Consider the following 144,179-nt stretch of genomic DNA (forward strand, 5'->3'; position numbering starts at 1 on the left):
AAAGACACACAGAAAACAAGCTTAAAAAATGGGATTGACTTCCACAGATTTACCACACAGTTTATATACTTTACATTCTGGTGTTTCTACTCTTACTTCAGAAAATGATTTGAATAGTCCTTCCACCACTGGGCACACATGGGCACATACTGTACACTTGCTGAAAATCATCCCTCCTCTCAGCAGTGCACCCTGACACTTCATGTGGGACTCCCCTGAATGGAGCTGACATCTTCCTCAGTATTTATAATGTTCACTCATATAAGGCACAACTCCACAACAGCACGAGCCCACTGCAAGCGGACAGCAGTCTCCAGAGAAGCAGCTCACACCATATGATGTCACTGCATAGCTCCCATATCCCACTTCTATCACACTGCGATGTCTCATCCCCCTTAACGAGACTGGGACATTGGCCTTATGATGCCTTTGCTCCTCTCTGGTGCTCTGGTCGGTCCGAGCCGTCTTTTCAATATAGATCTTTTTCTTAACCTTGCAGCACCAATGCTCTCTTAGCATTTCATGTCCTCCAAGGCTATTAAACTTGCCACAGTGTGTTGAATCATTGATTTTGTCACTCTGTGCATGAGGTGGCTCTTTAATTGCTGGAGACAACACTGTGTTGCCTTCCAGCAATATTTGTAAAGTATGCTTTAAAAGATTTTAGAAGAGGTGTCAGGTTACAGGATTGCTGTTAGCGGCTAAATTTGCTTTGTGTATTACTAATTCATCCACATTGTTCCAGTCAAACCAGTACTTTTAACTCAACCACTCATAATATAAATACACAGTGGCGTAAAGTTAGGGCCTATTTGTGTCTCCCATATTGACTAATACCCTCTGATCTGAGCCTTTGGATACATCAGCTCTGGTTCGTCCACTAAGCTGTCCCCTAATCAAACAGGGAAGCAAATATAGTATGTGACAATGCTGAGCTGTCTCCTCTGCTTTGGTCTCAAACAGCCCCCCCACCCACCCACCCACCCAGTGCTTCATCATGTTTTCACCTATTCACTTTGCATCTCATAAAATAACGTGCATCTCAAGATGTCTTTGTCCAGTGGGCGGACAGTGCTGGAACACCTATTACTCACTCATGCTTGAGCCTATTAGGCTGCAGCCATGTCACGCCAGAGGTTCCCTTAGGCCATGGTGTGTGTGTTGTGGAGTGGACATTTGGATATGACTGTTCCTGCATCCGTCCAAATTGCAAATTTCAAATTCGTTATTAGGCTCTGTGCACGTGGCGTGTGTGCGTGTGTGTGTGCGTGTGTGTGTACGGGTTGGGAGGGTTGTGTACACAGCGTTACCCCTGGCTGTGACCCACAGCTGCAGTTTTCAGGAAGTCAGGAGGAGTCTCCGTGTGCTGTCTCTCCCATTCCATCACACACACTGACACACGCCCCGCAGTCCCAGAGTGTGTGTGTGTGTGTGTGTGTGTTGTCTAATTTACCTCTGGTTTAATTTACCCCTCTCTTGGTTTTCAGCACTACTGGGAGACACTGAATCTGCCCTGTGAGAGCGACTGTCGGCGGATTGAACCTCACACTTTTTATGTTTATACTATATATTGATTATCCAACATGGAGAAATGCAATGAAGCTGTTTGACTTACCAGTAACGTTACTGGTGACTTCAGCCTTGTTGCATCCCCTCAAAGTCTGCTGTCACCCTCTGTTTTAGTCTCCCTCTTCTCTCTAAATATGCATTCAACAGCTGTCTCTCTCTCATCTCCATCCCACACCACTTTGCTCTTGACAAATTGATGTGGAGCACTTTTACATAACAACTACATATCACACACACTCACACACACTCCAAATACCATCCACAGCACAAATGTAAACCTTACTCAACCATTACACACACACACACACACACACACACACACACCTCGCTGCAGGTGTTGAGAGCCCAGTGTTTGCAATTGTGAATGTACATTTGTGTTTCTTTACTTTCGTCCCTGTTGAACACAAATGTGGTTTCCGTGTTAACTATTGCTTGGACAGCATGCAAAAGAGGGGAGGGAGAGGGAGAGGAAGACAGAGGGAGGGGGGAGAATTGACATTCTGCCCAAGCACTGCGCTGTGCTCGTGGAATAATGATTAGCTCCTCAGTATTCGAGTCACAAATGCTTCACTATCAATGAGAGAGAGGAAGGAGGAAACATGAGGGAGGGGACAGAGAGGGAGGAGACAGGCGGAGGGAGGTGGGGGAGCGATGGGGAGGGATTGTGAGAGAAGAGGAGCACGCAGGGAGAAACAAGGTGAACTGGAGAGCAGGGGATGAAAAAAGTGAGGGGTAACGGAGGACAAAACAGAGGAGTGTAATATGACATAAGCACTAGTAGGTGCTAGTATGCTGCAGTATGTTCACACACACACACACACACACACACACAGAAAGAGAAAGAGAGAAAGAGAGAGAGAGAGAGAGAGAGAGAGAGAGAGAGAGAGATGCACGCTGCATGTGTTCAATGTGCACATTTAAACAAATGCAACAGTCAGACAAATGTGCAAACTAAAAATGAAGCTAGAGCAAGCAGTGCATGCACACAAGCACTCGTGTATGCCACTGCACACACACACACACACACACACACACACACACACACACACACACACACACACACACACAGAAAAATACACCACTACACGTGTGGAGACTACTTTGTCAAAGTCACAGCAGGTACAGCCACCTCAGCAAAGAGAGAGACAGAGGCTATGTCGCAGGGGGGGAGAGAGGGAGAGACAGAACAGGGGAGTGATGATGAAAAAAGAGAGAGAAAGGAGAAAAAGAAAATAAGAGAAGGACAGAGGGTGGAGACGGAGCACGGGCAATAAATATGCAATCACAAGGCACAGAGAATGATAAATGTATACCATTATTTAAATAGGTCAATCATACATTAATAAATACGATATGATAATAGAGTTGGGAAGTCAGCTGTAGCTGAATGACTAAGTTTACATAAATGTGCTCACTTAGTCAAATACAAAGAAGTACATCATGTTTTTGCACACCCCCTTACTCAGACTTTCTCTTTTAAGACAGATTACTGTGCCCTTGTAGAGTACAGCAGATAATTACTATAACCACCCATTACTGCAGTAGATGTAGTAGATTTCATTTTAAGGTCAGAAACAATATATCAGCCAAATGCTGATACTTTGATTTTAGACAGTCGATGCTATCTCAAACACACAGCGTTTAACTCTGGTGAAGTGCATCTACAACCTGATGATGATGCACCTTAATCAGCCGAACATCTGCTGGACTGCATGTGTCAAAGAGAAAGGAATAAGAATAATAGAGCAGCTGAGGTGAATATGACCAGGGGTGCACGATGTTGGCTAACACGTACCCTCAATGTGATTTATGATATTTTCATTCTCCTGTAGCATTACTACATATGTGATGTTCACTGGTAAAATGTCTGACCTTTAATGGCTACATGATAGTTTGCTGTGATATTCACACTGCCTCCCTTCAGATATATATATCGCAGTATTAGTTAAGTTCCTCGTTTAAGAAGTGGATGAAATCAGTTGCCTTTCTTTCACACCTCAGACTTGATTCGCTTGAAGTACTCGGGGCAAAGTTTATTAGCGTCGTATAAAAACACAGCAATTCATCCATTAAGACTGCTTGTACAACACTTAACGGTATACCACACATGCATGTAAAGATAACACAGTGACACTGCAATTTTCAATGACAGAAAACGGCTCCATGATAACATTTTCAGTCTTTTTCAGCAGTGCCAACATGTGTCATCAAACACTGGGGGAAAAAAAGCTTTGCCCAGCATCTCTCTTGCAAGATGTCAATAAAAAAGCCATCAGCAAAGCAGGACTTTAACAGTCCTTCGGAGACTCTGTTGTTAATGGGTGTACAGTGATTGTGTAGAAGTTTACTGTAGTGTTCTGTGTTTTTGTTTCCAATGATTTACTATAATATACCTCCAGGATATTGTAGCCTGGTTTTGCACTAACACTGTCTGTACCTTTCAAACTGATTATTATAGCAATACTGTGCTGGAAGCTCATACTGTAGACTGAAAAAGCTTCAGTTTATCTTCAACAGGAAGGGGAAGAGTACTGATAATACAGCTGTGTTTACTAATAACATTTCTTATTATAATTAACATTATAATAGTACTGCACTTAGGTGTTATTTTTGTTATGGGAAGTAAAACTTTAGGACAAGGGTTTACACCTGGATTACAAACCAGGGCTACCTTCACTCCAGGGGGGTGCCTCTGCAGTTATCAGGGGTGTCAACGGAAAGAAAGTGGAGCAGCTCAGTGCTAATACGAGAAAATATAAATTTTGATTTGAATGACAAATGGTGAAGAAGATGTGTGTGAAAACTAACGTTGGTTAGCAAGGAAAGCAGAGAAGCTGAAATAGTTAAACTGAAATTGATAAAAGCAACAGATTAAGGAGCGACAGCTAAAAGAAATGGACAAGATACTTGGCTAAAATAGTGGCTTCATGGTTGAACTTGCTAAAAGTTATGAATAAATGCTTGAAATAGCTCAAACGAATGGATAAGAGGTTGAAACAGCTAAAGAAAAAACAGAAATGGTTGAAATAGCTGAAAGCAAAATGGGGTTAGGGGCAGAAGGTTAGCCACACAAATGGGTAAACGGTTCAGCGTGCTAAATGTTGAACAGTTGAAATTGCTGAAAATGATGGCTATACGGTTGAAATATCAGCAACGTCAGTTAAAAGTAAAGGACAATTTGTTGAAAAAGCAAACAGCAATGGGTGAGAGGAGGAAACGTTTAGCTAAAACAATGGATAACAGCTTAACGGTAAACCTACATAGCATAACGATAGCTAATGCTAGCTAACAGTGCGGATGGATACATTGTTAGCTAACTTCACGGTAAACAGCCCGTCTTCTGCCGCCAGCATTGGCACTAAGTTTGCGTTAGAGTGAACGCATCTGACAAAGATGTTTTACGTTGACCACAGGAAAAAAAAAACAAACACTTTTTAAAAGCTGCACTTAAAATGTGAAGCAACTTAAAGCTGCTATAAACCTGTGTATCCACTTTATAGCAGCCATCCTTACCTGGAGGTGTAAGCCAAAAACGGAGCTCGTGGTGTCCTCCACCTGCACGGGACACTGTGATGTCAGCGGGTTTACTGCTGTGAGAGCTGAATATGCACATTCTCCTGAGGGTCGCTTGGGTATTTTTAGTGTTTATGATATAAAAAGAGGTGAGAATCAAAGGGATGCCCAGGGTGAAAGCAGCTCCTGCATGTGCTCTTTCCTCATATTTTCATTTGTAGCAATGACATTCCTAAATCGGATGGTTATTTTAGGCCCACATCATATCAGCATAATTGTCCGTTTCATTTGGTTGTATTAAAAGATAAAAACCCTCTTCTCATTGCCTGCCTCTACAGCCTATCAATGCCATGAATAATTTAAATGCATAATTGCAAAAATCATCACACACGAGCATATACAGCGGTTCAGATTCCTCTCAGCTGTGTACATGCATGATTTTAACTCATTTACTGTATATTGGCTTGTGTTTTCATCAGCGAGATGCAAAACAGAAAAGCTATTCTGCTCAGCACCAGCCATGCCAGTTTTCAGTGAAACATAAAAATAATTCCAGTGCACTTGAGGGTTTTTCTTGTAATAAAGGCATCCTTGAAAGTATTTTAAAAAGTAGCCGCTCTGAAGGTCATTACTATCATGACTAAACACTCCAAGTTTTTTTTTATGTAACACTGAATTATACACATGATGGTGTGGGGTTACATCATCATGATTCAGTTTAGCTTTCTGAAAAATGACAGCTACTTCTTTCTGCATCTACTCTCATTTCTATGCATCAAGCACCAGCTGTATTTACGTATCGACGGTTACAGCAAATGTTCCATTTTCATGAACGTTTCTGAAATCAGTTAGATTTGTTTCACCATCGCCATCCTCTATCCCAATATTTACAGTCTGCTGTTGAACAACCAAGACACAGTGCATGGAAAATCAGATCTGTCAACTGACACCATGGAATGAGGTAAACAAAAACACACTTACAGCCATGAGTTAAGCTATTGACTGGAATTTAAATCTGGATTTTAAGTCTCTGTATCATTGTGGGAAAGAAGAAAAGGAAGAAAAGCAGAAAACAAAACAAGCTTAAGTCAGAGCTCAGGAATGAACATGGACAATATATTGTCTTCTGTGCAGCAAACACACTTCTATAGTGCTTCCCTGAAGCACACGAGTCTCATGATTTCACCCTCAGCATCAACAATTTCACTGCACATCTGTGTGTCTGCTGCGTGTTTTTCAGTCTCAATGTTAGGCAGCAGGTACGATAAAAGGCACTCCACCAGAAAATCAGCTCTCAAGATTTGCTAGGAAGGGGGGAAAAAACATGTATTTATCGATTGGTTGCCTGTTGACTCTCTGAGAAAAGCAACAAAGAGCATCTAAATTCTTGGCAGCGGCTTCTTTTCGCTCCTCCTATTTCCTGATGTGCTTCTCACTCTGCAGAAACGTTGCCATTTCCCCATTTCAGTTCCCCGCACAATCATCAGCATTTCTCCCTCCATGACATGAAAACAAACTAAGACTGAGTGCTTCTGTGTGCGTGTGGTTTCAAACCCCCCTGTCAGCAATCACTGGGTGGGAGACAGCCATAAACTGCGCTTTAGAAGCCTATAATGGGCGACTGCAGCGCCGGCAAAACTTATATCATATTATGCCTCTTCCCATTCAGATACAAATAGGATCATTATTTTTGATAACTATACAGCAAGTGCTGGATAATTTCATTGCACTACTTGCCACTGCATAATGCTGTACTTCAGCTAAATCATCATAAATCGTGCCATATCCCCGTTATTATTGTATTTAATTACCACACGAAACAAATCAATAACATAATGTCCTACAAATTATTAGAACATTACGGTTGATGTATACAAACAATTGTACTTCGTTCCGCCTTCCGCTAACATCAGCGTGTGAGACAGAGCGGTTTGAAAGGCTGCACGTGTGCTGAGTGGGTCTGTGTATTTCTCAGACCTCATATTGTTTGTCAAAAGGCAGAAGTGGCAATTTAGAGCGAGACCTATAAAGTCCATCCCAGCTGATGGGATGGTGGCAATGCCCTCATGTCATCCACCTGATAAAATGATGGACGTTCGCAAGTGTGAAAGCTGAAGCGTTTTATTATAAGGAAAGCAGAAGACATTTCACGGGCCACCACCGGTCTTCACCTAATAAATAGGGGCTGTAAATACACGTCTGTATACAATCAAGGGTCGCTTTTACAACCGGTTTTTCAATCAGTTTGAGAGATTAATTTAGGGTACATTCTGAGAATCAACCTTTGATTCATTAGCTTCATGTTCACTTTCTGCAAAAAAAGAGAAAAAGACAGCAGTGAAGGTAAAATTGTGCTGCTAAGCGGGATGGGTCCTTGGTTGGAACTGGCTTAGAAACCTATAAAACTATATACAAATAAGGTAATAACTGGCAATCCTTCAATTATCAAACATTTCACTCCATCAACAATCTATACTCTCAACTAAACTCTTCTTCTACTGTCTTTGTTTTATTCAACAGTTTCCTCTCTGCCTTCATACCGTCTCCTCCACAATGAACTCAATGGCGTGCTGTGGTGACTGACTAGTCTCCACCATGGTGATTTCATTTCCGTCCATGGTGATAGTGGGAACACTGATGCCCTGAGCTCCCAGGACAGAGGAGGGCAGGATGACGACCTGCGAGGTGCCCTCCATGCCGCTGAGCTGATCAGAGGGGATCATGACCGTCTCCGGAGCTCCTTCGGCCCCCTGCAGTACATATATGGTCTGCACTGCACCCGAATCGATCTCCCCTGCGGCGGCCACAGACGACAGCACCTTGGCCCCTTCCAGCACCTTGTGGACCTGGACTGCCTCTGCCGCGCGCGCCGCCTGCTCAGCGGCATCAAGAGGCAGGTCTCCGTGCAGCTTGATGTGTTTATCCAGGTTGGAGCGAGAGCGGAAGGCGGCAGGGCAGTGGGAACAGGGGTAGGGCTTCTCCCCGCTGTGGGTGCGAGCATGCTCGGTCAGCCGGGCGGCCACACTGAAACTCTTGCCACAAATCCAGCAGCAGAAAGGCCGCAGGCCGCTATGGATGCGCTCGTGGTCCTGCAAATGGGGAAGCTGGCGGAAGCGCTTCCCACATGTGGTGCACTGGTGGAGGGACAGAGGAGAATGGGGAAGTGGAGACAACACAGGAAAAGGTAAGAGGGTGGCAAGTTATGTTCACAACAGCGCCAGTGCACAAACTCAGCTGCAATTAATATTTTCTGAGACCGTTCTTTATGTTTTTCTGCCGAAGCAGCACTTCTGGCTGCTGTAGAGGCAGAGCGGAGAGAGCAGGGTATGGGGAAAGACAGATAGAAAGCAATAAAAACGAAGCCTCACACTGCAGCTAACAACTTGTTTCATGAGTGATTCATCTGGCAATTATTAATCAATTACCTGTTCAGACTCTGTAACACATCAGAAAGCAGCTGAAAAGGTGCATTAGAGAGACAAAGAAACTGACAAATATTTACATTTAAGAAGCTGGAACCAGTGAGTACTTAGCATTTTTACTGAATAAATGGTTAATTATCAGACAGTCTAACAGATGTATTGCTGCAGCTCTGCCCGGTGAACAGTGGGCACCACACAGAAATGCTAGCAGTGAGCTGAGAGCCGTTCCAAAATAAAGCAATCACATGAACAATTCCAGCTGCACCTTTTCTGCCGCCCTGACATTCGCTCTCTGCTTGTTACCGCCCGAGCGCAGACAATGAACTACAACTAGATACTTGATTAAACCTGAAGCAATACAAAAGAGTGACTTTGCTTTGATTCCTACTGGGGACACTCAGATTGAAACTGTAATCCCTGTTGTCAGTTTCAGTATCTCTGTGAGATATACTCTAATAAAATTACCTTCCCTGTTGAGTTAGCTCTTTATATACTCAGCAAATACAGGTGTTCCTTGAGGAAAGCACAGTGTATTTGATTTAAATTAAAATTCACCCCCACAACCGCCCGTGTGTTTGAGGACCAGTGCTCCTTGAACCTCCATCCTTAGCATGGCTGATAGATATGACTCAAAGTAAAGCCACAAACATTAAATCAATTTTTACACTCGGACGTGCTGTGATGGGCTCGGGTGGGTCCATAGTTGATGTCCTGCCTCGTCACCAGAGCGGCAGAGAGAGAGAGTCCCAGAATAGTAACAGGCACAGAGGGGAGCTGACAGGCCCTAACTCAGCCCTGCCATTAATCACAGGTACACAGGGAGGGAGGAAACACCCGCAGGACACACACTGCACAAATGGCCGTGGTCCAGAACTGGAGAGATGGCCACAGCTATCAATGGGTGTGACCATGGGGGGTGAGGCAGGGCTCAATTTGAAATATGGCTGTTAAAGGGATTCAAAGACTTGTATAAAAGGGACAAAATATGTTTCAGAAGGATGAGAGAAATCCCCTTTTTATGCAAACGCACACACCGGCGCCATTCTCACCTCAAAGGGCCTCTCATCAGTATGTGTCCTCATGTGAACGCTGAAGGTGGAATTGTAGGAAAATTCTTTGAGGCAAATCTGACAGCGGAAACGGGGTCGGTTTTTGGACTTGCTGAGCGTTCCTTGGAAATGGGCCAGCACGTGCTCCTCCAGGGCATTGTTGGAGGTGAATCGGCGACGGCAAGGCCTCACCGGGCATTTGAGAGGCGTCTGGCCTGTGTGGGATAACCGATGGAGGTCCAGGCCCTCCTGCGTCATGCAACGGTGTCCACATAGGTCACATTCAATCTGACGGAGGGATGAAGAGAGAAGACAAATCTTAATGAAAAGAGAAAAGGTCTGACAAAGACGTAACTACAACGTCACAGTTTGACTCGACTGGGGACCTTTTTTTGGAGGTCGCCCCCCTTCTGCTAACACCACATTTCCTTTCAGCCTGGACTGTTAGCTTCATGTCAACACATTTCACTCCACATGGTTCTTCTTTCAAATCTGTCTGCTGAACAATCCTGACATTATTTTCATGATTTTCTGTGCTCTCAACCTGTCCGGTGCATCTTCCCCGGCCCTGACCGCGTCCACGGCCCGCGTTCTTCTCCTCCTCTGTGGTGGGGCAGCGCTGCATGTGGATTTCCAGCACTGCCTGGTTCACAAACTGGGATGAACAGTGAGGGCACGTCGCCGGCTGCTTGTCTGTAACGGCACAGAGTCAGGTTTTAGACAGGAGGTCATACGCTGCATTCACACTACGCGACGGCTCCCGTGCCGTGCTAATAGTCTGATGGCTGAGATTTTTATGTTGATGTTCTGTTTATTTTGCTGGTTAGCCTGTTGAATTTGGCGTTAGCATGTTCCTCGGCTAATGTGGCTGGTAGCGTCTATTGTACACCCACACGCTGGAGCAGTGTTGGAGTATTTAATATTGAGGGACAGTCGAGAGAAGCTGTGTGAACGCGGAGCCTCATTTGAAGCCAATTAAATAAGCAGAGTAGTTGCTTGGATGTGGGTAATTGTTTTTTCACGCGGCTTTCTGTGTAGTCTCACATAGCCAGACCTAATGTTATCTCCACACTTCATACTGCAACACAAGCTCAGCTGGTTTTGTTGTTACAGCAAAGCCCCCTCTGCTGCATGCCGTGTCTGCTGCTGCCGTATGTAAATGTACTTCATAGACCTGTCCCACGACGCCCCGACTGTTGTACTTATATAACATAGTTTGAGTTTTCTGCCAAATGGATGCTGTTGAGATGTCTAATCCTGCCCCTTATCGAGAATGAATCGCATTACATTAACTAATTAACCAACATTATGGGACATTCTGCAGGCCTATACCTCATTTTCATTTCTATTTGGAGCCAATAAACACATCGTTTTTGATTTTTTTTTACTTTATGTTCCCTTACATTGCCAACAGAATGAGAATCATGTTTTGAATGAAGAACGCCTTTTAGTGTTGTAATACTGTGATATAATACCACCACTGTGAAACACATTTCAGGTCATACTGCCCACCCCAAACTCAATTTGTTTCCCACATGAAGTAAAACATTAAAGGGTTAGGGTTAGGTTTGGGTTAGGGTTAGTTAGTTAGTCAGTTCTTTTCTGACATGTTAGAAATACCCACAGAACGTCTTGTTGTACCAAAGGACCTCCGTCTCAAACACGCTGTGCTCCTGCTTTCACTGCCTCAATGAAAAGAAAGTTTTCCTCCAACTCTCGGTCTATGAATTAGAGATTTTATGCATCATCTGACCTCAGAACAACTTCATTATGTTACAAAATGCCGTTCCCCTGAACTTTGGACATTTCAAATGCACAGATACTTGATTTCAGTGATTAATTGATTGTCAGAATTGCTGCAGATTACTTTTCCATCGGATGGCTCATCCACTAATCACTTTTGCTCTAATCAGCTGGTGGCCTAGTTGTGTTTTGCAAAAGCAAACCAGACTCGCTCTGGGTCGCTCTTGAAAACCTGGCTGAGAAATCGCTGACACTGACGGTTCACGAGCATGTCCATAGGTCATCACGCCAACGTCTTGCCGACAATCTGCTAACCATCTGTCCCGTCTATCCCAGCGGGGAGGATCCACTCTGCTCTCCGTTGGGACCCTCTAATTAAACCTTTAATAAGGACAATCTCTGCCTATGGCCCTGAACTGATCAATGGATCAATCTCTCCAATCATCTCTCTCAGAGGAGCCACATACCTCTGACCCCTGCTGCACGCTGACTCTTCAAGCTTAACTAATGAGGTTGACGTTCCAACGCCCCCATTTCATTTACCTCCACCTTCGTCCTCCGTTCCACATGGGACGCAAATCAATGGAAAGTCATTGACCTAATGCATCGGAGGAACAACGCACATATAACACAGATGTATGTTTGTGAATAAATACGATAGGCCACCCAGGCAAGCTGATGGGGGCATTTATCGTCGACTTTGCGTTAATCAATAGTAATTCCCTCCATGCTGCGCTGATAAGAACATCATATCAAATCGGTTTCCAATACGAGCCTGCACAGGGGCTTGAATCTGGTTTCTTGATGTGTTCACCACAGCTGGTCTCATCTCTAATCCTCCTGAATGTCACCATGCAGATGGAAACACTGATCAGACGCAGATGAAAGGAGTGAGATATAAACAGCTGAATAAGAAAGACATTTAATGACATAACACTCCACCCCAGATGACCGTTACACATTGTTTTTGTTAGCTTCAGGCTGTTCCTGCTAACCACAGAAATGGGCGGAGCCGTGGACCCTCACCTTGGTGAGTGAGCGAGTGCAGGTCCAGGTCTTTCCTGCGTTTGAAGGCCTCTCCACATTCAGGGCAAGGGAACGGATGGCTGGTGTGGAGCAGTCTGTTCAACACACAAAACACGCATAGTCACGGTACTTAGCACACGACTGACATTGATAAGCTTTGAACTGTTTTAACCTGAGAAAGAAAACTGCACAAAAAACACGTCTCACAGGAGCAGGACACAGTAATATGAACAATGGCATACAAAAATGATGCAACTAAGTATAAAGACTCCAACAACAACCGCAATATGTGACTCTTAGAGGGATTACCAGCAAGTATGTGCTTAGCTGTGCTTCAGGTTAAATAAGGGGTATTAGCTGAGAGTATAACGGCTGGAGATAAAAGAACAGCAGTAAACTAGGAGGAGTCACAGTTAGGACATGAAAGACTATATTTATCTATTGCATAACGTTACGCTGGATATAGCCTTAGGGGAGGAGAGAAATGTTAGGATGTATTCACCTAATGCTGCATCAAGCCTGCTTTCACAGCGTGGAAAAAATAAAAATACTAGCTCTTCCTGGGAAGCCTCTCATAATCAGAACAAACACAGATGATTCTGAAGTTCATGAAATGCACTGCTCCACTAAACACTGCCTCCATACAAGTTCATATATATGTGCTTAACTACACGTCGTTTAAAGCACGGCAGGATGCAGGAGGTGATGTGCAAGGACCTCTCGAGGCCCATGCAAAAGGTTACGCCGTTTCTGTTCCCTGTTAAATAGACAATAGAAATCAATATTTCAGGAACAGCTGACCCTGAGGCAGCCGAGAGAATTAAAATTTCAGTCAGGGTGACCTCTTCTCCCAGTCAGATGTTCTTTAATGAGTCGGAGCGATGCTGTTCGTGTGTTATTAGTCATACACACAGGTGTATTCTGACTTGACACATTAATTAATCGATTTGTCAACTGACGGAAAATGAATCAGGAACTATTTTGTTCATCACTGTTTCAGCCATTTTTTAAGCTAACGCGCCAAACATTTGCTGGTCCCGTCACCTCAAACGTGAGGATGAAGACAGAAAACTGAGTAGCTTTGCTGGAGGTTCATTCTTGACCTTGTTCAGCAGGTGACCTATGAGCAAACTCCTCCAGACCTGCTGGTGAAGACTTGAGACGCAGTCTGGAGAAAGATCATGAGCGGACCTTGAAGGAGGACTTTTGTCAAAACAGCCCAAAAATCGTGTCGTCTTGAACATCTCATGAAGGGCATCTTCCAGCATTTTACAGACCAGTAGACTCACAGCATACATCACCAGCAGATTACCTGACTAACTCGACTAATATGGCAGAAACAGGTGCTGCTGGGTTTGGATTTAAAATGACACACTGGTGTAAACGTGCCAACTTTCAGATGTGACTTTACATCTTGATCTTTCTCATTAAAAAAAGGTGTACAGCTGCAAAGCCCAAAGTCAGTGCTTTCACCTTACAGACATATTAGGTTTTATTTCACATCCAATGTGCTACAGCCAAAGCCAATAAAATTCACACACACACACACACACACACAATGTCCTGTCCCCCCTTGCTCAACCAGGTAGGACAGAACCAGGCTCTTCCCCCATCCTGGGCTATTATCGTTATCATCTTAATTTACTGGGCCTCTGTCTGTCAATCATATGTGGCTGAGGCTCAAGGGCACCCAGACATCTCAGTCAGCGTGTTTGCTACACAGCTTAAAGGTCTTGCTCAGTAGTCGGACACGGCTCAGCTACTACAGCTCCTGGCGAGGGGGAGGAGGTTTATCTAAATCCGTCCTGGGTTCTGTTGTATTTATGCAGCAAACAGGGTTGGAAATTATTGAATATTGATAAGACAGGGAAAGAGAGAATATAGAGTACAGCATGTAATGGAAGTTGTTAGATGTAGTCACATCCACCAACACGCCAGCCTCACAAACACTGAATAACTAATGCTCCAAAAGAGTTAATGTTATTACTTGTGATGGTTAAGCTGATCCTCCGTGTTGAAGCGTGAGGGACAGTGAGGACAAGCGAAGAGATGAGCAGCTCCCTCATTGTCCAGAGTACACACCTGCATTGAGGGACAGAATCATCAAGGTCAACAAAAAAAAGGATTTCACAGAGAGTTATCTCCCAAAAATAGAATTCTTTTCCAGAGATGATTTTCTCTGATCGACTGCACACTTGGCAGGTACATTGCAGAGGAACAAAGGAAGTGCAGTGTTGAGTGTTAAGTGCTTTGGATCATCATCACCCTGCATGAGCGAGGTTAAACGAGTCGGTGACAACGTTACACCCAGAGCATGGAGAGAGAGGGTCTCTCAGCGGCGCTGGTTATACCCAATGAAGAGTCAGTGTGAGCTTTATTGTTAACACTTTGAAACCCTACGCAGTGGTTCACTTAACTTAATGGCATTAAGCTAAGTAGCTACGATAGCTAGCTAACTTCAATGAATTCTATTAGCTTTTTTTTTTTTTTTCAAAACACCCTGAAAAAACCTCTCAGACTTTCAGTGGCAGGGCTTTTCTTTCTGAATCTATCGCAAATGCTGATAGTGTAAGAATAGCATGTTTTGGCATTATTAGTATAGAAACCAAATTGGTGCCGCATGTGTACGTTTAAAACTGCTGGTCCAGAACTGCAGGGCCTCTCCGGCTCCGCAGGTCGAGCCTGGTCTGAACCGGCACGTTCTGAGCGGGCGCTGCATATGGCAGAAAATGGCAGAGGCCGTACCGGTTTGCGGCCACGCTTGCGGCGCGGCACTGTCGATGTGTGAATGGCTTGGTGTCTCTTCAGGGTGGCTGCCTGCGAGAAGTTCTTCCCACAAACGTCACAGCTGAAGGGCTTGTTGCCTGTGTGGCTCATGCTGTGGCGCAGCAGGCTCTGGGAATTGGAGAAGGACTTCGTGCACACCTACACAAACACAATAATCAGAATCAGCCGTTACGTTTACGACAGGTTTAAGGACTTCTCGTAGGGGAAGAAATTAAGCTGGAAGTGGCCATTTTTTTCAAAAGCATTTCCATTGTACTGGATAATCTGTCAAATATAATGAGGCTGGAGGCTCAAATTGTGTCTGCCTCAAACCTAACCTGCTTCAAAAGCATTACATCATCTCATCAAAGTCAGCTACATGACATAAAAGACATTTACATCAAAGAAGGTGATCCTCAGATTCAAGAAAGGACACATTTTGAATAAATTCTGATTGGCACCTTGCACATGAAGAGCTTTTCTCCTGTGTGGCTGTAGACATGGGTGCGGAGGAAGACGCGCCGGGTGAAGGTTTTGCCACAGTAGGGACAAACATGGGGTAGTGGTGTGCGGGCCCAGTCCTGCAGAAGCTTGGCAGGTGGAGGGTGGTTTGTGTTGTCTGAGTCTGCTGCAGGGCTGCTCTCTGAGTCGTCTTTGGTGCCTGAACCCTTGTTTCCTGACAACACACACACATACAAAACAGCTCACTAAGGGGCAAAGCATCCTGAAACAAATGTCATATTTGTTGCCAAATTGGCTTTAAAACAAATATTTCCTCTTACCTTTGAGCGCACTGACACCACTCAGGATCCTAAAAGAGGGCCTGCTTCTCTTGGACAGAGGTGAACTCGACTCATTAGCAGAGGCAGGCGGGGAAAGCAGCCGCTTTGAGCTCTGTGGCGTATCCTGAGGTTTAGTGGTGGCTGTTTCGTCGCCAGCTTCAGCTCCATCCGCCGCCTCTGTCCCTGGTGTGAGGCGGTGCTCCCGGCGATGGTACAGGTACTTGGTGGTGTTCATGAAGCTCTCGCCACAATGGGAGCAGCTGTGTAGAGGCTCCTTCAGGTTGTGCTTCTGGATACGATGGGTGACCAGCCCCCCCTCATCGCTGAAGCTCTGCCCACATTCAGTGCACAGCAACAACTCAGGCTGCAGGAAAGTCGAGGTGACACTGACGGTGGAGGGCGTGGCACCCTGCGCCTGGTCGTCAGTCGCATTGCTCTGAATACAAACTTCCTCTGACGTTTCTTCGGGAACCACTCCGACGTTTTCCTCCCCTTTCTGCCGATGTTGCTTGCGGTGGTACAGAAAAAGGGTGGTGTTTAGAAAGCTTTCCCCACACACGGAGCAGCGGTGCAGAGCTTCTTCAAAGCCATGTTGGGTCTTGCGGTGGGCCACTAGCTCAGACACCAGACCGAAGCATGAGCCGCAGTCCACACACAGGAGCACCGGTTCGGGCTTAGGCTTTTTGTTTGCCCCCCTCTTCTTGGAAGACGAATCCTCTGGATTAGAGGTGGAAGCAGCCACTTCAGAAACAGCAGGATCAGAGCTTTGAGCTGAAGAGGCATCTGCAACTTGCTGTCTCTCTTCATCTCCTATGAGTTTCTCCACTGGTTCTGGTTTAAGATTTTGGCTGGATTCACCCTGCGAGAGAGCATTTAAGGTTGAACTGGGACTCTGGACTACAACGGTCTCTGGCTCAGGTTGTGAATCGGGTTTTGAGTTGCTCCCAGAGGCAGACTGCTGACATGTCCCTTCTTTACGGTGCTGTTGCCAAAGGTCCAGGCTCTTGAAAAGTTCATCGCAGTCCCCACACTGGTAGAGAATCCTGGGCTGGTCCGCTGACACTGTTGCACTGACTGCAGCCTGCTTGAGTGCATTGTTAACAGGCTGCTCGGCGAGGTGTTCTGCTTGGACTTGAATCTGCGGGACTGCGACCGTCCTTGATATATTTATTACCTGTTGCTGCAAAGACAAGGGAGCAAAAAAGAATAGACTTGTTCTGTGTGTTTCTGTAAACAAAGGAAACGACTCCCTGCAATACTAATCAAATAGCTGTTTCAAGGAAATTCATCCTGCTGCGTTTTTATCTTATTTTATTCTTTGTGGCAGATGAGGGATGAGAGTTCAGTGTCTGGGTACTGAGGTCAATTAGAGCTGCATGTGTTTAGAGCCAAGGTTCCTCACAGCTCCAGACAGCCAAGATAAGGCCTCAGCCTGGCTGATAACAATCAAAGGCCCATCAGGGTTAAATGGGTCGCTCCACGGGGTTTTACATTTGCTCCCTCAATCTATCTGGACGATAAAAACAGAACATCAAGGTTGAGGTTAAAGACGTCTGAAACTGCCTCAATCATGACAGTTCAATGTGTCTCACTCACTGTTTGGATTTATGGCTTTTGTTTTAGCCTTCCAGTTTGTGGATACTGAAGACCACCTCCACATGTGGACTGGCTGAGTTGATCACATTCTGACTGCATTAAAATGTAAATGAGGTCTTGGATCATTTTATTGAAGGTCTATACCTAAATAAAATAGTCTATAAATACTACAATATTTATATATATATAATATTATAATAAATAAAAATGCATACATACAGGCTTTTGAAAATTTAACTGAGGTTAGTTGGTCTGGATTTATTAATGCTGCTCATACATTGTAATCAGAGATGCTCATTTACACACCAAATGGACTCAAAAGACATTAACATTTCTCCTGCATGTACAAAACCAGTCATACTCCCAGATACAGCACAAACCAGAGGAGTGCACTCAGTGGAGAGCAGATCTCTGCCAGGCCTCTCCACCCAACAAAAGAAAGAGCTGAATCTCACTCATCTGTGCCTCCCGATGGCGATGGAATTATCTAATCATATAGAAAACTCTTTAACGCCCACGCTAACCTCTAACCTTCTTGAGTTTGACATCAAGTTGTTTGCTGTGAGTAGATGAACGTGACTTTCCGTCATCATTCAAGGGGGAAAAAATGGCAGCGAAGACGACAAAGCAGGGACTTATTCATCTCTTAAGTATCAAACCTTATTGGATCATAACAACCTGGGGATGAAATTAATCTCTGGTTCAAGATGAGACCATATATCGTCTATGGATGCAACTTTTTGAGCCACAACAAAGGCCAAAATGTGGCCTGCAACAGACTAGGTATGCCTTGTTTTAAGCCAAGCCAGTCATTGGAAATGCCTTTTGCTAATTTGCTAATTTAATGCTGAATAAACGTGCCGTGGTATTGGCACTACATCAAAGTCCTCCATTTATTCCACTGCTTACGTTTTCCTGTTGATTACAATTAATGAAACTGCAAAATGGCACAAAACACATCACTTACTATGCAATGGCTCATGTTTAAAACAGAGTGTATTAGCATTATCAGCCAGGAAGATAGCAGTGTGCATCAGAGTCAAAGCGCCACATTTAATTAATTGACTTTACCAGCAATCGGATTAAAAAATAGAAACAATAATGATTACAATAACCGGATAAATGCTGAATACCAAATCTAATAATCAGCCAGGTCGATAACCAGTCGACCCCTTCAAGAAATCCCCTTGAATTCCATCTCGTCTGAGAAATGGGTAGAAACATTTGTCAGAAGAGCTATTTGCATTCATTCGAGACATAAACAGCCATTGTTTTATGGCAGTGTCACACAAAATACAGAGAAATTATGATAATCTAACTAATGAAGTGGGAACGCTTGCAATAAACAGGCTTATGGCAAAGTGGAGTCCAGGAAGCCATAAGGTACCCAGGTTTTATTGTGTTTCTCCAGCTGTTTCATCTATGAGAAGGCCAATAAGCGATCCATCAGGAGAAAGTATGGCACTGACTGATGCATTCCTCACGCTCCTCTTCCCGCCGGCGACTCAAGATGCAATTTGTCTGTCATGAGTGTCACTGTGCTTTATGGATGTGTGTTGAAGACTGTGAGGATGGAAGTCTGGGCACAAGCTCAGACAGCAAGGCCCGACTGCTAAACGAGGGCCAAAGACTGCTTTTAACCCCAGAGGGCTTGTTGAAGCTGTCACGGGAAAGCCAAAAAAAAAAAAAAAAAGTACCCCACCAGGACTCAGCTCGATATGTCAAAGTTAAACGGAATAACTCGTCCCATTATACAACTTTCCAACTTTGCAATTCAAATAGCTTCTTCGTAGAACTCAGAATTAATAGAGCTCAGCAGTTTGATGAAATCCATCCCGAAAAATATATTCCAGCACATATAGCAAAGAATGCAAAAATCCACAGGCCTCTCAAATTCACTGCGCGCCGAAACATTACAAATACAACTGGATTTACATGCAGAAGCACACAGAGGGCAAACACTGAAAAAGATGAAGAAATTAGTTGTTTTTGTTCCCCGTCGTTCTCTTGAACACAAATTGTTCACTGTCACTGAAGCATGAGGAACATTCTGGTGAATCAGATGGCCTTGCCGGATACCATGTAAATATGGTGTCCTGTACCTCAGTCCGGCCTGCGACCTTTATCATGTCATTCCCTCCTGCTCCCAATTGTTTCCCTCCGCTGTGATTTATCAAATTAATGGCCAAAAATAATGCCTATATTTCTTTTAACCGTGCTGCTGTTGTACTGCAGCCTATGACCACAAACAACCTCTCCCTGAAGCAGGCTTTTCTGTTCTGACTTAGCGAAATCCTGCATTCACCAATGCTTTCAGAACAGAGCTCAACCAACAACTCTGGTATGTACAATATGTGCCAGACCAGAGCTTATTCAAAAATATAAAACATGTATAGGCGCATATTCTGAAATTTTAAAGCCTGATTTAAAGTCTACACTCCATAATTGATCCATTTTAGCCCTGGCACATTTTTGCCCGTTACACCTGTTTGCCTCACTAGTGACTCATTACTCTGATAAACAACGTGCTAATGTGTTATTCTGCCATTACGCGAAACAGAAAGCAGTTCCAGGTAGCACTTAAGTACTTAGAAAAACTGTTGAATAATCTGCAGGCCTTACTACAAGGCCATTACTGGTTCATCTGGGTAAAAGTTAGAGGTCTGACAGAGGTACTCGTGCTGTGATACTGATATTTGTCAGCCAGTTTAACGTATGCATATGTACATGTTACAGCGCAACCAAAAAAAAAAAGTAGTCAATGTCAAGATTTCCACATCTACATATCAGTGGCCCAAAAAGGTGACTTTTGATTTTTGCCTCAAAATGTAGAGAATCATGAATGCGCCCAGGCCTCTTCACATTTTCTATACGAGCTCTGTTTAACTGACACATAAAAGCCTGTCAGTGACATTTGCGCGGCATTGCTAACAATAAGAATAATAAAGGCCATTTTGACAGCTGCAAGTTATGGGGATGTTGAATTGTATTGTTAGACTGACTGTTGTTTCTATAATTTTTTTTAGCCATTTATAACAAAGAGGGTAGGCCGGATAAAAATGACACCAATGTACACCTAAATCAGATACTGCATTAATACACAGCAAAACCTTGAAATGAGTCAGTAAATCACTGCAAACAACTCAATGTTAAGTGCACTGATCAAGGTCACTGCTACTATGAGGAGCAGCAGAGCATTATCAATTTATGACTAAAGTTATACTTGTCACTTCAATGTCATTCTCAAGATCAGATTCAGACGCTTTTATGTGATCGCACTGCGTCTCATGTCAGGCCGCACCGTCGCAATATTGATGTTTTTCAGTTCTACTCCAGGCTAAACTCAAGATGCCGCACTCAAAACACAGAGGCGTGATAAAAAGGGGCCAGTATTTACCCGAGTCTGTACCAATGGAATGGTTCCAGATGTGTTTGGCTGTTCATCTTCGGCAGTGCATGTCAACTGGTGCTCGAGGACCTCTTCCAGAGTGTTAAACTCCTGGTAGCAGGGGAAGCACATGTACACCGACGAACTCTCCATGGCTGCCAGGGGATTAGAAACCAAAAACATTTCATAAGAAACGCAGCAATGCAAAACAGATTTAGATAAAGGTGAAACAGTTCACAACACTCAGCATGCTTAGAATATGAAAGTAATATCACAACGTGAGCCTTATACAGATGTCTACCCACCAGTGCATTGCATTTGAAGTTAGGTTGTGAACATTGCCCTCTCCTGATGAAAAGATGTGCCTGCATATATTATCAAGACAACAGCTTGGACGCAAGTGCCAGGAGGCTAACTCTGGGGTTGCCAAGATGACTCACCATGCACGGAGCCTGAGCTAATTGTTATTTTGACCATGCAGGTTGCGGCTCAGGTAGAGACCTTGCCAAGTCTTTCTCTCCGTCTGCCACTTCATGGGCAGAGCTGACGTTTAGCTCCAACATCAATTAGATATGTGCTGTAATTGGACCCACTGGAAGTGCAGACTGGCTCACGCTGCTTCTGAATGTAACTATAATCAAAACAAAATCCTTCCCACTCACTGGATACCAGTCAGACCTCACGCGGCACCAGCAAAGCGCTACTTTGAAAACAGAATACATCAAAGAGGCCCACTGAAAGACACACATTAATACCTCTGGAAGACATCAGTGTGACACAGCTTGTAGTGGACAATTTTAATTGGCAAACAAGGTTATACTTTAGGATGGCAATATTTCGTAGTTCTGACCAAAACCAACCAAGCTATATCCGTCTGTCTCTCACTGCATTCCAGCTTGCCCAGTCTGCTGATAACACTTGGCCCCGGGTATATTTGTTCCTACTGAATATGTAAATCTCAGTAAGCTATATATTCATTATTTTTAAAAAGACAGCTTACCCAAAAAGTTAACATCCAAAAACAACAGGGCACTTCAGGATTTAGTGAAAGTAACTTGGAACAGGTGATTAGAGATTTGGATTTGGTGACTTAGTGAGTATTGTAGTAGCAGGATTGTGCATGTTGGCTTCAACTTCAATAACCATATTTATTGTAATGCAGTAACCTGTCACGCGGTGCAACAGTGTGGCTCACTGATGTTTTTAAAGGCAATGAAAGTCTGTGACACAGAGCAATACGCTTTATCGGGTATTTGCTTCACAGGTAATCCTTGTTATCAAGATCAATTCATTGCTGGTTTTAGTCTTTTTGAAGGGACTTGTTTATAGTAAGAAAAATACAGAGTATAATCGACTATTCTTGCATACGAACAATGCCCCACTGCCCCCTCCTGTTAGGATGACAGCCTGGCCAGGTCACGGCCTGTCTGTGTCCTTATCAGCAGAAACTATACCGCTGTGCCGACACAGATGGTCAGATACCAGCCACTGTAGCAAGACTGCTATACCTTAATTTGGCAGTAATGCTGCATCTACTTTCACCCATTAACCTGCAAGCGCTAGGACTAATTTGCCTTTCCTGGTGACACATGTGGAATTAACATCTGTCTGAACGCCATGAATGTTATTCCATAACATGCACTGTGGAAGCTGACCTATCGCTTGCTAACACTTGAGTGTTTACTGAGGGCACATTGTCGGTCCGATGTTGAAACACAAGCTGATAAGGAGGGGGAAATATCAATTACTCAAAGTCCGTGCAATCGCCAGCTAACACGAAGCCTCATGTTAGTTCCTTGGATCGTACTGTTGGGAGTCTGACCCGAGCTAGCACAACCGACGGCTAACCAAAGCTAACATTTAGCATTTCGCTAGCAAACTGTATTAACACTACCTCTGACCAGTACTGTGGTGTTAACATGCAACGATGGCCATTTTTCTAGCAACATGGCTAACAGCGTGGTAGCTAGCTCTCTTGCTAGCTCAGGAGCTAATAAAACAACCATCAGATCACTCCTTGATAGCGGGCGTCGAACTGAAGTTAGCTAGCGACTAAACCCCTTATACCACTTGGGCCAGTGGTGCTTACTTTCTGGTACAAGGAGAAGAAGAAGAAAAGACCGAAGAAGGAGGGCGGGATATGCTTCTTCGGTGGTATAATGGCGGCGACAGACTAAAAGTTAATATTAGCTGTCTCCCCCCGTTGAAATCCTCCATACATAAATATCAGCGTGCAATATATCAATGAAAAAGTAACATTCGTCTAAAACAAGTAAAAGTAATTCAACATAACGTTAACTCACCGTCCTCTGACATTAACGTTGCCGGTCGACGAAATAGGACAACTTCAGTTTTTTCTGCATGTTAGAACGCTCGATCTGATTGGCTGTTTTGGTCTCTGAATACACCAATAGTGTTCGACTACACATAACACTGATGGAGTTTGTAGTCCAAAAGCGCGCCAGTATTGCAATAGGGTCGAAAATCCTGACGGGCAGTAGTTGTAGAATTTTGAGATACTTTATTTGAGTATTTCCATTTTCTGTTGCTCTGTACTTAGATTACATCTCAGAGGGAAATACTGCACTTCTGACCTCACTACATTTATCTGAAATTTGTTGTAAATAGTTACTTCACAGATCATTTCGTCAAAGTAATGTAGTTCACTCACAGTAATTAACTTAGCATGACATTTCTCCACGTGTTTGGTCAGTCTAAAAGAAAGACCCTCATGGGCTGCCACAATAACCGTTTGCGAGGACCACATCCTGGCTGTTGACAGGATGATCACTTATCATTCTGTGACAATGAGCTTCCGCCCCAGCATACGGGATGTCTGGACCCAGTCTGCTTGCGCTGCAGGGAGGGAGAGGATTACCCAGAACAAACAGGCTTGGGCTGAATGGGATGTCATGTATGGCTGACCAGCATGTTTGTACAACCGAGCAGGACCACAACATACCAACGCTTCTCCCTCACCTCCAGTAATTTGGGCTGTCCCTCAGTTTTACCTTGTGTAGCCTTGAGGGGGACCAATATATCCTGTTCACTATTTCAAACTGCACTACTCTTGTTTTAAGTTCCTGTAATGTTCTTTGAATGTTCTCCCTCTGCATGAAAGGTTGAGATCAGTCAGTCAGGAAATGTTTAAGCAACAGGGAATGATATTTTGAGGCCCCATGGCCTGTATGAATATGATTCAGTGGTGAAACCTTCATTATTGTTGGTAACAAACAATGTGCATGTGGTGCTGATGCATTTCTTTACACACTGCACAATATGTAAAGCTAGAAAAGGGGCATGTCATAGTATGTTAGGCCTATTCTTATAATGCTCAAATTTTTAGTCCAAGTAACATGTTATGCCACGCAGACTGTTTTATAAGACAGCACATATGCACACAGCACTCTGAGTACCACTTCTGAATGAATCAACTGTTTGAGTTTCTGATAAGCCGCATTGTTTACCACGAGGTGGAACTGCAATATGAGCTTTATTACTGCAGCTCCTTTAGGATTAATCGCTGACTTTTTCCACATCATTCATACAGTGACAGCAATGGGTGTCTCATGTGATTTCAACAGCACTTGAATACCCACAGAGGTTTATTAAATGTACACTTTATAGCCTTACACATCAGATTTACCCTCCTTAGAGTGAGTACAGCCAGCCGCATCCCGCCTTATATACAGAGGTCAATGAAAGTATAGACTAGCCCACTCCACTCATTTCACAGAATTACAGTGCCCTGATGTGCTCCATTGGCTGATTGGGAAGATGAGCAGCTCCTCCAGACTGCTCAGCCTGACTGCAAATGGTATTAAAGAGCCAGCCGGGCTTCCAGCCAGAGGGTCCGGGGCCACTCAGTCTCCACAGAAACTGTACAATCTACTCAACACATTGTGCAATAACATCATTCAGCCTTGACATATCATATCACCACCATGACGACTTTGCATGCATGTTTTTCGTGGAGGGCTAAGGTTCAGAGTCTGCAGGTCCCAGGAGAGGTCAGCTGTTTATCTCAACTATTGGATGGATTGTCAAGAAATGTTGTACATTCATCATTCCCAGAGGATGAATCCTCATAACTTTGATGATCCTCTGATTTTCCTGTTGCACCAACATCAGGTTAAACTTGTAATTTGTCTGATACTTTTCGTAGTTTAGGGCCAAATATCAGCTGAACTAATGACAGCAGTCTCAGCTGTGCTTTGTGTTAAGCGCTAATTAGCAAGTGCTAACACAATTTAAACTAAGATGGTGATCTTGGTAAACATTATATCAGCTAAATATTAGTGTGTTGGCTTTGTAATTGCTCACACATTAGTATGTTGATGTTAGCATTTAGTTCAAAGTACCACTGTACCTCAACAGGAGTATTTCTGGAGATTATGAGGCTAGAATTCAGCTTTGTGAGTTTTATGCCTCATATCCGAAAAAAAATCCCTCTGATATTTGAATATAAGCCAGGCTCTTTTTGCACTTTGGAAAGACTTCTTCACCATCTTCTATAAGCAAACATTTCTGGAATGACATTCACATCTTCCCACGTTAGATTCTTCTCAGGCAGTCTTCCACCTAATATTTCAGACTCTGGTTACTCTCACTCATACACCAAAGTGGAAAGACACCAAACTCTCCTGCATCATGTTTATGATTGATTTTCTAAATTATTTTAAATCCCTTAAATGCACAAAGAACACAAACAAACAGATAAGTAAAGTGACTTATAAAATAATTAAGGCTTTGTCTCGGATTTATTATTTTAAATGAGATTAAATAGCTGCTCTGGATGACACTGTGATGGTTTGTCAAATTATTTCCAAATCCACATCAGGATGGCAATATTGTGCTAATGTCTTAGCCCCTGTGCACTTGTCTTAGTGTTTCTTTCCTTCCTTTTTGCTCACATACTGGTATTGTTTTTTTAATGTATGCTATATGTTCTGTGTCCCTACCTTGAAATGTATATTATTATGCTAATAAAGACATTTATTGTGCCATGAATGTAAGCATGTCAGTTAAACTGCACACGATGGATAGACAATGTTCAACAGAAACCAACTAGAATGATTGAAAGCACTTGTATCATAGTTTAGTTGGAGAAAACACAAGGCACTATGAAATCCTTCACAAATAAACAAAAGTCAAGTCCTCCAGGTTTTCTTCTGCCTACATAATTACAGCGCCCCGCCAAAGTTTTCCAAATGGAACTATTGCATTAATATTTTGTAAACCAAGATCTTTCTTCAAAAATTATCACACAATGATGCAAAATGTCAAGACCTTAAGTTCATGTTTATGAATGGAGACCAAGGTCTGCGCCAGGCCATACAAGGACAAAGTATTAATTTATGTGAGGTGAACCTGAGGGCCAGCCTTAAAGTTAAGCAAGAAATTTTAGTCATGCAGCGGGCAGCAAAGGTTCCGCCAGAGTCTATAAATATTTTCCACTGAACACGGAGAAAGACAAAAGAAAGAAGTTCATGGACACCCTGAGACTTCATTAAATCCTGCTGTCAACGGCAGATTCTCGTCTGAATGAAACATTTGAGTCGCTCTGAGAGACAGCTGTGCGGGAGAGACTTCCCAGGTCCTTGTTCAGCGGCCATGAAGTTATTCAACCGTGTTTGAGACGAAGGGCCTTGAAGTCATGGAGCCAAATGAGATCCGGATTGAACGTGATGCTCGGTTATCTTGAAACTAAAGTGAGACCATGTCAAAAAAAAAGTGAGACAGCAGATGAAAGTCACAGAAATGCACCAGCATTACAAAACACTGTGCACACCGGCATGTTAATTGTCCATGAACCAGCCCCCCGTCTGTTCACACGTCTCATATAATCAAACGGTGCAAGTGCAAGATTCCATCAGTCAAGGTCAAAAACATTTTCACTGACATTTGCAACAGCATGGTTCCCATAACAACTGTTCTGATTTCGTCATTCTCCAAATGGTCCGTTTCAGAGTCTGATCCAGCCGAGTCCACTGTGGATCATAAGAGAGCTTCATTTCACTAATCCCTCAGCGAAAAAGGTTTCACTGGAAGCTAAAGTCAATCCTATGACGAACACCTGATAAAGGTTTATAATGTTCTGTGCATTCAAACAGCGAACTGCATTCAGTGACTGCTGCCTTATATCCAGCACATGTGGTTATTAACATTTGTTGTAATGGAAATGGAGGATTTGCACATCATTAAAATAAGCCTAGAAACTGGGCAGTACCCAGAAGAAAAACAGAATAAAAAAAGATTTGTTAAAGCTCACACCTCAGCTCAACCCTCTCGACATTCGCTCTTTCCCTCATTGCTCTTCGTGGTGATGTAAGACCGAAAGCAGACTGCATCCTGAGTTACCAGCGGGAGGAGACTCCAGCTCGTCCTCTGATGGATGAGCTCAGCCCTGTCAGCCAGAATCATACGAGAAAATCTCAAGGCCTCTTCTCAGCTCAGCATCATCTGTTTTATCACATGCACCTTCACTTCCTTGGCATGTTTCCTTTCCACTGCCTCCTGCAGAGGTGGATTAAGTGCTCAGATCCTTCTCTTAACAGTACCACTAAATGTACTTCATCAATATCGAAAGTAAAAGTACTCACTGTGTAACGGAAAGGTCCATGCCGGTGTTATATCATTATGTATTTTATTATTATTACTGATGCATATACAGAATTTTTATGTCATATCTGGTTGAGATGGAACTAATTCAAATCATTATGGTTTTCTGTGTAGTTAAATTTACTATTATGGTTTAATAGACCCTTAAAGGTTCTTAAACTCGTAACCTGAAAGTAACCAGAGCAAATCAGATAATTACAGTGAAGAAAAAAGTACACTAAGAACAGCGCTTGAATATATAGACTTTCCTTCTTTGTACTGGTATCCAGATGAACCTGTTAGGAGGCCCTGGGGCAAAACGCAGCTCCTTGACTCCTAGTAACCCCCATCCTCTTTACATTTCTGCAGTTGCAACAGTGACATTGTTGCCTACTGTATATCAACAGTCACAATGAACAGATAATGGGTTATTATTATTGGCCCTGAAATTCCATTTTGGTGATACCTGATCACTACACTTGGACCCAGAAATGCCGTGTGGTCATTTATCTGAACACTTTCATCCAGAAAGAATCTACATAAAAACACACAATGGAAACAATGAATGTAAAATAAGATTTTGATGTAGGGGCCCCTCTTGAAGACAAGTCCTCAATATCAGGTCGTAAAGCCCCACTTAAACCCCCTTTCTTATCAGTTAATATTGTGTTTTTAGTGCATCGTCCTGTGCAAATATCCAGTTAAATTAGGTCAAACCTGCAGCTGTGGGACAGTCGTCCACTTTACCCATCCAGCCTTGTGTTGCGTAGGACTGTTTTACTTCATATTACTGATGTCACACAGGACAAACACGCAATCAACACAGACGCTGTATGTCCTCACTCTGATCATGTAAACATGGATCAATTATTCAGATAAAACTCAATCATGAATGTGAGACAGGAACAGTTTCATCACTTTATTAATGAGTTTAATTATTTATACCAACAAACAAAAACTGTCTCTCTCCCTCCATCCCTCTCTTCATCATCTCCTTTATCCAACCGTTCTGTTCCCAACCATCACGTTTTTACCCTCAGACAAGGGTGATAAAAGAGCAAGGTAACAGCAAATTAAAAACCAAGTGTGACAGTTCGAGGATGGAAAAAAAAAACAAACATTAAAATAGCACACTGAGTCAGCTCTTCATTTAGGAAGAGTCAGGAGTACTGAGAAAAACGACCATGGTCTGCCAGCACACATACAGACACACATACGTTCCCTGCAGCTGTGCTCAAGAAACTAATCAAGTATCTGTGGAGCAGACGCACCGTACGAACAGGTCGGACCTGTTACACTCAGACGACACAGTCAGCAGAAACAGGAAGCGGTCAGACACAGGAGATGATACATGTCAATGGACAATTTCATTATTTCCCCCTTCCTCCAGACACACACACGCACACGTGTACACACACACACACACACACACACACACACACACACACACACACACACACTCACTCGCGCACACACACAAACACACACAGAGTGATCCGTGACTCCCTCCCAACACCACAACCCCGTAGATCCAGAAGCTTGTAACATTCCCTTCACATTGAAGTTAAATGGAAAAGTGGAGTTCCACCTGTTGGCGAGCTTGTGCACCTGCATACACACAAGACCACAGAGTGGCGGACACACACTGATGTCTGGATTTGAGTACAGCGTCTTGGATGCGACTTCACTTTGCATGTGAAATTGCTGGACTAAAATTTGGAAGAAGAGGGAAAAAAAAGAAAAACTGTAATCCCTCAATTTTACCACCCCAGTGGAAAAGAAAAGATCCCCCATTCCCTGCCAAAAAAACACAATACAATAAATAAAACATTTAGGACAACATTTATGGGGGAAAAGAGAAAGTTGTGAAGAGAGAAATGGAGGGAGAGAGAATAAAAATGAAACATTTTGTTCTGTTTTTCCCCTCCTGAACAGGGACTGAAATGAAATCGTATTTACAAACTGCGACTGAGGATAAACAGTCCGGCCGCTGCTGCACCGGTCTACTAGAGAAAAAAAAAAAAATTACAAGAACAACAATATAATAACAATAATAACAAAAATAACAAAATAAAATAAAAGGTACTTGATATTTACAGTTTAGCAGTGAAAAAAGGAGGAAAGAGGGAAGCAGAAGGCAGAGGGATGAGGACAAAAAGGAATGGAAGGGAAGGCTCCAAAAGCTGTTCGGTTTCAGGGGCTCGAGCATCATTTCTGGTCAGATTATTACTGAGATTAGTGGAAGCAACATAGTGTGGTCAACTCGGGCTGAGCATGCGCATTTGTGCGATGGAGGAAAGAAAACTAGACCATGCCGACAGTCGACTGTCGTGAATGATTAAAATCAGTTCCCGCCACTGTCGCAGGACAAGAAGAGCGTGGTATGAACGCCACAGGCAGGCTGACGGGCGAGGGGCGAGGAGGGATCGACGGCCTCTCTCAAACCAAACCGAGTGCGTTCAGCCTCGCCCCTGCACAGCCGTGAACACCAGCTGAGAGGACGACGACGAGCCTGGTGAGCAGCGGGAGCGGCCGGCAGCCTCTCCGTGCCCTCCGCATTCTTAAACATTATCGAGCTGATTTGAAACTTAACACCGTAAAGTGACAATTAATGAGGTGAGCATTGACGCCGCAGCGCTGGGCGACTGTGTTTACGACATGAGACACTGAGGCTCCTGTATCAGATGCAGCTGGAGCCCATCACCGACGGCTCCCTGTGTGTAAAGTCATGTTAACAGCTGGACAGTACACATAACTGGCCCCTTTGTTTTCCCTCTCCTCCCTCTGAAGATGTGCAATATTCACTTGAGAATTCATGCGAAACACTTGGTTTCCAGCTTAACCGAAGAAAACGTGAGCTTATACTGAAGAAACTGAAGATGTGCACTCTGCTCGTATAAAGCTCCCTCTCATTCACATAAAAGGCAGTTGAGGAGCAAATAGTCAAAAAGAAACTGTAAAGACAGGCTGTGGTGCCCCCCTTTGTAATAAAATTTAAAACCGCCTCTCATCTAAAACCACATGGACGACGTTAGCCGATATGTTGTGTCTGGTATCAGACTAGGAGATTTTAAAAAAGCCTCAGCTGCGCTCACACTGGGCTGAGTGAACTGACAATACTCGAGCAGAGTTCAGGGTGGAAGTGACACTCATGTACACTGTGGGTTGTATGATCAGACACTGTACACGACATGCCATTTTTGACCTTACCAAGGATGATTGTCAATACTAGTCAGGCGTACACGTGGCCCTCTGTCTCCACTCTACAGCCAATCAGGACTCCATTCGATGGCACCACGGCCACACATAAAATCAGCAAATGCAAATAAAATGAACATAAAAAGGGATAAAAGTCAACTGTAGATTATAATACAGAAACTCAATGTAACATGTACACCCCCCCACCCCCACCCCCTCCATCTCATCTCCCAAACATCCTACCCAACCACTGTAAAGTTTCTTTATTCTAGCAGGCCAGGAAAGGGCCACCATGGACTTACAACTGCAGCTTATATCAAGCTCAAGCATGGCTACTAAAACGTCTTTAAAACAACACCCTCCTGAAGACAGGAGCCAAAGAAACCGCTTTCTACTGGAAATGGTTAAAATTCAGGGAAAACAGCGATGCTGAGTGTTTCTGTGGGTGTGTGTAGTTATTTCTTTTCTGTCTTAGGGGGTTTGGAGCCGGGAGGAAGGTTGAGAGGGAGAAGAGCAGAGGAGAGGAAAGGAAAAATGGGGAAGATAAAAAGAAAGGATGACAGAGGGATGGACGCTCAGGTGCTGTTGTTGATGGATCCAGGTGCTGAGCTGGGCTGGGCGGAACTGTCTGACACACTGCCCTCTGCAGGGGGAGAGAGGGAGCGCACAAAGGTCATCTTACAGGAAGAATTCACTTTTTGTTAGATAATTCAGTGCAGATACATCAACTGAGTGACTGTAGAGCACCTAAAAGTACAAATATGTCCTTTAAATAATATCTAATATTTGGTATTTAGTATGGTTATAGTGTACTGACGATGAATGTCAAATTCAGACTGAGGTTGTATATGCAAGACAGGTACACACTACTTCTTGTCAAGTATCATTGGATGATGGGTCTCACAGAAAAAGAGAGCATCAAAAAGGTAACATGTTGTAATACACACCATGTGAGGCAGGCGATGTCTGTGCACGAGCGTGAGGAGGAATGAGTGTGGAGTTCAACTGGGGCTGGATAGACAGCTCTGAGAGAGCAGGAGAAAAGGCGAAATGTTAAACGAATGTTGAATCACACGTAAAACAGTTCAGGTGCGGCAACTTGACGACCAACCACGAGCATCTAAGGGGAAAACAAACTGACCGACGGGACTGAAGTTGAAGAGGAGCGGCAGTTCTCGTCCGCTGGGCAGGCGAGTGTTGGGCTGGCGCAGCTCATCGAAGAAGGCGTGCGCACATGCCTCCAGGGGAGACAGCCTGGTCACCGGCGTGTATTCCAGCAGTCGAGAGCAGAGGGCGATGGCCTCTGGTGGAGTACGAGGCTTAAACACCTGGCAGGAGCAAAGACATTTGGAAGATTTAAGGCTCCGTGTTAACATACATGCTTGTGTAAATCCATGACTGACGGCGCTCTCAGACTAGGGCTGGGTGGTACGGACCTAAAATAACATCATATTTCTGTGATGATGGTCCGAGTTCCTAAATCATAAACCTCCTCACTAGCAGAGATGAACAGACAAATCAACGAAGACCAACTTCAGCTTCAAAGTCTGATTATCTGGTCTGGTTGTTTATGAAACTGGTTAGCAAAGACCTGCTATATTAATTGTGTCATATAGTTCCCGATTTCCTCTACTTTAAAGCTACAACTCACTCTGTTTCGCTGTTTGGTGAGCTTACACCAAGCAGATGGCAGTAGCCTACAGTGTAGCCTACAGGCGGGTACAGCCGTTAGCCGCGGTGGCAGAGCTGCGCCTTGTAGCTGCCGATTCCAAATACTGAACACTGACACTGCCGGGGACAGAAACAGCTCCTCTCTGTCTGAAAGCACCTTTACTCTTCAGGAAATACCAAATTGTTAAGTTCCAATCAAGTGTCGACTAATGTCTAAAATGAAAACACGCAAGTTGACGTGCTGTGCATGTGGACATAAACCATAAAAATCCAGTTTCTAAAATTATTTTGGTAATTTCCTCCTCATAAAGGCAAAGATATCTGTCAGAGAAATGTAAACACTAAAACCATACACCGCTCTTCAGGTAACTGCTATCCAGGATTAATATTCTGCAGCAGTGGGGACGTACCTTTGTCCAAGGGTGTGCTTTGATCTGTGGGAATTTGAACTCTGTGTAGTTTGGGTTCATCTCCCGGATCTGCTCCCTTGTTGGTGTCCCCAGGACCTGACAAACAAGGGTGGAAAGTTAAAATTCGTTCATATTAATGTGTGGAGGAGGCATTGTCAGTGTGGACGACAACACAAGCATCCTTTGTTGTATGAAGTGTACAGTTTGATTGTCCTTCTGAGTGTACTGTATGTGGATATTGAAATCTATGTGTACACACAGCAGAAACTTTCTTTTGCCTTAGTTCTTACAAACTCAGAGCAGTTTCTTGACAGCCAAAGCCTGAACTGACAGTACTTTCAATTCTAAACTTTACACCGTGTCTCTTTTCATCTAGCAGCCTGCCATCATTTGGCTTCCGGCCACTGTTTGCAGTCCCCCCGCTGTACCTTGATGATCTCTACTAGCTGGTCCACACCACTGTCCCCAGGGAAGATGGGCTGGCCCAGCAGCAGCTCAGCCAGCACACAGCCGGCCGACCAGATGTCAATGTTGGACGTGTAGTCGGTGGCACCAAAGATGAGCTCCGGGGCACGATAGTACCGTGAGCAGATATAGGACACATTTGGCTCCCCCCGAACTAGCTGCTTTGCACTAGAACATGGTAGAGGCGAGACGAAGCCGAAAAAGACAGTTTAGGAGGTGCGTGTCAGTCAACATGAAAGTTCATTTCTCAGTGCGTCTGTTGTCACAAAACACAGCAAGTAAGCCAACAAGACAAAGAGGTAAGAAGACATATGACAGATCAACAGGGAGAGTCAAGACTGAGGGCGAGATGGCTACAGACACAGACAGCCAACTAAACATGCACGCTGAGACGCAGACAGTCACAACTATGGAAAGAATGATGAAGACAGACAGAAGCGCCCTGAGGCAGCCTCTGGTACTAACCTGCCAAAGTCACAGAGTTTGAGGATGGCCGTCTCTGGGTCCACCAGGAGGTTCTGGGGCTTGATGTCTCTGTGACACACGCCCTGGGAATGGATATAAGCCAGACTGCGGAACAGCTGGTACATGTACACCTGAGGGGGGGCAGAGACGGTCGACATGATGCCCAACAGTGTTCAACAACTGAGACAGAAACATACACATAATCCAAGAAGCAACAGAGAGCAAAACAGCATCTGAGGACATCCAAGTTCACCGTCGTCATGTCTTTTCCCCGTTCTCATGTTTGGTCAGGTGATTCATGACTCATAGGCGGTGCCCTGCCTCCCATCAGGGTTTCCACAAGGTAAGCAAAGAATGCTTTTTAATACCTGCTTCATGATCACACCAGCCAAAGTCTGACAGTGTGATGGAAAACTACTGGGGACAACATATCTGAGATGATCACATTTTTCAGTGCTTCCCAGCCGTAAAGAACGACTAAATTAATGCGAGTTCATTCATGTTTTTGCTAAAAATCGACGCTTGCTCATTATGAGACGATGAGCTTCCTACTGTAGCGAGCAATGATGAAAGGGTTGCTACGGGTCTGATGGTGCTGCCTCTCACTCCACAAAAAGGGACTGAACAGCGTCTCATGACAGCCTGCAATCAGGTACAAAAACATTTTAGAACTAACATTGATGACAACAGCAGGCAAGAGAAAATATTTAAGGCTTGTAAATTAGATTTAAGACTCTTTAATATGTTCTGAGGGCTATTTTTGATTAAGCTCAATTCATTGTTTTTTAATATTTTTCTCCATCTTGCTCTTTTGGGACTATCACAAGGAGCACATGTGTCTGTACAGACTTTAATCGTGTGTAAGTCACTTCTACATGTGCCCTAGTTTTGTTTTTGGGTGCACCGTATAGGTGCATGTTGAAAGAAGCAGCTGTGAGGTGTCTGATGCAGCCTGCACTGGTGTGTTTCTACAACTGAACAGACATATGGGTGAAAAATTATCCGAATCCAACCCCTGTATGCACATCCTGGGTCAATAATGTCATTGCTCACACAGTTAAGTCTGCACCCATTTAACGTGTCTGTGCAATGCAAACGGTAAGCATCTTAATATGACAAATCACTGTCATCAACACCATTATCATCATTATTGCCCCCATGATGAAGCGACAGCAGGCTGGCCACAGATTACAAAATGATTATGAACAAGATGACTGAGAGATGATGGGTAAAAGGGGGACAGAGGGAGAGAAGAGGAGGAGAGGGGTGAGGAAGAGGGAAATGATGAGAGATACAGCAAAAACACGAGATCCGGGGGACAGGGAGGGAGATGCTGTGCTGTGTGCTGTGATGGAAGTGTGTCGCTGGAGGATGGAGGGATGACAGAGGAGAGAGGAAGACTGTGTGTGAGAGAGAGATCAGCATGCATCTCAAAGCCGCAGGGGAGCAGCAGGCTGAGGTAGGGAAATGGGCCATGAGACAGCTATAATGTCCTCTCAGCTGCTACAGACGCTGTACACACACACGCACACACACACACACACACACACACACACAAACACTCTGTAAAGTGAGCACCCTTTTAGACAGGGAACCAAGTGTATCGCAAACAGATTCATTCCCATGGGACCATCTTTGCCTTTCTGCTTTCATAATCCTTAAACAGTGAGCTGTCTGTGAAAAACAAACAGGAAAACACTTGGCTGTTTATTACATCCACAGGCAATTACTGAGCAACTCTCAGTCTCCGCTGAGTGTCTTTAAAAAGTGCTCAACAAAAGACAAAACTCAATTCAAGAGACTGGGATGAAATATGTAAATCTCACCCCTTTTATCATTGGACACAATGGCCTAGCATGGAAACCAGTGAGTAAAAATCACAAAAGTACAAATCATCTCATCTTTTTCGGATGAGAATTAACAGCAGTACACTTCAAACCTCAAGCACAGCGAGAGCACAGATCTCACACCTTGTAAAGAAGCAGCCTTTCAAACAGATCAAACTGGATTTGCTTATCTTCTGTACGTTTTCTACAAAACAGCGCATGCAAGCAACGTTGTTTGGCGTTCGGTAAGTCAGGGCTTCCCAAAAACAAACCAATGTAGCATCGTAACACATCGACTCAACTTCCATTCTCGCCATTTTCGACATAAACAGACGGGTGAAAACATGACCTCTGTGAGCATGGTGCGCACACGTCTGTCGGGTCTACCCACCTTAACATAGATGATGGGGATGGTGGTCTTGGCCTTGTTGAAGTGCCGAGCCACCCTGTACACTGTCTCAGGGACGAAGTCCAGCACCAGATTCAAATACACCTCATCTTTCTGGAAAGGAGGGGAAAAAAAGGAAAAAGGACTGTTTAATTAGAGGTGGCAAGTAAAATATAAATAGCTTAAATCTGATGTTACGAGTACATATAAACAAACCAATCTAATCTGATATGTTGGAGTATACATGGTGAGAAGTAAACAAAACTAATTATTATTGTGATTGTATGCTATGCTATATGATTTAAGATGCCTTTGAGAACAATGACAGAAATGACATTTATCTTACGCACAAGGACACAATTATTTTCTTTCCACAGCACTCAGTTCAGAGGCTATGAACCCAAAGGGTTTACTTGCTTGCCACTGCCCCACCATGTCGTCAGATGTAGTTTTTGTTGCTTGAGTTGTGAGTGATGCTGAACCTCTGATCTGATAAGCTCAGCTGATATAGCTCTCGTTTTCTCAGCCGCAGACACGTTCAGAGCAAAAGCAAAACCTCTATAATTATCTGAGCAATTCAGCTAAAGTGCCAGGACCCTCAAAACGTAAAGTAATGAGTGTGAAAATTAATGTACGATAAAGACCAACATCAACTTGTCTAAAACACGTCAATGAATCATCGCTCATGCATGCACCATTAAATGGTGGGTGTGGAGGCAGAGCGCTCCATCCAGAAACTTGATTCCTTCAACACAAAGCGTCACGTCAGGGCATACACACCTTCTCTCCACTGGAGTAGAAGAAATAACGTAGCCTCACAATGTTGCAGTGGTCCAATTTCCTCATAATTTGCAGCTCTCTATTCTGCAATGGAGGAAGCAAAAAGGAAGGGAAACGGAATGAATGCATTGTGAACTCTGCGAAAACATGAATTGCATTGCAAATTGGCACAAGTTAGAACAATTACTGAAGAACATCCTGTTCTAATCCAGAGTGAAAGAGCAATGATTAAAAAAACACACACACACACACACACATCAAGTCATCTGCTTCTACCAAAGGCCACCACAGGCTTCTTTGTAGAAGTAAAGTTCCTATTTTAAGCTTTTTGCTTCACTGTAATTATCTGACCGAGTAGGACTGTCTAAGCATACCTTAAACCTCTTGTCTTGGAGAACTTTCTTAATTGCCACCATCTCCTGGCTGTCGATGAGACGTGCCTGGTAGACCACTCCAAAGGAGCCATTTCCTATAACCTTTATGTCTGTGTAAGACACTTCCTGTGGGCGATCGGGGCCCTGGCCGGGTGTGGCGACCACCGTCGTCACTTTGCTACTGTCTCCTGTGGATGAGAGCACAAACACACCTCGTCAGAGAGATCCTGAAATGAACTTGTCATGGCTAAACACCAATGTTAGATGTCAAATGTTCGAATAATTTCAACATACAAACATACTGCAATGAAACCTTAAAAAGCATTAAAACATCCTTTTTTTCAATGTCACAGTGACATAGGCCCCTCCAGTTCAGCCTTTAAACCAGTGTCCCTAAAAGAGAGAGACGTGAAACATCAACGAGCGCTCGCTCCTTCTCTAACTGGTTGTGACCTATGTGGTGCCTCCCCAGACACACCCCACTCGCTCATAATGAGCTCCTGACACTTCCCACAACACTTTCCTGCTGCTCCCCTGGGTGAAACTAGATGTAAACCCCTTTCATACTGGAAACACGCACATGATGCAGGTCTACTGCATCAAGAGCTGTTGTTGAAGCGCCTAGAGCAGGGCAGCTTAACCCATGTTTAACCCAGTTCAACCCAGTAGACATACCCCTGGAATGAACCCATATCATCCCTGTGTAAGAGCCAGTGAAGCACATAGCTGTATTTGGTATGGTTTTGATGATTTCCTCATGTTATAGATGTTCTGTGCTGAAGTTCATACAATTACCCATTTTGAGCAGTGTGCTATGAGTGACCTAGGCTATAGTTCTGTGTATATTTCCTATTATGCTTACTTTTTGAGCTAAAATGCAGCTACACATACTTAAATTATTTGCGACAGGTTACTGTGCTGTATGTAAAGTTTTAGTGCGCAGGGATACAGGTGTTTAGGTGCAATGTGTTATATAGAGCAACACTGTGTCAGTGGGAACAGGACATCAAGTCCAGGTGGAGATATAACCTGTAGATAACAATCACATGTTGTGACGCTGTGATCAAAACCTTCAAATAAACCCTCATTCCTTCATTTTCCTTCCCTCCACAGATTGTGAGTACAGTACACTAGTTAAATTTACAACCAAGATGCTTTGCTGATGAAGTGGCCTGAGAAACAGGACTATAGTACAATGGCTACTACACCCACATCACATTATGCCCAGCTAAGAGGACAAGTGATATTATAAAGGGTTTCACAGGAAGGAAGGAAGGAAGGAGTACAGTCAGGCCGCCAGTCACCATCAGGCTCATGTTTGACCTTGTGGAAAACAGGCAAAGTGAGATGATCACGATCTACCAGTAACTGACAGCTCTCGTTAAGGTCAAGTAACTGCTCAGTGTTTTAGGCCTGTGCACGTGTTGGGCCAAGACTGATCTGACAAATCAGCACCAGAAGCAATGACACTGGGAGGGTAAGAACAGCAGAGAAGAGGCCCATTGCCAAAAGGCTTGTCAGAGCCTGTGATAAAATTGCGTGGACAGTAGCACACCCAGAAGTGCTACCATTTCCTGGGCTTGCTCACTTCGCCTGTCTCAACAGGACCCCTCCTGATCTCTAGTAGGTCTCCGAGTCTCAAAATGGAGTCAGACAATAAAACATTTTGGTCTCTCCCATTAACTGATGAAAAACCAAGACAGTTGATTCGGCTTAATCGCCTGCTGTTTCTGTCTGTATGAATAAATTTGCTTTGACCAATGATTGAAAAATTACAAATCAGATTACCATCTCCAGTTGATCTTTGATGACATATGAAACCGTGTGTACTCTTCTAGTTTTTCCAAATCTCCAGGGAGCACTTTTTTAAGCTTAGCAGTAAACAGCAGCTGATAGCATACCCACATGATTGGCCCAGATCTGATCTTTACCTCCAGGTCAGCAGAAAATATTCATCTTTTGAGATCAGTCCTTGTGTGGTTCCTCCACATTCCTGTGTTCAAGCTACACAATACACTGGTCCTCTGTGTTTCCTTTTAGCATCACTTTCCCACTCTTTTTAAACAAGTCAGAGGGGAGCACATTAAATATGGAGCAGCTGTGGCATGATAGTCCCTTGAATAATGAATGCAAAAATGAGCACTCTGCCCAGCTGTCAGTGAACGGCTTTGGTTTCTGATACGTCAATGAGAGCCTGATGAGTAAGAGAAAAGGGATGTGCAGAGCGGCTTTTATCACACCCACACAAATCAGCAATTATAGCCTGAGGCTTGTTTTTAAGTGTAAAACTTAACGACACTTAACTTGAGAAAATGATCAGCAATTGCATGATAAACTACAAGAAGCATTAGCGGTCTATAGGAATTGGAACCGCACCTTGCCTGATATTCTGTAATGATGGATGTACACTGGGTGTGGCTTGGATAAATCACTCCTAAGTATTGGTGCCTCCACACACGATGAAGCTTCAATTGACCAGACACCAATCAGAGTCACATAACATGCATAAGAAAAATAACTAGCAATGGTTCTTACATTTGCTGATTAGGAAACTACATGACTTTATGTTCTTGTTTCACACCACAGACACTGAAGATGGTACAATGCACAGATCCAACTTTTCTCTCCAATTACCAATACCTCAACTCAGGGAGTCCATCAATGTCAAGTGCTGATCCGACATGGTGCTCTCCTAAATTTCCTCCTTAACTCAGTGGGATCATTTTTTTTTTTTTTTTTTTTTTTCACAAAATACTGAGTCGAAGGCCAACTGTAAATCTGAATTTCATGATGACGTTGATAATGTAAATGCAATTAATGCCTATCGGTCATATCTTGCTGAAACCCAGTCCACTTAAGGCTAGTACCACTAGATCAGTAGCAGTGCATCTCTTTGCTTCATCATTTCCTATGCTGCTAATAATACATATGAGCCAGTCCAGGAAGGAAGCAACTGCGATTTTAAAGGGTGCAACAGCATGTACCAACATTTAATAATTCACAGATCCCAGTAAAGTAGCATAATATTTTTAAGTGCAGAAAGGAACATCATAATATTTAAATTAATTATGCCAACTTTGAAAATTATGTGGGTATCTGAAACCAGGTAAAACCAATGACTTTAACGTGATTTCTCGTGTGTGAACATGTAAAACAGGGATGAATAGAGCTGAGTATTAAACCATGACACAGGGGGCTGAAAACTGTCAAGTACTGAAAGCTGGGTGAAAACGCCTGCTCAGTACTCTTCTTTATTGATTACTCAATGAGACCATCTCTGGTTGAACTATTTCAAACTAAATTATATTTAGGCAAAGTAACTACTGTACTGTGAACGTAGTTTAAACTACTCGTGTTTGGAGTACATAGAACATTTGACACATAAGATTGATTTTGTGACTGATGTTTGTTGAGCCGGTTCTAGTCACTTGACATCAGTAACTGCCACATCCCTAAAGGCTTTGAGGAGCCAAAATGACTACATATTCTCCTTTTTACTCCTCTTCTGGTCAGTCTCAGCTGGTCTCCGTCCCCTCCTAATCTAAATGAGGACTTACAGTAATTTTCAGTATTACTGAAGCACACTATTCAGTTGTTCCAATTAACATTTTTTCTGCTGTCAAGCAACTGAATGAATTAAAAGTAGTGATTCAATCATGGGTTGTTCATGCTGCCTGTTAATAAAACAGTTATTCCTTCACTGCTGCACTAAAACCATTGATCAAATCACTATTATACGCTGCCAAGTTGTATGACAACACTAAATAGAGTAAAGAGTAAATACATCAGTATTGCGTGATTGGCAATACTTGCAGAGTCAGAGTGAGAGAGTAGAGGCAGCAGAAAGTGGCCCATGTAAATGACTACTTCACAGCATCTGACCGCTTCTGAACAGGCAGACATCATCCTGCCTCAAGCTCAGCTTTCCCCATGAACGTTAAAAAATGAGCCTGGGCTTTTCAGATTTATCCACTCCAGCGAACTGAGTTTTGGGTGTGAAAATAGTAAGGTTAATCTGCCCAAAATGTAGGGATGTTTTCAGATATAGCCAGCTTAGCATCAATGTAGGATATAAAACACCACTTTTGTTCGGGTTTCTGCAGGTCCAGGCACCTCTGACACAAGAACAATGCTTTCACAGATCCTAATGACCAAGACTGACGCAGTCTGAAAAATGAACGGGGGAAAATGTGATCTTACATTCAAAAGCAACGGATGTCAATGAGCTGAATCACCTGACGAGGACTCAGTATGTATTAACTGTAACTGTATGTATTAACTTCAGCAAATGTTCAAAACACAGCAGCCTGATTTCAGCCGTGACTTCAAATCATTGTACTTGTTGACCATTGTGCCTGTTCTAATAATCAACTTTGTATTATTTTCTGTCAGGGCCCAAATAACTTGAGCTTCTCTTTCCCGTTTTGAAAATGCTGTTTAACACATGAGCTATGAATTTTTTCTTCTTCTAACTATCAAATTTTGTCCTTCAGCATACCTCTTGTCCAACTATACAGATCTCCAGCCATCTGCTACCGCTGCACAGCTACATGACCCCTGAGTATTCTGCAAGTTCTTGTCATCACACCGACTAAACCAAATGGTGGGACTTTGCTGTTGGCAAGCCAGGTGTTCCAGTACAGGCATCAAAATGTTAAAACAAGTGAGCATGTTCAACGACCAGCATAAAAGCAGACAACCTATTTAAGGAGATGATGGCTATGGTGTAGTGAAATGCAGTCTAATTCAGGACTTGTCTGCCACCTGAGGGGTACTGACACAGCTGCACAGGCAATACGCAAAATACATGTTTGCCAAACTGTTTCCACTACACTAAGCAAGAATCTTCACTCCTGGTGAAAGATGACCTATAATGGATTTGGACTGTAGTGGATCAGCTGTTTCAGCAGATACAACGATGCTTTCATGTACACATACATTATCATAGACTGGTTAATCAGCAGCCGGGACACAGCATTTATATTCATATTTTCACTGAAAATAATTCCTATTTCTTCAGGCTACCGCACGACGTATACTAACGTAACCCTGGTTTGGCAAAAACTCTGTGCAAGATCAGACTAGACCGAGGACGACGCCTAAAAAACTTAGACTATATAATTTCAACCTACCCTTACAAACGTTAGCAAGCTAGCTAGCTTCCACATTTGATATTAATGACGAATATATTTGAACGTCGACTAACACCAACTTTGTTCTTGGGTTACAATGCAATAATAATGATTAAGTAATGTTAACGTGATTTATCGTCGAAGTATCAACGGCTTAGATCCAAGCTTGCCACAAGCAGCTAACGATGATGCTAGCTATGCGATAAAAGCCCTTGATCGCAGCGGTTCCTTAATGAAAAACACAGCTAGCGTTAGCTGGACAGCTAACTTAAGTTAGCTAACCAGCTAACAGCTTGCTGGCTAAGGTTAGCTCCGCGACAATGATCGACATTAAATACACTCCGGCACATTTCTTTAAAAATAACGCACAACCTGAGCCTTTGTAATAACATACAAGTTGGGCTTATGCTAGAAATACAAAACAATACTTACTAGGCAGTTTCAAATTCCCAAAGCTCGTCGAACTGCTTCCACTGGCTTGTGAAGCCCCAGTTTTTCCTGTCGAGCTTCCACCGGCTACTGCTGATCCGGCACCGGCTGCAGCGGATCCGGGAGCTCCGGGAGGCTCAGCGAATGAGCTGGTCCTGGGCCGCCCGCTGCCGCTCATATTTGTGTGAACTAAACCCGGGGCAAGGTTGAACGTTATTAGCAGCCAGACAGACACAGACTTAAGCTATATATGTAAGTGTTTTAATATTTCATACAAAAATAAACTACACTTACGGCGTTCTGTATAGGTTGCCCGTCTCCCCCTTTCTTCCTCTGTAGAACGGTGATGGTGGGGGGACTGGGGAGTTGACGCACAACGACGTAAAGCTCGCAAGGATTACTGGGAAAATGAGTTATTGGGAGCTTCGAGGCCACAGTGCTCCACCAACGAAAATCTAACTTCTCATTTACGAAGAAATTCACGATTGAAATGTTTACTCGGTTCCACTTTGAAGTTTGTGTTTTGGACATTTAGCCAACACAGTAGTGAAATGGGTCGTCGTTGCGTTTTTAAAACGAAAAGAGTAACCGTGTATTATTCTGTAGAGTCATACATCCAGCAAATCACACGAAAAAATAAATAAATAAATAAAATAACTTAAAATGAGTTCAGAAATTAAAAGCTACCAGGAAATACTATTTACGGTCAACAAAAAACTACAATGCCCGACAGTGAAGCAGAGTTAACGACGGACAGTCGCTCTGTCCAATCACAAATCCTGAAATGTTCAAGCTACCGCATTGGGCGGGGTTTCGTGTCACAAGAATGAAGACGATCGGTGGGCAAACGTTTCACTACATGCTTCGAAATGTAATTTCCCACGGACACTGTTCATATTTTTGACTCCCATGCCACAGATGGTGACCAGGGACCAACATAGGATATATGCTTGTGTGAACTAAGAGTGATGACCACACGAGGGACTGTCCAACGAGAGTAAATGAGAGGTAAGGAGAAAGAAGGGCCCGCCGTCGTAGCCGGAGAGCTGCGGCGAAAAGTGGGTAGCGCCGCCTGACGGACCGCCCGACGAACCGGGGAGCCGCTATCAGGAAACCGCGGTGCCGAGAAACAGGTCTGCAATATCGGAGGGAGCGCCGCCAACAGCTCTCCATATGCCATCACACACTGTAAACAAAGATATTCATCACATTTGTGAGGAAAACCAGGCACTGACTAATAGCACTATTGAATGGTGGTCGCATTGTTAGCAACACGGGGCCTTCGCTTGGCTAACGGCTGAAAATTGCGATGTTTGTTCGTGAGATTGTTTCTCAGTGTCTGTGGGAAAACAGCTGGGTCTTTCTATTACTGGGTATTTGTATTGTACAAGTTAATGACACACGTAACGCTGTTTGTGCAGTGTTAATTGAACCCTGACCACCATATATTAATCCCTTGATGGCTACTACATAACTGCTTATTTAAATATTGACATTGGTCAGTGGTACATGTTGTCACTTTCATTTTTTTTTTGTTTACCACAGGTGTGCTCTCATACTGTCCCCCTGGGCGACAAAGTAGTCCTCGTTCACTGGACACAGCAGAGAAGTTTCCTGTCGTCACTCACCAACAGACATTCCCTTTCATGATCCACTTGCAGCCTTCATAAGACGACACACAAACACAGAGCACCAGCATGGCCGAGCATCAGGAGGAGGCGGAAGGTGTGTACCTGGAGCACCAGTACATGTGCAGTGAGTGCCATCAGCTCTTCAACACCCTCGAGGAAGTGCTGATCCATCAGCAGATCCACACCGGCCAGGAGGGAGAAGGGGAGGTAGGGGAGGCCATGACCATCCAGGGCGTCCCGGAGATGGGGCAGACCCAGCAGTACCAGTGTCTGGAGTGTGGGACCCTCCTCGTGAACCCAGAGGAACTGCTGCAGCACCAGGAAATGCACATGAGAGAGGCGGGTATGGAGGTGGAGCAGCAAGGTGAGAGATTTGATTGTGAAACACTGGAGTGTGTTGAGATATGAATAATGTACAGTGCACACGATGCAGCATGAAGTGAATTTATGGCTTTTGTATAAGGAATGCATGTGTCCAGTATGATGATGGGAGGGAGGCAAAGAATACAGTGTGGACTCTGCATACTGTCTTACCCATTAGTCAGAGGAAGAAACAACACTGTGTGTGTGTGTGTGTGTGTGTGTGTGTGTGTGTGTGTGTGTGTGTGTGTGTGTGCGCCTGCCTGTCCCACAGAGCTGTGTGAGGTTCTGGAGACAGAGGATGCAGGCTCGGAGGCTCAGGTGTCGGGACCTGTCCAGTACCAGTGTCTTGACTGTCTGGCTCTGTTTGACTCACCTGACACGTGGCTCGAGCACCGGCGGACCCACAGCAGGAGCAGCACACACAGCAACACAGAGACCATTGTAAGGAACCGAACACTCGACAGACTAATAACGTTTTTGTTCTAATCTGAAAGGTTTAATCCATTTACTTTTTACTCTATGAGTACTGAGGTAGTCTCTCTGTTATTGTTACGATTATAGAAGTTTAATAAATTGACCGATGCAGACTTCTTAAAACAGTAGCTCTTATTTTGTGTGTTCAAATGTGGTTGGTGTAGTTGTACCAGTAACATGTTTTTGCACAGTACATGTATTTTATGACGTGTATACTGAGCTACAGTAGTTAATGGTGTGGGCTATATTCTGCGTTGTCATTCTTATTTTAAGTCTGCAAATGAAAGGATTATTATCAAACTATGCTTAATTTATGTAGCACTGCATTAACATTAATGCTTTCATTTTTATTTTTATTTATTTTTGTCCCTTGCAACAGGAGTATGTGCTACAGCCTGATGGCACCATCACTCCGCTGAACAATGTGCAGAACTACGTGCTCAGTGAGCAGCAGGCTGGAGAGATCTTGGCACAGGTACTTGGGATTGTAAACAACTCACAACAGAGGAATAGATTTGACAGCTGGATGAGGGTTTTAAGGGTTTTCTCTCTTTCAAAGCTCTTTTCTCTACGTTTCTGTGTGTACGTTCCAGGTACTTGCCCAGCAGCAGCGGCAACAACAACAACAGAAGAAACGTCGGCCTGTCTCCAAACTTGCTGCACCCTCCTGTTCCTCCCTGCTGCCTCCAGTCACGCCCAGCCCCGGCTCTGCCACCATGCACCTGCAGATTCTCACAGCTCAAGCTCTGGCAGACAATTCCAGTGTTCCCAGTCAGCGCCGCTCCAAGCTGCCCCCCCTGTTGCCTGCGGTGGGCCGAGGCTCTTTGACAAAGCTGGGGGTCTTGGAGAACGGTGTCCAGAGACTGGAGTTAAGGTTGGCCCCAAGTGTCCAGGACGAGACCCAGCAGCAGCAGCAGCAGCAGCAGCAACAACCAACAGAGGTGGTGGTCATCCACCCCTATGAGTGCTCAGAATGCTCCCTTCTCTTCCACACTCCAGAAGACTTCCTCCAGCACCAGGGAGAGCACTTCCTGGGTCAGGAGAAAGAGAGTGGCGAGCCCGGCGTCATGAGTGGCCTCGAGGAGGTGCGAGGACGGGAGGAGACCACAGAGAAGGTGGAGGACATTAGGGTTAGAGTAGCAGAGAAGAAGGCAGCAGTCTGGTCCCAGCCCCAACAGTGTGAGCTCTGCAACCGCACCTTCACCTCAATCAACCGGCTGGCTGCTCACAAACGAGTGCACGAGCAGGGCACACACGAATGTCCAGAGTGTGGCAAGGTGTTCAAGAAGGCGACATCGCTGCAGACACACACGCGCACACACTCAGGCGTGGCCAGGTACCTGTGCGTGGACTGTGGCAATGGCTTCACGACTGAGATGACTCTTATCATGCACAGGTAAAAGCTTGGAGACACCACGGCAGCCAAGAAAACAGCAGATATGGACTGTTCATTGTATTTCATCTTTTTCTTTCGGTGTCTTGCAGGAAGTCCCACACTGCAGACCCCCTTCACAAGTGTCAATTCTGCAACAAAACCTTCACCAACATGACCAAGTACCTCTACCACCGCAGAACCCACCTCAACCGCGATTCATCTGGCACGCCCGTCTCTGTCTCCTTGGTATCGTCATAAGCATGTCCACCTTCCAGCTGTGCTCACAACCTCAAGTTAGTATGACGTTAAATTTGACCTGCCTGTTTTCTTCTCTAGGTCTCAGCTCCAAGAAGAGCATCTCTCTCCACTCTTGCCATCCTACAGAGAGCAAGAGAGAAGAAAATTTCCCACTCGGATGATGTGAAAAGCAGGCTGCTGCCCCCTCTCACAGATGAGGAGATGGAAAAAATGGGAGAAGAAACAACACAAAGTTCTGAGAACAAAGTAGAAGGAGAGGAAGTGAGGGGGCAGGGGGAGGACAGCAACATGGAGGTGTCTGCCCCACTCGAAGGCAACACCAGTGACCTGCAGCAGGTGGAGAACGCCACCAAGTCTGGCTTAGCTACGAACCCCGCTCCCCTGGGTGACGCTGGTGTAGAAGTCACGTCGGGCTCCGCCGATGCAGCAGAGGCGGCTTCAGCTGCGTCAGCAGATAAAGGGTCCTTTTCTTGTCGTTCATGCTCAAAGACTTTTCCCTCCCAGCTGCAGCTAGTTCACCATAGACGCAAGTCACATGTCACCGAGCGCAGATTTGTTTGTGGCCACTGTGGCAAGTCTTTCAAGAAGCATATCCACGTGCGCAACCACATCCGCACTCACACCGGTGAGCGGCCCTTCCAGTGCTCTGACTGCGGCAAAACATTCTCATCTCTAGCCAACATGATGAGGCACAATCTCATCCACTCTGGAGTGCGACCGTACCGCTGTGATGTCTGCCACCGCTCCTTCTCACAGTCCTCCAACCTCCGTCAGCACAGCCTGATGCACTCTAATGCTGCAGCGTTGTGCTGCCCGGACTGCCCTGCCACCTTTCGCTGGCCCACCAGGCTAGCAGCACATCGCTACACCCAACACCCAGGGGCCCCGGCCCCTTTCCCCTGTCCTCACTGTGAGGCTGGCTTCCTGACCAAGAGGCAACGAGACAGACACTGTCTGGAGCAGCACCCCACTCTGGTGCAGGCTGGTCCGGGGACGGAAGTCCGCAAAGAGACAGACAACCATGCAGAGATGGGCAAAGATCTGACGTCAGAGCCATCCACCTCAACCGCAGTCGAGACAGAATCAGAGAATTCAACCAGTCTTGTGCGAGGGGGTCTAGATTGCAGCATTTGTGGGAAGAAGCTCAATTCCCCTGCCAATCTGCGACTTCACAGACTGAGCCATGTGGCCTTAGGCCCCGGGCGGCCCCGCTGCACCTCGGGGAAGCGGCCCAAAGCCCACCAGTGTCCTGTTTGTGGCAAGCTGTTTGTGTCTTCCTCCGGAGTTGCACTCCACCAGAGAGTCCACACTGGTGAGCGACCCTTTCCTTGCCAAGTGTGCGGCAAGCGCTTCCGTCAGAACACACACCTGAGGGAGCACCTGCGCACGCACTCAGGTGAACGGCCGTTTCGCTGTGAGGTGTGCGGAAAGGGTTTCATCCAGAGCATGCACCTGGCTGAACACCGGCGAACACACACGGGCGAACGGCCTCATGTGTGTCCGCAGTGCGGCAAAGCCTTCAAGACCTTCTCCAACCTGAGGAACCACAAAAAGACTCACGCCAGGCAGCAGAGGCTCGACGAAGAGGCTGCTGCCCAAGCTGCCCTGGAGACCGGCTCTGCTGTGGCAGTGGTGGATGCTTCGGCAGTGGAACTAGCTAACGGACAGCCTCAGCTCATCCAGATTGAAGCGTCGGATCTTCAGCAGGTCAGAATGCATCTCCAAAATCTCCAGAATGAATAGAAATTAGATTAAAATGTTGAGTTTAAACGGTTAAAGAGGATGACGTTTAATCAGTACCTGTAAATTTGTACCCACTCTGCTCCCTCCTCTTAGGCACAGGGCGCTCCTACAATCATGTGCAATGAGTTCGGGGAGACCATAGCCATCATTGCGACCAGTGAGGGCGAAGCGCTGCCTCTGGAACAGGCCTTGGAGATCTATCACACAGCGCTGGAGAACAACCTCGCTGTGGACGGACTGCAGCTCCTCTGAGGACTTCTTTAAGTTGGCAAAAAACAGACTGGACTCTGCTGTGGCCAGAGTCTTTATCATTCATATGAAATGGATGTTTTCTTCTGTTTCTGAGGGTTGTTTGTGCTGTTGAAGTATTCTGTTGTAAATAGGTGAAATCATTAAATGTTTTTTCAAGACGATAAACATTAGTAACCCACGGTCTCATTCGACACAACCACGTATTAAAGTTCACACAGCTGCAGTCGCAGCGTAGAGATGATGTGGACTGAATTTTACATCTCTGCTTAAGGAAGACCCATCTTTCACATCGCCAGTGATGAAATCACTTTAATTGAACACCTATTTTTATTTGCATACTGAAAGATACAGATACAAACTTAAATTATTCATAGAAATTCCTCTCTTGTATACTGGAACAGCAAAACAAGGAGCATAACACAAACATTTATAGCCATATTTATTATTGTTTTTTCCGTTTCATGTGTTTTACTTCCGGTAATGGGTGTCTTAAAAGTCAACTTATGTTCAATGACAGATTTTTCCTTATCAATAATATAATGAGTCTACTGACTCTACAGTAATTATTTACAACACAACCAAGTCTTGCACAAAGACACAACCAGTATTAGATCCTACCAGCTCTCTATGATTCATTACCCTCCCCTCACTTCCCCCAGTTTTCTCTCCGTCTGTCCAAAAAGGAGGTCTGGAGAGAGCAATAAAGTGACAAAGGGAGGAAGGAGGGAAGGAAGGAAAGAGTTGGAGGAAGGAGATGTACAAGTGTTGAGGCTATAGAATCAAACTTAGCAAGGGACAGAGAGGCATACAGGGTTGTCTAAAAACATACGGCTTATTACTGTTGAAAGAATATAAAGGTCCACATTGTGTTTGTCCTCTGAAATGAGCAATAAAAATAACTGCACCGCAGGTCCTTGCTGAGGTGAGAGACCAGTCAAGGGAAGACTACAATGGAGGAACTGTACAGGTGTGGAGCAGCATCTCTCACCTGCCTCCAAAATTATACAAAAAAAAAACAAAAAAAAAATCAACAGCTGGTATAAATGAAGGAAACAAAAGGACCAGGGTTCACTGCAATGATATGAGGAGTAATAATAATAATAATAATAATAACCATAGGAATAGTACAACAACAAACTGAATATAACAATGTTAAATACAAATCAAATTATTTAAAAAAAGTTAATAAAACTGCTTGGCAATAGAGGATTAAGGCCTTCTCAGCCTGACCTCGACAACAAAAAGCCAGGATGTGCCCGTCGACTCTGACCCACCTCCTTCCTTCATGGCTAGCGAATGAGAGGCACAGGAATGCTCGGTTCCTTCCTACTGGCATGTGCTAGGGTCAGTCGCGAGAAGGGAGGACTTGGCCAGACAGGTGATTGTAGGAATGATGGCACTGCCAGAAGTCCACTTGAGTTTCAGTCAATTTTTTCAGTAACTCCAGGTAGACCTCGCCTGAAGGTCTACGCGTGAGCAATAAAATGGAGAAGATGATCTGTGCAGGTCCATGGTAATGAGCTCTCTGGTCAAATCAATTAGTTTCCTGCTGTCGAGGGCCCAGCCCCCTAAAGTCAGCAGAAACCAGACACAAGCTCACAACAGCTAAGTCTACATACAGCTTGTTCCTCAAGCAGATACTTGCTGCTTTTACTCCTCTGACCCTTTTAAAAACAAATATCAAAACATGAATCGTCCTTGTTTGAAAACTGCTGACTTCGCCGTCTCAGAATGGGTTAAACAGGTCTCTCCGTCTAAAGCGGGAACCCTTTCCTCCTCAAGGCAAATGAGTGCAGCTGTGCACAGCAGTCCTTCGTTCACTGGCATGGATGGGAGCGCTCTCCAAGGTGGTTAATACAGAGTGCTAATTCAAGTGTGGAATCAAGAGTTTGCAGGGTGTGTATGTATGTGTGTGTGTGTGTGTTTGCACGCACATGTGCGTCGTGGTAGTTTTTGTGCCACTGGTCTGTCACATGTCATTTTTTTGGTGTAAGGGTCACATATAACCAAAAAAAAAAAAAAAAAGTCCCAACGTTGCATACAAACACCTCTCGCTCTGATTGGCTGCTGAGGATGGAAAGAAATCTGGATGTGACCAGAGGAGAGTGAAGAGTGTGGATTTAAAAAATGTAGAGAGTGACAGCGTGTAGGGGTGGAAAGGTGTGACATCAACAGTCACCGATTGGTCAATCTAACTCGTCAGCATCCCTCATCTAGAAGAGTCCTGTGAATCACGAGGATCCTCTGGGCTCCCCTCGGTCCCTTGATCCTCTTCTTCATCCTGCAGGTCCCCACATCCTCTCGCCGATCCTTCTCCTGACTGGGACCCAGAAGGTCCAGGGAGAGAGCAAGCTGAGTCAGAGAGGCCTAAACCGGAGGCATCAGAGGGGGCAGCCGTCTGCATGATCTTCTGCCGGACCTCCCTGATCTTCAGCTGAAGACACACCTTCGTGGGAAATATATCGGAGTATCTTGTCTGGAAGGCTGCAGTGGCCTGAGCTGGAAACAAAGGAAGAGAAAGACGAATGAATGTCTGCAATGGAAAATCATTCTGAACATGCTTGTGTATACACTGCGTGTGTTTGTCTCACCTGAGGGAAAGAAGCCCTGCTCCTGGAACAGCTGCATGACCAGCGCTCGCCTCTGGTCCAGGGTCCGTCGCAGCGAGGAGTACGGCACCTTATCGAACTCCAGCTCTGTCAGGATGTCTTCTCCATCGGTGGCTGGGAGAGGGGCACATCCTGACATCAGTGTGACAGGGAAACATCTGAATTTTTAAAAGTCTGATTTTTCAAATACTAAGCAAGAAACATTCACAGAGGGGGCATAAATACCCACTCCAAAATACACATGCATCAAAACACCCAGGCAGAAGAGGGGGAGGAAGAAAAAAGAAAACAGTATGAGTAATTGTCCACAATACCACAGAAGAAGAAAGGCACGGGTGACATCCAGGCCCTCCCGGGTAAACATATGCATCACGTGTGGGCTTTGAAATGAGCGTATATATGGGAGGTGTGAAGAGCCGGAGAGGAGGGACGAGCGCCACTGACTAATGAGGCTCATTGTATCAGCGAAGCCAAATTTGGGTCTTTGGAGCCTCAGTGAAAATATAATTTGCTCCGTCTGATAAAGGTTCCATACTTTTTGGATCCAAGTATTGAAGCAGGGAGCTTTGCTTTAAGCCATCTAAATGTTATACACTTTAAGGCTGCTGTAAATAATATATTTAAAATGACTTCTTGGCCCTCCCGTCCCCTCTCTAACGTATTACTCCCAGTAGCACCGTTGTATATCTAATGGAAACATTTCTATGGGGGTGGGTTTTACAAGTTTTCCCCCATTCCTTATGTAGCTTCAAGAAAGTTCTCAGCTGGAAAGATCTAAAGAAATCTGTCCTGGGGAGTTCAAACTCAAGTCTCAGCTGCTCATCACTGATGCAGACAGAGCAGTCTGAATTATTTGGGGTAAAGGTCTTCATAGATCCAATGCTTGTTAATGGTGAGATTAACTTTGGTAGCCTGAAAGAGGACTGTATTTTATTCTGTCTGCCATTTCTTTTACAGGGGCATGTAGAGAAGGTAGGATTTGCAGCAGTACTGGGCACATATTTATTTCCATATCAAGCCAGCTTTGGACAAGGAATTATTTCGATTACCCAATTTGTAATAAATTTAGACAATGTCAGTCATGGTCTGTGTGCCCTTGCTCTTCCCTGTGTGTTACCTGCTCTGTCGAAGGTGAAGATGTCTCCCTCGCACTTGGCGGCACTTTTAGGCGTGTTGGGCTCTGAGCTGCAGCTTGAGCGCCGTCGACTCTTCCTCTTAGGAGAGACTTGATCGTCGGTGGCAGAGTCCAGATCTAGAAGCACACACAGGAAACAAACTTAAAACCAAAACACAGCATTTTCAAAGTCTTGATATACTGCACAGCCTTTGCGACATCAATTAATTTATACACATATACACTAACAGTGTAGTAACAGCATCAGCAGAGAGAGTTCTGCTTTCATAGACAACTATCTGCTGTTCACTAAATGTCTGCACATTCAGTTGCTGAGACTCGCCAAGCGGAGTCGTTTAGTCAGAGAAATGTGAGTGAGACCTGTAGAGTTCTTCCTCTTGCGCCGATAGCTGCCCAGAATGGCACGGGGTGAAGTGGCCAGACTCTGCAGGGTGGGTGAAGGCAAAACCTCCTCTGGTCGAAACTCTGGCAGCTCTGCGAAGCGCTCCTCAAAATACACCTCTGACAGCACCCTGCCAGACCAACACGCACACACGGACACACACACAAGTACAGTATATACACACCGTCCAGCCAAGACCTCTGCGGCCAAACACATGTGATTCTCAAAGGTGTTAACTCACTTGTCCACAGAGTCAAAAGTCTTCTTAAGAGGGGGTGGGCGGGCTTTGACCTTTTTGGGCGCAGGACCATCTTTGTCGGTCTGCGGGGGAGGCAGGGCAGGTTCTGTGGCTGATGGAGGGGGGAGAGGAGAGGAGGGGAGGGACTCCTTCCATCCAGCCTGCACAGAAAGTTCATTTTATGCAACGTCACAGACATGTTATGAGTCGAACTTCCTTCACATTATACCAGAGCTCAAAGTCGGTGTCTGATGTTCCTCTCACCTCTTTGGTGGTTGTGCTTTCTCTGTTCCGCGTGTCAGAGGAGTCCACTGCACTGGAGCCCTCCAGGGGTCTGTCAGAGGGTGGCAGCTCATTGGCGGGATGTGTTGATGGAGACTCAGGATCAAAGCAGAAATGACTCGTGGCTGCAGCTTCTCTCTCCCTCTCCTTTTCCCGCTCCCTTTCTCTCTCCCTGTCCTTCTCCCTTTCTCTCTCTTTTCCTCGGCCTCCTCCTTCGTAGCTGCCCACCGGGATGTTCGCCACCGTTGCCTTCACTTTCTGAGGGGTCCTGACTGGAAGCTGGGTTAGTTTGGGCGTACCAGGTGTACTGCCTGCAAAACATTTAAAAAACAGTATCAATAACACAATTCACACTAAGTGCAGCCTTGGAGATGAAGGACTGAATAAGAGCAAGTACCAGGTGTTTGGATCTGAAGAGGAGGACTGCAGGGCCTCATGGACACAGCTGTGCCACTGGGAGGTGCCACTGAGCTGCTGCTGCTGGAGGTCTGCGCCTGCCTCTCCGACTGTCTGTCCAAATGCATCAGCTGGTCTGTCTGCCTCTCAGCCTGTCTGTCAGCTTGTCGATCTGCAGGTCTGTCCGGTGGCAGGTGCCTGTCTGCCTGTCTGTCCACATGGAGCTGCGGATGTGGGTGCGTGATTGCGGTGGGGGTGGCTGTGTGTTTCGACAGGATGTGCGGGGAAGCGCTGGAGGGGCTGGACACAGAGTACACCACACTGGGGGGTACTGCTGTCATGGAGACCACCCCTGTTGCCATGGTGACGCTAGGTGAAGGAGGGTAGATGGCGGTGACTATCTGGCCGCCGGAGGCGGGGGCTGAGGTGGAGGGCGACAGAGACTGAGCTGGGGCCAGGAGCGGTGGCTGACCTGGATGAAGGAGACAGAAGAGGCTGTAACTCTCACAGTGATAATCCAGAACATTTTCAAGTCAATGAGTGTTCACGTTACGTCTTTATTATTGATTAATGTAACAAATCAGTTACTCACAGTGGAAACACAAGCCTATATTTTTTCCATATATTTTATTTTATTTGATGTAAGAATGAATTTGAGGTATAACAGTTTGTTTTAGAAATGCATCCACGGGGAGATTTTTTCTGAGTACAAAGCAGCTTGTGTTAATACTCATTTGGCAAAAAATGACTCATATATGCAAATACATGCTCTGTGCTGCACTATGAGACTAGAGATGTAATTGATAGGTTATCCGCAAATGATAAACATTGGCCGACTTCATTCATGGTTGAATGAAAGTTAATACAAATGTGTTTTGGTCAAACAGGCGTGGTTGATATTATCTATTTTACATTACTTTCAGCACCATGCACTGTTCAAGCAGCTTTGTGCATAATGATTCTTAACAGGTTCTGGGTGTATGTAACAGTGTGCTGACACAGAGTACTGAGAGTGCACTCAAACCAGATCGTATGCTTACTAAATACGGTGGGCTGCTGATGGACACTATTTTCCCACAAAGCAATGCACAATCTGCTCAAAACTGGAGAAAATAAAATCAACTGCAGAGGGTGGGGAAGGATCTTGGAAAAGAAAACGAGCATTAAATTTTAGGAAAACATTTTTATGTCCGTTTGTGAAGTTTAATTTGGAGTTACGAGGTCATATTTATTGGGATTTAAGTGAAAAAGCAGAAGCTTTAACGTAAGCTATGAAATGAAAAACTCTCAATGCTCATACTTAGAGCCTATGAACACATCTCTCCGCAGCACTGACCTGCGATCAGTGGCTGAACCAGCGTCTGTCCAGGTGGTGCGATGGCTGTGAACCCGAGTGTTGCTAAGGGGGATGGAACATATGCAGATCCAGCCACTGGCAGGGCCTGCTGGGTGGTGGAAGAGCCTGTTGTTGCTGAGACCAGAGGCAGAGTGGATGGGACCCCTGGAGTGGACTGGACATAGGTGATCCTGGACGGGAGGTCCAGAAAAAGGAGAGGTGATTAGAGGAATAAAAATAAAGATGAAGAAGGCATATGGAGGATGAGGACGGGACTATGACATTTTTCTAATGAAGAATATATTAAGAAAGGTGTTGTGGCGGTGACGGGAGGTGTTAAGGTGCAATGATGAGCCAGAAGAGGAATGAAGGGAACAGAGACATGATTAGAAGGAAAGAGGGAGACAAAAAAAGAAGTGCTGCAGTGAGGGTCAGTGGGTGAGTGTACATCACAGCGAGCAGCACTGGATGACTAGTGTTGTGTGTGTGTGTGTGTGTGTGTGTGTGTGTGTGTGTGTGTGTGTGTTGAGCTGAGAGGTAGTGTGGGGGAGGCAGGCAGAGGCAACTTGGGCCACCAGCAGCATGACTAACACATCCAGAATAGAGCTGCACTGCTACAGCTGCACCCCTGCTGGAGTTTTGTTTCTCCTATTGTCTGCTCGCTCGGCTTAAAGAAATGTGGACATCCATGCCACATGACACAATGCAGCTCCCTTAGTTATGGTATATTTTATCCCCACATGTCCACTTGGAAGTTCTCTCTGAAATGGTTGAATTTTATCATTTGTCCAAAGGGTGAAAATTGTCACGTAAACACTTGTGATTGCTTTCTATTTTTGGGGTAAGACATGATTTCTGCGCAGGCTCATCCAATTTATTTAAATCCAAGAAGGTTGGAGGGGAATTATCTTTGCTGAAGTGATGTTTACTAGTTTAAGGGAGATTCTGAATCACTGCAAGTCCCATGAGTGGCTGCTGCCTCTCATTTGCAAACGAAATGAGAAGTGTATTCTGATCAAAGGAGGTCGCTTCAATAGTAAGCACTGCAGTAAGCTAAATAAAGTCAGAAAGTGTGTGTGTTCGCAGCCCAGGAAGTAATAGTTAGAAATACACAAAGGAAGTCATCGGTTTGATTTTTATCACGGAGAGAAAATATTAAGCTCTTGTAACCTCAACTAAAACGTGGCTAGAAACAATACGGCAATAATGGAAGCAGCACTGAGGTCAACAGTAACCCAGAGCAGGAGAAGTGATACTGACATATGTTCGTAAATGGCCGTCTGTTTGTCAGAGACGAGTCAAGATTTACTGGCACATAATTTGTTTACAGGCCTGACAGACATCTGATCTGTAGCACTGCTGGGTTCATCTATCTGTTTAAGAAACAGCTTTCGGGCTATCAAGCATAGACCTCCATTACAGAAAGTCGACTTAAACATGAGCGTTATGGGGAACTCTGAAATCCTCCACGCCATGACGCAGCACTGCTGGATAACAGGGAGCTGGGAATGATTTCATCGAGGAAGATGGGCCTTCACACAGGCCGCCTCAGTGATGAAACCTAAAATTGCAGATGGCAGTTTACACTGACCGATCAATAAATATCCACAGCCCTGGGAGGAGGCTCAGCCCTGCTTTAGTAAACCCACTGGTGGTTGTCATGAATTGAATTCATTAGACAGAATTACGCACATTTACAAAACATGAGACAGCAACCAAGCTGTTTCAGTTAGGTTTGGAGAAAGAAAAGCGCTAAGATATATAAGTTTCTCATTTTGCACACATGCTGTAATTTGCAGCATGTTGCTGGATTTTCATCCTATAAGTAGCTGGAATGAAAGACGCTGAAAATTTAGGGCAACCCGGCTGGTAATCTGATCAATTGGATTTACCAAGGCGGGTTTTTCTCCTTTGTTTGCGCTGCAATGCTGGAGAATGTAAATCCTCAATGAAACAGAAAACAGTCTCACCTGAAATGAGAAGAGAACATCTCTTCCTACCTTAAAATGGGCTCACGTACAGTGTTTTGTTCGTAAAGGATATATTAAAGAGATTTTCTTGCACATTTAAGATGATAATTGGGCCTATGTTCTAAATTTATGACACAGCCATCTTGATAAGTCTGCACGAGATTTAGATCCTAACATTTTCTCTTCTGAATGCATTAATGTGAACGTATTAGTCTGAATGCTGCTAAGTAGAAACACTGCATTGCAAACATGAGAGCAACTTTTGAAGGGTGAAGCATGTCTAAAAGGACCCCTTCAGCCCTCTGTCACTGGCAGGTGGCTCAGTTTAGTCTCAACGAGCAATTACAGAGAAGCATTTCACAGTCATTCAGGGTAACCGTTGTGACAGCAAGCGTATTTGCCACTTCAGCACAAACTATGAACCCACAGATGCTTGAAATTGCTGTTTGACATGTGTGTGATGTGATGTTCAGTAAGCAGTGGATGCACATGTGCGGTTTCTTTACTTCCTACCTGGTAGGTGCAGGTGGCAACAGTACAGCCTGGGAGGGGGCTGATCCTGGAGCCACCACAGCCGCTGTGCCCACTGTTACAGGGAAGGGGTTGGCGGGGTGGACTGCTCCACCCTGAGGCAGCTGGGACTGGACCACAGGCATGGGAGCAATCTGGATGATCTGAGGAGGTTGTGAATATTGGAAACAATAAAGAAAAGAATCAGACAAATACAAGTTCAGGAACGGGAAGTGAAAGCGGTGAGCTGATTGCTTGTGTCTCCAGTGAAGCGCTCACTGACCTTGTTTCCGGTCTGAGCACCGTTCTGGACAGGAAGAGGTGGAGCCACGATGGGGAACTGCTGGGCGGGGGCTGGTGCAGTCCGTACTGTTGCCATGGGAACAAGCATTTTACCTTGGAGCACTGGAGACTGTGTTTGTACTGAGGGAGACGGGGAGAGGGAGAATGGGTTATTTATTAGGAGTGACCACCAGAATAATAGCTACACCTCTACAGCGAAGGCCTTGTCATTGACTCTGCTTTACTGTCATTCGTGTGTTCTGAAACTCTCACCTCTAGCTCCTGGGCTGACAACTCCCACTGCAGAGCTGGACGTATATCCCGTCAACGAACTCGTACCCTGCTGCTTTCCATTGGCCAGGGACACATGTGAGGGTGGAGCTGTGGGCAGGTTGAAGATACTGGTTGGCTGGCTGAGATGCTGAGGTGGACTCTTGGGGTGGGTGTTGGCAGGTAGGGTGGGCAAGATGTACTGAACTTGTGTGATGGCCTTACCCCCAGGAGGAGCTAGGGAAGAGGCGGGAAGGAACTGAGGCTGAAGCAGAGGCAGAGGAAGAGGCCCGTTGGTTTGGCTATGCGGTGCTGAAACACCGGTGGAGGGAAGCACTTGCTGCTGGGAGGGCTGAGGTTGGGGGGAGGGGGTGATGAGCTGTACAGCAGGTTGAGCAGACAGAGCCCCTCCTAACACCAAATTAGTCACTACACCACCTGGGCCCACGCCTGCACCTACAGGATTAGGTGATGATGAAGAGTAGTACCCACCCCCTGTGGATGTGGCCCCGCCTCCAGGTCCTGAACCAATTAGAAATTGCGGCTGCTGCTGGGGGGTCAGGGACTTCCTCTCTGGTGGATGCGGGCTGGACGACGTGCCTCCATCTCTGGGTTTGCTGGCGATGGGGAGCGGTGTGCTGATAACAGGACGCATGACATTGGTCACCACCGTAGAGGCCACCCGCACAGCGCCAATGCCAAGAGGGGGGTTCGAACCCAGTGAACCTACTGATGAGGCTGGCGTCCCACCAGCTGGAGAAGTGGAGATGACTGACTGGCCAGAGGAGAGGGAGAGAGAAGTGGCTTGCACTCCTCCTCCTGCCTCCCCTCCCATCGCGTCCTTACTCTCTCCTTCTCCTCTGTCCTTCCTCCTGTGATCTGAAAACCCTCCCCCACCTGATCTCCCCTCATCGTAACGCTTACTGGTGGGATAAGAGGACAACGAGACACTCCTGCCATGAGGGGTATGGTGTGAGGAAGATAATGCGGAGGAGCAGATGACTGGCGCAAAAACTCTCTGAAAAGAAAAAAAGAGAGGGCATTAGTTTGAGAAACCATGAATGTAACTGAGGGAAAATACCTTAAAATAACATGTTGCAGTGGGTGAGATTCACTGAAAAGCTCAAAGGAGAAAACTGTTTGTTCAAGCCGGTTACCTTCCGTTCACTCTCGTCTCCAGAGCCATGCTCACTATCGCTGTCAGTCACCCGCTCCTTACACTTGAGGTCTATGGAACTGCTAGGATAAGGGTCCTCTGTGGAAAAGAAAAAATACACTACAGCTACACTTGACATTCCTCGCCATCTATGATCCAATAAAGTCAGGCTGTGTTTAGAGTCTCAAATAGCTCCCAATGCCATCAGATCTTAGACTTTAGCCATGTTATGAGCTATATGAAGAAGCAGGGAAAACAGTTCCACGAAGGGCATCACTGCTGACATTATCACATCCGATCTATAATATTATTGTACCATTTAGAAGATTTCTGCACGCAGTTGCTGGAAATTTGCAGTGCGTCAGTCACACAGGAAGCAGCGAACTCGCGCTTTATCATCGCTAATCTAACATTTGGTTTGATGAGCAAAGTCGGTCTGATTTCTCACCGATGACATCGTCATCTCCCTCCTCCTCACAGATGACCATGCGCTCCTCGTCACTGGTCATGTCCTCGCTGACCCCCCGCTGGGACTGTGACAGGGGTGGGGCATGACTGGAAAACTGGCTGCCACCATCCCCACACATCTGAAAATAAATAAATAAATAAATAAAGTAAGAGACTCTAAAGGATAAAATGCTTTTGAAACAAACTGGCTTTATAAAGAAAATTGCTTATTACAGAATCAGCTTTCTGAGCTGTACGTCTCTCTTACCTGTGCCAGTTCTGCCAAGGCCTGTGTATTACCCCTGTCACCCCGCTCCAGGCTGTGCATGGCACTTTGAGAGAAGGCACGGGGACGGGTAAGCTGGCCAACATGCCCTTCTCCTGTAGTCCTTTCAGACACACCCACCAGACCTGGACCGACTCCCTTCAGCTCCACAGAATGGGGCTCTGACAGGGTTCAAAAAGAGGACTGTTAAAGGACTGGAAGGGACAAGAATACTGTAAATGACAGATGTTATATAAACATACAAGTGCGTGTTGAGCTGAGTGAGACCAACCTGTGGACTCAGACATGCTCCTCTCTCTGATGTCTTTGCCCCCTGGCACCCCACGGCCCTCAGAGCTGGACTTCTTCCTGTCTTTGTTGCACCACTTCCAGTCTGGGTGGGCCTTAAAGTGGGCCTCTTTCACCTGGAAACAGGAGGAGGGACAAGAAGCAAGTGAAAAAATGACAAAAATATAGTATATGCAACTATTAAGTCACAATATATATATATATATATATTTTTTTTTTGTGCTGAAATGCATCTGTGTACCTGGAAGGCCAGATCGTGGTACTTCTGTTTCTCCTTAGGTCCCAGAGCATACCACCACTCCCCAAGAATCTTGCTGACTGTCCTGTTGTCCTGGTTTGGGTGCCGCTGGTGCACCAGTGCTCGATGGCGCTTACTGAAAATCATAAATGCATTCATCGGTCGCCGGATGTGGTCCTTCTCCCTCTGAAAGAGTGCGCAATAAAGACACAGAGATATTACATTACATATTCCAGTAAATGGAACGTTGAGAATGTTGATCTTCCAGTAGGAACAGTGAAAAGATTACCTTTCCAGGGCTGCTCTTGTCACCGTCCTTGGGCAGTGCGCTGAGGGACTGAGTGCGTCTCTTTACCGGAGATGTAGAGAGCGGCTGCTCTGGTACAACTCCTGGGAGGAAGCTGAAAGGAGGCAAAAAAAACAGCCCTGCTTGTAATCTTTAGGTATTGATGCAGAGACACTGAGAACAATACACACAGGCAGACTTACACTTTCTCCTTCCCTCTTAATTATTTTAAAAAACTCATTTTATACTCCATAACTGGCATTATTTATCTTTGAGCTGCAAGTCTATCAGATGTAGACAGAGAGCACAAGTAGTTCATCTCCCATGAGATACATCAGCAGTTTCAGCAGAAAGCTCATCCATTTCAATGGCTGACAGCCTGGCCACTGCCTTTCATATAGTGATAGAGCCCAGAGATGGAATGCTTTTGTTCCCATCTGCTTTGTTCTGGCATTGAGCTCCTCTGCCCAAATTAGCGCGAGGATACAGAAAATATCACACTCCTTTACTGTATGTGTGGGTACACAGTACCACACAGAAAATTACTGCGAAGGCTGACTTGGACAAATACATAACCACTTTTATGTACGGACTCTGATAAGGGTGTATGTGTGGTGTGTATCTTCATGCATTCATGTTACCTCACAGCTTTCTACACAAGATCACTGTAAAACAAACAAACAAACAAAAAACATATACTTACGGGTCATCCACGTCACTCTCGGTCTCGCTGTCAGGCCTCTCCCTCTCTGCTTCTCCTTTCTCCTTCTCTGGAGGCGGCTCATCAGAAGAGGGGGGAGGCTGGGACAGGGGACCTCTCTCTACAGTGGGAGGTGCCTCTGCCGGCTCCTGTGACAGCGCTGCCACCCCCTGACACTCTGAGGAAGAACAACAAAGAGATGCTTGATGAAGTAAAGAGTAAACAATGTACGGTATTCAAAACAACATTCAAATCCAAAGAAAATGACACGACACTGACGGTGACACATTTTCTACGGCCATTCAGTCAGGCATAAATGTACTTGGTACCTGTCTTCAGACTGGCTGCCTGAGGGTGGTTGACCGGGTGTGGGCCCTCTCCTGGCTGAGACGAAGCATCTGATTGGGTGGGTGCCAGGAAAGGGACCAATGAATGCCAGGGGAAGACTGGAACTGACCGTGGCTCTACATTGGTCCACACTGCAGAAAAAAAGAGAGCACTGGTTATGACTAACAGCCAGCACCATCTGACGTCCGTAACTTCATATGATGCTTCCCTGCTCAGACATCACATTCAGAGGAACCAGGCCTTCGTGCATTCAGACTACCAAGACGCTATTTCCATATTTGGGGAATCAGGGCCCTCAGTGCAACACTCCCACCAGAAATGCATTCCTACTCCAATCACCAACTCCAATCATTTCTCAAAATTACTTTGCATACATCTTTTTTTATTATTTAGCAGTGATAAAACCACAAATAAACAGACATCAATCATCAGGGATAGACTAGACCCCACTGCTTTGACAGTGGCTCCTCTGGATGCACGGCACTACCGGCTGTCATTTTAGCCATATAATAATGGACAGGTTGACACCTGTGACACTACATGGATGCAATTAACTTCCTGACAAAATCAGTACTTTGAGAACGACAGAGAATATCAGTGCTGCCACAGTAGCACACCTCCAGCCACTTAACTGGTTAAATCACTCCAACAACAGCAGATGTACAAAAGGACTCTCTGTTCTCAGTAACAGGCTGGATGGAGAGGACAAGCTGGTACACTCTGAACCCTCATACGTTCAAAAGGGACTCTGTAAGTCATATCATCTTTATTTCCATTAGTGAATAAACAATGCTTCTCTCAAAAAGTTTCAAATGACAAAATCTATCCCCTGTGAGCTCTGGAAAATAGATTCTGTCCATTATTAATTCAACACTGAAAGATTGCATTATGCTACAGCTAAACAACAGTGAAATACTGTTGTATGTATAAAGATTTGGCAAAAAAAGGCTCCCGTGTACTCATATAAACAGTAAGACAAGTGACAGAGACTAACCAAACATGCTTAATCCTTGTCGGAGATACTGAGGATTCTCTGATGAGAACATGGTGGAGTGAAATCCTTGCCGTCTCTCCCAAACAGAATAATGATACGTCCTTTTAAAATCTCTCTTCTACAACACACATAAATCCAGGAAACATCTTTAATCCAAAATCTCGAGCTGGTGTTGACGGGAAGCTCACAGAAGACGACAAGTGCTCAATGGTGTCTGTATCCGTTTCATCCCTACAGGTTGCAGTCATCATTCACAAGAATTACGGCACCATCAACCTGCATCGTGAGGATTTTAAGATGTGGCATACGGAGGTGTCCTTCTTCTAAGTCCCAATGTGAGTAAAAAATGAAAGACGTCTGTCAAGTAGAGTCCATGTCTCTGTATCGCAGAATGCCGCAATCTAATAACGCACACGGAACAATCAAACATCAGTGGACAAAATGTACGATAAACGATTACAATAAACCACCAAACTTAAGTTAAATCTCTGTAAATGCAACAGTGTATAGACGACCCACTGAAACGATGATTATGATCGAAGGCAAGGATCCTCCTCCCTTTGGTCTAATTACCCCCGATGCCCTCTCTCCCTGTTTGTTTACATTACTACAGCAGCTTGGTCATGAAGGGGTTAACAAGGCCTCGAGTCCATCCACGGCCTCGATTAACACATCCGCCCGAAAACTACGCAGTCTTCCCGGGCCATGGCAAACCTCGCTCTGCGCTACAACAGAGCTGCAGACATGAGGGCTCGGTGGGTATTAAGAAGCACATAAAGCTCCCGAGGAGAACAGCTAGAGGCTCCTGTTCGAGGGCACCGTGTCGATCAGGCTAAACAGCACCGCAACAAGCAAATTGGGGCGATCAAAGCTAAGGTGATGCGTCTACTTGGAACTTGGAAGAGCGATGTGACAATCTGGGTATTGTCCAAGTGTACACTGTTTACTTCAACGCCGACTTTAATACTTGCCGATTCTTACAATAAACCACAAAGAAGCCAATTCAGCTGCCCCTTGCAACAACCGGAGCTTCAAGTGCACCACTCCAAATTGGACCAACCTCTCGGGAACGCCCCTGGTCGTGCACCCGCCGCACAGACAGAGGCAAAAGAAACGCAATTGTTCTCATGTCTCAACTACAAAGGCGTATTCACACGTATTGGCTGCCAAAATAATCCAGCGAGGACTGTTTGACAAGTGTATTACACCAAATACTAACTTGTTTTCCCCGTTACCTGCCCCCAGAATTGCACTATGCACCTGTCGTAACCTGACAATTAACACCTGCAAAGATCCAAAATCACCTATAAAATGGTAGCGGCCAGCTTGATCTTATTTGTGTTTACTACGCATAAGCAGATGTCGTTGAGTGTAAATCTGGTGCATTCATCCATCACCCAGTGCTTACAAGCCCGCTATCCATCAGTTTTGATTATCAAGAGATCAACCAAACACTATATCCACTACAAACCAGCTTATCTGATCTCTGCACAGTCTCTAATTTACCAGCTCAAATGCTACCTGGCCAATCTGGCCACAGACCTGACGTTAGCTACCAACTGATGTGTCTACAATATAGCGATAAAAGCGACCACGGTGAGGACTCCTGGCTCCAGTCAGCGAGCAGTAAGGGGGGGTGAATCGCATTTGGTGTTGTATTTTTCTTTCTCCTCCTCAAGGCAGCAACCGAGTGGCTGGATGAAGATGCCCGAATACTGGACCCGCAAACGACGGGGGGCTTTAAAAGAAGCAATACAGGTTAATGCCGTTGGTGAGGTCCGTCCGTCTGCAGCAGGTTAGCTAGCCACTTCGTGCGGACGACATCGGCGCGCACACCGTCCACTTCGGTTAATACTTGGTGTTACGAGTGTTGTTTTGGTCCAGAAAAGTCCTCTTATCATATCTCCACAGCTCCCAGCCCGAGTTTACTCCCTTATTTTTGTCTCGTTGTCTCTCTCGCAAGCCTTGGCCCTTTCTTTCTCTTTCCCTCCCTCTTCCTCTTGTTGTAAACTAGGCTGCTTGCCCCCCCTGTACTCGTCCCCCTCCCCTTCTCGTCCTGTCAACCTCGCCCAGCCTTGTCCCGCCTTCTTCGACGAATTCCATTCTACTATTGGCCAAGGCAGCCTCCTGTCAACTGCCCGCCGCGAACTCTGATTGGTCGGAGTGTGCACTGGAATGCCAGTCATATGCAAATTTCACCCGGCTTTTCGACTAGCGGCTCTTCTTACCACCAAAACTGTAGTTCTCTTTTATGTAAATTACCAATAAATACAAAAAACTCATGTAGCTCTTTTGTATTCATATTGCTATTCAAGCTGGCGTTTATGTAATGCCTCAAAAATGTGTATTTTTGTGTTTCTTTCAATAAGCCCACCCAAGCTCATGTCATTGGTACAGGATTCGTAGTAAACATGATTGACGCGTGAAACCGCGAATCAAAAGCCGACACTCAGATGTAGGCCAACCAATGGCTTAACAGAAGTTAAACAAGATCCTGCCTTCTTACAAATGGTCGGATAAAGCTTTAAAATACCTACGAAGACCATCCGAAGCAGGAAGGCGCTAGTGAGCTATGTTCTGTTTACTTTCCACGCTTCTTGTGGTCTTTCTATGCAATCCGTACAGGGGATGGACGGCTGTTAATGCGGGCTCTGGGGTCAAGATGACAATGCACATCCACTCCCATTAAGCTTCTATGAGTATTCAGGGTCATTCTGCGTGTTTCTTGTGCATTTTGCCAAAGTTGTTAAGTGCAAACATAAAGGCTGTATTATAAATCATCAATGTTCACTTCTGCAAAGGAACCCATTTTCTGATCATGGTACACATTTGCTGTTAGGAATGCAGCTTACAGAAGAGAGGCCAGTGATGTAATTTTCCTCCATAAAAAGCCCTTTCAAATCCCAAAACATTTTTCCATCTCTCCATCATGCAAATGTGCCTCCTCCAGACAGAAATTTAAATGTTCTGATGCAACACTCGCAGGGACATGGAGAGAGAGAGAGAGAGGGGGAGAGAAAAAGAGAATTGAAAACAGGAGAGTAGGGGTGGTTAGAAGAGAGGGAAAATGGGTGGAACAGGCTAAGAGTGGAGAGGACCAGAGGGTAAAAATAGACTGAGAGTCAGTTTCAGCAGGAGAGGCAGGGAGGGAGGGAGGAAGGGATGGAGGAGGAGGGTGGGTGGGTGGAGAGAAAACAACTTGTGAAAACAGAACTTCTCTTAAAGGGAGGGAAGGCATGGGGGGCCAGAGATGGGGGAGACGCAGGGAATGCATTTAAAGATACCTACTGCATGTTATTAAGGCAGTAACACAGCTAAGACAGACAGGAAGAAGACTTGTACTCATGATATGGTTTCCCGTCACACTGTATGAGTCAAGAAGTCACGCTCAGCTTAGCTCATCTATCCATAAGACAAATACAATACTGGGAGGGACTTAATTACCACTACCAGCCAGTCAGCTCATCAGGAGCTTGGGAACTGACCAATAAGGTTGTGAGAGTCACTGTCCGCCACTGTCCTCAGTACTCAAAAAAAAAAAAAAAAAAAGTTAACCCTTTCAGTTCTTGGTTACACTTCTCTAATAGACAAAACACACACAAAAAAAATCAAAATTTGGGTCTGTGCGACTATACAAGACTGGACAAAAAAGAAATAATATTCTAACATGTCAAAGAAAAACAAGCCTTTTCGCAGTGCGCCTAAGCTGCACTCAATATCCTCTCAACTCTCATGTGCCTTTATCTTCTCAGTCCACTGGCATCAGCAAAGCATCTTGCGTCATGTAAAAATATGGGGTGACTGTACTTCTTTTAAGCCTAGGCGTTTCCAGTAAGGGTTTGACTAATAGGCATTAGAAGAAGAGACAGAGAGACAGAGAGAGAGAGAGAGTAAGAGATTAAGGCTTATCAACTGCACAGAGCTCTCAACAAGTCAATCCAGTGAACACAGTGTGTTAAGCACAGCTAGTTGGACAGTTTGGCTGTGTGAGTGAAAGGAAAAGAGGGTGAAAGAGGGCAGGGTGGAGATGAGGGATTACTGTGGCTGCTCAGTGGTTTCAACCCTGAGTAAACATTACAAGCCTGTGGTAATGAACTACATCTGACCAATTATTCAGAGCAGAGTAATGACTTTTTCCTTTCCGCTGGTTTGCATACAGTTAAATCCTGAACGGATTAGCGACAACATACTGCAAATGTATTTGTGTACAAGTATGTTTGTCACTTGGGCGGCATTTTGTAACTCTCACACAACAGTTGCTTGACCACAAAAAGATGCTCAGCTAAGATAAGAAAATCTGTTAACGGCATGCAAGTAAAGTTGAAGGGAGGAGGGAGGCATGGAGGCCGGTGGGAAGCCACGGCGTTTTAGAGCTTAGTCATATATAACAGAGATAAGCGGCGAAGAATAGCACGAGTAAAAGAAAAGGTGTGAAAAAACAGAAGAAGAGAAATTCCCCCTCTGCTGAGCTTAACTATTTCTCCCTGCTGCCGTGCTGGCAGTGCAATCTCTGTGTAGGTGTTCTGCAGCTTTCATTGGCTGTCTCCTCTTACAGGCATCGTGCTTTTATTGTGCGTATTTATGCAAGTCTCTCCCCCCCAATTACATCTGTCAAACGCCATGTGACCTCGCATGAGAAACTTTTCCTCCTCCTCTTCACCTATGGTGGCACCACGCAGGCGGAGCGCCGCCTTCGCTCACTCTCCCATCCCATCTCTCTCATCCCTTAATTCATCTTCCACCCCTGTGCTCCGTGTCTCTCCCTCCCACAACCCACCATTTGCTCCGTCCAATTATAACTCGATCCACCGGTCCTTTGCAGTTGCCATGGCAACAGCTATGTTGGGCACAGGTCCCCGTGTCGCCCGTGGTCACCAGTCTGCCACGGACCATCACCATCTACCGTATCAAAATAAAGTTAACCATCCTTTTTGCATGGCTCGTGGACACACAGAGGGGTGGCTTTGTGGGACTCAAACAGGAGAATCTCTTAAGACACTGGACTCAATAACGTCTTTGTTCCAGTTTCAGTTAAAGACAGAAAACCTGCTGCCCCCTCTTTCTTTTGATGTTGCAGAGGGAAGACCCATCACGGAGTATTGAGGAGAATAAAATGACAATTGCCCGTAACTGCACAGATCTCACTGCCCACAAAACACACTTCACATTCTGAAGCTACTTAAGCAGATTCACTGACTCTCTCTTCCCATCAGCGAATAATCAGCAATGGGGAAAACAGATGAAACACAAACTTGAGACCAGTGCATGGAGACCTACATCCCTCCATCCACTGTGCAAAGGAGCTTGTAATGTGTGTATTTGGCCATCTGGGGGCACTACTAGCCTGCAGATAAATGAGCGACAGGCGGGCAGCAGCAGAAAGAAAAGCAGTGGAGCTGGAGATGCAAGGAAAGGAAAGGAGGAGAGTGGGATGAAGGAGAGAAGAGAAATTCCTAAGCTCGATAAAAACTCTTCTCATTCCAAACTTTGGGACGTGAGGAACACACAAAAAAGGTGATCGCCCGTGAACAATGAGTTCAACTGAAGAGCCTGAAAAGGCTGCCACAAATCTGAATATCGGTCTAACTTCACATGCATGCAGTCAAAGTCTTGGAGCCACCTCAGACTCTAGAGTCCCACTGCACCAGTGCATTTTGAGAATCTCCCCAAAGTATGCTTCGCCCAATAGGAAATAGGATTATCATTGCACATGACTTTTGTGGTAAGTCTTGAGGGCTTCACATGTGCTTTGGTGCCAGTCTAGATGGCTGTGTGATCCAGATGTGGTTGTTGCCATGGCCAGGGAGGATATGCAGGGCTTTAAGCGTTACGTAAAGCAAGGGCGGGAGGGAGTGGGGATGTTATTCCCGGGTATCCGTATCCGGGTAGACCAGGATGAGGAGAGCGAAGTGGAGAGGAGGGGAAGCGAAGCCACTGCAATGCGATGGAGCAAAGGGTTAAAACAAACGTGTCATAATTTTTTAGAAAGAAAAATAAAAAAAAATGCGATGGAGGAAAGTGGGAGCGAGGAGAGAAGATACATCCAAGAGCGAAATAACGAAAAAGTGTATTCACGTGTACTTAAGGGAGCGTGACATGTTTCCTCAGTGTTGCACAAACTGTGTGTGCATGTGTGTGTGTGCGCGACAGAGAGAGGCAGCGATGGAGAATCACACACTTAATGTGCAAAAGCAATATTGTTATTTTACTTTCAGTCATTTGTAACTGTGCAGCGCTGTCACCTGAGCACCTTGTGGAACACATCTCGGCTACACGTACATCTAAGAAAGTAAAAGTGCCATCAACAGTGGTGCTAATAACAATTATGCTCAAAGACATGATCATGCAGCGCGGTACGTGAGATGCGCAGCAGTTCACTGCGTGGTCATCCAGAGAAAGCTGCCGTTCCGTTTCTGTCAAAACCCGGATTTGGGTCCAAGAGAACGAACGCACAAAACTCATTTAAGACCTTTACGGCAACAAAGTCATCTAGGTGCTCTCTATAAAAAGCACACCGTGCACGCTTTCCTTATTGACTCCAGAGCTGGACTGATGGAAGCTGCTGCTGCTCGAGGATGCCACATCCACTCTCAGTAAATGTAAAAAATCTGTTTTAAATAAACTCTGTCATTTTCACAGTGACAGAAAACAGTAGCTGGGGTGGAAATGGCTGCTGTACATATGGCCGTGTAAAGGATATTAGACCTGGAACACTTCAGTCACTTCAGTCTGAATAATTTAGAGGAAAGCCTGCGATCATCCAGGACTCTTTCTGTTTTCACTTTCTGTTGACTAAAACAACCAAGACGGAGCAAGAAGGAGCCGCCGCTAACGTGTTGGTGCGTAAACACATGTGAGCATGCTGAAGTTCCTCCTCTCTCAGTGGAAAGTGACACAAGCACACGTGCCCCACACACACACACACACACACACACACACACACACTCACACACACACACACACACACACACACACACTCACACACACACACACACACACACACACACACACACACAAGGAGCTGCTATTTCTATTTGTGAATATTCTGTGTTATGCACAGGCTACATCAGTGTGATGTTTGCTTTGTTGCCATGGCAACAGACGTTTGGCGCTCACACATCATATCCGGTGCTCAATGATTGACGCTCGGTTACTCGGCCTCATACACACACAGTGCATGCAACACACACGTGACACCATAAAAACGGTCTCATCCTTCACCTCGTCGGTGTTTCTGCCTGCTCCTTTAACGGTTTTATTTGACGGGAAGTTACGGCCGCGCTCAAACACACATTTCATTTACTCACTCATTAGTGCGTCTCAGGCGGGAAAGCACACACACGCAGAGAAAATACGCAGCTTTGTCACAAAAGTGTGCGACAGTGTCAGCTGAGGAGCGGAACCGAGCCGGGGGGACTGGTGCCTTATTTCTAAGTGAATTAATCAAGCCGCAGAACATAAACGTGCACGTGTGGGATCACAATGTATGTAACACAGACGGGAGAGGAAGAACTCACAGGCTGCTTATTTCTGCACTGTGCAAAATCCAATTTAAACAGCTCCTTTCCGATCACATATCATGCCCTCTTTGTCTTCTTACACATTAAGTCTGCACTTTAGCATATGATCTATAAGGTGTTTGAAGTATATTAGTTTCCTGAATTATCAACCTATATTGTCCTTTTATTAACGGCCACATATTTCACAGTAATTTCATTCACCCCTGACCGCAGGAACATACCAAACATCTAGTCTGCTCATTTTATTCATTCGTCAGATTGTTTGGTTTTTATTTTGGTAAATATTATTTTAATTTACAGGCCTGATGTGTCCTATAAGTGTGCCTGTCCCTGAACAGGTCGAATGTGTTTTCATTAATGAGAATCCTAAATCGTCCGGGTTTGAGTGGAGATTCTTGTGTTTTCACCTTCATGTGAACATAATTCTGACCAACATCAAATGTGTGTACTTTCTGGCTTAAATATGATCACATTAATATCCTCAGTGTGTACTCTGAATCGTATTTATTACCGTTACACAAAGACACACATATTTAATATGCAAATATACTTCAAGATCAAGAAGTGTCAACAATATTTCTTCAGGGGGTTTTCAGTTTTTGTTTTTGTCACTAAAACGACCCAATATCTTTTAATATCATAAGATATTTTGACACAAACAACATGGAAGGTAATTTGAAAAGCACAAAATTCACCTTCAAAATGAAACGAAAAAAACAGAGACTGTTTACCATTTGCTCATATTTCACAAGCTGATAAGAAAACACTAACACCTACACAAACTTGTAAACCGCTAACACACCACACGTGTCATCGCACACATATGCGCGCGGTGTTTCCTACTTTCCCACGTATTTCACACGCTCCTACGACCATACGCCAAAGCTCACGCACCCTTTCGAACTCCAGAGAAAACACCCACATGTGCTCCTCGCTTAAACGTCCCCGGAATAAATGCACATGCACACAGACAAGCATGCACGCACTCACACAAAGAGCTGCTATTCACTCAGCATCCTTTCAGCTGCAAAAAAAAGGGATCTGAGGAGGGACCGTACACTCGAAATGACAGCGCTCCCTTTCCTGTCCACTTCTCTGTCACACTTGTGAAAGTCTGCACAGCAATAAGCACATACACACCGAGGGCAAAAGGCCCCGGTGAAGTGAATTACACTAACTAATACTATATGTCCATATACAACAGAGCTGAGAAGCAGGCTCTTATTTTCAGCTGATGATGAATAATGCTCTCTCATACTCTCTCTCTCTCTCTCACACACACACACACACAATTTATAGTACAGCATATTTCCCACACAGGAGCTTGAAAGAATTCTTCATACACCCACACAATACACTGAAACTTACGACATATATCCTACATGCACACACACATTTAGATTTAACCCAGTTCGAAGTCACTGCCCAGGAACGCTTCCCACACCTTGACTCACTGCATCCTCACACGAGTCACTAATAAACAAACAAACGCGTGAAAACACACACAGCAAGAGTCAAAGGAGAGACAGTTTGTAGAGAGTGGGAATATAATAGTCGCTAAGGTCAGGAAGACACACACACACACACACATACACACACACACACACACACACACTTAGAATAAGCATGTTGGTCAGACTTTTTCAAGAAATAAACAACTGCAAGGTTTTGGCAAAACTTGCTGTTAAATCCTCCTCTCCTGCTCCTTCGTCGTCTTTATTCATCTACAGCACGCTGCCGTCCTCTCTCTGGCATTCCTCATTCTCTTTCTGATCTAATCCCCTTTTTCAACTGTCTCTCGAGCCGAAAATCAAAAACATCGGTCCACAAACGGTCCATAACTGGCCTACATATATGTAGACCGCACGTTCCGTACCCGCGTCTGCCTCAAAGCAGGGAACAGCGACACTTCTTCTCTCCTCCATCATTTTTATTCTCTTAATATTCCTTATTTTGTCTTTTTGGACTTGAGCGTTCCTCTCTATGATAAATCCATGCTGTTGCGTTACGTCTTGTTTGTGTAGTGTAGGTACGATTGCTACCACTCCGCCACGAAGTTTCTGTCTATGATGACTTGGAATATAAGAGGGACTCTTGAATATCAACAAAGCTAATCCTGTATAATGTACAGTCTAATCCCTACAGAAAACACAAAAACACTGAAGCATGCATGCCCATGCATACATTTTCTCTGTCTCGCAGAGCACACGGTTTAAGACAAACACATGAATACGCAGAAATAATTTTGCACCCAGCGAGTCTTTTTCCATTTGCATTTAAACTCCAAAGTAAAAACAGAGTAATTATTACTTTGGTAATTCTGGCTCTGAAATATGGCATGTGATGTAAAATAGTCATTTTGAAAAATCCTCAGATAAACTCAGAGTCACTGGGACAAACAGCACAGATTTCTCTCACCTCACTCAGTGCCGACTAGTAAATTCAGTGACTACAGTAACGTCGTATATAGTTTTTGTCATCAGCGGTGATTCCAACAAGCCTCGTCCTGACCTGGTGAATCACAGGTGCGCGTTCCAGGGCTTACACGGGTCACGTGACCAGCCTTTGCATTCAGTTTAGCGTGGCCAGCAGACACGAGGATGGCTGACAGACGACTAGAGGAAGCCATATGGGACAGCAGCATGTTGGCTGACAGAAGCTTCTTTCACTGGGCATCAACACACACAGGTTGAGCCATGTTAATGTGACTCTAACTCTCTGTTGCACTGTGGTCTGTTCTCAGACAAGTTATCACGTAAAATAAGAATAATAATGATGATAATAAAAAAAATCATAACACAGCAGTTTAATACTTTTTCCTTCTAAACAGCTGTGATTGCTGAATGAATGATCGTTTAGATGAATTAAATGTATTTGATGAATGAAATATAACACAGTATATTAATGGCTGGCTGGCATTTAACAAATCACTAATCATGGACCCCTCTGTTTCCTATTCTATTTAACATGAAGTGTGTGTGTGTGTGTGTGTGTGTGTGTGTGTGTGTGTGTGTGCAAAATAAAGAAGAGAAACTAAATTTACACACAATTTGCCTGGTTTTCTCATTATTCTAGTACTTATTCCACTTGGCAGCAGCTTCAGCTGAATTCTCGTTTATGAACAAAATTTCTCTTCTGTCTCTCTCCTCTGGTACTTTTTCCAGGACGAAGGCTGCGCCATCGCTGCATTTCTCCGTGGAGTCTCAGTTAAAGAATCATTGGCATCATCCCCCTAAATGCTTGTTAACCTGCTAGTTCGAGGCCAGTGAAGAGCCTCCTCAGCCCATTCTGAATTGACACTGTGTGTACACTACAGAGCCAAACAGCTAAAAAAATATATGTCATTTAAAAGGGTAAAAAGGAAATTCTAATAACAATTCAATTTAGTGAATATACCCTACGGATAACGTGTTCGATTGTAAAAACAAACAAAAAGATATTAATTACACAATCCTTAATGCCACAGTTCTGGGGATGTTGCATCAAATATTTCCCTTGAGTTTCTTAAAAATTGGCATTCATCCTAAATTAAATAACATTTCCTTCATTTTTCATTTGTATGTACAGGGCTGCAATTTGGTGTGTGATGAAGGAAATAAGCTTGGCTTGAGTGATATATTCAAATATATATATATATACATAAAAACAGTGTAAAGAATACTATTAATGGAAAGTCTGCTTTCTGAGATTTTTGTTGTTCACTTTGAAGTAGATCCTCATATGATACATTTTTCAACACAGTATTTAATGCTCTATTCTATGCTATTTATTTATATTTATCATGTTCTTGCAGGGGTTTTGCTTTTTTTTCAGACATAGACTAAAAAACTTTTCATGAGATTGTAGTTTTTGTAAAGGTGCAGAGAATACGATATTTAATATTCTTATTCCACATATCTGCTCTTTTCTAACTGCAGGCCAATTCACAAGTCGCCACTAATTTCCCCATCGTCCCCCACGTTTCTCCTCCTCCCCCGAAGACACCGACCTCACATACAGAATGCACCCACGCGTATGGAGCGATTCTTACCTGTGCCAGGACGTCCCATGATGATGTCTTTTCGTGGGACGGGGTGAAGGCTTTCAGCTGGGAGGATCAGGGGCAGCAGAGCGGTGGGAGAAGGGTGACAGGGAACTGGCTGCTGGACCTCACCCCCAAACCCCGTCCCTCTGTTCTCCTCTCGTTCCCCAGAGCTGTCCGTGCTACATGAAAGGGGAGCTGTGACTGTTGTGCTGACTGTAACTGACAGGGCCTGCAGGGGGGTGGTAGGGGTGTCAGTGGTGGGCAGGGAGGAAGGCGTTGGGGACACAAGCACCAGAGTTTGGGCTGGGCTCCGCAGGAGGACGGTGCCATGCGGTACTGAGGCTGCAGCAGCGTTAATGGGGACGGGAACCTGAAGGCCAGAAACTGGCTGAGGAGTGAGGGGCGTTAGGCTGATGTCTTTAGATGAGGTGTTATCTGTCTCTCCTTCGTTTACACCTCCTCCTCCTCCTCTTCCCAAAGGACACTCTGTAAATTTTGCCAGTGGGACTTCGGGATTCCTCACAATGACAGGGGAGTCCCGCAAGGCCTGTTGGGATACAGGGACCACACGACGAGGACCTCCATCGGGAGTGAGAGGAGAAGGAGGAGTTGGCGACACCAGCAGAGGGGGAGGGGATACAGCGGTGGAGGACGGTGGCCTGCTAGAGGATGGGGTGGTCACTCCTCTGGGTCGGGAGAAGGTGGGTGTGTGTGTGCGGGAATGTGAAGCTGGTGTCTGGGGGGAGAGCACCCTGAAAGAGTTGTTGAGGTCCCCCTGCTCAAGCTCTGTCTTAGGCGTGTAATCGTGGTGGTGTGAGGGAAGGGGTGGTGGAGGAGGTGCGTCGGGCTTTCGTTTGCTGGGGCTCATGGGGACTGTAAACATTAGGTTGCTGTGGAAGGAGGGCTGCATGCCTGAAGTGTGTCTCTCCCTTTCTCCTCCTCCAGCTGGGGTTGTTGCCTTACTGCCCCCTGCCCCTCCTCCCCCCGTCCCGCTGGGTTGCCTGTGCCTCCGGTGCTGCAGGACCGGGGAAGCGGTAATCGGGGAGAAGTTGGCCGGCCTGAAGCCAAACAGCGGGGAGGGTGAGGGAGAGGGGGCAGGGGAGAAGGGGGACTGGTTGGAGATGGGAGAAAAGGAGGGGGTGCCAGAGCGGGAGCTTCCTAATGACACAAGCATGGTGGCGGCCTCGCACTCATCAAAGTCAAATCGTGACGACAGGTCATGGGGGAGGAGGGAGGGGAGGACCAAGCGGGGTCTTGAGTCTCCTCTGCTACTGGTCTCGCTGCTTTCTCTAGACGTGTCATCCCACTCAAACTCACTGCTGGCTCTCCCCCGCAGGTCAGAGGGGGTGACTGTCCCTGAGCTGCTGCCACCTCCTCCCCTCTCTCCCCCTGCTGCCTCCAACTCTTTGGTCCTCATGGACAAGTGTCTAGAGCAGTATCCTCGCCGCTGTGACTCCTTCATACAGCCCTCCCTGGAGCACAGCCTCCTCCACTGCTTACCATTGAACTTCTTACGGATACCATTAGGGGTGCACACGACATCGCCCTTCTTGTATTTCTGCTGAGCCAATGAGAGGGGAGTCCTGGAGCGAGAGGAGGCAGAGGAGGTCCCCCCACCAGGAGTGGGAGTAGGGGTCTGAGTGGGAGTGGTCTTTGATGGAGGTAGGTTTGGAGTGCTGTTATTCATTTCAGAGCCCAGTAAGGCAGGGGACGGGGGCGGCTGAGAACTAGCTAGGCTGGAGAGGTGTGGGGGTCCCAGACCCCGAACCACAGAGAGGTGGGGGGAGGAGGGAGGGTAGCCGCTGGACTTGGACATGATGTTTCTGTGCTGAGAGCTCACAGCATTTGGCTTGGGACTGACAGTGAGGCCCATGTTAAAGCGAGACACCTCGACGTCCTCTTCTGGAGTGTTTGGCTGTTTCTGTCTCTCTCTGTCAGAGTAGTTGTCCCCACAGCCATGAACTGTGCTGCCAGCTACACCAGAATGGGGTGGTGGATGTACGTTTCCATAGGGATGCCCTCCTCCTACCCCTTCATGTGAAAAGCCATGGCCCAACCTTGCTCCCCCTCCCAGCACCCCCATTCCAATACTCAACTGGCACACTTCCCTCTCTACCTCCATCTCCTCCCTCCGCTCTCGCTCCTCTCTTTCCCTCTCCCGTTCTCTCTCCTTAGCCCTCCCACCATCCAAATGCGGGACCTCCCAGGGAGGAGTGAGCAGTCTCAGACTTTGCCGGGACACCCATACAGCTTGAGCGTTGGCTTTCCTTTTCTCTTTCTCCTCCCTCACCCCTCCGTCGTCTACAGTCTCTCTGTCCTCACTCACGAGCACCTGGTAAGGAAACGAGACACCGGGGTGGGGGTCCACCTGAGCTATAATCCCTTCTCTGTACAGTAGAGAACCCCCCTCTTCTCCACCAAAGGGCACACACACTCGCGTCCCGACAGCCACAGGTGCCACGCCAGGTGGTGGGGCATCCAAAATGAACTCCACAGTGCTCTCAACTCCAGATGACGACGATGTCATCATGGTCCCACCACGGAAAGGGTATTTAACAAGGGTTTCCTCTCCTTGGAGCTGGATTTCAACAGTGCCTCCACTCACCCTACGCACCACCCCTGGTCTGAACACAGGTGATAAAGGGCACGAGTCCATCTCCTTTACCCCTCTGCTCCCTGCAGCCTCGACCCCACTCTCCACGGTCCTCTTTATCTGGCGAGCTATAACTCTCTGATTTTTCATGCCTTTGGCCAGAGCTTCAGCTAGTCCCTGTGAAAGGCTGGACTCTTTAAGGTGCGAGTTATGGGGGGGAGCTGGGCTGTGGGAGTCCTTTCGATGAAGGCTTGGTCCTGTTGCTTCCATCACGTCCAGGTCAGCTGAATGCTCGCTGGCTGTGTCAGTGGACGAGGAGCGCACTGAGTTGGGGGCCCCCTCAGACTCATTTTCCCCAGTTTGGGCATCTTTTTCTGGGGACTGTGCTTTCCTGAGGGCCCTATCCTCCGTGGAAACAAAATGGTTTGCTTCTGTAACTTTACTATCCACAGTTAGCACTGGTGGCTGATTACCTGAGCAATTATTACTTCTACTATTACTGCTATTGATAAAAGTACTATGGCTCCTGGCACTACTGTTACTACTGCTTATACCACTTGTAGAATTACTGTTAGTATTACTATTGATGCTAACATTGATGCTTTTATTAATGCTATTACTACTCTTGAAATTATTACTGGGCGTATTCACACTATCAATGGTTTTGCTGTTAATACTGCAGTAACTGTTGTGTATGAGTGCAGGGCTGGAGGTAGGAATGGTAGTCAGGGCACTCGCGTTGTTAGCAAAGTGCTCATACGTGTATTTTTTCTTGGGTACACGAGCCTTAAATGTGGCTGTTTTCCTACTAGAGACGGAGCCTAAGCTGGGGCTGTGATTGGTGGCTGAAGGGGGCGTGGCTGTGGAGAGTGGTGCTGGGGCAGAGGTAGGAAATACTACGGTATCAGTGGACATGGCACTGTTTCCGTTTGTGCCCACTATCTTCTCATTTTCTGTCTTTTCTTCTGCCTTCTTTACATTCTTCTCCGCTGACTCCACAGGTTGCCTCAGCTCAGTAGACTCCTCCCTCACGGGGGTATTGCTGTTTGTGATTGGCTCTTCGTTAGAGTTGGCAGCTGTGGGCGCTGTCTGCTTGCGTGTCGATGGAGTGCTGGGTGCATGCTGTGTGGTTTTGATGAGTGTCTCCTTCCTGACTCTTTTGGGGTCTTTCTCTTTGAGGGGCTGAGAGCCCCCTCTCCTTCTCCCCCCTCTGCCTCTAGTTAATGGGGGAGAACGCCCTCTGTGTTTCTTTAATGGTCTCATCTCTTCTTCGCTGTTCACTAAGTGCTGCAGATTTTGTAGCCCTCCTGTTTTTTCACTTCTTACGCGCTCCTTTATTCTGCTTTTTCTTCTCCCCAATCCGTCTGTCCTCGCTATCGCTGGCTGCAAAGGAAGAGGGAAACACAGAAGACAGGTGGTCATTTATTATCTTCATAATCAAAAATTGCTGAGAATAAAAATGACGTCATACCTGGAAGTGTGCTACACTGCACTGGCTATCACATTGGCTCAATATCTGACGTGTGCTCTCATTCACCCTCCTTGTCTGCCTGATCCACTAGAGTGTACATGCAAGTGCATCTGTAATTGCTTGTCTGCAAGCGCGAATTGTCCACTTGAAACATAAAATCTTAATTCCAGCATTAGTTATGCACCATTTTAAAACCACACCGGCATTTAAAAACTGAAAGATTCATGAAAATAAAGAAAATGATATCTTTTCTCATAAAAATCTGCATTCTTAGCTTGATACTAAATAATTAATAAAAAGTAAAAATAGATATTTATGCTTTGATAGTTGATGAATTACTGGTTTATTTCCCAGTTAATCCTGGGCAATCATGTGTGAGATTGACATTTAATCTGGTTAACCTTGAGTGAGTATGACATCACTTACACGGTGGGTTACTTTAAATAATAAGAAAGGGTCAGCAAAAAAAACAACAACAACAAACAAATAAAAAACAAACAGGCCAAAGGGACGCTAAAAAGAAAGAAATGAAGTAAGAAAGAAGGAAAGAAAGAAAGGCAAACATCCAAGGTCACTGGCTTCAGTTTGACTTACTCCAGTATGCGAACGCCTGCCTTTAATGAGGCTTACGTCTCTTTAATTTCAAATGCACGCAGAGACAATAACGCTTTCACTCCATCTACACTATCTTTATCTATCACACACACACACACACACACACACACACACACTCGAGTCTCGTACTACAGGTCGCCTGATCTCTCCACTGTACTCCCTCCTGCTCCTTCGACATGCGACAGGGTAGCTTTCTCACGCTATGCATTATAGACTGGATGCAGCATGTTCAATGTGAGTTTGCAACAAAAAAACACAGCATTTATTTTAACTTCCATCGGGAGGAAAAGGCTGGCAGCGGCCTGAGTGAGGTCACCCTACAACACGAGTGAGAGAAAGAGAAAGAGGGAGAGAGGGAGAGAGGGAGAGAGAGAGAGAGAGAGAGAGAGAGAGAGGTAGGAGTATGCGGCTGTTTGGCTGTTTGTTCAAATAGGCTGTTCTTGTGTAGTCATTGGGAATTTCCACAGTCATTCTAGCGCTGGGCCTCTCTCACTCTTTCTCGATGTCTCAGTCTTTCCCAGTCATCTTTTGTCATTGTTTCACTGACACACACACACACACACACACACACACACACACACACACACACAGACACATTTCTACAAAAAGACAATAATTGGAATAATCTGCCATGGTAAGATACGCCCAAAATGAGAGAAATTAAAAGGCTGGCACAGGATCAGGCACACTCACTGATGCAAGATTACAGGCTAAATACAGTCACACGCGCACACAAACACACACGCACACAGTCGTACATAGACGTGTGCATATGTGCTCCGCTCGGCTGGGCTCAGCGACTGAACAACATATGCAAATGCCCGCTTTCCTACAAACACAGACAAGAACCCACGGACACATTTACACGGTACACATGCTCACACTTCCTGTCCTGGACATGGGAAAAGTTCGTCACGCACACATAAGGTGACCTTGTTGTTAACTCTTTGTTTGCTGCGACAAACAATCGTCAACGTGGACCAGTAACACACCACTTCCACTTCCTGCGGTGCAGACAGGCAATAAACAACCCAAGTCATTCACACAGTCATCGCTGATGCTCCATTTTGACCTTTGCCCTCGCATAATGCAGCATTTACTGTACAAACAGGGCTTTAATTTTCATGACTGAGTCGTAATGTGATCAGTCCTTATTTTCATTATTTTTAATACAGGTTGTCAATACACACAAGTGAAATATACATCCTGATAATTTCCCTGGTCAGTTCTGCTGACTGCGATATTAAATGATACTAGTTTTGTATTTCAGTGCATCTGGAGTTTACCTCCTACTGTAGCCTAAATCTGAAGCTTCCTGCAGATGCAGACATTTGAAAAACAATGCTCTGCTGATATCTGTGCATACGACTACACAACTGTTCCTAAATGTCTGCAACTGAAGACAATGAGCAGCATTTACTTCACCATAAATGTATGAAAAAAAATTAACAAATACAAATGTTTTAAGACATCTCAGATCTTCCCTTTCGAGTTTAAATGAGTCACATAATTAACGCATCTTATCAATCCAAATTATGGGGCATACATTTGATATTAATGCTGATAAAATAGATTTGGAAAATAATATTCCTGAATAACAAATGAGCAGACCATACTGTATTTAAGGCACATTAAGAAAAACAAAAAAGAGAAGAACGTAAAGTGAAACTACCCTTTACAGTAACTGTTTGCAAACCCCACGTATGAACCATCCAGAGGACAGAAAACTCTGAGTGCAGGAACGTTCCTCTCGCCAGTACCAGGCCGAGCACCCCTTCATCACACGCTAAGGCCTGAACTTGGAGTTCTGGTCCCGTAAAGTTACTGTGGACTGGAGGAGACAGGAAGGAGTCAGAGCCACTTGGCTGGCTGACTGGTTGACTGAATGACTCAGGAGGATCTGATCTTAGCTTAGAAAAATGTGTTTGGTCATGCTCACGACCTCCCAAAACGCTCTACATTTCGGCTGATAAGCCAGCGGCAGGCGTGTGTGTGTGTATGTTCACATTGTGTAGCTTTGAACTGCACAACAGAGTACGTACAAACCGTGTACATAACAAATAGTTCGACTTCAGGATTCTAATCTGAAACACATTTTAACTTCGTGCACCCATTCGTGAGTCCACTCTTAAAAACGTGTGAGGACAAACAATCATCTCATCCCCAGAACTGCATTTGAAACTGCAGACAAATATCAATGTTGCCAAAGACACCGGATTTATTATACTAAATTACGGGTAAAGGTACAGGACTTTATTCATGAAGTATGTCTAATTTCAGTGCTGCTATATAATACACAGCATAGGATTTTAAACATTTCACAGCCCCAGTTCTTCCCTGAAAGATCAAAAGCATTACATGCACAGTATGTGCTCGACAAGAATCCCCTAAATTGAAAATAACTGCAGACCTTTAACTCCTGTTGTTAGCCTCAATCCAAGATGCCGAGAGCAAATCTAAATCAAAATCTGCTCTCTCTTTCAGCGCATGAGTTGCTCATCAAAAATTATGACCAAAAATATAAAGGAAATTGTTGAAAAATCCTGATTGTCCTCTGGTCTGAATCCAGACGAAGCAGAGAGAAACTCAGTCATAATTTAGGTAATGCAAGACGTCTACACCTCACAGCGTCAGAGCAGGTTAGGAGTGAGGCACTGGCCGGTCTGGTTTGAAGCTACTGTAAATCCTGAATAGACGGATAATCGACGGCTATCGTCTCCATGGTGTCGGACAGCAAAAAGATGCTGTTTCACCCAATACACACACAGGAGCACACCATGTAACCCCCTCCACAGCATAACAACATCAAACTTTACACACACACTAAACGCCCTCCCTGGAATTTACAGTGCAGTCATGCATACACTGTTAAAACCTCCCTTGGACCTATATATCGTCTTACACGCACACATTCATTGTGCCGTATAAACACCCGTCTACACACACACACACACACGCAGGAGCTCACACTCTGGTCGGTATAAGTTTGGCTTTTCTGTAACAACAAACATAAAAATAAATAAAAATGACTTTTAGGATTCTTGAATTTTTAAATTAAAGACACACATTTTCATTCAAAGAGCACCTTGCTGGTGATGCCTTTGCAGGTTGGACAAGGGTGCATGTATGCGCCAAACGCACACGCACACACACACACACACACACACACACACACACAGACTAAGAACAGTCATTCATAAGAAAATCTTGATGTCAACACTACAAGAAGAAGTTGCACAGTATTTATTACCGGACTATACAGCCCTGTTAAACCTCTACCTAGATGCCAGTTCGTTCACCCATTCGCTGAGAATTTAGCCTGTGCCCCTTTGCAACATGGCACAGGATGTGTGTGTGTGTACGAGAGGCGTGGGGGCAAATGCTTATAGAGCACAGGATATATGACTGCATACAGCTATCTTCAGGTTGTGTCTACCTTGTTCAACGCTGCTTTTGCACTCTATGTCGGTGTGAGTGTATAGGTGGTTACCAGACACACTGCAGTTCATCCCTTTCCTTAAAGCATTTTATGGGTGTCTGTATGGGCGCAGGGCTGCAGTGACGGAGACAAGGATGGAGAGAGAAGAACGTGCGATGGTATAACAAAGAGACAGTAGTACAGCCGTGATAGTGGAGCCTACCGTGGCCCTCGTACACTCCAGCATGGCAGGGCGGCTTTGCCCTTAACTGGGTCACCGGGGAACACACTCATACATGAAACAGCAAAAAAAAAAAAAAAAGAAAGAAAAAAGAGCATGCTCTCTGTTTTACACACACACACACACACACTTTGGTGTATACGCTCATGAGTGAGTGGGATGTGATCGTACAAGCAACATGACACAAGTGAAGGAAAACATTTCGTTAGGGTATTTTAGGTGTAGCAAGAGGGCGAGCTGTGAAGTGTGTGTGCGAGCATGCAAGTGTGTGACTGCGCTTGTTATGGAGAACATCCACTGTGACGTACTATGAATACTGGCAGCTGTTTTGTGGGTGGCATATCTGGCTGTAGATATTATATCAATAAAAGAGAAACACTGAGGCCTGGCATTTGTGCATTCTGGCCCATATTGATCAGGAGGCAGCAGCATAGATCAGAGGTGACTGTTCCTGTTTGGGACCAAATGGCAGAACTGCCAATGCTACATCAATGGCCAACTGCTCCACGAGCCATGCAAAGATGCCCACACCATCAGAGATTTGTCTTCTGCGTAAACAAGTGGAATGATGAGGACATGAGGAATGCATGCCACAGGGTAAATCTGCAGGACGTATGAGGACACTTGAAGTCCAAATGTCAAAAACACAAGCGTTAAATGCTGTGGCTGAAAATACACCCCAAAGGGAATTACACCAGAACTGTCCAAAACTGCCCAGTCAGAGATGTCAACGGTGCATCGACACTGATTGCAGTGCAGAAAAGTGGACTGTCGGCGAGGGAAAAGCCGAGAAAACACCGAACGCATCCCCGGCTTGCGCTGATCTCTGCGAGTACTACGAGAGGCGCTACACAATGTCAAAGGAGTATTATGACTGGAGGCAGTCAGCCGGTCTGCTCGGTAACAAACACAAACAACCGCTTTCAAGTGACGTTTTATTATCCCAACTAGACGGGCCTTATTCTTCCTCGTACAACGATGTTTGGCATGCAAATATCCACTACAACGCCTGGTGCATACACGCAACCACTCCAGAGGAGCTTCCTTCGTGGAGCCAGTAAGGTGACACTCTGTCTGCGAGGTTTGAGAAAACTTGGAAAAAGCAGGAATCTCTCCGTGTTGGTGTTTCGCTCTAGTAAGCAGCTCAGTAACGTTAGTAGTAGTGGTGGTGGTTGTAGTAGTCGTAGTACGCGACGGTAGCGGACTACTAGTTCCCCACATCATGACACCGTCAGCCCGACCACAAGGAACCGGGATGTTGGGTGCCCTCTTGTTTTCCGTTTTCTCCCGGGTCCGCTTCACAAACACCGAATGAGACTGCGTTGCTATTAGTAAACATTTGGGCTGCAATGCTGCAAATAGGTCGCTTGTTTTTACTACGCTCGCGCTGCTCCACGCAAAACTCGACAGCTGAGGTCAGACAAAAGTAGTCAACATGAACCACAGTACGGTTTTATCCCCCGGGAGGGACGCTAAAATGCTTCTCGGTCGTCCGTGGGACTGCGGTAAAACATTTGAGAAAGTTTTTAGGCTGTTACACCCCCACCCCTCCCCTTTCTCTCGGCTCTTCCTCGGCTCGCTCGCGGTGTCACTCCATTTCTTCGGACCGTATCGGAGCAAACGACCGACCGTTGGCACTTCATGCTCGTCTCGTGCTAACTCGCAGCTCCTGAAAATGGAAAATTGTCGTCAGTTGAGCTTCACTACCTTTCGCTAACTTAGTTTCAACTCACCCAAACAGAGCCTTTCCCCTCGCCAGAGAAAGATTTATGGTCTTATTTTGCTGATGAGGAGGCTCGCGCAACTCTCGGTAACATCCCTTGGCTGTCGGCTGTGACGACTGTGCGGTCCGGACTCACACTTTACTTTTCCTCCGCAAAACATGTCTTTCCCCCACAGAAACTCAAACAGGGATATAAAAAACTATCGGTCTTCTTTTCCACTACAGTCACAAAATGGTGAATGAACCACTAACAGCTGGGCGAGCCGACCAATCAGAGGTCGTTGACAGGTACAGTAGCCAATCGGCGCAGGCGCCACAGACCAGGGGGCGTGGTGAGCTGTCAAAGTCCAGTTGACAGACGGGGGGATCCAACCAATGGTGGCGGGGATGCTGAGCCAGACCGGTGTCCTGTCCCAAACTTTACAGTATCCAATAAGAGCTTTGGGAACCATAGGAACAGCATGAGGGAGGGTCGAGAGGAGGGAGGAAAAAAACCGAGGGCCAATAGAAAGGCACAAATGCCCCCTCCCCTTCTGAAAAGGAGTATGTTTACCATAATTGACAGCACAAATGCCATCCCTGAGCAGACGGTGATAAAGCATCAGCCCCTCTGCCCGTACAGACAGACGGTGGTGCGGCAGGATTAAAGCACCACAATGCGGCTGAGTCCACTCTGCGGCTCCGCATCCGAACTGCCGCGAAGTGCATTTTAATGGTTCTTTTGTGTTGTTATTTAGGCAAACAGAGTGAAAGCGTCGCGCAGGGGGGGAAATAAGCGCGAGCGCATGTATGAAAAGTTTACATCAGAGCTGGACAACTCTTCTGTGGCGCAGCCGACGCATCGCTGCCCCTCGCAGACCGCTCTCTCCCTCTCCCTTTTCTCTCAGCAACAGACGCTCACTTTCACCGCATTCAGCCAATCACGGTGCAGCATCCCGCTGGCTCTGACGTGGGTAATCTCTGCGCCCCGCCCACTCCACTGAAAGTGAACGGGACCGGTCTCGGCTGACGTCACTTCACCGGCAGGCGATTGGGCAGGTGTGAGACGTCTCGGGGCCAATGGGTGCGCGCGGCGGTGATGTCATCAAGAGTGTTGCCACCAGCTGGACCGTGGGGGCGTGGCCTGGCGTAAACTCGGCTAACCCCGTGTTTGTAACTTGCAGGCAGTGGCGGAGACGAACCGGTGTGTTGAGTACTGACTGAAAGATGTGCATGTTTGAGACGAGGGCACGTGCGTGAGGCTGGCATCCTCGCACGTGTGATCTCTTCGATATATGACATCTGCAGTGTGACATTTATCCTCTGCATAAAAGAAGGGAATTCACGCTACCTTGCAAAAGATATAGTGCCATAATAGTAAACATTACATAATCCTCCGCTCTGTGTGTAGTAAAAGACCAGACTCATGCTGAGACAGACAGCCATGCGGGATCTCACGGTAACAGCGCCCCCAGCCGGCACGGTGTGATGCATGCAGCTTGATCTCTCCAGCGCAGTGATGGGAGAGAGGAGATGTGTAGACCTAAAAACAGAAGAAAGTTCTGATTGGCTGAAAGGAGCTTGATATTTTGTAAGAGTATGTTTACCACGCATGTGTGTGTGCCTGTGCGTGTATGCGCGTGTGAAGAGAGAGAGCGCGAGCGGGGAACAGACAGTGAGATTAAACGTTGATGTAGAGTGACATCTAGTGGTAAGTGTTCAACACTGCAGCTGATACGTTTCACCAGACCTGTCCTCAAAAAGTTAACGGTATTGTTATTTTAGTCAGGAATATCTGAGGTGAAAGTGGGAAATAAGAAAGAAAACAGAAAAAAAACACATGTCTGTGTTAGACAACTGACAAAACTACAAACTTGATTAAAGGGTCAGAAACCACTACACTAAATCATTTCAATCACAAGGTGAATCTTTGTTCTCAGATACCCCTTTGTCAGCCTTTTTTTTACTCCATAGATCTCTGTCGGTCCCTCGCCATCTGTGTTTGTCCTCGATCCCAAATGATCTTTCATTTCCAGCCATGCAGTAGATTAGAAAACCAGTAAGATGGAAGCGCTCATACTGGGCTCCCAGCAGCTTATTCTCGATTATTGACGTTGATATTTGGAGTTTATAATATCTAACAAAAATATGTTGGCCCATGCACTTATCTATTTTCTCAGTTTCTGGATGAATTGTGACCAGGATACGTACCGATCGGCGCATTTTCTAGTTCAAAAATAAACTCGTCCATACCCTCTAGTGGACAAACGATGTAACAGCGACCCTATTTCAAGCTGCCTCAAACACATCTGTGTTTGTGCAGACATGTTAAATGCTGATACGAGTGTAATGTCAGCCACAAATCAACTCTTTCTAGCTTTTTCTGGAAGTTTCAGCCGCATCTCACGGTCTTCCTCAGCAGATGGAGACGGCTCACATGTCCTCGCGTGGCCTTCTGTGTTTGGATTACATCAGAGAAAGAGTTCACTCTCAACATTTATTTCTGTCTATTAGTTTTTTTTTTACTAATACATTTATTTTGTATAAGTGTTAATATATAATAAATACATTCTTTCTTCTCTTTGTATCCAATAAGTATTTGCCGTGCCCATAATAAGAATCATTAAAGTCTCTCATATAATTTTCAGTCTGGTTTTTCCTTGCATGCGGCCCCACCAACCACCCCACCTCGTTAGCAAGTCCCCCCCCCCTCTGTTTCCTCAGCTCTGCTCTCCCCCTCTCCATGGGAGTCTGACCTTCGACCTTCACCCCTCACCCTCTCTCTGTGCGCTCATCACTGGTCTGTCAGTCAAACACCAGAGACCCTCCTCTCCTGCTGGGCTCTGCTGTCAGTCCGGCCTCAGGTACAGACAGCGGCAGAGGAGAACAGAGAGAGGGACGAAGTGGGAGAAAAGAAACCTGAGTTTTACAAAGGGCAGAACAGTCAGCTGACAGAATAAACTTAAACTCCTATGATTATGTTACTCTTATTAAATACTTTGCTCAAATCTTACTCCCACTGTCCACACAAGGCCAGGAATGTGTCTCACCTCAGGGTCTCTCAGAGCCAAAACACACACAGTAGCATAACCTCTGACCTCCGACCCTCACTTTGACCTCTCACCCAGCCCAGTCAGACCATGCGTGCCCCATCAAACCCTGGACAAGTGATGGAAACAGAAAACTGAAGGGCTCTAAAAACAGCAGCCTTGCAGTCATGGAGATAGTGCGCTCCAATAAAATGATCAAAACCAAAGATAAAGCTCAGATTCGGAGGGTTTAGCGCATCGCCTTGAAGCCGTTCGCCGTGTTTCGTCTGAAAGCCAGACTTAAACCATCCCTGCAGCGATGGATTCCTGTTACCTAAAGGGATGGAGTGATCGGAGGTGGCCTTGGACTTTAAACGAGCAGCAAAGCCACAGACTTCTTTCTTTTAGCCACACTAGCAGCATGGCTAGCTTGAGGACAATGCTAGCCACTGAAATGTCTGAACGAATGGAAATGATACTCATGGCACCAGACTTTGGTGTCCTGACATTTCCTCTAGCGCCACCATGAGGTAGATTTTTTAGTTTTTAGCAAAATGCCTCTGGATGGATTCTCTTGGTGATACCTAATGACATTTTCCACCAATTCATGCGTACTTTGCGTTTAGTGCTAATTAGCAAATGTTCACATGCTAATATACAAACCTAAACATTAGCATCAGCACGTTAGCATCGACAGTGTGAGCCCGTTAGCATTCAGTTCAACGCACCGTTGTACTGAGCGCAGCCTGGCAGAGCTGCTAGCATGGCTGTAGACTCTTTTCAACATTTTAATATTTAGTTACTCTTGACTTTATCATCTTATTTGCAGACATTTTGAATAACAATGCCTGACTTTGCTTCTTTTGAGTTTTCAGTTGCGGAGTGCTTGAGCTGAGACCTTGGGCACAGACCTTGTGCTGAGGAAAAAAATTTCAAAAGCATTGTAGGATCCTACACAAGGGACCAAGACTATTTTAATAGAGTTGTACTTTTATTTTTTTCCACTGAACTCGTGCACTCTTTACCTTGGGCTCATAAGAACGGAGTGTGTTATTGAAGGAATGAAAGGGCTGCTCCTGTAGCTCACAGGAGGAGGCAGCGAGGAGTCACTATGTGTGTGATAAATGCTGCACCCAGACGATGCAAGGTTAAGGATTTAGGGGAGATCCTGGCTGCACACGCTGGTGTTAAAACCTGAAAATAAAAACAAATTGAGTAAAAGGATGTCACCACAAAATAAATGTGTAAAAATCTCTCTTTTATAGACTTTTCTGAAGCCTGAACAGCTACTCTATATTTATGCGACTGGCTCTGTGACACTGCTGCACAGCCAGAAAAAGCACAGATCATATCATCATTGAAGGTTAACAGCGGTGGCACAGGAGGCTGGCATCCATACTGGCTGCTCGTATGGAGAACAGTAGGTCCTTGTGCTCGCTGCATTCTTGTTCACAGTAACTTTACACCACTCAGCTGTTCCTCAGGGTCCACGTCATGTCCCGGAGCTGAAGACAGGACTCTCATGGACAGGCGTCCTTGGACACAGATCGCTGCCAGTGTGAGAGACGAGATGAGGAATGAGTGCTTACCAGGCTTTATACCCCCCTTTCACCCCCGTCAGCATACTGCTGTGTACTACTTCCAATTGTATTAATCTCTTGTTCGTGAAAATTATCTGTTTTGGGTCAAAACCAAATTTGTGCTCTCACCCACAAGTTAAGTTTTCATAGCTGCACATTTAACATGGTTTTTAATATAGTGGTTTAAATGTTTTATAGCTTATTCTTTGCATTTTGATGCATTTTTTTGTTTAATAAAAATGGCAGTGAACAAATCCTGTGGTCCCCTTTGTCTTTAGTGCACAGAAAGAACAAGCCCAGCGTTTTAGCTATTTGCTCAATTATTACGTTTTAGAAATAAGCCTTTAACTCTAGTTGAAGGTTATCACCTCACAGGTCACTGAGTGAAGAAAACATGCATCTCCACACTTAACTTACAGCTGTGTAACATGCAGTGCAGTATTCCAACGACAGGGGGAGACATTCAATGTGAAATAAGGGAGCAGAGGCAGCAAAGTAAACCATTTCTGTTTTGACTGTTTATAAAAAGTTAGGCCTATTTCATAAAGCCTTAAATACTCTTTACGCATCAGCTCATTCGCTCACATTAATTAAAACTTAATATATTTCTTTTGGGGTCAAACATGTGAAACAGAAAGATTGTTGGGAAGGAAGGAGAAAAAGGAAATATGAGTACCAGAGTTTCAAACAAACCACATCAATGTGCGCACACACTCGTCTGTGCTCGGTGTGACAAAGTGCCGCCGCTCACTCCTGTGCGGTGCAGCTTTTCTCTGTATGGTGGAGGATGTGGTGAGCTTACGAGCTTGCCTCTGTATGTCACCGTACCGTAAGTCTCACTGAAGATGCAACAGTCCTCTGTGTGTGTGTGTGTGTGTGTGTGTGTGTGTGTGTGTGTGTGCATTCATAAAGGCTTGTTGCTGTGCAGCGTGTGCATAATGCATCGGCTGTGGTTGTATGTGGAGCACAGAGCCGACTCTGCGCAGGTTTCTGCGAAAGCAGGCGCTCAGAGGAAGCAAGGGGGGGAGGGATGTGGCACAGGTGAGAGAATACAGTGGTTCCTGTGGTCTCTCTCTTTCTCCTGCTCCTCCGCTGTGAATGGAGCACCTGGGTGACTGGTGTGTCAACAGAGAGGGCCAGAAATCTCTACACACACACACACACACACACACACACACACACGGTGACCCTCACCAAGGTCAAAGAAGGTAAATCCAGGTAACATGACTCACATGTCACACACTCACTCACGGGAGCGTAGAAGCATCTGTGTCCTTCCTTTAAAACGCAGCCGTCCCGCTCGTGACCCCTCCTCACAGGTTAAATATGTGTATGACTTGTGAGCAGTTCAACTACAGGGTGAGTTTCTCCCCTAAACCGAAGTGAATAACTGTCAGAGGCCTGAAGGGCTAAAACTTTACAATGTTCCACAGATAATGAAGCAAAAATGAGAGAAAAGTTGTAAACAATCCACGTTTGTGTAGAAGCAGAACAATAGTTTTCCTCTCTCCTGTAATCATCCTTGAAAAAGGACCCTTTGACTTGATCTTACAAGCAAAGCCCCAGTCCCCACGCTGGCAACCATTACTTCTGGGTTTTGTCAAGTCTTTCACAGTCAGTGTGGAGAGGAGGAGTGCTCACATCCACCAAAACCTCTCTCAGTGCACATACAAGCATGTTAGAATTGAATAAGAAACACTTGAAAACAAAAGAAACCAACATCTGAACCTGTTCTGTAAGTCTGATTATTGGCTGGATCAAGTAGAGACTCTCTTCCTTTGTTGATTATTAAAACAAAAGATATCATCTCGATAAGTTCATGACACGTTTTCAGAGAGGTGCTGGTGTCTAGAGAAGCTCGGTGAGGCTGAAGTAGTTTCACTTTCACTTCTCTGTAAAATTCATCCTGTCAAACGATGTGTGCTTTGTGTCGCCGTCGCCCTGAAACACCTGAAATGTTCCAAACAGGTGTTTTTGGAACATTCCACAACTGTCCCAGCGTTTGCTGCTGCTGTCCCAACTTGTTTGAAACGTATTGCTGCATCAAATTCAGAATAAACACATATTTAAGGAAGCTGATGAGATAAAAATTAACACGATCACATTCTGTATTATTTATGCTTCACGCAGCGTCTCAGCTCTTTTGGAAATGGGATTGTATAAAACATGATCGACCTTAAAAGTTCATGTTACATTCTGGTTGGCAACTACATCCTTATTTGTTTCAAATATTATTGAAAAATGTAAAAGGCCAGTTCTAGAAAAGCCAGAACCAACATGCACAGAACATTTAAGCTTTTAAACAAACATCAGCTGAATTATGGAGCCCAGGTCTGTATGTGTCTGTACACTTGTATGTATGTGTTTTGTGGTGCTACTCAAGCAGCGACTCTTCGCTCCAGCAGCTCCTCCTCCTCCTCTTACATACTAAATGTGCCTGTAAGTGCGCTTAAGACAAGGGAGCTGCTGCTGACGTCACGTTAAAAGGTAATGGGTGAGCCTTGTCTGAGCAGTGTGTGGGTGAGCGGGCAGCAGCTCCGCAGACAAAGTGCTTTTCTTCATCACTGCCAACGTACAACCTCACAGGCCTCTGCAGCACAGCAGTGTGTGTGTGTGTGTGTGTGTGTGTGTGTGTGTTCATTAGGTCCACGCAAACCATCAGGGATCACCAAGGCCAGGATAAAAGGCTGCTCTTCCTCTTTTACATTAAAAAAAATGTTTTTACAACATCAACAGTCTGGAACGTGTTTCATATTTTGGGGTTTTTATGTACGAATGTGTGTTTTTATATTTGCAAATCAGCTCGTCTTCAGGAGAAACGACTACCTTTGAATCTGAATAAAAGATTTAAAAAAAAGCAAAATTAAAATAGATTAAAAATGACTGGAGAACAATAGTTTGACAATCTAAAAAAAAAATAAGTGCATTAATGCGGCAAAGAATTAGCAGTTCATTGAAGCTAAAGCTAGCAGCCGTTAGCTCAGCGTAGCATAAAGAGTGGACACGGGGGAAACAGTGAGTCTGTCTCTGCTAAATCTAAATCATCCTACAGTCACTAAACCTCACCAAAAAGCTTATTATATCTAGTTTAAAGCATAGAAAAAGGTGAAAAAGGGACTTCAGGAAGTTAAAGTTCTGCCTACTTGCTGCAGCTAAGCTAACAGCCCGCTAGCTGAACCTTACCTTTAACACAGGTATGAGAGTGGAATCAGTCCTCCCATAAATCTCACCAGAAAACATATTTCCCCAAACCTCAGAGCGAAGCGCTGAGAGTCATTTTGTTTTCACTGTAACTGAAGTCGCCACAGAAACACCAGAAGGCCTCACACGACCGTCGGCTTGCAGTCGACGAGGCAAGAAGTCGTTTTAATCTCTTTGTTTACAAACAATAAAAGTGGGTCTGATTATGTGTCATTAATGAATATGGATGTATGAAAGAAGGGCAGACATAAACAAACACAGAGGTATTCATATTGGGTTTTAACCAGTTTTAATTAACCCTGATTACAGCTTAATTACAAGTTTGGAAAAAAAAAAAAAAAACACGAAAGAAGTGGAGAAATTCAATGTTACATCATGGTATTAACTCTCATCTCTCCATCTGAGTGTTATGTAACTGCTCGGGGGAGAGGAGGCCAAAGAAGAGACTGAAAGAGGAAGATAGACCTTTACACAGTCAAACAATACACATCTTTTTTCTCCATTTAAAATGATACAACCCCCCTCCCCCCCAAAAAAACAAGAAAAAAATATACAAGATCAAGAGAGAAAAAAGTAACATTATAAAATAAAAATTACAATACATGACAAAAAAGATAAATCCACATCCCCTCGGCCCCGAAAGGAAATCCTCCACCGCTGCCCCTCCCTCCGGATGTTATTCTGTCAGCATCAAAATAATATTACACATTTTAGTTATATTACATTTGTAAAAACTAAAGACAAGAAAAAGGACTCTGGTTTGGGGGCTTGAAAGTCTGAAACAGGACATGGGGGGGGGGGGGGGGGGGTTCACATCATCCAAAGTGATGTACACAACATAAAAAGCAACAGCTAACAGAGCCATGGAATAATAATAATGCCAGGTGGAGAGGTAAATAACCCAATGAAAACAATAATAACAACAATAATCAATAGCAATATCGACATCAGAAAAATAAACTGAGAAACTTTTATTCTTTTGATAGAGAAATGTCATCTTTGTGCTGTTTATCTACCGTCCTTTGACTGTAGAGGCCTGAAACAGGATGAGAGCGAGCCCGTCTTACAATCAGAGTCCAGTCAATCTTTTCACCCCGCGAGGTCGCGACGGAGTCGGACCACGCCGCCGTTAGCGGGAGGTCAGACCTGAAACCGAGCCGGGGAAAGCTGAGCGGGAAGAGGAGAGAAGGAGCGCAGAGCAGGTGAGACCATGCCTCACCTGAGCCGAGATATGACGAGAACGACCCCGATTCCAAAGACGTCGCGACGCTTTGTGGAGCAAATAGAACAGAATGTGATAACCTGCTAATCCCTTTTTGATGCATCCTCGGTTTAAAATGGTGCAAAGACAACACATTTAACGTTTTCCCTCATCAGCTTCACTGATGTTTCTAAACATCTGCTGAATTTGAACAGGTGGGAACAGGAGCGACTACAGACCGGGAAAGAACGCTCCAAAAACACCCGTTTGGATCATTCCACAGGTGAACAGGTGACGGTGTCATGATCGAAAGGCTCAGACGTTCACAAGCGAGGATGGAGCGAGGTTTGTGAACACATGACTGGTTAAAGGATTTTACTGCATGAGCTCAGCAACACTTCAGAAAACCTCCTGCAAATGATCTCATTCTGTTTTTATTCAGAATTTACAGTGTCCCAACTTTTGGAATCAGGGTTGTGGTAGTAAGGCAGCTGTCAGTTCAAATACAGACACAGGACTTGGTGGGGGAGGGTGAGTGTGTGTGTGTGTGTGTGTGTGTGTGTGTGTGTTGGTGTGTGTGTGTGCATGTTGTGACAAGCTCCAGCCCAGACCACAGGGGTCTGATGAGGAAATTCAATCAGCTCAGCTACACAGACTGCCTGGAGGCCATCTATCTGACAGCACGCTGCTATAGATCCGCCTCGTCACTGGCCAGGCAGGGACAGGCCACTGGTCGACACGGCTCGGCTAACCAATCAGAGACCTGGATGACCCGGCTGCACACACGAACGAGCTCCCGGATGTTAAAACATAACCACAAATCATTTGTGTCTGTGTGAATGTGCATAGTTTGAGGAGAGGGTCTTTCAGGACTTTTCCAGGCTATCTTACAACAACGATTAACCCCCCCCCCCGACTCTCCTTCGCCTCGATCCAGAGCTGCTGAGAACTTTCAAGCATTCTGCTAACTGGCCGAAAAGACAGGATTACCACTTTACTCATAACCCATGAGCCAATTCTGAGCAAACGCTCACACACACACACACACACACACACACACACACACACACACACACACACACACACACACACACACACACACACACACACACACACACACACACACGCGCACACACAGCCTGGAGAGGTGGCCTGGGGCCAGGACAGCTGAGGTTGGGGAGAACCCCGCTGAGCTGAGCTGAGCTGGGCTGTACAGACAGGAAAGAGCAGAGTGCTGCGCTCTGAAAGAGTAAACTACAGAGTGAGCCTCTCGTCTGAATCATTAGCAGTCTGTCCCACTCCTGTTTTTTTTTTTTTTTTCTCCTCGCCGGTGTTGTTCTGGTAGACCGGCCTGCGCTGCTTTCCGCTGGCTCGTCTGTCTATTAAACAAATGTACAAGAAAAACCCGGACCCCCACCCTCCATACCACGTCACCTAGCGAGTGGCACAACACGTCTCACCACTCAAAATAATCCACTTAGAAAAAATCCTGAATCAATCATATCATTAAAATGCTATGGTTCTTTTAAAATCTCACTTTCTTAATAATTTCATTTAGAATATATAAAGATATAGTCTGTATGTGTGTTATTAGAGCTCAGTTTGCACTTTTATACATGCTATAAAAACAAGGCATAGAGAGGCAGTGTGTGAGTGTGTGCGTGTGAGTGTGTGTGTGTGTGTGTGTGTGTGTGTGTGTGGTCTAAGATGTTCCCTGCTCTCTCAGGCTCTCACACTCATGTAGTTAACAGGCCCGGCAGTCTCACACACTCTCAGGACCCGACGATGACGCCACTACAGGGAGAGCTGGCGGTCCAGACAGAGAGAGGGAGGGAGCGTGTTTCAGAGCTAAAGGCAGTGTCGTGCGTGTGTGTGTGTGTGTGTGTGTGTGTGTGTGTGTGTGTGTGTGTGTGTGTGTGTGTGTCTTTGCTGGTTTAGTTTAACACTATCTATGATTGTTAGAGGAGCTTTAGCTGGTGAACTAGGATTCTGTGCTGCTGGGACTTGAGAGAAACTATTTTCAGTATACAAGCCATGTTAGGTGAGGTGAGAAGGCTAGTTACAGTCACTGGACCCCCTCGACCCCGTCCCTTCCCCTGCTGCCTTCCCCTTGTGGTCCCCTCAGCAGTCCCTCCCTCAGCGATGGAGCACATCTCCGTTCATCTCTTTTCCTCTTCTCACGTCTCCTTGGGGTTAAAATTATTTCTGTGAGTGGAGTCGTGATCTTTCCACAGGTGGTCCGCAAGAGAAAGAGGAGGCAGGATAGGAGAGAGACAAGAGGAAGGTTATACAAAAGTCAAGAGCTCTGAGAGGACAGTGTGCCAGAGTCTGTGTGTGTGTGTGTGTGTGTGTGTGTGTGTCTTGCGTTGCTGTGAACATTAAGTCCATAAGCAATGCTTCCAATGTGTGTCCCCTTCGCTGTTGGCTGCTTTTTTTTTTTTTTTTTTTTTGCGTTTTTCTCTGCTTGTGTGTGTTTGTGTGCATGATTCCAATAAACATACAGCAATAGGCTTCCCTGAGTGGAGTGGGCCAGGTTCAAGAGTCAGTCAGACAACACCCAACAGCCCCACTCTTCAATCCTGGAGACACACTTTCCTGTTTTACCCCCCGTGATTTCTTCAGTATCTGCCGAACTTTACAAGGGTTTCATGAGTTGAAGAATGATTACTCATAGCAGTCCTGTCTTCCATGTCCCTCCAGAGCTGTGGGTTGTAGATACAGGCACTTATCAAAGTCCCGTCAGCTTAAGGGAAAAGTAGCATAGGGGAGAGTGTGCACATTGTCATCACAGGTGTGTTGCTGGGCTGTGAGGGAGTGTGTGTGTCCCCTGAGGAAAGTGCTGACTGGCTGCTGATTCTACTGATGGAGCCTGAAGGCGGGAGCTGTGCTACTGGGGCAGGGCATCTGGAGCTTCACTGGCCAGGTGGGAGGTCAACGTGGAGCCAGCTTTCACGAGGGAGCCTCCCTCTGATTCCAGCCCCGTTGAAGTCACTGCGCTCGGTATGGCTGAGTCTGAGTCAGTCCCACCTCCCAAAGGATGTGTCCCAGAAGAGCCCTGACCCAGACAGAGGACTGGTGGGGGATCTGACAGAACAAGAGAGGCTGTCTCTGAGGTGTTGGTTTCGTATGTGTGTATGTTGGACTGTGTTCTCGGTTCACAGGAGGTTTCAGGAATCTAATTTGCCAGTGTGGGAGAGGGATTACAGAGGAACCATTTACATACTCCTGTACCACCTCCAGTGCTACTGGAGCAGTAGTGTTTGGGCCGCGTCTCTCATCAGCAGTCTTTGTTCTCCAGAGACAGCTGTGCAGTGGCACGATGCAGCTCAGCGCTCACCCTCAGCGGTGTGGCTAAAGAGCCCTCGTACGCCAACGGGGGAGGACTGTCCCCTTCTCCACTGCCTGTCCCGTCCTCCTCCATCTCCATCCGTCCATTACTTTGCCTCTCTCTTTCGCTCTCCCCCTCTGGTCGTACTTTCTTGTCATCTGACTCCTCCTGTGAGGCCTCCATGCGCTGGTCTTCGCTCCAGCGCCTCTTGAAGCGCAGCTTGAGGGGGATGCACTTCGTCTGGGGAGCTCCCGCCAAGCCCGTCTGAGGTGGGGGTGTGTTACTGTCCCCCGGTTCGAGGGGTTCGCTCTTGAGGATGGGCAGCCCGCGGTGCGCATTGGAGTGTGCGTGCTGTGAGGTGAAGAAGGGCATCAGGCCAGGTGGAGGCGGAGCAGGGGCTTTGAAGACGTCCTCATCCAGGTCCTCATCAGGATGAGGGTGATGCTGGGGGGCACCTGTGCCATTAGCAAGGCGGTGGTGGTGGTGGTGGTGGTCAGAGGCTCCGGAGTGGCGATGGGAGAAGAGCTCAAACTCCTCATCTCTCTCATCTGGGTCCTCATCACTAATGTCAGTGACCTCCACCTCTTCCTCTGACTCTATATCAGAGATGGGCTCCACCTGGACAGTAGGACAAAGGTAAGAACAGAGATTAAGATGAATGCGGCAGGAAAACAGAACACGGAGGAACTCACTGGTAATAAATTTGTATAATTTTTTAAAATTAAATATACTCGTATCATTTTTAAGATCTTACGGTGATTTCATGTAACACATCTTCTCTGATTGCTGCATAGGGGACATTTAGATTTATGTATCTCACCTTAATCTTGGGAAGTCCTGCACTGTTTAGAGACTGCGTTGAGGAGGAGGCAGAGATGAGGCCTGAGCCGCTGGCCGAGCTCAGGTCGCTGCCAAACGACAGCGAAGAGCCAAGGCCAGAGGTAGACGACATGGATCCAGATCCTGAGCCTGAGGACATGGAGCTCTGCCTGGGTTTACTCTGGCTTTGACTGTCCCTCTGCTTCCTGCCCAGTGGTGGTGGCTGCAGCTTGAACTTGAAAGGAGACATGTGTGGAGGCTCCTCACCAAGGTGGAGTGGGTGATGCACGGGATGAGAATGTGGGTGAGGGTGGGCAGAGTGAGGCGGATGCGGGTGGTGGTGGGCGGAGTGAGCCAGAGGTGGATGGTGGTGCCGCTCTCCTCCCCTCTCTCCTCCCCCTGCTGTCGCTGCTCTTTCTGCTCTCTCGCCTCTCTCTCCGGTCAGGCCAGCCTTGTCCGCAGCGGGCCGGTGGGGCTGAGGGATGACGATGTTGGGGTACTGGAGGAAAGCTCTGGGGCTGAGGCCGTAGTTGTACACTGACTGGGTGTGGGCCTGCAGGTAGCGCTTCATGTCCTCTGGGTTGAAGGAGAAGTGGGAGCCTAACATGGGAGACAGGGTGGGTGAGGGAGTGTAGGGGAGGTGAGATGTTGGAGTCATGGAGAGCGCTGGGGACAGAGGAGGGGCTAGAAGGCCAGCTCCTCCCGGCCCTGGCAGAGGAGACACAGGGAAGGGCGACAGGGGCTCTGGGTGGATACGGTGCCCTGTGGGGCCGCGGGAGCCTGGGTGCCCAGCGGGGTTACCTGGTCCTCCGTACATACGGAACAGGGTTTCATGAGACAGACGTGGATGGATGATACTTCGGTAACCTCCTCCTCCACCACCGGGTCCTCCTCCTCCACTCACACCCCTCTCTCCCCTGTCCTCTCCTGCTACCGTGTTGCCCTCCTCAATCTCAGAATTGACGGAGGTGCCGTCACTGCAATCGCTGACGGAGCCGCGTGCCATTCGTCGGGCCACAGAGCTGAACATGCCGCCAGGGCTGCGCAGGTCCTCGTTCGGGGAGAGGACTTCTGAGGGAGTTGACGGAGGAAAGCGGAAGTGGGTCCCCGCACCGGTGGGGACAGGAGGGGCGCTCTGAGGAACACTGCTTCCTGGAGACGCCACGGGAGGGAGGTAGGGAGAAAAAAAAAAAAAAGAGGGAGAATACTGAGAAATAACAGATAATGTTCTCCTGTGTAATCCTATGTAATCATGCTATCCTATTGTGGGATTAGGAGACATCTGAGCATGCACAGGCATGCACACACACACACACACACACACAGCGCCAGACTATGCAGACTTACCAGTGGAGCCCATGTCGATAAAGGGGTAGTTGACCAAAACCAGTTTATTGAAGTTGAACTTGTAGGTGAACCTCTTGCCTTTGGTCTTATGGAGGATCCTCTTGTTGTAGTAATATCTGGTAAGGAGAATAAAGCAGACATGATAAATACAAATATTAAGAAAAGACACTGTGCTCACACATGCCTATTGCCTGTGAAGACAAATGCATGGACACATATCAGGGTTAAAGAACTGACTGTGGATCATCTTATGCAACACTTTTAATGCACACTACCAAGGTATATAAATTCTGGCCTAGTAACAACACTGGAACACTTAATCTAAAATACACACCTCATTTTACAACATTATTTTGTTCCTGAAGTCGTTGAGACCATGACAGATGCGCCTGCACACTCAAGCACACACTTTAATAAGCATGAGTCTTTCATGTTGCCTCCCCCCTCCCTTTCTAATGATAGATATTACAGAGTGTTGTATGACATTTGCACAAAGCAGACCCCGTAAAGGGAGGGAGAAGGAGGAAGAGGGGGGAGAGAGGGGATGAAAAAGAGAGAAAAGACGGATGAGAAGCAGCAGACAGACTGAACTGTGGAGCAGCAGTGCTGCTGTGTGGAGGTATAAACAAACAATCAAAAGATCAGAGGTTGATGTATGCAGCATTAACACTGCAGCCAAACGTGGACTGTAAATGGGCTGTACGGGTGTGTGCGACTTTGTGTGTGCGGTATCTTCACTAATGTATATCTGTCTAAATGAAGGTCAGGAATCAGAAAACAGTATATTTTAGGGTCCGTTAAGTTCACATTTTGTCACACAAGTGACACGTACGACAACACACTCTAATTCATTTTGCTAGATGGACCCATCTCTTTATGTAACACCAAAGCAAAGCCACCAATAATTCACCCCATCTTTATCTGTTTATGTAATGGCCATTCTCTCTATTTTTTCCAAGCTTTCTCTCTCCCATGGCTCCTGCCTACAGTACAAGGCTCCATTTTTATTAACCTTTGTCCAGCTACAGCTCTTTATGTAACATCTCTCTGCTTTCTTACACAGATCCACATCCACTTTATGTAACCTCTAGATCCCTGGCTGCCAAGCCTCACACACCGAGGGCTGACACAGAGCGAAAGAAAGAGGAAGAGATAAAGGGCAAGAAAGGAACAAAAAACGCTGTTTTTGTCTGTCAGGGACATAACAAGCCTGTGTGCCATGCTCACTAAAACCACCGCCTATCCTTTCAACACTACCCTTGGCTATTAAACACAAGAGATAACCAGACGGCACATTTGCTCATCATGTCTGCATGCCTACCTGCTTTTATAGCACCAGGCTCAGCTTTCCCTTCCTCCAGCATGTGTCTGCTGGCACAAGTTAAGTGAAGTGTGCTGACAAAGATAGGGGCTCCAGGGTATGTAGGTAATGCTGAGTTAATCAGAGCCCATTGACTATCATTACACTGAATGGTAGTTATCCAGACGGCGGTGTGTGTGTGTGTGTGTGTGTGTGTGTGTGTGTGTGTGTGTGTGTGTGTGTGTGTGTGAGTGTCTGTCTGTTTGGTGGTGGGGAGGTGTCGCCCTTCACCCCCTCTTATTATGCTTATTACACAGGCTGGTTGGGCCGTTTTTGCTCTGGGAACAGACTGTTGCTCTTTTTCAATCTTCAACCCTCCTCCTCCTCTTCTCCCTTTATCCTCCTGATGCCTCTCTCTCTCTCTCTCTCTCTCTCTCATCAATCCCCCCCCCCCCCCCCCCCCCCCACACCCTTTATCCCAACTCTCCCTGTGCTCTCCACTCATCCCCTGAGGCGATGGGAGAGGGTGAGAGAGAGGGAGAGACAGAGAGAGACGGGACAGGCCTGCACTGTTGAAAACATTGTTTACGCCAGGCACAAAGCAGCATGTAATTTCTGCTCTAGGGGAGACACTCACAAGGGCTGAGAAGGAGGGGAGAGAGGCAGTTGGGAGCGAGAGGACAGACAGAGACAGGCAGGAAGTCAAGCAGAATTAAAACCACAACAGGACTGTGATCGAATTAGCTGATGACAGAAAAGTCAACAGGCTGTGTTAGGGCCCACATATGGGCCCAATACAAATATGGATGGCAAGGGAGGAAAACAAACACACGTATCTGATTAATATATTTTGTGCATCACGCAGCGTCATTGCAACCCCTAAAATTTCAGGACACACTTTGCTTTTAGCAATTTTTTGAAACACCACACTTCTCATTTGTCACCAACGTCAGTTCGCAAAAATTGTCAATAACATTTTCCTCGACTTTGCATGATGCAGCAGGTTGTTTTAGTTTCTATCTGTGACCTCGGAGGCAGGGGACGCACAAATCAGGGGTCCAAGAGACTAAAATAATGATCTTCTCCTCCACAGACATTTATCCACAGCAGGTTAAGACTAAACTACCAAAAATGTCCTACTACTGCATCAACTTGTTGTCAGTTTTATCACTGCAGAGTCTCCCTCTTCTGCAGTGAGTTTAAATCTTTCAACTTTCAACCTTCCCTGAACAGGGGTGAACTGCACAAAAACTGATTATAACCTTCATGACGGGTGGATTTTTTGTTGGCTGTTCCAAAAAAAGTTGGGATGCTGCATCGACACTGTTTTCCATAGCTGCATAGTTTTAACAAGGGGTGCCTAACAAACTAGCAAGCAAGTGTATAACTGGCATAAATAGGGACACATCACAAAAGCCAATAACATCACACACATGTGTCTGACCCTGGCTCATGGCAGTCTGATAGTAGGGAGCGTAGCCAACCAAAATTTCGTGTGCGGCTGGCTGCACACACAAATGCAGCTAATACAAAGAATGCTGAAATGCATAGTTGGAAGCAGACAACAACTTTGCGTAATCCCAGCCGCGGCAACTGAGGCTGTGTTTAGAGCACATGGCTGACCATTCTTTCTCCAGGCCCCCTCCTCCTGCGCCGTCATACGGGCAGACAGTCTTTGAAGAGCATTTGAACTCACTTCAAAAGAGAAGAAAGAGATTCTTTGAGTGCCTGTGTTTAGCTGCCCACCACACTCGCCTTACACACAAGTACGCTCATACACACACCTCTCCCATATCCTGACTCTCTAACTGCCACTTCATTCAGGCATACTCGAACACATGGGTGCATGCGTGCCCCACACACACCCCCAGAACGGATCATGCGGGAGATGGAGCTTTATCCTGCTCCCTGTTTAACCAAAAGAGTAGATTGAACAATCAATGCAAGTATGGATTTAAGCAAAGCCTTCAGGAAAGCAGAGGGGAGGCTTTCTCTCAACTCAGTTGTTACTGTGTGTGATTCTAGGCCAGGGATTAAGGCTGCGATTACACAGACCTGCTGTGGTTCAAAACAATATGATCAAAGCAGAAAGAGAGAGAGAGAGAGACACACACACACACACACACACACACACACACACACACACACCAGAGTGCAAAAACTCAATTGCAATGAATGAACAGACATTTCCAAACGGCACTTTCACCAGCTTTGAGGCCATTTCCAGAGAAATACCACAGTGTTATTATTTGCCATTGTGTTATTGAAATACCTTCTTATAACAGTGTCAATGCAGTCAATCAGCTTTGGATTTCTTATTTGAATAATATGAACAACTTTCACTCCCCGAACTCTTCCATTGAGTTCATTTAACAAAACAAGCCAAACTTCTGAAACAAAGCCGCCTTTAAAAGAAATTCAGGAACTAACAAGCAATACAAACAAAGTTAGGCAAGGCAAGGCAAATTTATTTGTATAGCACAATTCATACACCAGGCAATTCAAAGTGCTTTACAGAAGCATAAAAATACATTAAAATCATACATTTCAAAGAAAGAAAGAAAGAAAGAAAGAGATTAGAAGAGAATAGAAAAAAAAAAAAAAAATACAATTAGTATATCAAAATACAAAAGTTACTGAGAGCTCTGTCCACCAGTTCGATTGGACATGACAACACTGTACTCATGAACTAATGTTGCTAAAAAAAAGGTCCAACGGGGCACCAAAATGAGCGGTCAGGCTAGCATTCAGGTGTAAGTAAGTTTGGCTAACCTGGAGGTTTGTTTACACCTATACGCCTGTCTGACCTCTTTCCCTGCTGGACTGATTTTTTAGTGATGTTGCAGTTTTCTGATGTCTCAACAGTTACTTTGGACAGTATAATGGTACCATAACTTTTACATCCAATGGCCAGAGTACAAAAAGTCCTGAACATGAGTGTTTTTTGGGACTAACTGTGTCCTATCTGCATTCAGTTTGTGGAAAACCTTTTGTCTATCTATGTCAGTATCACTTAACACACACATGCACATACACACACACCAATGTCAACACTAAAAATGAAGTAAACCAAGCCACTTGTGTGTGTGTGCGTGCGTGGACAGGCTGTGCCTTGCCCATTGTTGGGCTGTAAATAGGCGCTGACTGTGACAGGAAGTTGGGATTACAATACTCCCCATGAGCCCCGTGTTTATTTTCTGCCTCTTTCGTCAGCATTGGCTGTTACACACACATCCCAGCCAGATCCTTCTCTATACACATGCACACACACACCAGCTGCTCACACTCAGGTGTGTGTGTGTGTGTGTGTGTGTGTGCACAAGTTGCACATGTGAGAGTGCTTTGTGTAAAAGCCAAGTTTGACAAGTGTTTACTGTCTTAAAAAGGAAATGAAATGTGTTTGTGCAGGGATGTGGGCTGAGCTGGGGGTATGATAAGGCAAGGTGTCACATGCACTGTGTATGTGTGTCTGTGTGTGAAGAGGAGGATCTGGTCAGGGTCTGATTACGATGGTCACATGCTCTGTGGGTGCGAATATGTACTGGAGCGCACTCTGGTGTGTGTGCATTCCTCCCTCATAGAAAATAAAGGCCTCATTCAGCGAGGAACAATGACATACACACAACGCGCATGTAAGCTGGACACATACATGCTGCAGATAGAGACAATGGAAAGACAATCAACACAAGCATACGTTGAACCCAAAGTCATACAGTGGTACTGTCCCTGGGTGCTCCCTCTGCACTTTCTCTCTGGCCCTGGGTGTTTCCACACAAAGCGCTGCTGTAAAGAGAGGCCTTCTGACCTACAAACAGGCCCAGCCAGCTAGGTGAGTAACACTCTGTGCATATGCAGCAGTATTTCCTGCAGCATGTTTTGTAGATGCGGTCACTGAGGTTACTTCTAAATGCACATCAGAGCCAGTTTTAGTCCCACTGATTGAACACGGCTACTGTATTTCAGGGCTTTACTTGGAGGAATAGGAGAGTATTAGATGCATTTTGTCCTGTAGTTTTAACATACGACAAACAAAGTATGAACAAGTATTACCATACCCAGGAATCTTTTTTTATGTGCCTTTCGGTAGGAAATTTTCCAGCTGTGGTGGCCCATCACAGCTATATGAATGTTGGAAATGAAGCAAACATGTGTGCATGCAAGCATGCATGGGCAAGAGTCTGTGTACAATGGTGCATTTGTGTATGTGCACATGTGCTGTGTTGTTAATCTTTGCCAGCTGTGCATGGCAGTCCCTTTGACCTCTGACCACTGTGCTGGAGCCAACGAGGGCTGCTGGCTGGGGGAAAGAGAGGCCTGGAGGTCTCAAGGAGCTGGGACCTCTTAGCATGATTACACTCATTAAACCAGCACTCTGCAATGACTGATTGGCAACAGGCTTCATTTCCCGCTACTATTTGTGGATCAGTGCGAGTCTCATTTCTGAGAGCAAGACGGTGGTGCAAAGAATCAGGAGGGGGGGTGAAGGCTTGGCTCTCTGTTTGAGTTGACAGGTTTACTTCCCTGCCCTACCAAATGATTCCTCGTGATTGAAATGCAGCTTTTCTCACATTTGATTTACTGTAACAAGACAGAACAACAAAGTCATTCATTAATTAAAAAACAAGACGAAGAAATGACAATCCTCTTTCAACATCAAGCATGTCCACACGCACGCATTCGCGCACACACTTGCACATAAACACACACACGCACAGTGTGAGTGTAATCCTCTCAACAGGAGTGGGAATTTCACAGCGGCCGTGGGAGCGGGAGACCAGGATGACGCATGGACTGAGGCTGTGTCCCCTCAACGGAAAGCCAACACATACGCAAACGTCCACACACACACAATACTGCCGTCCTGATGAAGGGAATTTCCACCATGTGCACGGCAGACAGGAAAGAATAAGATAATTGAGGCAAAAATAATAATTACAGAGGCTAAGTGATAAAAGAACACTTCAAAACAGACGTGCCTTTTCAAGTATGAGAGCATGTGTGTGTGCTAATTGCCACATGCCGACTGCGGTCTCCATTATTAGCAGACTCCAGGTTTTCTCCATATGAGGGACACAAGGTGGACTGCTCTCCAGCAGTCTGCTCCATATGGGGACTGTTACCCTGCACATGTGTTGGTGTGCCTCCTTTATAACTTCATTAAACTTTTGTGGCATTAATCCTCTTGCCACATTACTATTGATGTGTCTTGAGACGCTTCATTTCCAGCGTCTCTTGTGGTGAAGGACTGATGGCAGCTCTGGTGTCAAATCAGGTGACAACATGGACGTGGGTGTGTGCATGTGCGAGGTGTTTTGTTGACTGTCCTTCTCCCTCCAAGCCTGAAGTGACTCTGCTAAATTTATAGGCACAGAGGGAGACAACCTGGCCGTAGGAGGGTGGCTGAGGACACAAGGGTGCCAGAGGGGAAGCTACTGTGTAGAAAAGTTGCTGATAATCAGCCTCTGAGGCCGGTCCATCAGAGGGCACTAAGACCCGCTATATATAAGCACTTACTGCAGCCTAAGCTCCAAATCTGTTAGAGCTCTAGAGGATGGACATGATATAAATACACAGCTTGACCACAATTATCCCCATCTTCACTTTTTTTTCCTCTTTCTAATTCAGGAACCCTAAATCTGGACTCCAAGTGTGAATGTGTGTGTGTGAATCACATGCATGAAAACATTAGTAGTCCATGTTAATTTCCTCTGTCCCCATAGGATCCAATGTAACGAACGTTATCTTAATCTCACCCTCCTAAATGAGCGTACATAAACACTCCCACCCTAAATTAAGCAATTCAAGGCATTTCCCCACTTCAACAGCCTATGTGGCTTTCTTTAAAGTGCTCAGCCTAACCTTGGCCCTGTTTGGCCACAAACAAGCTGGGGACACATAACACAGACACACAATGAGACTCTGTGCTTGCTACAACTGGTTCTGCAGTGATATATGATGTCTGCAGCGCTGACTGTGTTCTTATATATATCACAAAACTGATTGCATGTATTTTCATTCTCTAATCAAACAATATTGTGACCTAATGTCTCATTATGAAAGCCAGAAGTACAAAATCTGAAGCATCTGTTTAACTAACTGTGTTGGTCTTGAAGCAATTTGCTTCATTGACTGTCAGTTCAATTTGATTTACTTCATACTTAGCTGATCCTATCTGAAGGTCAGGAAAGCAGATCTGGCCAGAGAAGAAGTCAACAACCATTAGATATAAGGATTAAAATATGTCCCAAAACTACATTCTTCACAACAAGTGAGTGATAAGCAGCTTGTGAAGCAAAAAAAAAAAAAGCCACAGATGAACAATTCTGATGGTAAAGTCAACCAATGATGGTGAACCGTGATGCAGTTTGTACTTGTGTTTGTACCTGACTACCCGACTAAAGCAAGATATTTTCATGTGATAGAGTTGAACTTGAAGCAAGGGTCAAACAAAACAGCACCAAATCACTGTCGTAACATGTTAATGGGCTTGGCTGAGCTGGAGTCCATTGATATAACTTTAACCAAAAGGTGTAAAGGTGCGACCGGCCAAATAGGTCGGTGTTGTAACTCCACTTGTCTAGGCCGAGACCGTGTGAAGGCATGCGGCCAGGGTCACTCTTGCAATAGTATTATAGACTTGATTAAGTGCTATTAGTCCCTGGGCAGGAATGTGTGTGAAAGAGAGCCAGAGAGTCAAAGCTGAATGAAATGCTTCCAGCGGGTCACTGCTGTAACTGGAATCAACAGCCAGGGTCACACACAGCATTCTCAATTTGAATTACTGAGCGTTAGTGAGCGATGAATGCAGCCTCAGGGGCGTCCGCACGAGTTTACAAGTCATAACCTCATTTCTTAAACATCCGCACCAGTGCTAGTTCATCTACATGTGTAAAACCACCCCTCAACGTGTGCATACATCCTTTAAGCAGATGGAAACCACACTGCAGCAGGTAAGGGGGCTGTAGTGCACTCGGCCTCAGGATGAAGTCATTTAAAGAGTTCATGACCGCAGGTGAGAGTTTGAACGCCGACTGATAAATCGCCCTCGGGCTCAGAACCCTCAACACCACAACAGCCAGTAAAAAGATTGCTGCTGGTGCATTAATCCATATAAATCTCATTCAACTCCTGTGCCATGCCACTGCAGAGCCTTGTCACTACTTCAGTGTCCTCCATCAAAGAGACGGAGGCACCTGGTGGCCGAGGGGTTGGAATGCCAATTGTGGTTTGGGTGTCCCTGGACAGCGTGTGGTTGGGGATCTTTACTGTTTGTCACTGCCTATCTCTGACTCCTCTCATCCATGTGCAGCTGACCGTGTAATAAAAGGCTTAAAATCCCTTAAAAAAATTAGAAAAAACAAGTCTGCATCCTTCACAGCTGGGCTTAGGAGCTCCTCAAAGTGTTACTTCTACCGAGCAACAACATCCCGTGTGGAGGTCAGCAGTTCTCCTCCCTCGTGAGAGCAGCCTGGGGAAGGCTGCCCTTTTTGACTTGTCTGGAAAAAGAGCAATTTCGGGCCCAGAAACAGGGATGTATGTAGACGGAAACTCGGCTATATGTATTAGGTCTTACTTCACCAACCACGCTATCTCAGGTTCCTTCCCTTGGAAAGGATGGCATTCCACATCCTGAGAGCCAGTGATCAGTCCACCAAGGCTTTTCCCTTCAGCCCAAGAGTTAACACACTACAACCCTAAACTTAACGTGGAGCCAACCACCCACAAGACTGCGGCTCCATGTTAATTGTGTCAGGTGACCGGGCTCGGCAGATTACTGCTCAGCCATCGGGCCTGCTTTCAGTGGAGGCCTGACCTGTTTTCCTAAAGAAGCTGATTCATAAAGGTCTCTGAATCACTCTTCGTCTGTGCCTTAACCAGTCAGCCATTTCTTCGAGATATCTCCTTATATCATAGTTACTATTCTTCCACCTACCATCCCTTTATTCAAGTTTATTTATTAGCACATTGACTGTTCTAAATAGGCAGTAGTGTTGTGTGTAATTTGATTACACACTCCCACATGGAGATACAAGCATGTCGTCGTACCTCAGTGCCCTGCTCAGCTTGTCGTAGTTCATCTGGGGTTTACACTTCCTGGCTCCCCACAGCCGGGCCACTTCGTCGGGGTCCTTGATGACAAACTCGCCGTAGTCTCCCTGCCAGGCTATTACATCATGATACTCTTCTTTTCTGAGCAGCTCCAGGATGAAGTGCCACAGCTGGATCTGCCGGGACCCGGGGCTCGACTCAGGCTTGTAAGCCCAATCTGGGAAGGCGAACCCTGTGACAGAAAGATAGAGAGCGTGGAGGGTTAACGTGGGCCACAGAAGCACAATGAATCACTGTGAATGATGATGTTAAGAGCACATGTACATTTCTAAATTCAACCAAAAAGAAAAAAAAAAAACACAGGTTTTTCAATCAGGACTGTATCTCGAACACCTGAGCGACATTTAACTCAAATGATCCCTGACAAATCACGTTTGGTTTTGTAAAGCAACTCAGACGACTGACAACTGCTTTAAAGTATGAAAAAGAAAGAAAAGACTATGATATGATTACAATTAGGAGTCAGCCGTCGTAGCTGTTTCAGGTGAGTGGAGTCCATTCTACGAGAGAAAAGAGGATTAAAGGTGTCTAGCCGAGTACAGATCACACACAACAGAGCAGCTTAGTCGAGCAGAGTGTCCTCATTCATATTTCACATCGCAAGTAGACTCTCAAGTCTTCCCTGCAGTTTTTTCTTCACCCTCCAGTCAAACTTTGAATGTTTGGGGGTAATTTCTCTTTCATGGGACAGTTCGACACAATGGAGAGCAAGAGGAACGGCAGGAAAAAAGTAAAGAGAATATAAGAAATCACGAACAACGGCATGAGAAGCAGCGTAACATGCCTTAACCCGCTGAATTCTACGATGCCCCTCTAACTTTACTTGTCTTTTTCCTCTCCTTTAAGCCCGCTGCCCAGACTAAAACAGTGCTTTTCTCTCCTGAGAATGGAGCATTTCCAAAATGGCCTCCAGAGCGTACAAATCTTAAAATGCCAGCTTGGTATTTCAGCGTGTACAGGGTAAATGGAGCTATTCCAAAATGATCACATAAGCAAGCCCAGTGAGAGTTGGGGACTGTGTGCCAGTAAAGTTTAAGGTCCCATATTGTGAGATTTTCATATCATTTCGATTATAAAGCAGGTCTCAGTGTTGTATAAATACTGAGAAAGTATCAAAATGCTCAATCCACTGAGAAAAGCACACAGTCTGCACTCAGAAACTGTGCCATTAAACGAGCCTCCAGGACGTCCATAAGGTTGTGATATCTTCACAGTCACTGCCCTCAGCCGGGCCCGAGCACGGCCACAGACTGTGGACCACGCCTGCTCAGGCCTGAGAGCTGACCAATCAGAGCAGACCGGGCCTTTCAGAAGGGGGCCCAAACGAGACAGGCGCTAAAACGGAGCGTTTCATGCAGAGGGTGAATGGAGGCGCTGCAGAAAGGGACAGTCAGGAGGGTAACTTTCTGTGATCACTCATTTTCAAACATACCCACTGTGTTTACAAATCTGCTGTTTGCACTACTGGCTGATTTTATGTTTTAGCATCTTGCTATTACATCATGCAATATTACATATTTTATATCTTTAGGCCTATACAGATTTTTTTTATACACAGTTACATATTTTTTATCTACTGTGCAATAGTGGAAAACAGGGGATTAATAAGTATTATCTTATCTTATCTTATAAATATAGCCGATTACACAGCACAATTGTTGTCATGAACCTATATTTATGCTGACGATGCTGTGACCATAAATGAAAGATTTGGTTTGGCTGTCTGTCCCACTCCTCGCCAGATGTTTTCTGTGATGCAGTTTGTTGTTCTGTCAAAGGAAAATAGGACCTTTTCGTATTTAAAAATGACCTAGAAACGCTGGTGTGGACGCGAATCGCAAAAGAAAACAGCGTTTTGAATTCAGGCAGCATTTCTCTGCTGTCATTAGGTCACCACCTCACCACAGTAGCTCTTCACAGGAAACACACACGCACACTGAAACTACAATACTGAAAGTTGTAGTGTTAGTGGGCTTCATGGAACAGTTAGGCACATGAAAAACCTTTCCACCTCTCCTCCACCTCTTTCCTATCGTGCAGTCATTCTTTCCTATGACCGGAGGAAAACAACATGGCCAGTCATCTCTCCTGTCTATCCCTCCATCTCTCTCCACCCTCTGCCCGAAGGAAACGCAGAGTAAGAGACACAGAACGAGACTGTGGGCGTGGGTATATGGCTGTTTGTATGAGCATGTGTGCGCCCAAATGTTCAAGTTTTAAAGAGTTTATTTGCCAGTGTGCGTGTTTGAAAATGTTTGTGCAAGTCTCCCACTAACATTCTGGTGCCTGGGTGGTCATGAAAATTTGACACGACCGAGCAAAATAACCTATTACAGTGTAATACTCTGCCAAATATAGCCTGGACAGGATTTTATTTTATCAACAATCACCCGCATAGCACTGATAAACAAGTGAGGGGGTGGAGTTACCAGAGAAATAGCATCCACCTGCTAAAGTGTCGTTGAGCAGGACATTTAATGCCTATCAGTCCGGCTGTTGTTATGTTGGGTGCGATGTTAAGCATCACATTACACTGAATATCCAGAAAAATTGAGTTACCTGTCTGATGTAATGCAATGCAATACAACAGCCCGTAAATAAATGCAACTGAGCAGATTTTGCTGATCGTCTGCATGTTGACTCACTTCTATGCTGCGCTGCAAGGCCTTATGGTTACAGTGAATTAACTTTACATTTTTCACCCATGTTGTCTACCTGAATTACACATACGGAGGAGGATTATTAGAAGCACCATCACATAATGCAGTCTAATAAAACAGCATAACTCAATTAAATCAGTTAAACCAATACAACTCTGACACACGAAAAAATGGTTTAAAGTTCTAAGTTAAAAAAAGCAGCTTTGATTAGACGGTACTTATACTTTGTACATATTTTTACTTTCTATACTTCTAATTATTTTTTATGTTATATATTTATCTGGACTTCTGTGATGGATGTTTTCATGCTGCTTTAACACCTGAATTTCCCTTCTGGGAATCAATAAAGGCTTATCTTAGCTTATCTTGGGCCGCTATGAAGCCAGAGCTTGCAATGTGTTTAACTGCACCGCATACAAATGGCAACAGAGGAAATGAGGCAGGCTGGGCTGGAGATTGGGAAACAAATCATCAGCCCAAATCATCAGATTATGGATGTGCAGGCCTGTCAATGGATTTGCTGGATTACAGCCCGAGGCAGAGATAGATAGCCCTGATAATCTCTGCTGCACTAGCCTGACCATTTAGTCACTGTTACATAACACTAAATAATGTTGATGGCACATCTGCCAGACATCTATGTATCTGCACAAAAGTGTTGATACTGCAGCCTTTCATCAGCATGAGGTAAATAATCTATGATTCTATGTGAGAGACCCACCGGATGCAGGCACATTAAGGTTTCAGCTTTCGGTTAAAAACAGGATGAAAGGAAAGTTATCTTCCCATGTCTCTTCTTACTCATCAAACGTAGGCTACTTGCTATTCCTCAGCACCACTTATTGGTGATTTTCCTCCAATCACGGTGATGTGTTTGCGAGGCATGGTCAATGAATCACTCGGTTGTCCCACCTACTCAGGAGTCATTAAAATGAAGATTTTCTGAATATGAAACGATGAACACGATGCCTACACATTTTCAATCTCCAAATTCCAGACAGGATTTTAATCACCGTTGAATATTATGCAGATAGTAGGTGGCCACTGAGGCAGTCAACAAAGAGGCTGTGCAGGCAGCTGAGCCACTTTCAAAGTACAGATTATTGTTCTTTATAACAAACATCACAATGTGTGAAATGACCATGGGTGTTAGAGCTGCATAAACAGAGCCGTCTGTGTCTAACTTTCCAGACCTGCATATGTAGGTAGAAGTTAGCATGCAAATGAAACAACACTCACTCACTCGCTGTCATTTTATTTCATTTTTCCTCTTCCGACCTTCCTCCTCCTCCTCCTCTTTCACTTTCAAACACTCAAACAAACACTTGCGGCATGATCAAACCCCCGAGTGAACTACAATCACAGAGGAACACTCTGGAGGCAATCATAAACATACCGGCCTGGCCAAGCATGCTTTTCACCAATAACACATTATCACCCACACACACACACACAACACTCCCACTGTGGAGGACAACACATTCTTTCCAGACACAGGAAACTGATGGTGACTGTGTCAAGGCAAGTGATGTGTGTCAAGTCAATCGAAAGGTGGCTGGTCAAATCCCCAAACAGGCTGAGACTAATAAATGAGCAGCGCTGCCCATATCTCAACCCTGTGGTGCTGCTGCTCGTCTGACAACTGCTCCATTGAAGCTGCTCGGTGGCCAACGGCAGAAGGTTATTTGTACTGGAAGTTCTGCCTGTTTGCAGTTAGGCAGAGGATGTTAAGCAAAGCTCATCAAACAGACAAAATAAATGTGAAAAGAAAAGAGCATCCCAGCTTTTAAGGTACTACGCTACAGTTTGTGCATGAACAAATGTGAGTCAGTGACTTAGCGCGTTTATCAAGATGCATCCGTAATGATCTTCTTGACTTTGGCATGGGCCGCAGAGGTCATGATACACACACATCATATTTCAGGGTCCTTGACTGAAATGTATCCCATGTAAATACTTGGAGGACTGGCAGCCGGGCTGTGTGTGAATAAAGGCAAGAGGACATTCTCTGCATGAACTGACCCATGATTCACTGTCATCAGCAACAGCGTATATCACAGCCAGCACACAGATAAACAGAGGTACGAGTGCCGCGCACAGGGGCGCATACGTGTACTGCGCATATCAGTATATCATCGGTTTACCTGTCAGAACCTTTACATCAAAGAGCCCACAAGATATGTGCTCTGTGCTGTTGCATAGTGTGTGTGTGTGTGTGTGTGTGTGTGTGTGTGTGTGTGTGTGTGTGAGTGTGAGTGTGAGAGATGATAGGGATTATGTTTAGAGGAATGCTAAGAGCAAGAACAGGTGTCTTTGTCCTTCTATCCACCCAGAGTCCTGACTCAACACTGGATCAGCTATCACACACACACACACACACACACACACACACACACACACACACACACACACACACACACACACACACACACACACAGATCTGTTTCATCAGCCTTGTAAACCCGATAGGAGAATTTCAGCGGGGAATTTTTGGAATCTGTGTGTGTGCGAGTGTGTGATATGTGTGAAGTCGCGCATCACGATGAAGAAGAGAGAGAGAAAGAGACGAGCAGCAGGGAAGAGCCTGCAGAGCATGACCTAACCCCCCCCACCACACTTAACCTCTCTGACCTCGACTCTCCCTCTCTTTGGCTCCTTTGCTACCTCACCCCCCTCCCTCCCACGGGAGACACCAGATAGCCATTACAGCATGCATGCGCAGGCATCACACTCTCACACATGCACACGGGCGCACGCACACACACGCGCACAGACACACACACAGACTCAGCATCAATAATGCAGAGACTGGTGTGGAGGGTTGGCGATAGGGGTGCGTCTAATCTCTGCCCTGGGACACCAGAGAGTGCAAGTGCGTCAAGAAGTGAGTGTCTCTGTGTGTTGTGAGTTGGGACAAGTGAGGGGCAGGTGGTAGAAAGTGAAGGAAAGGGGATGAAGAGGAGGAGGAGGAGGAGGAGGAGGAGGAGGATGGGGGGGTGGGCTGTAGTGAAAAAGAAGAAGGCAAGACGAGATGGGGTGAGCACTGGGACAAGCGGAGAACAGAGAAAAGAAAGTCGGAGAAAAAGAGACGGGGGAGGGAGATCGGGGAGACAAAAGTGGGATGAGAGAGAAAGAGAGACAATGGCAGGAGTGGGACAGGAGAGAGGGGGTGGATGGAGGGAAGGAGGACGAGGAGGGGGGTTCGAGGGAGGGATGAGATCATAGCTCGTCTGGTAGTCTGTTGTCATCCAGATCAGATTGCTTATCCCCCCTCCTCTTTCTTTCATCCATCCATCCATTCCCTCCTCCACCTCCTCCTCCTCCTCCCCCTCCTCTCTCGGACGCCTCTTTTCCTCAGTGCGATCTTGGTGGCAGGCCCCTAGCAGACTTCTAACACTGCTGCTGCTATGCCAGCTATGTGTGTCGCTCACCAGTCCAACAATTACCTCCACTCTCTCTCTCTCTCTCTCTCACACACACACACACACACACACACACACACACACACACACACACTGCAAGAGCAGAGAGGGGGCTGAGGAGATGAAAGCAACTGAGTGAGAAAAGAGTGAAATAGAAAGGAAAGAAAGAGAAAGAGAAGATGACAAAAGACTTAAGAAGATGAAGCGACCTGGTGGGTAAAGGGCAACTTCTTAGTCAACTCCAATAGATGATGCTGCCTAAAGACTGTCTGCGTATGCCTGCTGCAGTTTGGCACAGTTATATACGAGGTATCGTCCTATTTCTTGGAGTTGACGATTCAGAAATCCATTCCTGGCTTCTTATGTTATTATTTGCTGACGTTGTTTGACATATATGACAGTTTAAGGTACCTTTTCACCAACAGTAGCGCTATGGAGCATGAGGACACACATGTGCATGCGGCAAAGAAATAACACGTTCCTGCTGCCAGGTGCAGCAGTAATGCGCTAGAAACATTTAGAAACACGTCAGAAAAGGCAAGGAAGAAAAAAAATGAAGGCAAGCAGACGAGGATGTACACAATGCAGGCTTCAAAATATATTTATGAGGAGGGAAATGCAGTCATCATGTGTATTAGGCCTCAATGATACATACCATTTACAACACATTTTTTAGTATTTTCTGACATTTCTTAGACAAAATGCTTCTTCAGCTGATTGAGAAAATTTTCAGTGAATTAACTGGTGGTGAAAAGAAGTGTTACTTGCATCTCTAAAGCGTTTGACAACCGCACAGCCTCAGAGGAATGACAGACTGGATCAGTGACATGGGACTGAAGTGCGAAGGAGGGCGAGAGCTGATGGGAAGGAGGCAGAGACAGACGGGCAGTCAGACAAAGTAGTAGAGTGAGAAAAGAGATGTGGAGGAGAGATTCCAGGAGCTGTGAGTCCTACTCAGCAGCAAATCAACTGACAGGCCTGTGCCAAACTAACAGTGGAGTTGCAGACTCAGGGTTTTTACACAGGGCCAGGGCCTCTGAACAGCCATTAGCAGCAGTTGGCTAGCACCGTACTACTTTAAACCAACTCAGCTTTAGTGTGGAAGTGGGAAACGACCAGTGCAAGTGTGTGTGGGTGAGGGGGTGAGGTCACTGTCTCGGCTCTGAGAGTCTGTAAAAGCACTAAAAAATGAGAGACAGTCAGCGTTTGCCTATAGCGCATTCATTCACAGGCATACACCGCCTTGTCTTTTGTCACAGCTGCTTGGATAAGTGAAACTGCCTGAAGCGGCGAGCATGGGGAACAGAGAAGACAGAAACACAAGACCAGGAGGTGGAGGGGAGGGATGGAGGGATAATAAAAGACTTGGAGGGTGAGATAGAGAAAGTAAGAGTGAAAGGAGGCAGAGAAAGGAGAGGGTGGGCTCCGCAGGAGGAAGAGGAGGAGGAGGGTAATCAGAGCCTATACGCCTGAATCCCAAAGTGTCTGGACTCTTCCCACCAAGTCCATTAAAAATTCATTAGGCCAATACTCGAGGAAGCAGGGGAGTGAGACACTGAGTGAGAGAGACAGGGACACAGGAGAGTGACAGGAAGCAAAATGTTGGGGACATGACAAATGTATTAACGGGGAAAAGGGAATAATCTGGAAGTTACCTTTTAACTCAAAAGGCATTTAGTAGAAAATGTTAGCAATATTTTCTGGAAAAAATATCCAAAATGTTTTGCATTTTGAGATTATTATAAGAACACTTTCTTATATTAAATGTAGAGGTAATGCTGCAACTATCAATGATTTTAATTATGGATTAACATGCTGATTATTTTCTCTATTAACCAATGTATTGTCTGTTCTGTGAAATATCAGAAAAAAGATGGCATCAAATATTCAACTTACTATCACAGCAAACTGAGTAAACCAGCAAACACTGACATTTGACAGGCTGGAAACAGGAAATTGTTGGCGTTTTTGCTTAAAAGAAATTACATGAACCATTAATCGATCATCAAAATGGTTGAGGCGACCTTCTAACTGAAACGCAAGCGAGTGCTGCTCATGTGTTTTCCAGATGAAATGGTGGAATCAGATGTTTAAAGCTGCCACCAGTGGAAATACCTAGTAGAGATGCAGATTAGACCAACTGTTGACTTCAGTTTCCATTTTATTTCACATTAAGTTCTGCAGAAGTCAGATGTTGATAAACCAGTAGGCAAGCTGTTTGATTAATTTCACAAGCTTGTGACCACTGTGGTTTCACTTTAACTTGGAGAGTAGATTTTACTGGTTTGGAAACAATCATCTAGAGAAATGTGGGTTGTTGTGAATAATCCAGATGGAGACAAATTTCCCTTGGAGGAATCGTCTTAAGGCTCATGACCGCTGGCTCACCTGAGTGCAAGGAGGGTTTAAACACACATCACACACACAAAAACATGTAAGCCTAGCAGGCTGCTCAACTATTCTCTGAGGTCACCACAGTTTATATTTTCTATAGGCTCTTACTCGGTGCCATATAGCTGCAGAGGAGAGGAAGAGCAAGAGAGAAGAGAGTGCTTTGTGGCCTTGGATGGGCCAAATATAGCGCCACACACACTTACACACACTGGGTTTATTGTTCAACAGTGGGAGAGCGAGCAGAGACAGCGAGAACACACAACATGGATGGGGAGAAGAGGGAAAGTACAGAAGTGCTGAAGGAGGAAGAGGAGGCGGCGATGAGGGAACAAGTGGGACGGAGAATGAGAAGGACATGACGTAAGATGAACGATTTCGTCTCTCTGCCTGTCGCGGCTCACTGCTGTATAGCTCGTCTTCCAGTGAACAGATAGACGTCTTTTCCAGGAAATTGTAGGGGAGGAGCATGAAAGAGGGGGGAGAAAAAGCACGTCCATAGGGATGCTCTCTTCCAGAACAAGCTCCTCTCCTGCAGCCCTCCACATCTAGTTCACATGCTCGACTGCGGGGCTGTAAATGGCTTTGTAAGTCACGACATGCTTCAAACAGCCAAGAGTTGAGGAAAGGCTTTGAAGTGTGTTGTGTTGCAGCGTTGGCTTTGAATGCAGAAAGTCTCAGCCCACACATGGTTTATCGACTGACTAAGCACTTTAATAAAAAACATATTGACATCTAGGGATGGACGATATCTCCAAAGTCTTCTATCACGATAAATCTAATTTCAATTAAGAATACATACATATAAAAAATATAGATGTATTGCAATTAAGGGACTAAAATTTGCATCACAACCACGACTGAGGGAAAAAAGAAAGGGGGAAAAAAAAAGAAGTTCAACTAATTAACCACCAGGTAAACTAACAGTGAATGTACAATGAATATTTTATCACCCCATCCAAAGAGGCTGAGCCCCTTGGTGAGAGCTTGAATCTGAGGCTGTGAGGGCTCTAGTATCGAACCACATGGGGCAACACACAACACAGCCCCTGTAACTAGCAACATGTACACACAACAGGTGATCCTTCACCTGGGAGCTCTAAGAAAAGGCACAAACACATACACCTCTCCAGATATTTCACATGGGAACTGGAAGACTAAAAGAGCAAAAGTCAGTGGCAGCCACAAACGCGTGTAGGACGAGCACCGTGTGAACAAAAACACTGAGCGCTGTCCACTCGCAAGCACACATGAAGCCCCAAGGCACCGCACCTGATGTGCTCTCAGGTGGGCCGGACGACTGGACTTCACTCTGTGTAATCGCACTCATAAACAAGCCTGGTGGGAGAGTGTGTTTGTGTGTGTATGCGCTCCCCAGAGTGTGTTAAGCGCAGCAGAATAATATTGTTTCAGGGAGAGACGAGACTGTCTCTTGCTCTGGCTGCTCTCAGGGCGCTGTGAGGTATATTTACTCTCACCAAAGTGACGCACTGCTCCCAGGACATTAACCTTTCTCCTTAGACGTGCACACACACACAAATACACACACACTGCTCCTAAATGCTGCAGCCACACAGGCCAAAATGCAAAAGATCTGTGCATTAAATGACAGTCGTGTTATACACACTGGGAACGCGCTGTGAAGAATGATGTGATTTAATGGTCGGCAATGGAAAGCATTTAAGATAAGCATGCAGCCACCTCACTTATTCTCTTTCTTATTAACATTCCTAAAATCTAAACTCAGGATTCCTGCAGATAATGAGTGCTGATGTGATGCCATAGCTTTCTTTTTTGCCCAGATTTAAAATGCATGGAACTCATTAAGGCAGATAAGACCACGTGACGCACCGGGGACCACTGCTGTGGATCGCCATGACTGAATGAAAGCAAGTTATAGCAGAAACTGAATATTTGAAATTGACAGTGATGCTGAAACGGTGACGTTGATCAGCAACATATGGCTGAAAGCTAATCTGCTTAGTCGCCACAGTCGGTGCAGATAACCTGATCCGGCGGATCAGATTGGAGCATCCTTTAGTTTTAGAGTGTCCTTTCACTTTCTACACAATCTTTGACTTCTTTTGCTGCAATTTTTCTGATAAAATGTCAACAGTGTACTTCTTATTGTGGTGTGAGAGATGTTTGAATAGAAACCTGGCACTGCAAACACCTCGCTAGTCATACTCATACACAATTTTCAACTTAACATTAAACTGTACAAAGTAAAAATGGAAAAGGTCAGCTAGACGTGCCATTAAAATATAGCTGGGAAGTGGCTCCTGTGTGTAATTTTCCCATGATAGGCTAATAATTTCCTTCAAAGTTACTTTTGGGGAAAAGCTGTTAAGACCTAACACAGCCATGTTACAGGCCACAGGCGCCTCTCTTCTCTTTCACTCTGTTGCCCCACCTCACAGCCTGGTGTTAATGTACTTCTCCAGCCAACAGCTTGGCAGAGAGCTGCCAGCTGACACTTCACCTCTGGTTCAACAACACATTGCCTACACTCACCACTGCCTGCGAGAGTGCATTTGACTGTGTGCGCACCTCTGTGCGTAGGAGCACATAGGAACTTAAGACATTATCTCAGTATCTATATGATGTATATTGTCTGCATTTTATTCAAACTAGTTAAAGTCAAGCTTGTCTTTTAGAGATGAAATCAATAGTCCTATGTGCAGTTAGTCAGCTGATTGAATATTAAATAATCTTGATAATTTCAGTCATTTTCCAAGCATAAATGCCAAATACTGCATTTGCTGGTTCTAGCTTTCTAGCTTTTTGTTATACATGACAGTTAACTGCTCGCCAAATTAAGTTTACAAGACATGAAGATTTCAACTTGGGAAAGTATATTGAACATATTCCACCATTTTTTGACCTTATATAGACAAAGATCTAATTGATACTTACAACTAACCAAGTGATTAATGGATAATATCAATAAAAGGTAGCTGTAGTCCTATTATCTTTGTCCCCCTGAGTCAGTATTTTAACTTATTTTAATAATGCATCATTCACTGAGACTTGAGAACTGTGAACTCATAATATGTCAAAATGAGAATTTTTGCACACAGTGTCCAGCCTTTGAGCACAGATAGCACTGGAGCAATAGAGTGTGTGACCCTGGGGCAGTGGGTAAGTGGTGTGACCCTCCACTGTGTGCTTGTAAGGTCAATGGGTGACTTTGCCACACAGGAGTAAATTAGATGTGGCATGATCGAACCATATAACTGTCAGATGTGTGTGCATGTGTACACGTGTCTGTGTGTGTGTGTGAAAGATATAGGTGGTACTTTTGGGAGGTGGTTTCCTGGAATGTGCCACTAGAGCGGGACAGGATGTTAGCAACTGTTATGCACCACCACAACAGATCTGTTTCCTGTGTGTGTGCGTGACCATGCATGTCATTTTTGATACACAATAAAATCTGGCTGGAATCAAACCCGATTCAGACAACACGGAGGAAAGCACTGAGAGAACGTTAAACACGGCTCGCTCGGTCTGCTCAGAAGTAAGAATTATTCCTCCTCAGAGATGATGGCAATCAACGCAAAAAAATGTGTAAAGATCAAAAATATGATAAGAATGGAAAGACTGACGCACACTTGTTGCACTCTCAAACAAATGAGCGAGCACCCAAAGCATGTGCAGCTCGCTGGCTTGTACATTCACCGTCACAGACTCAGTTAGGTGTGTGTGTGTGTGTTCGTGTGTGTGACAACGGGTACCGAAGGAGCCACAATTTCCACACATAAATGACAGTAACACACACACGGAGCGCCGACCTGCTGAAAGGATACACTGAACCAGAAAAACAAGTCCACAATAACAGCTACAGACAAAAACACCCTGTGTTAATATATTTATGTGAGTGTGTGTCAGTGCTGACTCAGTGTGTGTGTGTGTGTGTGTGTGTGTGTGTGTGTGTGTGTGTTTGTAATTCAGCCTTCACAACGCAAACTCTCCTCCTTTCTCTCTCAGCGTCTCCTAGCAACCAGACACTTAAGGCCTAAAAATAACCCCCCCAGAAACGAACAGAACAAAAAAATAAAGCATAAACGGGCAATTAATCCTTTCAAGCCTGGAACACGGACTCAAATAGACCAGGTATTAGAAAGGGAAGAGCGGAGCCGGAGCAAGTGAGCAAGAGATGGAGACACACACAGAGAGAAAGGAGTGGGAGGCTGAATCTGCCAGCAACAGGTAGTCGTCAGGAGACAGAGTTCTGCGCTACATGAGAGTGTGTGTGTGTGTGCATAATGTGTGTGTACAAGAGTGTGTGCGTGCCCACTAGCCTTGGCTGGGAACAAGACAGAACTTTTCCACCCTCTCCAAAGGCAGGGGCTGCTCAAGGCAAACAAGGCTGCAGTGTAAACCAACCCAGCGGCCCTGCAACAAGCTGGCAACGAGTCCTGTGTTAAACAGAGTTTGAAGAGAGCAATGCGCCGCATGTCAAAAGACCCGGCAAGGCCTCCCTCTCTTTGACGGCGGACGCTTTTAATAAACAGCGTTATGAAACGAAGTAAAAGGCGACTGAGTCACGGGCGCACACGTACGCAGAGGCCTGCCGTCTCGCGTCTGAAGCCGACACATTCCACAGTGGATTAACATTCTGCATGCGTGATGGCAAGCGAGAGACCAAACAGCCAGACACCTGATCATCACGCCAGACACCTGACAGTTCAGGAGGACCTGTTCTGCTAAAAATCAGATCAGAGCTGTGCAGCGTAAGCAAAAGTAGCTTATCGCAATATTTTTCTAAGCTAGAAATATGTGATTGTATTTGATGGTTTCTTGCTTTTTCACTTGAAATGACATAAGTGTACTTAAGACCTTCCTTAAAGGAAAAGTTTCTGACAAAACCAAAAAGCTGGTGAGAGATAAATCTCAGAAACACAACATCCGTGTTTGACTCACAGTTTGTGTCAATGGGGCTGCAACAAATGTATTTTCATTCACTCAAAGATTATTTCTTCAATTAATCAATCTGCTGTTTAGGCTGCAAAATGTCAGAAAATAGTGAAAATCCTGAGCTCACATTTACCAAAAGCGGTGTCTTTCAATCCACTTTTTGTTTATATAAGAGTCCGAAACCCTGTAAGCAGAAACTGTTTGGTATTTTTTGCTTAATTTATCACATTACCAATTGATCGATTAATTTTCTTCACATTCAACTGATTAATTTAATAATCACGTCAGGTCTCGTGTGGTTCTCTTTGGCAAAGCACATTAACTTAGCATCATTTTCATGACTCTGTCCCTGACCTCATGCAGTATTAAAAAGGTATAGTCCTGTGTTAAACAGAGTTTGAAGAGAATAACACGCCGACCGTCTAAGTCCCATATTAATGGGTAACTTCAATGAACAGTGAACTAATGACTCTTGCCAGGCTTAACGTTTGGTGCATTACATTATCACACAATATAATTGTGAATAAGGCATTATTCCAGTGAAGCTGCACCTACTGGTCCCATTGCTCTGTCAGGTCATTAAAATGCTTGATGGAACAATGCCCTATGCATGTAAGCTCTGAAGGACATCATATGGTCAGATACAACTGAAGTAAACTTGCTAAGGGCAAATAATGAGCTAGGTCTCTTGTAAAGTTGGTCCTCTCTGCAGGCTAAGCATGCTTCAGATTGTAGAGGTCAGCCACTTTCAACATCTTGGACAAAAGGCCTCAGCTTTAATTGAAATGAAAACACTGTGTGAGACATCATTGTGTCTCCAGTGCCTTTAATTTTCTCACCTTTTCGAGTGTCTAGGTGGTAAAACTTCAAGCTATTAGGTATTCATGTATTAAGTGATCTTCACATGTACATTCTCCTTTACTTCCAGAAATAGCTTAGCACTAATCAAGGACTTTTATCCTCTTGATAGTGATTTGTTGCTGCGATAAAACAGAAGCTATGACTGACAAAGTTAATTCTTTAGACATTACATTTTACGCTATGCAGCTTTGTTGACCTGACCTATTTACCTTCTAAGCACTGGTTGGTTTCATAAGCCTGCTGGTAAGAAAACTGCTACTGCTACGATCAGCTTCACTTCCTGGTCAAATGACTGCAGTGGTTATGGGTATTTATTGGCTCCAGCTCTGGCTGGCAGCGATAGAAACACGACATCCAGGGGGAAATGCTACATGAGGTGAGGGTGCTTCTCTTGATTCGAGGGAATCTTTCACTTGGTGTTGTGTTTCAAAGAGAGACTGAAGCAAAAGATATGAGAAGTAACCATAACACTGCCACGTCTCCATGCTGCTTTCTACTGTTACCTGCTTTCCGGCGAATTCATAACATTGAACGTGACAACCTAAAATTTATATCTCAGAGGGGTGGGCGGCATAATGGTTTCGCCAGTGTTACTGGAGTTGCACCAGTTAGCTAACAAAGTTCAAATTCCCTCTTTTAGTAGTGCAACAAGCAGCTAGTGCTCTACATCTCAAAAAGCATTTTTATATGTGAGTGTATATTTGTGACTGAACAAAGCAATTCATTAACTGCAATGACATAATGTGGCCACAAGCTTCTGAACAGATGCTAACTGATGGATCCATGTATATAAATGTATGGGACTCATCTACTTTCCTTTTGTCATTTTGTTTTCAAGTCTGCAAAGTGTCTAATTGAAGCCCAGTTCTTGATGATGATGAACTGATGGACCTGCTCAATGCTGCTGTCAGTCTAGGCACATCCACGATTCCACTATCTGCCTACATTACACAGCAATTATACATTAATATTAGGTACCACAGCCATCTAATTTTTTTTAGATGCATACTGTGCATCCTTTATTTTTTCAATTTTGTTCTGAAAATGAAGAATCCATATCACATCAACAAACAAGGGAAAAGAGCCAAATCATTTGTTCGCATTTCCAAACAATTTTGGCACACCACTAATGCTTCTCCACAGTCTTCATGCATTTCAGTTTAACCAAAGTAATTACCTGGTACTCCTCTTAACTATGCATTCGTTTTATTTTACTTGACTTGTTCAGCTAGACCTGCCTTTGAAATCCTGGAGACAGAAGAAAAATCTTCACACACATCTTCAAAAACTCAAATATGGCGCCTGTGGATGCAGTCTGTGAGTGTGTTTGTGTGTGCCTCTGTGCTGTTGTTCAGACTATAGGTGAGAGTGAAACAGGTGACAGGCCCAAGGGAATCATGTTTTCCTCTGGTACTGCTCTGGTGCTGCTGACTGCACTGATGATGGCTTGCATTCACACGGTATTCACTGTGAGTACAAACGCACGTACACACACTTACCTAGAGTGTTTTCTGAAAAACATAAAAGCAGCACAGCTTTTCTACAAAACAAAAATGTAAGCTGACAGTGCGTGTATGCGGAAAAAACAACATCAAAATATCACTTGTTGACTAAGTTCACATGATTGCATCCAACAACTACACATGCACGCACACTCCCTGGCAGGCCGTGTGATCATCAGGGGAGAGGTAAACCTTACACGGGGCTGGTGGCCTGGTCTTCTAAACGGGCCCTGGGGTGATGAGTGAACAGGGGACATCGGCCGCTTGCCAACCAGCACTGTTGTCCTTAACACCTTCCTGCTGCTTGAGGGAGAACAGCTTCGGAGCAGTGTACAACATCCAGCTTCCAAAGTGCTAATGGCCAGGTAATTACCAAAATTAAGGATGGGAAGTTTCACAGCATCCTTGCATCAGAACGCTGGTGAGAGAAACAGTCTGAAGCTGTTTGCGACAGGCACACTGAAAAAAGTCACCATCTTTGATTGTTTCTGCTGCTCCTTCATGTATTAAATTAATTTTACACTGGCCCGCAAACCCAAAACAATACTTAACACGGTGTATTACACTGCAATTCATCCACATTCAAAGTCTCAGGCGTTGTTGACTTTGTGCCCTCAGTGGTTCCTGTGCGTCAGCAGTGTGTGTGAATAGCACCAAAAATACACACTACTTCACTAAGTCCCATCAACCTATTCCTTCCTCCACTTCTAGTCTATTTCTCCATCAGTCCCCCGTCCCAACTCCCCTCACCCCTCCTGTCTGTGCGTCCAGCCCTGTGCGCTTTCCTGCCATTCTTCTATCTCAGCTAATTTTAGATGAAGGAAAAGGCTCCGTCCACATCTGCTAGTCATTCTTTAAGAGGTTTTGTGTGTGTGTGTGTGTGTGTGTGTGTGTGTGTGTGATTGCGAGAAAGGAAACTGGGAAAAGGTCGAAGGGAGAGAGCAGCGGAATGAGTGCTGAAAAGGAAATAAAAGGAAAGGTATAAAACAACCAGGGTAAAGACAGAGTCCCTGTCACAACCAGAACAAATGCCCATTATGACTAAAATACAATCATTTAGATTTAGTGTTTCCTCTGCATTTACTTGACAGTGGTGAACCACAAGAGCAACAAGCTGCCATCAAAAGTAAAGAGAATGCGAAAAAACAAAACATTATAATTTAGCTCAATTTGCCCCTGAGAGGCACAGACAAATGTTAAGGCAGAGTGCTTGGAAATGGGGCTCTTTTCAATGTTCATAAATCATCCAAATTGGAATAATTTGTAGTCTGAAACAAAAGACAGAGGGAGAACGCGCAACCCACAGTTTTGACATGCTGGCCAGAGGCGAAGTAAAAAACGCACAAAATAACCCTTTTCTGCAGAATTATAGCATGCAGCACATTCCTTTTCTTCAGGAGTTTGAAGGTTTAAGGATTCACTTCATACGAAATCACACTGAAACTTACCCTCACCTGACAGACGTACAAAAATCAGGCCTTTATTTTTGACACTGACTACTTGTTTGCCGCGTCAACTTGGTTCTTATTCTAGATAACTTGCCCGTTTTGGCACATAAAACCTGCAAGATCGGTGTCCACAGTGTGAGTCACTGGAGCGGTAACAATACATGCTGGCTGATTCAGTGAATTCAACATTCACGATGATCATGTTCAACATAGACTTTAAAAATACCAGGTTTATGTCTGCAGGAGTCTGCACGTGTCCGCTGTAAAAAGTGGCCCCGACGAAGTCTCGTACCGTCTTGACTAGTGTATTTCACTTCGAGTGGACAGAGCAAACGTCCAGAAAAGACACACACACACACGTACAATCATTCACACGCACACACATGATCCTGGCACTCACCACTGCGCGTCACAGTGGGCTGTGAGGGGGACACAGAGGGCAGAGCACAGCGTGTTTATGTGTGTGTGTTTATCCCATCGTAAACAGGGACAAGAGACACATGCCGTGTCACCGCCTGTCACCACTTTCTCCTCTTCCCCTACTGTCCTCATCCTTCTCTCAGCTTCTCCTCTTTTCTATCAAGCCCTGTTCCTGAGCCCTCGCCCTTGTCTTGCGCCCCCTCGCTTCCTCTCCTCCTCTAACCCTCACCCCACTTGGTCAGCTTGTTAAGCGTGTCTCCTAAAGCTGATTAAGTAGTGTTGATCAGCCTTACATAACATTCACCTCGCACAGACGTTGCTGCCGGCCAGCTAGCATATTGTCTTTGTTCCTCTGTGTATGTGTATGTGAGAGATATCAGCGAGGGAAATTTTGCTTCAATGAACTTTGCTCTGCATGGAGTATCTGCAGTTGCAATACACACACACACACACACACACACACACGCCTGTATGCATGAATTACGGTAACACTATTGTCTTCTTGGACTGGAGCCAAGTCCATGCATGGTCTCATTGACATGAGCAAATTTGGCCACAATGGTGGAATGTGCACATCATCATGGTCTCCTCGGGAGTGTGTAGATGTGTGTGTCTGTGTGTGTGCTCCTACTGCAGGCTGTGTAGATAATCACTGCTTATCCCCAAGTTACCATGGGGCTGCCAAGAGAGACCATGCACCTACAACACTGCAGCAGGGGGTGGGGAGCACACGCCAGCACACAAACACACTTGACATGACAGATTGAAGACATAAATGATGAAAACGATCTTCACAACCACATTCATACATACATGCATACACTCTAACACTGTGTTGGTGGTGCCCGTAAACAAAGGCCTGTTCCAGATCTCATTAATTGGTATTGAGTTAATGAGGCAATGCACACAGGCAGGTTGGAAAGGTTGAGTCCAGCTCCTCTTCTCTCCTCTCCTGGTTTGCACTTGCGCTTTGCCTCGTGGGAAAGATTAGAATCCTCAGCTGGAGCAAATAAGGCTGGACGTTATGCAAGAGCCCAGGAGAGGGAGGAAGAGAGAGAGAGAGAGAGAGAGAGAGAGAGAGAGAGAGAGAGAGAGAGAGAGAGAGAGAGAGAGAGAGAGACTGATGATGATGTAACTTGAGGGAAGAGCAAAATACAGAAATGAAGGGCAAGGGAGAAAGAGAAGAGAGGGGCTACAAAGGTGTGACAGGAGGCCTTGAAGCAGCCGACCTTCCAGAGCGACCAAGCTCCATCGCAGCTTGTTGTATGTGTCTTACTGTGCTTTATGGTGCCAGCCACCCATCTGAACAATTGCAGCCAATCTACTCTACGAGGCAATGAGCTCAGCCGCAAACACACAGCTGCCCTGCACTGGCAGAGACCAGACCTCTTCACTTTCTCACATCCTCGCCCAACCACACGCAAAAATAGACTATACGATTTAAGGTCAATCTCAGAGATATATTTGGTTTCATTATGACCTCCCTGAGTGACATATATAGAACTGCGTTTCTGATTCAACATACAATGTGGTTATTACAAGCCTGCCAGACCCAGAAAGGCAGGGATTATGAATGCAAGGCAAGCAGTTCTCACAAGAGTCGTCACTTTTCACTTAGACTTCAAGAAAAAATATTGAATAGAAAAAGTAATGACAAGATCTGTATTATTAGATTATCTGACTGGCTTAAAAAAAGTCAAAGTATATAAGCACAACAGGTAGTCCAAAATACATCTGAACACATTTTAAGGACTGAAACGATTAGTTGATCAACAGGAACAACGGCCAATCATCTGACAAAATTAAGTGTTTTTGGCATTTTTCAAGCAAAAACTATGAAAAAACCCAGAACATTCTGTGGTTCCATCTTCTCAAATGAGAAACTTTGCTGCTTTTCTTTATTTTATGTGATCATAACCGGAATATATTTGGGTCTGGGCTGAATGAACAAAACAAATGTCTCATACAAAACACGTTACCTTTGACTCTGGGAAACTGAATGGTATTTTAATGCTCTTTTACAGACTTAACAATTCATCTATTTAAAAGAATCGACAGATTTATCGATAATCAAAACATCTGAAAATGTTGTTAGCTTGTACTGCTTAAACAAGCTGCCGTACTTAACTTATTACAGAACTTTCCAAATTTAGGGGGACATGTTTACCTTTATTTAACAGTTCATGGTGGACAAGAGCAGGAAGAGGGAAGGACCAAGGCCGGACGAGAACCCAGGAAGACCAACAAAATGGCTTACAACCTTTATAAAATGTGACATAAACATTTACATAATTCAGCAGCACGAGGCTCAAGATTACACAAAATCATCTTCACTTCCTCATCCTCATCTGACTACTGCCGCTGACTGGGAGGGACGCTAATTCTACCGCAGCAGTATACAACTACAACAACCCTGATTTTTAGATGTCGCTTTTGGCAAATCGTGCATGTCAAAAATAAATATCAGGTGCGAGGAGGAACGCAAAGAAACAAAAGACAACAGGGAAGGAAGTGAAAAAAGAGAGAAAGGAATGAGGTATGGGGAAGGAAGGAAGTTCACAGAGATAAAAGCCTGACTGGCAGAGAGAGAGAGAGAGAGAGAGAGAGAGAGAGAGAGAGATAGAGAGAGAGAGAGAGAGAGAGAGAGCAATGAACTTTCTCCCCTCCATCAGTGTACTGCTTGGATGGCGTTATGTAAGAGCTGAGTGTACACACACTGATTACCTCCGCTTGGTGGAACTCATAACATGAGGTGCTACCTCACTGTGTGTGTGTGTGTGTGTGTGTGTGTGTGTGTGTGTGTGTGTGGGTTGGTACGTGGGTACATGTGTGAACATATGATGGCGATACCTCTCAGTTACATTTCATGCACAAAGACATGGGCACACATACAGACAGCATACATACAAACTATTGTCCTGAGTGCTGATTCAAAAGGGCTCAGATCATCCGTCCAAGGTGTAAGATTGCATTGCATGGGGCTTCCCCACGAAGTGACAGCTGCAGTTACACCTACACAATACCAGTTTGATCACACACACACACACACACACACACACACACACCCACAATAGATCATTGCACTGCATTTACATACAATCTTATTAATTATAGAGTAATCAGATTTGAGAAATACGTCAATTATTGTACATTTAAAATCTGAATTGCGATATCTGCATCGAATTAGAAGGGACGCTGAGTAAGACGGATGTTAAACCTCTGCTGTTTGTTTGAGTTTTAATTCTGTGTACACGCCAGAAAGGTTGCAGAGTGCACTAATGTGATGATGCGTTTCAGTACATAAACAGAGCCATGAGTAACAGTTGTGGAAAATTAAATAGTCTTCATCAATGTGAACAAGAGGCACCAATAACGTGCCTTCATGTTTGTCCCGTTCCCTTATTTCGTAGTACTACTTCTGCATGTTAACTGTTGTGATTGGGTGTGTGTGCATGGGTGAAAACGTGTGGATTGAAGCATGATTGCCTTGAAGACACCTGCCACCAACAGCAGTGTTTCCCATACGCTGATTTATTTGTGGCATCCCACCACAATATCAACATTAACTTCCTTTAATTTTAATATTTAAAATGGCTAAAATTTGACTTCGCTGTAGAGCAGCATGCAGCGCACTGATTCGCCTCAGCCTCTCCTTGCCCCTCTCTCACTGTCCCTCTCTTTCTCACAAACACATAGACGACGGACGTGTGTGTGCGCAGTGCCTCCTCTCCGTGTACACGATGAATCAAAACATGATTATGTGCGGGAGGAAGGACTCTTCCCTGCAGAGAAGACGGCTGGCTGAACTCCTCAACAGAACTGAGTTCAACTCAACTCTCCATAATTTTTCCCCAAACCGACACATTCAGGTTAACTCTATCTATATTCTTAGCCTATGTTCTTAACACAACGCTGGCAATCTTGGAGAGCCAACTCTTCAATCAATTTCTTAGCAAGCATGTACGGAGCCTAGCTAGTTAGGATAACTGCTGTCTAATGAGCAGTCCTTCGCAAAACCCCAGTCAAGCCAGCCCGCGCTTGGATTTTGATGCATCTATCTGCATTGAAGCAGATGAGACCTTCACATTTATCTGAGACAACAAAGGACTTGGCAATTAAAACGTTTACAGTGGAGCACCTTATATATGGTATTATTTAATAATTAATTTGAGGAAGCGTGAGCAAAAAATTTGTGACTTGTTGCCGCACCCTATATTACACAGAGAAACAAGTTTACACATTCGCATTGCTGACATCGATGAGTCACACACACGCACAGATCCCACATTCCCACACACACCTCTGCACTCTGCCTCTTCTCACAACTAACCTAAGGGACAGAGTGTACCTTTGCACAGAACCTGGCTAATACTTGGGCCAGACGAACACAATAACCCTACTAACACAACACCCACACACAAACAGTGAGGATACTAGCTGGGGGCCAGCTGAAGAGAGAGCTGTGTACGAGTGTGTGTGTGTGTGTGATGCAAGATGCACGTGTGTGAGCGACTACAAAGACCCTAGTGTATATTAGTGCGTGTATGGACAAAAATAATTCACTGAAATTACGGTTACAACACTTCTAATTCACGTTGTGCACTCTTTCTGTAGCCTGCAGTCAGGAACATAATATTTATGACTGGCATCTCTTGGCAGAGAAAGATTCTGCACTTAGGACTTGTTTCCAAGGTTACATGTATACAAAGTATTATTGTTTAGCAGATATGCACATGCTGGCAGTTAAAACCAGAGACGCCATGCTACAGAAAATATGCCAATGAATTCTGTTTGAGGTGTTTTTGGATGCCATTTAGCAATATTATTGTATTATGGTAAAAACTGTGCCCGCTGAGGTCCTGAGACCCTGATCTGGACTAGATGTTTATCAATGATACGCATAACAACTTCTTTGAATTTCAGTTGCACTGGGTTCGAGAGCCTTCCTGTCCTTCACTTAACAGTCTCTTACCAAACCCTATGACCAAGCACTTTTTGTCCATTTTCTCTTCCTGCACCACACTTCTGGGTGTCTCTGTTTAGCTCGTCATCGTTCCCTCCTTCCCTTCATGCTTTGTAAATCCCCCTGCTGCTCTTGATCCGTTCTTCCCTGCTTTACTTTTCTCTGTCACCCTGTGACTGGCCAGGGGATCTAGCTCACTGTTCTCTTCATCAAAAGCTTTAATCCCCTAAAACAACAATCACTATGTGTGTGTATGTACAGTAGGCCTATATGCGTGTGCGCCCACCCGCATGCAACTGCCTGGCTGTTACATAATTTCACTGAGCCACATCTGATGCTAAAAATGGACATGGATAAAAACTATTGTGACCAGGGGCAGGGCTACTGTACAGAGGCACTGGCAAACACAAAGCGCACATACACATAAACAGCGGGGGGCTGGGCAACCTGCTGAACCTTGAAGTCATGAACCAGAGATGAAAAATTTCCTTCACTGATCGTCAGTCATGTTAGTGTTCAAATGTTAATAATTATTAAAGGCTGAAGACACAAAACAGGTGATATTTTAGGACATAAGAACCACCTATACAGCCTGTACGGTGAGTAGCGTGTAAGATTATGTTATGGTGGATCAGTTCTGCAGGTATGGTGCTGTAAAAGAGGGTTGGTAAAAGGAAAAGGCAACCACAGTGAACTGTTTAGATGAACGCGTGGTGTAACACTTCTGCAACATAAATAATTAACTCAGCTTCAGCAAATAACCCCCACCACAACCAAATTAAAATTCAATTCAAATAAGAGTAAAATGTAATTTAAAACTGATCCCATCAAATGAAGGATCTGAGTGAAAACACCAAACGGTGGGTGAAATAAATAAATAGGATATTGCGATATGTTTTGGTCCAGAGTGGTCAAGAGTGGAGAGTGGTTCAGCACAAAAGAGCGGCTCGCATACTCACTTGTGGACAAACTCCCTTAGAAATATGTGATGAGACGAGTGTGCTCCTGCTCCAGCTGTGTATGTGTGTGTGCACGCGCCTACGCGTGTGTGGAGGAGGATATGCTATATGATGTGAAGCACTGATGGCCGATTTGTCATTAAAGTTTAATCACTCTGCTTTCCTATAAATACCTTTCCAATGATCCAATGCATTATTCAGTCCCAGGCCTCTCTCAGGCCAGCACACACAGACAGATACACAAGCAGAGACACACACAGAGACACACCTGAAGAGGCTCGAAAAAGCCAGCGCCCTGCAGGAAGGAAGTCTTATGAACATTTAAGAGGACGATGGCCAGTGGGCAAAAATAGAGCTGGATGTTTGTCCTGCGGTGAGTGCAAGCTTTAGGAGCCCATGGCTGTGTGTGTGTGTGTGTGTGTGTGTGTGTGTGTGTGTGTGTGTGAGTATCGACATATGTTCAAACTGCCGCATGCACTGAGGCCAATTTGCACTTGATACAAGCTTGTGGTCTAGTCTGACTTTCAGCTCATATTTTGAGTTTTCAGGGTGACTCTAGGAACACCAGCCCCCACTGACTGCTGATGCATTTTGACAGTGACTGACAGCTTTCTGTACTACATGAGCCATGTTAGCAGACTGTGCTGTATCTGGTCATCGAGTCATGCTGGCTGGTAAATCAGGGTGTCCAGTGAAAGAAAGAGAGACAGGGTAGGGTGACATGAAGCAGGAGAGAAGGGGAGAGAGCAGGAAAGAGGAGGAGGAGGCTAATGGAAGAGGAGCTGCCACTGGGGTATTAGTCCATGGATTGGTGACACAGGAATGATAGTGAGAGGGAGCAGAGGATGGTGGGATGGGAGGGTCAATCGATGCTTAAAAAGGTTTCACTCCCCTACAGGGACATGTGCATCTGTGTGTGCACAAACACACAACAGTCTGTTCCAAATGAAAACACTATCTCTCTCTTACACACACAGTGCATGGCTCCATCTGGCCCAGAAGTCAAGAGGTATTGTAGATTAGCAATCCCTTCATCTAGTTTAGGCCCAGACAGTAGGTTTGTTTTTCTACATCTTGAGTATCAAAGACGGTGTTCGCGTGTGGGGTTGTTCAGAAGGATGAAATAAGATCAAGCAATCACAGCTGATAAAAGGCAGAGGATGTCCTTTTTCCTCGTACACTCACACATGCACCGTTTGCCACTGCTAATCCTATCGGAGAAGGTGCCATTTGGCTAGAATAAAGCGAACCAGTCTTTTTATTAGCAACACTTTCCCACACGTTGTACCTGTGACATGGCATTCCCACCTAAAGCCCTGCCTTTCAAATGCACATAACTTCCTCGCTCGGATAGGCTGTGATGAGTTGGCTCAAAGTTCAAAATGAGCTCTGACGTACAGAAGAGAACAGGTCTGAACATGGGGGGGGGGGGGGGGGGGGGGTTAAAGACAGACAGCCACTGCCAGCACAGTGAAAGACAGATAGGCAGAGGAAGAGGAAAGACGGGTTGAAAAGAAAACTCCAAACGTGATCGTGCATTCCTTACATGGGGTGCAGGGAGGTAGGGAGGGAGGGAGGGAGAGAGAGGGGGAGAGAAAGAGAGGGAGGAATGGGGGAAGGGAGAGAGGGGAGAAGAGGAGGAGGGTGACAAGAGAGAAAGTTTAACTTGGCGCCAGACAGCATTTCAATACCCAACAGCCAACCACACAGACACTCGCACTAAATATCGACACTATGCAAGTGGCACAGAAGTCCTTTTGGTGACTTCCCATCGTCCGAAATTAGATTAGATATTTGCCCTCCACCCCCGCTCCCTGGGTCCAGCACAGAGGCAGATTCCCAGATAAAAATAGCCAGAGGAACTATTCAAACACTGCTGCCTTTCTGCAGGGAGTGTCTGCTGACTGCACTGGACTTAAGGGGTTAGAGAGGGGTTAGGAGCTCCACTCACCACCTCCCTGAATCAGAGGGCCTGGGACAACCCGAGCTCTATCGCACTTATAGACAAACACAAGCACTGACGAAGTTCAAATTACTGTGTGCAACTTTTAATTTCTGTTCTTTTTTTGTTGTTGTTGTTCTGTTTTGTTTTGTTTTTACAACAAGGAGAATATATGGCCAAATTGCCAATGCTGTGTGTGGTTAATTAAAATTCACAGTGCACAGGAGATCCAGTCCTGTTGTTGACACTGTCTGAGATGTACATTAGCAGCCACACTGTGAGTAGATCCCTAATGAGAAGATGCCCTCAGCATGGCAAGCATTATTGGGGTCAATCTAAGAAGATTAGGAGTGTACATTACAACACCATTCAGGCCAAGCCACACCATTGGCAAAAACAGCCACAGTCGAGTGCAGCAGCATCAGTGGAGGATTATGAGAAACTGCTGTCTGTGTGTGTGTGCGTGTGCGTGTGTGTGTGTGTGTGCAACAGGCCAGGCCAGGTGGTTGTGGTGTGGTTCAGAGGTGGTGCAAGAAGGAAGGGGTGAAGGAAGAGTTAGCTTCATGACTGCCTGCCTGACTAACTGACTAAGTGCTGTCATGGTCTTGACAGCTTACACTCTGATTATACTCTAACCAGCAGAGAGGTGACACTCCAGACTCTAACCTAAAGGACGGGTCATTGTGTTGTGAGGATCCAAAATAAAACCTCTCATCTGGAAGGATCAGAGGAATCGAGTTACCTGATCTTCACTGGTGTGTGTGTGTGTGTGTGTGTGTGTGTGTGTGTGTGTGTGTGTGAGTGTGTGTGTGTGTGTGTGTGTGTGTGTGTGCGCACGCGTGTGTGCATGCATTCGCACACATGTCATCAGACTCAGATCAGTTTCAATGGCGCCGCCATCACCAAGAAGCTGTTATACATACACCCGCAAGCACTGACGTACACATTTTGTTCACAAGTAATGCCTTTACAAAGCTGCCCACCATGAAAACCTTGTCTCCTTCATACACACACTTGATATTCTTTTACAATAACATGCCATTCTGCACCTCACTCTGAGTCACCTCTACAACAATGCAGCTCTGTAAACTCCCCATATTACATTACAATACACATGCATGCGCAAACACAAACAGCTGCTAAGCAGTGCAGGTCAATCCATGCACACCAACACACCCTACTGCATTCTCAACATGAATTTTGATACCCATTTGAAAAGAGACCCTTGCTGTGTGCGTGCGTGCGTGTGCATGGTGCGGTATGTGAGCATTTTGAGGCTGATAGCTTTCACGAAAAAAATGTACCTCATCTCTCTTAAAATAATTGCCATTATTTTGATTCCATCCTTCAATCAGTCTTATTCATATTGTCCTTATGATGTATTCAGAATATGTCTGTATATAAATGCATGCATGCCTTTGCAAGTTACCGAGTGAGTGTGTTCAGGAAAGGCAAGCAGAGATAGTAACTGTTGTGTTTTCCCCTCATGTGTAATGCAACACAGCCGGCAACTATTAACCTTCTAAGCAGGAATGTGGGAGGTCCAAGAATTCCAATAAAAAGCAGCAGTGTGTGCAAGAGTGTGTGTTCTGTATATGTGCACTCACACATGTGTTCCTCAATGTGTAACAGTTATCTGTCAACGGGCTAGCCCATCCAGACAAGCAGACCCAACTCATTACCTTCCCGGACCGATAGCCAATACGGTCGATATGGGGTCATGCTGTGGCTACAACCAATGGCATCGCAGTAAATCTAGGCTCAACTCACATCGCAGACATGCACACATGGCTTGAGGACACATTTAGTTCTGCAGCTGTGTTATCAGCGTAAAAAGTGCATTTTAAATGGACACCACAACTGTGCAGTTGATCAAACGGGTCTGAAAGGGCGATAATCTATAGGACCCTATGGCCAGGTCTGAGGTTAATGTGTGGGTCCCCGGGGCAGTGGGTGAGCAGGCCGGCCGCAGCGCTGGACAGCGGTCAGTGGTCTATCAAGGGTAACGCTGCCTTGTCGGTAGTGGTCTCCCTGGTCAAGGGCGACACAGGACTAATGGTGGGGAGGTCCATTAGTGTCAACTGGCTGAGCACATTGTTCCCTTCGGTCACATTCCTGGCTAAATACAGACATTTCCACAACTGAAGGCCCCCTCTACCAGAAGTCATTTGTCAACTTAGCATCACAGACGACCATATCAAAACTTTTACGAAGAACTATTATGACAAGGAAAAGTGGGCCACGCTGCCTCTGCACTGGGGAATGCTCAGTCTGTCTGTTATAAAATCGACCTCTACGATGAATTTACAACAACTTAAAACGCTGCATTAAAGACATAGTTTTATTACAGTGTAAATATTAAGCTGCAGGGTGATACATAAAATTTTAGCCAACAACTTAATCAGCAATGGTATTTTGCCTTAACAGCTTTAGCATGATTACTAACAGCTGATACGCTCACACCAGCAATCAAAGTTGATTCTTGGCACTTACCGGAACTTGCCATCTTTTTCAGATGGAAGATAACCAGTTCTGTTATGGAACATCATCTGTTTCAGGCTTAAAGCATGTTGGCTGAGCCCGATCACAGCAGGATACTGTCTCATAAACCAGGCTGTAAAACTGTATTGGGATAATGGGAGGTAGTGGTTTTGCTGTGGTCAGCACTGCGAGGGAGTTTTCACAGATAAGGCTAATCGCTGTGCTTATCATCACAGTGGTTGTGTGTTGAGATTGAAAAGCATATGCTCGCGATAGCACGCATAAACCCACACAGGGAAAAGGTGAAATGTTCCCTCTCAATTCCTTACTCATAATCTACCCCTTTGTCTGCTGCTCTGCCACATCATAAGGCAGGACTCTGTGTGTGTGTGTGTGTGTGTGTAGAAAAAATGTTAAAATGGCTCCACAGCACATCAGTCATTCTGGGGAAGTAGCACAAAACAATACTCATTAAACTACATAGTTAAATGAGTGAATGCTTACATTTACCTTGCTCTTTCTTTGACTCTTTTTCTCTCTCTCACACACTCTCTCACACACACACACACAGATGCCCACACACATGTTTCACGCGCATGCAGAAGTGCGGTCTCTTCACTTGTCAAAAGCACCACCAAACTATGAGCTACTCTGCACCATTATGAGTACAATGAGAGGTCCCCGGCCCCACAAGTCCATACACAATCAGCCCCAAGGCCTGCCCCACTCCCACCATTGTCCCACACTCCACACACACACAATGGCCACTCCAGAGCCAGGGGTCCCACTATGCAATTCCATCGCACAAAGACACACACCAGTCCTTATCCCGTCAGAGAGAGAAAAGAATGATAGAGGTGGCAGAAGAAAAATTGCAACCCTTGGGAAGGGATGGAGGGAAATGAATGAAACACAAAGTGCAAAGTGTGTGTGGCGGGGGTGTAGATAACATATTAGGAAGGGAGAGACATTCAGGCAAGTTATTGTTGTGTATGTATGTCCTTATCGCCAGAGCTTAATCAATCATTAGCACAGCCTTTGAGGTACATAAAAAGGTGGATGTATGACTACGTCAGTGCAGACAAGACACTACATACCACCAGCTCCCTGTCTGCTGACTAATGCAACCTGTAGTCTGGGGGACTGCCTTTAACCAATCTCCCTGACTACATTAAAGCTATCAAAAAACAGGTAAACAGCACTGACAGACACACAAACCAACACCAAGCTGCCGGCACCAACATATGCAGCTATAGCCCTGCCATTTCCTGTGTCATCATATCAATTCTCTGTGTCAGCAGATGTCTTATCATCTATTCGGGCTAATGAAGTGCCCGTGGAAGACAGGAGTGCAAGGGGAAATGTTCAGTAATGGAGAGAAAGGAGCTGAGCTCCACGGAGGCAGGATCTTACCATATGGGACGTAATCCTACATCACCAAACATCCTTGGAGGGGATGATTACATTTTTTTATCCTACACATGTCCAGGCACTGTTTTATCCTTCTGCATTCACGAAATGTGCTCAATGTAAATGAATGGATCTAGACAGGTTAAGGGTTAAAACTTGTGTCCTGATTGCAAACGCAGCAACAGCAGGAGATCAGACAGATCAGGACGGCACCGTGGATTAACCACTTCAATAATTCTGTTTAAAGGTGCTGTTATAAGATCAGATGTATTGTTAGATAACGCCTCTGAGATTGAGTTGCTATGTTTACCAACTAGTGCTAAAAGGATTAATCAAGTTAATCAAAAGAGAATTAATCAAATTTAATTCTGACGAACAGAGAAATAGTTACAGCATCACAGGGGCAAGAAGCTGTTTGCTTTCTACATTTAAAAAAAAAAAAGAGCTGAAAACATTAGTAAATCAATCAACAACTTCTTTGATCACTGATATGACATTTGCTTGTTTCAGCTTCTTTATTGTGAAGATTTGCTGGTTTTCCTTGTCTCACACTACAGTATACTGAATATCTTTGGGTTTTCACATTGGGGTCAAGGACATTATGAGGTGCATTTTTTTTTTCTTCTATTCATGGATCAAACAATTAATGAAGAAAGTAATCAGAAACTGTGTGTTGCAGCCCTAATGTTGAATGTGAGACTGAGTAAGTGGTGTCAAGACTTAACTTTAATCATAATATTTCATAGACAAAATCAATAAAACAAAAAAAAAAAAAAAGAAAGAAAAAGAAGATCAAGAACGACTGTCCATGGTAATGCAGACAGCTTGGATGGCAGCACACACACAGAAAAGTAACACACACCTAGGGTTGTACCGAGGTGCAGGTCACTGGGAGGAAAACTTGAGAGCAGGAGAGAAGTGTCACACACTCCATACGCTCCTCGGGCCTTCTTCAAGATCATGACACACTTTGCACACTTTACACCAACTACTGCAGGACTAGTTAATGGCCCTTACCTTTACTGACACACACACACCAACTGCATACGACACATAACCTTAGCACAATCAACTTTCAGTGGTTCCCCAGAAGGGCTCCAGCTATCTGCTGCCACACAAACACTGGGCTCCTTGTAATAAAAGGGCTACTTGTGGTGGGATGCGGCGTGATGTCATGGCTGCCTCCTCAGGGCTGCTGCAGGGAGTGGGTGTGTGTGTGCAGGAATGTGGAGGGTTGAGAGGCTGAGGCTGGGTGCAGCGGGAGTCAGGAGGGGACAGGGTGGGGGAGGGGAGGGAGCATCCCAAGTGGAAAAGGGTCCCACATAGTTGTAGTTAGTCACACACGCGGCCGTATGCCAAATGCTTACCAGTAACTACTTAGTAAGCCGTCACATTGTGTACAGAGACAATGAATGATTGTTGCGTACTTTCAGATGTTATCCACTGGGTTTCTTGTACTTTCATTCTGCTCAGTTATGTCAAATCAAACAAATTAAGTTTTGTCATCATGTCAGGCAGATTATTACTGACACTCAGAAAAAAAAAAAAAAAACAAAACACTGAAAACTGGCAAAAGTCATAGTACTTCCACTTCCTCCTTTCTACAAAAAAAGAAATGCCTTGGCTTCCAGTGAAGGGAGCAAGAACAAACTTATGCAAGCATTTCAGGAATTAGACAAAATGACACACACAGACACCTCAGCTGACTACTGGAAACCCCCCCTGCTCTCACGTCAATGCGCTGACAAGCCAAGTACCTGCCAAACGTACGCTCAGTTACTGGTTATTATCAGCCTGCTCCGTATACCTCGCTGCAGCCAGTCACCTCAACACCACCACCACCAGGAGGAGAGGAGTCTCGAGGCAACTTATCAACACGTCCACATCTCTCCTTCTCAGTCAAGTCAGTACAAATACACACCTATGCAATGCTTGGAGGGTTTTCAGCCCGCTCTCTGGAAGGTGCTGGATGGTGAAATTAGGTTGTCAGGGTGACACGGAGGATGTCGCTGTAACAACTGTACAGTAGTTTAACCACTTCCTCTTGAACCGGAGTACAGTACTAAACCTGCACCAGATTTTACAGTCTTATCTAGCTGAATCACGGACAGCTGCGCTAATCCCGAACCACCAAAATCAACAGGTTTTCGCCGTCCTTTTCGACTGGAAGCGGAAGTTGATAACTCCGTAGCTCGGTCATTAATCAGCAGTGTTAGTTACTGTTAGCTTTAGCGACAACAACCGCGACAAGTAAACAAGAAAGACAATGGTGGATTAAAAAAAAAAAAAAATCAGCGCAAGAGTCACGCAAACTTACCGCTCTCCCCAGGTGTTTTCATTCTCTCCGCTTTAGCCACTTAGCAAGAGCGCAAAGTTGCTAAATGCGAGGAATTCCACAAAGTTGCTTGTGGAAAGAAAAGTCAGTCTCTCGGCCTCTTCCTCCCCCTCGAGTTCCCAATCTGGAAAACTAGGTGAAGATACACGGGAAACTTTTGTCGCGGCTGCTTCAGCGGCTCTCTTCTCCGGCCGCCGCGCTCTCTCGGTCCGCTTCCCCGGCTCTCTGCCAGACCACAAAACGGTTTGCTTTCCACCGAGCTGAGCGGTCAAGACCTCGCCGTTGGTCCTCGCTTCTCGTGCCGTGACTAGCACCGTTGAAATCTGCTCAAGTTGCGGCGGAAAACGGCCAACCGTCTCGACTCGAGCCAGCCGAAGAGCCTTTCTCTCTCTCTTTGAACAAGTTCTGTCGCTAACTGTCCGGTAGCTGTTTACTCCGTCTCAACCGCATCTTCGTCGCTGTTTGACATCTCTCCGCCGCAAAGCTTTGTTACTTCTTTGACAGAAATTGACGTTGGAGAGGAACCTCTCTTTCTTTACAGACTTTTTTAAGTCCTCCACTCACTCTCACACCATTCAGTGCTCGTCTCTCCTCCCCCCGTGCCTCTCCGTCCTCGGGGTGTCGTGTTTCGCTCGCTCTCTTCTGAGCGGGGCCCGCCCACACTGACGGGAGAGGAGGGGGGGCTAACGTGGCGAGTCACGCCCACTCACCACGAGCCGGGGCCCGGGCTGGCGTCACTGCAGCACGCGGCGTTGCCTGGGAGACAGCCACAGCGCTGCCGTGGTGACATCACATCCGAGTCCTACGATTCGAGGGAGGCGCGAGAGCGGCCCAGCTCGCACGGTCCGTTTACGTCAATCAGTGGTTATGGCTCTAATTAAGCCATTTCTTATGAGGATAATTACACTTATTAAACTGACAAATTAAATATGAAAGCGTCAGTTAGTGATTAACCCTGAATACAGGAAATTCACACTCAGTATTACTGCGCATCTTATTGAGTCAGCCACGTTTGAGCCATGACTATAGTGATCAGAGCAAACTCAGTTCCTTTGCACCACTAAAAACAAAAGTTCGCCTTTGTTCCCCTCAACTCAAAATACGTTTGATCTTAACTGTGCAGAATTACATGTGTTTGGGCTGCTTTCACACTAATCTGCTGAAGGGGGGGAAGTCTCTCTGCACGCCTTAAAATGGAGTTTAACACGTATCATGATCCAATATGCAACAAGTGTGACGTGAAACCTCCAGTGCATTGTACACTGACAATGGAAGTGAAAAGAAGTGGGAAACATCTTGTGTCCAGCTGTTAAGCTTTGGAAAATGAAACACGTTTCAATCATTTTTGGTAAAGTAAAAGTAACCTAGTCAAATTGACAGTGAATTAAAATGCATTTTCTCTTTGTGTTATCAACAGCACACTGCAAAGAAGTTGAGATAATCTTAGATTTACTTTGCTTCTTTGCGTTACATAAGTTCATCTTGTCCTTGCTGAGTGGTATGTTCTCTTTTCCTGTGCAAGTACACTGAGTGCAAGGTTTAAACCGAAGGCAGATTCCTTGCATGTGCACAAATATTTGGACAATAAAGCCCATTTTGATTTAGATTTTAATTATGATTCCAGGTATAATAGTGATGCACCACATAATTTACATCCCATTCATTTATGTGATTAATAAAACTGTCGTCTCGGAATAATTATTCAGTCCAAGCTCTCTGATGATGGACACAATACCAACTAGAACAGCACATATCGTTCTTCTGCATCAATGAATATTGGTCAAATGTGTCATCAAAGGGGATTTTTTTCACAATCTTCATAAACTAGAGGAACATATGGATCCAGCATGCTCACAAGCTCACAGTGTCAGGGCTGACTAGATGTAATGTTTACCATGTTGATCATCTTAGAGTTAACATGCTAACATTCGCTAATTAGTGCTAAACGCAATGTGCAACTCACACTGAATGGGATGTCATTGTTTTTGCAGGTATTTGTTCATAATGTTTAGCATTTCTGCTGGATGTGAGTGAGACGATCACCAGAGTTATTACAATTCATTTTCTGGGGAACATGTATATATATCAGCCAAATTTTGCCCAATACATCTGGTTAAGGTGTTAAATATCTCTACCATATATAATATGGATATCAGACATCAGCAAAGTCACTAGGATTCATGCTATGGCAACCATGAATATCTGTATCAAATGTCATGGGAATGCATTCAACAGCTGATGAGTTATCTAAGTGCGTGACATGCCAGTCAGTGTAATAAGTACATACAGTGTAGTTTATTTCTAGTTCCTCCTGATCATAACTTTGCTATCTCTGAATCACTTGTACTTTCCTTGTCCGACACTGAACCAGTGAGTAGTGCAACTGTAATAAAATATTTGCTGGTTGTAATCTAAAGCATCACCTGTAATTATAACTGAGCAAAAGTTGAAAATGGAAAATTCTGATTTAAGTGAAAGTACAGTAAACCTATACTTAACTACTTCCACAGCAGCAGCCACTTTTACCCTTATTTTAAGTTTTCTAGTGAAATGCGTGGGCCTTAGATCAAAGCAACGTAGACCAAAAACTTCTTCGCATAAAAACAATTTAAAAAACTCAAGAGCTTGTGGTTGATTTACATATGAACCTGCATCCGGTTCCTCTCTCATGTAGCACTAACACCCTTTTCCTCTTTTTAAATGTGCAGCCAACTGTATCTGGCCTTTCACTCGCAATCAAACACACGTACGATGACCCAGATTGTGCATTAGTGTATGGTGCATGTGTGCATGTCTGTGAGACATCCTGTCATATGTAACACCTCTTCTCGATCGATGTTCAGCATGGCGTGTTTGATGGTGAGGGCTGGTGTCATGCCCTGACTTGTTTCCTGTCACCTCAAACACTCTGACCTCCTGCTTCCTCACACGGCGCTGATATGAAGCTGTCGTGTGTTATCGATAAGTGCATGTGAGTGGGTGAGGCGTCATACATGGGAGGTGAAGTGCATCTCCTCCTCTGCCTTCTTGTACATTGGCACCTGGTGCATGGGATGGAGGCTTCACGTGTGTTTGTGTGCATTTCTACACGAGTGACACACACCGCTGCCCTGCCTTGTCAACAGGATAAGACAGAGGTAGTAAAACAAAGTAAACAAAGTCCCCTGACAGCAGCAATGTCCCTGCGGTGTGATTTACAAACAGGATTTCTCCTCCCTTCGCTGGCTATTCTCTGACAGGCTCAGGAAACCCACTCTGCTGGGCCTGATAAGAAACTGGACCAAAAGGGAAAAAGAAAGAGCATCTAAATTGGATGCTGGACCTTCACATTCAGGAAAGCGTTATCCTGTCTTCTTCTTCAGAGCAGGAAAACCTCTGGATGGACCCGCGTGGCATTTTCTCACACTGAGGCTGACAATAGGGCCATCAGCTGGGAACGAGCGAGTTGTACCATTCCCCCGTTTCTCTGTTTGTCACCGCCTCTGATGTGCTGTCATGTGTTTTGGTATGCGCCCGCCGCCTATCTATCATTTTCCCATTTCTGATGTCTGTATTGTGGTTGAGGTGAAGAGCTCTTCAGCGGCCCCCAGGCTCTTCACACAGAGGGAGAGATGAGAGAGAAGAGATCAAAGAAAGGACAAGACGAATGATTTAGCGATTAAGGGCAGGGTGGACAAATGGCTTTTCCTCTTTCATAGTCCGTGTGTGCTTATGTGTGTGTGTGTGTGTGTGTGTGTGTGTGCGCGTGTGTGTGTGTGTGTGTGTGCGCGTGTGTGTGACTTGTGTGAGCGCACTCTATTGTAACTCAAGCACAGGAGATGACATTTACAGACAAATCTACAGCACAGTACATTCTGAGCACTGATAAACACAGTGCTTCACTCAACACCCTCCCTCTCTCCCACCCATGTCCTCCTCCTCCTCATCCTCCTCCTCCTCCTCGTCCTCTGGCCGTTTATCCGCCTCTCCTGTTTTCTCTCCCCCATTCCCTCTATACTTTTCTGCTCCTCTGTCGGTTGCAGTCCCGTCGTCTTTTACCACTCATCCATCCATACGTCCGTCCGCCCTCCCTCACTCTCACACCTCTTTTATTCCTCCTCCTGCTCCATCCTCTGCCACCTCTCCGTGC

General features: G+C 45.3%; 5 protein-coding genes across 12 annotated transcripts; 1 reads left to right on the forward strand and 4 right to left on the reverse strand.

The window, feature by feature from the left end:
- Positions 1–7,187: 7,187 nt before the first annotated feature.
- znf574 (zinc finger protein 574) lies at positions 7,188–23,211 on the reverse strand. 2 transcript variants are annotated; one of them, XM_076737903.1, is made up of 11 exons: positions 21,295–22,948; positions 21,160–21,202; positions 20,864–21,009; positions 15,871–17,050; positions 15,550–15,764; positions 15,068–15,247; positions 14,310–14,404; positions 12,323–12,417; positions 10,098–10,246; positions 9,554–9,841; positions 7,188–8,216 (listed from the first exon to the last, which is right to left on the reverse strand). In XM_076737903.1, the coding sequence occupies exons 2-11, from the start codon at positions 21,170–21,172 to the stop codon at positions 7,617–7,619; spliced, it is 2,961 nt and encodes a 986-aa protein (XP_076594018.1). In that variant the 5' UTR covers positions 21,173–21,202; positions 21,295–22,948; the 3' UTR covers positions 7,188–7,616. The 2 variants fall into 2 exon arrangements, with proteins under 2 accessions (XP_076594018.1, XP_076594017.1); XM_076737902.1 differs by lacking the exons at positions 21,160–21,202; positions 21,295–22,948 and adding an exon at positions 23,158–23,211.
- Positions 23,212–28,359: 5,148 nt separating this feature from the next.
- gsk3ab (glycogen synthase kinase 3 alpha b) lies at positions 28,360–42,967 on the reverse strand. The gene is made up of 11 exons (XM_076737101.1): positions 42,887–42,967; positions 42,596–42,781; positions 37,032–37,219; positions 36,658–36,741; positions 35,881–35,991; positions 33,664–33,794; positions 33,162–33,366; positions 32,734–32,829; positions 31,794–31,980; positions 31,600–31,677; positions 28,360–31,295 (listed from the first exon to the last, which is right to left on the reverse strand). Exons 2-11 carry the CDS (start codon positions 42,768–42,770, stop codon positions 31,228–31,230), a joined length of 1,323 nt encoding a protein of 440 aa, XP_076593216.1. The 5' UTR covers positions 42,771–42,781; positions 42,887–42,967; the 3' UTR covers positions 28,360–31,227.
- Positions 42,968–43,395: 428 nt separating this feature from the next.
- On the forward strand, positions 43,396–48,850 carry znf526 (zinc finger protein 526). Of its 2 annotated transcripts, none has more exons than XM_076738149.1 (8): positions 43,396–43,600; positions 44,138–44,587; positions 44,858–45,027; positions 45,440–45,535; positions 45,654–46,456; positions 46,546–46,681; positions 46,772–48,400; positions 48,530–48,850. In XM_076738149.1, the coding sequence occupies exons 2-8, from the start codon at positions 44,290–44,292 to the stop codon at positions 48,686–48,688; spliced, it is 3,291 nt and encodes a 1,096-aa protein (XP_076594264.1). In that variant the 5' UTR covers positions 43,396–43,600; positions 44,138–44,289; the 3' UTR covers positions 48,689–48,850. The 2 variants fall into 2 exon arrangements, with proteins under 2 accessions (XP_076594264.1, XP_076594265.1); XM_076738150.1 differs by having other exon boundaries at positions 43,400–43,725.
- Positions 48,851–48,984: 134 nt separating this feature from the next.
- cicb (capicua transcriptional repressor b) lies at positions 48,985–84,649 on the reverse strand. 6 transcript variants are annotated; one of them, XM_076736423.1, is made up of 22 exons: positions 84,457–84,649; positions 74,392–78,361; positions 61,829–61,978; positions 61,503–61,677; positions 60,803–60,914; positions 60,517–60,699; positions 60,259–60,391; positions 59,970–60,148; positions 59,703–59,841; positions 59,256–59,353; positions 58,591–59,116; positions 58,102–58,209; positions 57,830–57,969; positions 57,550–57,710; positions 55,067–55,257; positions 53,732–54,202; positions 53,317–53,645; positions 53,054–53,213; positions 52,793–52,951; positions 52,415–52,549; positions 51,280–51,429; positions 48,985–51,187 (listed from the first exon to the last, which is right to left on the reverse strand). In XM_076736423.1, exons 2-22 carry the CDS (start codon positions 78,239–78,241, stop codon positions 50,898–50,900), a joined length of 7,839 nt encoding a protein of 2,612 aa, XP_076592538.1. In that variant the 5' UTR covers positions 78,242–78,361; positions 84,457–84,649; the 3' UTR covers positions 48,985–50,897. The 6 variants fall into 6 exon arrangements, with proteins under 6 accessions (XP_076592538.1, XP_076592537.1, XP_076592536.1 ...); XM_076736422.1 differs by having other exon boundaries at positions 58,324–59,116; XM_076736421.1 differs by having other exon boundaries at positions 51,280–51,411; positions 52,793–52,944; positions 53,056–53,213; positions 58,102–59,116.
- An 11,237-nt stretch (positions 84,650–95,886) lies between these two features.
- On the reverse strand, positions 95,887–140,658 carry erfl3 (Ets2 repressor factor like 3). The gene is made up of 5 exons (XM_076736946.1): positions 140,033–140,658; positions 108,277–108,511; positions 98,931–99,046; positions 97,585–98,735; positions 95,887–97,382 (listed from the first exon to the last, which is right to left on the reverse strand). Exons 1-5 carry the CDS (start codon positions 140,052–140,054, stop codon positions 96,714–96,716), a joined length of 2,193 nt encoding a protein of 730 aa, XP_076593061.1. The 5' UTR covers positions 140,055–140,658; the 3' UTR covers positions 95,887–96,713.
- Between the last annotated feature and the right edge of the window lie 3,521 nt (positions 140,659–144,179).

Source organism: Chaetodon auriga, chromosome 8 (assembly GCF_051107435.1).
Source record: "Chaetodon auriga isolate fChaAug3 chromosome 8, fChaAug3.hap1, whole genome shotgun sequence".
NCBI classification, from domain to species: domain Eukaryota; kingdom Metazoa; phylum Chordata; class Actinopteri; order Chaetodontiformes; family Chaetodontidae; genus Chaetodon; species Chaetodon auriga.

Coding starts and splice junctions, on each gene's coding strand:
- znf574 (XM_076737902.1), bottom strand. Junction 17,051..20,863: donor TTCCATTGGTACAGACTCGG/GTAAATACTGGC, acceptor TTGTCTTTGCAG/CAACAGGTAATAAATATATC. Junction 15,248..15,549: donor AAAAGCTCTTCATGTGCAAG/GTGCCAATCAGA, acceptor GTGTTTGTGTAG/GTGTGCACGAAGTCCTTCTC.
- gsk3ab (XM_076737101.1), bottom strand. CDS start 42,770: ATGAGCGGCAGCGGGCGGCCCAGGACCAGCTCATTCGCTGAGCCTCCC. Junction 35,992..36,657: donor TCTACTCCAGTGGAGAGAAG/GTGTGTATGCCC, acceptor CCTCCTTTCCAG/AAAGATGAGGTGTATTTGAA. Junction 31,981..32,733: donor AAGCACACCCTTGGACAAAG/GTACGTCCCCAC, acceptor TGCTCCTGCCAG/GTGTTTAAGCCTCGTACTCC.
- znf526 (XM_076738149.1), top strand. CDS start 44,290: ATGGCCGAGCATCAGGAGGAGGCGGAAGGTGTGTACCTGGAGCACCAG. Junction 45,536..45,653: donor CTGGAGAGATCTTGGCACAG/GTACTTGGGATT, acceptor TGTACGTTCCAG/GTACTTGCCCAGCAGCAGCG. Junction 46,682..46,771: donor CGCCCGTCTCTGTCTCCTTG/GTATCGTCATAA, acceptor TTTCTTCTCTAG/GTCTCAGCTCCAAGAAGAGC.
- cicb (XM_076736418.1), bottom strand. CDS start 78,241: ATGAGACCATTAAAGAAACACAGAGGGCGTTCTCCCCCATTAACTAGA. Junction 59,117..59,255: donor GAGACGAGAGTGAACGGAAG/GTAACCGGCTTG, acceptor TTTTCTTTTCAG/AGAGTTTTTGCGCCAGTCAT. Junction 53,214..53,316: donor AAAGCACAACCACCAAAGAG/GTGAGAGGAACA, acceptor CTTTCTGTGCAG/GCTGGATGGAAGGAGTCCCT.
- erfl3 (XM_076736946.1), bottom strand. CDS start 140,054: ATGAAAACACCTGGGGAGAGCG. Junction 108,512..140,032: donor GAAAACACCTGGGGAGAGCG/GTAAGTTTGCGT, acceptor TTTCTGTCACAG/GGTTCGCCTTCCCAGATTGG. Junction 99,047..108,276: donor AAGCTGAGCAGGGCACTGAG/GTACGACGACAT, acceptor TCTCCTTACCAG/ATATTACTACAACAAGAGGA.